At 37.7% G+C, this 144,179-nt stretch overlaps 1 protein-coding gene and 1 long non-coding RNA gene across 9 annotated transcripts; one reads left to right on the forward strand and one right to left on the reverse strand.

Moving 5' to 3' along the window:
• Positions 1 to 6,640: 6,640 nt before the first annotated feature.
• LGR5 (leucine rich repeat containing G protein-coupled receptor 5) lies at positions 6,641 to 93,622 on the reverse strand. 8 transcript variants are annotated; one of them, XM_027665924.1, is made up of 19 exons: positions 93,411 to 93,473; positions 65,358 to 65,446; positions 56,789 to 56,860; positions 44,598 to 44,669; positions 42,923 to 42,994; positions 31,974 to 32,189; positions 29,181 to 29,252; positions 26,693 to 26,761; positions 24,198 to 24,269; positions 23,344 to 23,415; positions 23,169 to 23,237; positions 22,976 to 23,047; positions 19,908 to 19,973; positions 19,640 to 19,711; positions 18,667 to 18,738; positions 16,643 to 16,768; positions 11,654 to 11,799; positions 9,892 to 9,975; positions 6,641 to 8,106 (listed from the first exon to the last, which is right to left on the reverse strand). In XM_027665924.1, the coding sequence occupies exons 3-19, from the start codon at positions 56,848 to 56,850 to the stop codon at positions 7,016 to 7,018; spliced, it is 2,505 nt and encodes an 834-aa protein (XP_027521725.1). In that variant the 5' UTR covers positions 56,851 to 56,860; positions 65,358 to 65,446; positions 93,411 to 93,473; the 3' UTR covers positions 6,641 to 7,015. The 8 variants fall into 8 exon arrangements, with proteins under 8 accessions (XP_027521725.1, XP_027521718.1, XP_027521709.1 ...); XM_027665917.1 differs by lacking the exons at positions 65,358 to 65,446; positions 93,411 to 93,473 and adding exons at positions 60,036 to 60,126; positions 62,973 to 63,030; XM_027665908.1 differs by lacking the exon at positions 65,358 to 65,446 and having other exon boundaries at positions 93,411 to 93,622.
• A 29,518-nt stretch (positions 93,623 to 123,140) lies between these two features.
• On the forward strand, positions 123,141 to 141,205 carry LOC113957364. The gene is made up of 3 exons (XR_003531151.1): positions 123,141 to 123,206; positions 126,123 to 126,266; positions 140,995 to 141,205. It is a non-coding gene; the product is annotated as an uncharacterized LOC113957364 (long non-coding RNA).
• Positions 141,206 to 144,179: the final 2,974 nt, after the last annotated feature.

The following is a 144,179-nucleotide window of genomic DNA, read 5'->3' on the forward strand; positions in this document are numbered from 1 at the left end:
TGCTGTCAGTGTTTCTAGCTTCCATCCTGTGTGCTTTATTGCCTTATTTCAGCTCGGTAAGAATGTCATTGTCTCTTAGAGACATACTGTCCCAGTCTCAGGACTTGCTGTCTTTAGCTCTCTGCGTCCTTCCAGGACAGGATGGAGAAGCCCACCTGAGTGGCTAGGTTGACAAAGACTGGGTATCCAGGGGAGCAGAAGCTTTTCCAGAATATCTCCAGTTGCACAAACCTACCAAAACCCCCACAAAAGACACAAATGTCAACAAAACCTCTCTAACAAAAAAAACCATGGAAAATTCCAACAATATGGAGGATTATCTGTATACTGGGACAAATATGTATCAAAAAAAGCAAAACTGCTCATTCTTTGCATTCACAGTTGGGCATTCAATTACGTCAGGAAACTGTTTTCCCACATCACACATTAAGATGCCAATGGCTGGCTCTTCACTTGGCTAGTGTGCCATGGTTTAGACACATTTTCATCAGTCATCTCTTCTATGTACTTCCCTGGAACAACATTTTTGTCTTCTCTTTCATTTGCTGACTGATGACAATGTTCAGGGTCAGAGGTGCTGAGACATTTGTTAATACAGACTTAAGACTGATTTCATATTCTAGAATTCATTCTCTGGCCACACAAAGCTCTCTGGAGTTCATTTTCCGAGTTAAACACAAAAGAGGTGTAGAAGGACTTTACAAAAGGCTGTGGTACTTCCTATGGGAGACAAGCCCCCTGATTCGAGTAGAGCAATTTCCCCAATTACTTTTTTCTTAGAAGGCTGGAAGAGCTCCTTCCTCCAGGAAAAGGTTAGTCCAAAAATGGGAAATGCTGATAATAACTGCAGTGACCTCTACAGATAGTCCTGAGAAGCTGTTGTTATGCATGGAACCAAATTAATAACTGCAGACACCTGTCAAAACAGTGATTGCATATCAAGAATGACACCACATGAAAAAGGAGATGTTTGAAACTTCCTTCAAGAATTAGTTTTGGAGTCCTGAGACTTTCCAGGCCGGCTGCAGAAGACTCTTGGTATGTGCATGCATAATACTTAGTGTAAGTCTTTAGATTCACAGATGGACAGTTTTTCCCTTGTTAATGAAGCGTATTTTTTGCTTGACAAGTGGAAAATGTTGCCACCTGTGAAAAGATTAGATAGGGATTTTGAGCGGACTCTTTGTCTGTGACTGAGGTTTTTAGAAATCCTGGCTGTGGGCCAGCTCTCAAGAGGAATATTCTTAATGTTTGTTTTTTCCTATGACTGAGACTGGATCTTCAGATAATTTTGACAATACCACAACAAATTGTTTTATGGAGAGAACATACTCATGTTTCCTAAGTCTCTAGAGTCACTGGAGCACAAGTCTGTGATTCTCATTATGTGAACAAGATGATCTTAATGTTGATACTGCCTTTTCTTTCCAGTATGCTTACAAGGGTTAGGTATAACACATGGAATCCCTTCTGCTTTATTTACTAGCATGGGTAAATTTGCATTTTTCTTTAAAATTTCTTATCACATGTAGCTGGTATTCCGTTCAAGCAAAGACAGATAGAGTGCTGAATCAATTTCCTAGGCTTAACTCTGAGCTGTGTTATCCCGCAGTACCTGAGCATCTTCACAATTACTGTTCTTTATGGATCTGGAAAGGATTTTCTAACACTGCTGTTGCTGCTGTTGTGTTCCTAATTCCATTTTTTGTTAGCTTTCCCATATCCATATCCTTATTCTTCTGTCTCTAATTCCTTGTCTTCCAGTGCTTTCCTGAAGGAAAACATTAATTCTGCTATGTTTTTAATGATTTGAGCCTTTCTTAAGTGATTGATCAATGAAACTTTCAGCACCTTAACTTTCATATAGCAACCTAAACTGATGACAGAGAAATTCTGATTATGATATTGTTGTTCCAGCGTTTCATGTAACAATCAGAGGAAATAAGTGGTGCCCCAGTTAAGCTGAAATTCCTATGGATAGGAGGTAGCTTGACACTTTGTATTGCAGCAGCTTTCTTGCTGTCTAGTGTATGTAGGTCACTAAAGCAGGAAGAAAACCTGGAGCAGCAGGAACAGCAAGAACTGTGCAAGTGGTTGGTCTCCATTTCAGATCAAGTATGACCACCAGATTAATCAGGGATGTTCTCCCCTCTTTTGGGAGTGGAGTCTGAAGCTGCATGCCCACCTGACACAGCACTGCTTGTGCGGCATCATTCTCTGTGCTTCTCTGCTAGTGTCTGCTAAGGCTTGGCCTTCATCCCCATTCATTATTCTTAGAGGTGATCCCACCCTCTTTATGGCTTTCACTGTATCTCTGACTAGCTCTTTTTTCTTTTTCAGGCCACTTGAAACTTCTCTGAGGACTGAGTTCCCAAACAAAACTCACTAACGTATCTAGTGAGCTAGAGCAGCAAACAGGTGGCACGGTCTGTCTGCTTTTCCTAAATAACCTGTTGCGCAAGCCTGCAATAAACTCTCAGTTGTTATTGCAGAGAACACTGCATATCTGTGGCACAAGTGCTTTAAGGGAGAAGTCACCTGTACACAAGTGCGATAGGAGACTGGCCAGAACACTGACGTTGTGACTTCAGGCACTACTGCTCCCTATTTGGTACGTCGGTCTTTTCTCCACATATCAAGATGTTGCTTGCTGCCTCTTTTTCCCTTCTGCACTTAGGCTTTAACTTCCCTTCTTCTTATTCAAGTTGTAGTATTTTCCTCCTAAAGTAACACATTTTCATTCTTCTTCCTTATGGCCCCTGGCTCTAATATTGCTTACACCATGTGGTGCAAATTAGGTGCATGTGAAATCATCTTTTCTGCCTGTTTTCTATTGCTTCCATCTTTTTATATCCATTCTGAGCTCTTCATCCTTCACAAAACTTCTTAATATCCCCATAAACCTTCACCCACGCTGTCTCTTGAAGCCCCCTCTCCTTCCTGAGTTATGCGCTCCCCTATGAAATCTTTGTCATGCTTCTGTTTTTATCTCCTAAAGATAATTAATGACTTTCCTATTCCTGTTCACTGCTGGTCCTGTCCCACCTCAATAAGACTATTCTGAAACTCACCCACCAAAATTACTTCTTCTCTACTGGTCCTTCTGGCTGAAACGACCTTCCTCAACCCAGCCTCCTTATCTATCTTGAGAACCTGCACATTCCTTGCTAGAATCCATTTACACCTAGGATAATTTTACTTTCTTTTTTTAATCTTTGTAATCTGCTACTTGCCATATGGAATGAATTCCTGACTAAAAAATTGCTTTCTCAGAGTTTTTGCTTCATTGCTATTTTACCTCTTTCTTTCAAGTACTTCACAGAAATAACCTACAATCACCATCTCTGAAAAACCAAGCACATGTAACTGTCCCATGCTGCAGTCTCTCCTAACTGATATGCATCCATTATCTCATCTGTCCTTGATGCCTAGATAATGATATGACTGCTTAGCTACTGCCTGCCTTTAATTCAACTGAGCTGGAAGTTCTAGTGCAGCCTGAGCAATCTGGGTCTTGCTCAGTCCCATGTTTCTGGCCCCACTTTTCATTTGCCCTTAGCACCTCCATCCACTTCATACCTCATAGTGCTACTGCCTCTCTGTCCTGTATCAGATGAACTTTGCTAGCTGTTTGGTAATCCCATGACCCACTTGACCTGCCACATAACGAGGCGGAGAGAAAATAAGGAAGCGTGTGGGAGAATTTGCTGTCTCATCAGAAGCAGCAGCCCAGTGCAGCTCAACTTCACCTCTCATGTGGTCCATGTGGTCTGAAGCTTGGGGGTAACTTGTGCTCATTCATTGCCTGACCTCGTGCATACCCTTGTCCCACAGCTGGAGGTACCAGTCTTAGCTGTGGCAGTTGTTAGAGGTCATCACTGAGACACAAGAGCAAGCAAAGAGAGCAGGATCTGTTCATAAGGGTCTGTGAGTGAAGTTTTGGTAAAAGATTCAGTCTGTGTTGAGACAAAACACTGTTGCTGTCTTTTTTGCTCCATGGACAACTAATGAGAGCACACAAACCATACTATCTACTTTGTCAAGAATTTCAGACATCTAGGGAGGTTTAGTGTAAATATTACAATAATGCGGGAAGGATTAATTGAGCATGCACACCATTTTGTGAGGTGCTGGGTCATGATTAAATGCTCTTTACTGTGTAGTCACATTTTATTACAACTTACATATGTTTGAAACACTGATAGAAAAGAAAGCATGTCACCTATTTACAATCACTACACATTTACATTATATTATTTACAGATAATGAATTTAGTAATATATATGAGCAGAAAATATAGCAAATACCAATATGAAACTGTACAGGGCTTAATCTCATGTCCTTTACTGTTGTTGCATTTCACTGTAATAATAAATACAGTTCTATATTTACACATTTTACTTTAAAAATCTATTAAATGAATTTTAACAATTTCAAGTTTAAAACATCTGATCAAAATATTTCAAACATGCTTATAAAAATAAGACACAAAGCCTTTATGACTTTCTGCAAGCTAAAAAAGTTCTGATAAAAGAAGCTTTCTTTATCTAGTCTTTAGAATTATAACATTATTTTGCTTCTCAAATCTCTTTACAAACTTCTTAAATACAGCAAGCTGAAAGGAACTTCACTGACATTAAGCAGTGCAGCACAGATGGACCCCAGTTAAATTAAAGCTAAGTAAACATAGTAATAAGTATTGTGCAATGGTTGACTGATTCTCTGTTTAATCCAAAGGGGTTTCAGGCATCCTTCTGCAGCTGTATGCTGCACTGCTTCAAAAGCCACAAAAGATAAAGGATTAAGATAAGTATTCAGCTGACTTTATCGTATATAATTTTGAAGTTGATTCATTTTTTTTCCTGAAGGATGAACACGTCAGCCAAAGTCAACTGATGCCATCTGTAACTGCAGAACTGAAAACATGCCAGTGTGAATGGACATGAAAATCAAGGCATATCCATTGCTGGCAACAAATTCTTCATTGTGAAAATCCATCCTTTGAGTCCCAGGAAGTTTTATATACAGAAACAGATGAACAACAGAGATCATCTGTAACTGATTACCTTAATTACTGGGCCTAGCCTAACCTTGGTAATGTTAAAAAATTAGTCCCATTCACCTGGAGGTTGAATGGCCATTAACTGAGCAGTGAGTACTGGGCTATTAAATGTTACTCCTCAGGGAGCTATTTTTAACAAAAAATTTTCCTGTGCATTTTCCTGTCTTAAATGATCAGCTCATTTAAGCAAAAGGTGCCAGCTCCCAAAAAAGAATACTGGAATATCCCCCAATGGCTTGGCCAAGGTCAAAGAATTATATTCTAGGTGACTCTGTTGTCTAAGATATTTCAACAGTAGACTTGGCAAGGACCTGACGTCTCTTCTCTTTAACTGGGATGCTTCTGATGTGTAAACATACATGCCCTGGTTCAGCAAAGTAATAACAGATTTAAAGCCAGAGAAGAACTGTTACTTTAATCTAGCCTTTTCCTAAACTAAAACCATCAGAAGTCCCTGAATTTCAACAGCTGCTCCAATTATCTTTTTTGGCAATACATCCAATTTGAATTTAGAGACTTTTAGTGATAGATAGTTTCACTAGCTAATGACCACCTCTGTCAACAATTTGCACCTTTATATCTATACTCCATACTCCTAAGGTCAATTTCCAGTTTATCTTATCAGATTCTCCTCAAATGAGTAGTCCTCTGCCTTCAAACTTGTTTCCCAGAAGCAGCTACTTACAAACTGTGCTCAAATCACTTATTTCTTAAGTTGCTTTAAGTTTATGATATTCATATCCTTTTCAATTTCACAATGTTCTTTACAGTACGTGAATGAAATAACTGAAATATCCCAGGAGTGCTTGCATCAGCACTAAGAACACAGATCACACAACCTCTTCACTCCTGCTTGATATCGCCTTAGCTCAGGATATTGACTGTCCTTAGTCAAAAGGTCACAGTGGCCTCTAAATATTCAACTAACCAATGACCATGAACTAGCAGCTTTCTAGAATCACTATTTCACAGGACAGAGATCATGCCGTGAGCAGGTCTGTAGTTTTTGTTCCTGGAAAAATTACCTTAAATGAACTCGCTATGTGAGTGCCTTTGGTGTCCTTTAATAGCTCTTAGCATGCCAATTTTTTTCTATTGATAACTTTATATGTAGTATTTTCCACCCTCAAATTGTATGAGTCATCTGCCAATGTTATCATCAGTAATTCTGAGAGTAATTCTACCAGCATGGTAGCAATTCAGGATGAAACTGTGCAGAACCTCATTAGAAAAATATCCATGTGACAATGCCTTGCCATTTAAAATAACATTTTAAATGCTTAATAGGATTTTGATTAACTTCTTTCACATCGTGTTACCTTTTGTACCTTTAGCTGACAATTAAAAATGCTTTGTCAAGTTGGATGACTTTCAAAATCCAAACCTGATGCCAGTTAAACCATTTAATCAGCTTTATCAAACACGGAACTTCACCAAAGGGTATTCTGCAGAAACCTTTAGGACTTTGAACAGACTGCTCTTCCATTTAGGTATGTTGCTGAATGAAGGCCATAAACAGATGCTTATAAATATAATCATGGCACTGAAAAACTATTATTAAAAACAAATTACAATAAACAGGAAAAAAAAAATAACACAACCCCTGAGAATATCAGGTGATGCTTTGAAAAAAGAAGGTTATAAATTCAACATGCTATTTTTGCTCTTGACCAATTGATGCCCTTTCTGACTAGTGCTACTTTAAAAGAGAGCAGCTAATACAACTGCACAAACTTCAGCAGCTCTCAGTTTCTTTCTTCATCTCAGATTTCAGAAGCAGGCTGAGAAGGCTCAAGTATTGGATTTTCAGCCTGCCACAAGTGTTGTCACTGTTTTCTGATGTGTGTAACTGTAATTCAGAAGTACTCTCCAAGACTGTATGCACACATCCACACTTACTTTCAGGGTTAAAAATGTTGTAAACAGAGATATTTTCTGTACCGCCACTGAAACTAGTGACAGGGAACGAATGCGACTGACGAAAGATTGCAGCCTTCTGTCATTTGATAGGATGATGGCATTAATGAATTGCTGGTGGGCATATCATACGATATGCTGGCACTTGTGAAGGTCACCAATGCTTGTGTTGAGTCGCAAGATTGTTTTTCTATGTCTTCTGAATTCACAGAGATCAGACTAGTGTGTTTTGATCTCCGCCATAACAAAGTTTGCTTTCGCAGACTTCCAAAATCCTCCTTAAAGTGTGGATTGAAAAGTATATAAAGCAGTGGGTTTAGACATGCTGGCAGCGGGACAATCACTAGGAGTATTGACTTAATCACTTCTGGGCTGATAAAGGTGAGGTTTAGTAAGGAGGAAAAAGATAAAAAGGCCACAGGGCAATAAAGAATGCAATTAGTAAAAAGTAGCAAGGCTATATGTTTGACCATAGAGCAATCCCAAATGTTGTCTAGTTCTCCCTTTTCTAAACTACAGTAGAGCTTTGTATAAGCAATAGTCATTACCAGAAAACAAAGGGAGTTCAGTAATACCAGTGCTACCATGTAGCTCATAGCAGTGGATTCTCCAAACGGTAGTGGTAAACAAAGCGGAGAAATCCCATACTCACTTCCAGTGAGAAGCGGTATCACTGCAATGATTAGTGCCAATACAAAGCAAAAGAAAATGGCAATTTTTGCACCAGCAATGGAGGATTTTGTTTCAAACTTTGCAGCATGCTTTAAAGAGAATGCACGTTCGAGTGCAGCTAGGGTAAGGAGCAAAATGGAAGCCTCAGAAGCAAAAATGGAGAGAAGGCCAGTTATTTGGCAACCAATTCCACTTTCCCACTGTGCTCCATACTGAGCAAAGCTACCAAAAGTTGATGCATCCACGCTAGCCAGTACTCCACTGGCCAGACCCATCAAGGCATTTACAACAGCTATTAAACCGATCAAAAGTTTTATGGAGGACATATCCAATGGAGATCCGAAAACGGTAGCAGACACCAGTGCATTGCAAATTAAGGTTAAACCCACGATGGTCCACACTCCAATTCTAATTAGCCAGCTACCAAACAGATGGTCACAGGGTTTAAAGGGACCTGAAATGACAAAATAAAAAGGGTAAGGAAAACCCACGTAAACTAAAAATTTTTGTGCTTTCTAAGACATTGAAGTTCATGCTTCTTGCAGATTCTCAGCATAGCCGAGCAGCGAATTTTAATTCCAAAAGGGGAGCTGGAAATCTGCTCTTCCATTGGAGTAACCTGAGACCTTGATAACATCCTGCTAAATGTGCGTTGCATATTGCATTACTGGTGCACATGAATCTTTGTCCTTCAACATGAATAGTCTATGGGTTTCTTTTTGTGCCTAGCAGTACAAATGCAATCTGAATGTCAACTTTCGTGGCTTCAAGAAATGATGTGATATTTGCCAGTGTGTGAAAAAAGCTGAAAACATTCTCACTAAATTAGGCCAGGTTGCCAATGAGTCTTAGTGAAGTGCAATGTAATGGATATGGAGTGATGCACGCTGACTACCTTACAACATGTCATTACACAATCCAAGAAAATTGAGGCTCTCTTTGCATTTGGAAGTGCTGCCTTTTTGGATATCCTGTGGCTAAAGTCAGGTCATTATGGCTGAAGCCTGCTGTATATTCTCATAGAATTGAGGTGCATATGCTGTGCAGTTGAAGCTGAATGCTCTGCAGTCTGAGAAACATTACTTATCTCAGTACAAGTGACCAAAGCAAGTCCTTCACAGTGGTCTGTGCTTTTCCATGAAGACTTAAAATGCCACAGCTGAAATGTGCTCCATATGACTATGGTTGTTGCCATCAAGCATAAGAATCTATTGTGTCAGTTTTTCTAAGTTACTGTTTGAAAGATCAAAGCTAAACTTTTGGGTTTGGTGGTAACTTGCCTTGAAGACAGCAATGTTTTCATGAACTCAGGAGTTATACATTTAGGTCATCAGAGAATATGTGCCAGTCAAATGTCTCCATCCTTCGGTTTCCTACCTTTTCTATTCCTCTTTATGTAACTTCAAAAAATTTACTATTATTTGCTGTTGCAAATAAGAATATTGGCTTGAAATGAATGCTAAAATACAAGTTGTCACTTGCTTTTGTTTTTTTGTTTATGTTTCACAATCAAAGAATGGCTAGGGAAAACATTCGATGAATCAAGCAAGCAAAACTTATGACCATGGCTGCTACAGCTAGAAGTGACCTTCCAAAGGCATGTTTCTTTCCTTGCCTTAAATGAAACTTCCAGTGGAACTGGTGGCTGGTAGCTTTGCTATTCCATTGATATATTTTTTTTTCCTTTCTCTCACACTGTGAATCCAGGGATGTACTATTTTATAAAGAAAATGACAGTGCTGGGTGTCCTTCCTGACGGATTGTGTACATCGATGCAGTAGTGCTTGGTATTTCCTAGACATTGAACTAAACTGTATGTTGTTCAAGTTGCTCACATGTAAAATAAGTCAATGAAGTTCAGAAGAATTACTTTAGCTTTACAAAAGGCTGAGTGAGCAAAGATTCTGTTGCCTTTCTCATCTGTTTCTTAGTAGAAGAGTCTTTCCTTTCCCATTCCCTTGATATGGGGATCAATTCTGGTGAAAAGGGGCCCAGGGTAAGTATCTTTTTGATGACTGGGTAAAGCTTTTGTTACACTCATAGATGAATTTAGTAGCTGAATAGTTTTCTGGAGTTTAATGCAAAATTTTATATTATTGTGCAATGTATTTGTATTAAACTCATCAAATTACTGCACAATGTCATGTTGTTGTCCTATTATCAGATTCTGAATTTGTTCTGCATTTAGAATATCTGATAACACTGTCCTTGGATTCCCATCTGTCTGACAGTTTCATACCTGGAGAAGGTGAGCACTGCACTGAATGATGAGATTTCAAATCTTCTTCAAAGTCAAGAAAAAAATCCTCAAAATCACGTTCATCTATAGGGGAGAAAAGACCCAGATTTGTTACTGCAATTTTCAGGAAAACTTCTTTTAGTAAAAGTTGCAAAAATTCCCATGGCATTTAAGGCCTGGTCTTGTCCCTTTGCCTGCCAAACTGTGAGCAGAAGCAGACGTATGCCTACTTGGTTTTGAATTACTGCGCTTGGGATTATTTAAAAAGCAGGCATCATTACTTCTCTGAAAATAATCACTAAAAGCTACATTCTCTTTTACCTACTTTGCAGTGTGATGACTGCCTAGGAAGGAGTTTAAAATACAAATTCTGCTATTGCGTCAGGCTACTAAGAATCAATCAAGTTTTCTGTGCTTCCTATGTCATCACTCTAGCACATATTCTTGTCTCTAATGCCTCTACTCTTGCTAAACTCTGAGACTTACTGGTTTGCAGGGGCAGAGACAGCACAGAAAGCAAATCTGTGCACCTACGTAACAGATAACCTGTCAAGTAACAGATCTTGTGCTAGAGGGGAAGAGAAGTATAGTCGTCTTGTGTCTTGGAGAGCAGCTACACTCGCTGGCAACCCTAAATGTATGTACAGGCTGCGGAAAGAGAGGCTGGAAATCAGTGCTGCAGAAAGGGACCTGGGGGTCCTGGTCGATGGTAAGTTGAATATGAGTCAGCAATGCCCTGGCAGCCAGCAGGGCCAACTGTGTCCTGGGGGCATCAGGCAAAGCATTGCCAGCTGGTCGAGGGAGGGGATTGCCCTGCTCTGCTCTGCACTGGTGCAGCCTCACCTTGAATACTGTGTGCAGTTTTGGGAGCCACAACAGAAGAAAGATATTAAGCTGCTAGAGAGTGTCCAAAGGAGGGCAATGAGGATGATGAAGTGTCTGGAGGGGAACCCGTATGAAGAGTGGCTGAGGTCACTTGGTCTGTTCAGCCTGGAGAAGAGGAGACTGAGGGGAGAACTCACTGTGGTCTTCAATATATTCCTGAGGGGAGGCAGAGGGGCAGGAACTGATCTCTTCGCTCTCATGACCAGTGACAGGACTCGAGGAAATGACATGAAGCTGAGTTCAGGGGAGGTTTAGGTAAGATATCAGGAAAAGGTTTTTCACCAAAAAGGTGGCTGGACACTGGAACAGGTTCCCCAAGGAACTGGTCACAGCACCAAGCCTGTCTGAGTTCAAGAAGCATTTGGACAATGCTCTCAGGCATACAGTGTGATTCTTGGGGTGTCCTGTGCAGGGCCAGGAGTCAGACTCGATGATCATAATGTGTCCTTTCCAACTCAGCATATTCCATGATTCTAGGAAAAAGCATGCCGAAGTAGCCACCTAAGCTGTAAATCACCCTGAAGCATGTGGGTAAGCCAAGTACGTGTTACTACTTCTGAGGCTGGCAAGAAACTACATCTTTGCTGGCCTGTTCCTGTATGGAGTTACATATCAGCTGCACTTCCCTGTCTCTAATATAAAGGGAAGATTTCATTTCCCACATTAATATAGCTACTGTTTGGACAAAAGGGTGAGGGAGTGAGATTTTTGAATGGCAGACCTAAAATAACGAGTTTGTTAAGCATAGGAATGCTTTAATAACACATTATTGGGCAAGAGAGAGGGCGAGCCTCTGTGACTGTAAAGAGTATTGGATTTAATATCACAGGTTGCTTGCAGCCTGTGGGTAGATTTAAAAGCCTAAGATGATGGTTACCTTGAATTTGTAACAGCCCAGCATCCTTCCGGTGAAAATCATCAATGCTGCTATTCTCATCTTTGTTCCATTGGCTGGAGATTTTGTAGTGGCTCTCACAAGCTCCAAAGGCACAGCACTGATAAGCATAAGGCATTTCCATGACCCTGTAGAAGAATAAGGAAGCATGCCACGATACTGCTTTAACACTAGAATTATTGGATTGTACTGCTCCTTTACCGTCAGCACAAAGGAAATAGTTTAAATATCCATGACTGAAAGTAAAAACATGTGAGTCATGATAATACAAAATAACAACTTGCAAATCAAATTCCACTTCAGAAATGCAGATGATTTCTAGGCTAATTTTAGTTAAGCAACAGTGAAGGTTTTTTATGTGTTTTCATAGGAGACATGAAAGTGGGAGATCTATGCCTTGCCACTGAGCGAATATTATTTAGAGTTATATTTCTATTTTATGATTTTTAATGATTTTACTGTGTAACTCAACAGTTTCTCCAACAGTTACTTTCTTAATGGTTTCTTTTAAAAAAAGCAGATGCAAAGATCCCAACTGATCTAGCCTAACAGGCAAAATCAAAAAACTTCCAAAATGGAATTTCTCCAATTTTGGGAGAATGAGTTCTTTTGGAATTCAAGCTTTATTCACCTCTTTCCATATCCAGCCCTTTTCACAGTAAGATGGCAAAAAGGAGATTGTGTCTTGTGCACAGATCAAGACAGCAGTGTTCCAAACCAAAAGGTGAATGAATTAGGATTTCGCACTGTGTGCGAAAATATATCACTGAGAGAAAGGTTTTCTTTTATTAATTGTCTTAGAAGTGAGCACAGCCCTTGCAGGACACTGGATACTCATTTATAACTCTTAAGATCATTAGTATTACTAACACATAACTGAATATATGTCAGTGAGTTCCAATGATTATGAGGGTTTCTTTTGTCAGAAAATTGCACACTTCTAGTATGCTGTGAATTTAATTCCTTTGGGGATGTGCAAATTCTGGGGTAGCACAGGAGAATTACATATATCCAAGTTCTATAGACTACTTCTTCAATTCTGTAGATATATTTTATGCTTTGGAAGCAGAGTTATTTAATTTGCACAGTTTGCCAATAGCACATAATAAAACCTAGCAACTCACCTTAATTCTGAAAGCCCAATAAACCAAAAAATTCAAAGGTAAATAGGTGATTAGAAGCTATTCTGACTTGATTTAAAAGGAATAAAGTAGAATTAGATCCTCCTATCAGATTACTTTCAACAGGTTAATCGTGCAAATTAACATAATGAGTGCAATAAGCAACCTCTAACCCCTGGGAAATCTGCAAAGAAATCAGGCTGAATCAGGCCCAGTGCCAAAAGGACTTAAACTTGTGCACTAGCCAAAAGCAGGTACAAAGAAGAACAAACAGAACCTTGAGCCCCAAAGTGATTTTTAAATTAGTTCATTTTGGGGCATTTAGATTCTAATATACTTACATTTCTGATGGGAATTAACCAGAATAATCTGTACCCTTGTACCCAAGACAAAATTTTTAGGGTACTCAATAAAAGTTCAAGATAACCAAGATCTAACTATGAAGCAACCTCATGCCAGCAGATTTAAATACTTCATTTTAACTCATTCTTATCCACATGCCATCTTTTAAAATAAGGAGATTATCTTGATTAAACATTTTTGAACACTTTTCCCAGAAGCCCTTCTTAAATAACCTATTATTATACCCACAGATTACTAGACTAACCCATAGCTAATCATTTGGGATAAAAACAATCCCAACCCCCCACAAGAAATGTCCTTTTTTGGAACAAAAAAAAAATTAACCAAAAGAAACACTGACAGTTCTGTGATGTCTGCAACTTGTGCCTTCAGACCTTTTGGAAGACACTGATGTTGTTACAGGAATGAACAGTCAGTGGATATTTTAGGCTCAAGGGACTAACAGAAATGTATTCTCTGGTTATTCAAGCAGCTCTATGTACTTAATAATTACAGATTTCCAGATGCTGTTGTGCTTCTACTTGCCTGCTGGCCTGTCATACACTGGAAATGCAGACCTCTCACATTGTACGGGTCGACTACTTTGATGATGCATCACGGCTTTTAAATGATCTTTATAGAGCAAGACTCCCACTCTTATTCTCTCTGTAGGTATTTCTAGCATACTTTCTTAAACTGAACAGTTTTTGTTTGTTTGTTTGTTTGTTTTTCTCCCTCTGTGTTACTAAGATATACATATAATCCTCAAATTAGCAAATGCTGCTGAATCTACGTGCAAAGTACTATTGCACACAATGGCTGCAACCCAGAACACAGAGGACAAAACATACTTTGCAATGCAGGGAAATAGGTATCAGTTCTTTCTTGCAAAATGTACATTAAAAAAAAAAAGAAAAAAAAGGAAGGAACTCTCAGAACTCTCAGAGGTGTACAGTGCTGGAAGTAGTCCAGATAAGGTAGTGCTTATTTGATGTGGGTAATTAGATTTGGACTTTGTCAAATTAAACTCTTTAGAAACACTGGCTGAATTTATTTTTATGCACTGCTTATCTTACTAATGATATCGGCATCCTTGATAATTTCTTTTCCTCTAGCAAGGAATGCCTCTTTTTTTTCTCTCTTTTTAGATTAAGCAGCAGAGGACACAAGGTTATTTTCTACCTCAGACAGGTGTGGGGTTGATGGTGAACACGAAGGCACAGTTATGATGAATGGAGCAAAGCACTGAGTTCTTTACAGAGCTGAATCAAAGCATCAGATCAAGAAGGAAGGAGTGGCTGGCAGCCTGACTGCTTCCTCAAGGCTTGTCATAATAGGCTGGGCTCAGCTCTGTAGGGTGTACTAGTGCTATTGATGAAAATGGGGAAGAGGATACTCAACTCTTTCATGTGTCTGTATTGATCAATTTAGATGAGTAGGAAGTTTTTACACAGGAATTCGTCTTTAATGTTGTAACCACTGTCTAGTTACAGCAATTACAAAGGAAAAAATATAATTTTGGTTTAGATCTCTGTTCAGGTTTGGTGCTTCATGCATTATCTGTGCAGTGATCCTGTGTGAAGTCTTGAGTTTCTTTCAAATTATGGTAAAAGTCATGCAGACTGTAGGTCAGAAGTTTACTCTATTCTCTCCTGACTGGATATAATTTGTTTTTACAGATGTTAATCAACTCTAGATATATTAATCATACTTTGAATACTTTTTTTAAGACTTAAGTTAGTTGGACACATCCTTGTTAACAATTTACCCAGACTAAATACACTGTACTTTCATTTGAGCAATGTTCACAATTTTACCAATGGAAAACTCATATAAAGTATATTTTTGAGAAAAGAATTTAAAAAAATAGTTAATTCAGTTGAATAATGGATTATTCTAGGACTGCTGCAGCACCTCTTATAGCTCTAGGTTATGGTATATACATCACTATATACTTGGCAGGTTGCAGTAATGCATTTTCTTGTGTTCACATTCTTTTGAAGAAACTTTAATTATTTTAGAATTGTCACCTGCCTCAATTTCTGGGTAAAGTCTGTGAGAGAAGAAAAAGCATGGTATAAGCTCAGCCTCAACCGTTCATGATATCTTATGGTTCTAGCCTCTAGATCTGTTAGACCCATCTCAACATCCCTAGTGTAAGAGAGACGTAAGGCCTCTAGTACTTTGAATGCTAATGTTATGAAGCGGTTTCATGCACTGTGATGAAGTCAGTACCCGATCTCCTCTGTGACAAACTACAGTTTTTGGCTTTATTAAGACTTTTAAGGCATTACTTCCTAACCTTGGAAACATTTTTTGCAGCTCTTATCTCAGTTCATATTAACATGCCATCACAGAAGTATTCTAGGGTGGATTCCTCCAATGCTGTATTCAGAGGCTTAATCAGCTCCACACTTCTATTCATGATTCCCTTATTGATAACTCCAAACACTCCAGTCTTTTTTATTAGTGGTAACATCTTCAGCTGTTTGCCTGCTAAGACTCTTGGGACTTTTCCAGTGTAAAAGGCAAATCTAATGAAGACATAAGGATGAAGCATCCATCTTTGGAGATACTCAGAAGCTGTCTGGACATGGTCCTGGGCAAGTGGCTCCAGGTGACTCTGCCTGAGCAGGTGGTTGGACAAGATGGTCTCTAAAGGTCCCTTCCAACCTCAACCACTCTGTGATTCTGTAACTGTGTGCACACTGTTCAGCTGTTTCATATTTTATGACACTGAGCTTCTTACAGTAAAACATGATAAAACGTATGTTGCACTTGGCATCCTCTAATTAAAACAAAAAAATGAAGGGAGAGTTAGACACTTCCAAATACCCTGAATTCAGAGACAAAACTCTCTTTGCTGTGACCCTGAAATTGATTCAGTTGGTTCGAGCATGGTGCTAATAAAGCCAAGGTCATGGGTTCAATACCCATACAGGGCATGATCATCTAGTGGCTGGTAGAGCTGCAAATGATCTTTAGAGGACACTTCCTTCCTGTATCACAGAGGACCCAGCAGAAATTATTAGTATCAAAGTGTGTTAGTAATAATGGCAAAGTATTATCTGAATCTTAATCAAAAGATTACAGAAAAATCATGTTCAAACCAGTAAAATCTTCTGGACTTTTAGGAGTACATTCTTCCCTTGTATTTTCTGAGTTCTCATTAAATATAATGGAAGTTCTGTAAGCACAGTTCAGTAGAAGAAGGACATATCACTAAGCTGCCAGCGATATTGTTTTAACAGCTTTTGAAACATATCAACAGGAAGCAGATGTGGCTCGTACTAAGCAAGTATTGAGGTTAATATTTCAAAACCCTTCACAGTTTCTTCAGTTATAAGTGAGCATAATAAAATAAGTCTATCATTTTTATCATATTTGTTCTAGTTTTAATGGCACAGATCAAAGACTGGCAATACGAAGTAATATGCATTACACACTGACACACCTTCCATTGCACATGAACACAAATGTGGCTTATTAGTTTTAATCATATACTCACTTGAGTTCTGGAAAATTTTCAGATGTTATCAAACTTTGTAGGGCATGATTTCCTGTTAATTTTAAATGAGTTAAACCATGTAGCCCCGTCACAGGAAAAGAGGACAAAAGGTTGGATGACACATCCCTGCATAACAGCAAATAAAAATCAGCTTATGGTTTTCATTTTTTTTCTTCAGCAGTAGAAGTGTCACATCGGAAAAACAGGTTAAACTTTTCTAACTCAATAAAAATGCCTGCATTAAACAGAAGCCCAGTCAGCAGAACAAAGTTACAGCACGGCTCAGGAGCACACAACTATATATCCACAGCAGAAAGCTAACAGTAATATCTAGCAGTTAGTTGGGTCTCTGTTGCCAAATTTTGACTCCAAATGTTCACAGTGCCAGTTTTGAGACTAGCAAATGAATTTAAAATCTGTTCACTAGACTGTCTGAATTCAAAGGAGCCAGTGCCAGAACAGCTTCCCACAGTTTAGAAGATTCAGTGGAATGACAGAGGGCACGGCTGCCCTGAAAGCTCTATTATAAGGAGGAGGTGAGGTGTATGGGGAAGATGTGAGTTTCAGGGTAGGACAGGTCTGGGCTGGAGGAGATGAAGATGACATTTCCAAGCTGAGGTTTGTCTGAGTAGCTGAGGGAAGATAGTGTCGATGAAAACAGATATATAACTTTAGGAAAGTAAAACAGATGAATGAAAAAGTGATAAGTGATCAAGGAGATATGGTAATGAAAGAGGGGGGAGTTCAGAAGAATTCTGTTCTTTACTTTGCTTTCTCTCTTCCATTGATTCATTCCATGAGCCTTTTCAGTCCTCCTCACAATTATCCACACTGCAATACTTCAGATTGTCAACAGTCAAGGAGGAAGAAGGGGAATCTGATGCAGCTGAAATGCTTTTATGCCCAAGGCTGAACAGCAAAGTCTGGAATATATATTGAAATCTAAGGCATAGACTTAAAATAAGGTGTGTTGGTGGACTGGTCTTCTACCTATCTGGTTTAATGCATCTTCTTGCGCACAGCATGGTTAAATACCAAAGGTAAAATTCAGGTCCTACTGCAGTGGTAAAAATGACCACCGACTTCAGTCAGACCAAGGTTAGAGACTAGCATTTCAGAGAACTCTGGTACACTGTTTTATTGTCTCTGTGTTAAAGGACTTTTTTCTTTAACTCCTTCTATATGTTATTGCCCAAAGCTACAATTTACTGCTCACCTCACAAAGTAGGAAGGGCCCCGAAAGGAATGTTACAGACAAAAATGTCTCTATGGACATTTTTCAATGCACCATCAGAAGGCTTTGCACATCAACAGAAATGAATAACCCTTTCCAAATTCCGGGTTCCCAGCAGCTACTGAATTATCTGTGAGCAAATGCTCAGCAGCATATCTTTGTGACAACTATGCAGCAATATGACTCCAGAGGAATTTTTTTTCACGTCTTCCCTACACAGCCAATATCTCAGGGATTCACCTTGAAAAGGCACTACAATGACAGTGGGAAGTAGGAAAAAAATTAGTAAGGACTGAGAAGTGCTTGTGAACAAGGCCCGCAAATCTAGTTGCTGATGTTTTGACCACTAACTCCTCTGCCTGAACTCACTAAAGAAGAGAAACTGTTTTGTCAAATGAGGAACAAAGAAATAAAAGTGTACACTGAAAAATCTTTCTTATTTAATTTTTAATCCAATTCTTCAGTCTTGAAACATAACTAACAGGAAAGATTCCCCACTCCTACAACAAACTAATCTGCTAACACACTGAATGAAGAAAGGTAGATGCACTGATAATCTTCATGGACCCCAAATCATGCTGATTACACAGGGTTGTATGCAGCTTTGTTACAATATCTATGGGAACTGGTGAAGTACAAGAAAGAAGACATTTAGATATTGATTCAACAGACCAGATGATCAGAATAGAAAAAGCCTCCATTTCTGCTGCGGCACCAAGCTATTAAATTTCTGTATGCCATTGCAAGAAAAATGCAAAAATTTGAATGCAAAAGATATACAAATACTTACAGTTTGATCAGAGATGGTAAAGAGGAGAAGGCATTGGGGTGAATAATTTTAATTTTGTTCCAAGCTAAATCCCTACAAGAAAAGTGAGTAGAAAATGACATACCCACTGAATGAATATGGAAGTTTTCAAACACTTGATTAGGACACTTTAATATAAAGAAGGTATTAACTACAGGTAAATATTTTCAGTAAGTTTCTGCATATCTCATAGTGTAAAATGTTTTTTTCAAGTTGATAGTCAGTTGTGGTGTTAGTTGTTAAACTGACAGTGCTCTTAAAACATCTTAATGCCTTCCAGTCTAAGGCTTTTCAGTCTGCTTCACAGCCTCCTAAGGCAGCAGAAAAGAAGGGTGGTTTATATGGACTAATTCTTCTAAGATGTTCTCATGATACGACTAAGAACAGCAAATCCATGGTCAATAGGCCTTCCTTCCTAAGCTCGATTTTCACTGCCCCTGAAAAATCAAAAAGACTAAAAGCAACTCTTAAAAAATGTATGCGTTCAGTTCTGCAAAAAATTATAACCATGAGTAATTTCTTGACAAAATTACTCTGCTAGCACATATGTCTGTGTGAAAACTAGAAACCTGCATATGACTGGACTCTATGTATTAAGACACTGTTCTCTACAAAAGGACTTCATGCTCCCTAGAGCTGATTATAATGTGAACCTGTCAACAGATACCATCTTTGGCTTGGTATCTCTCTCTACCTCCAACAGAAACATTTAAAAGTAACAGTTTTTACAGCTATAATAATATAGCTACAATATACAGATGTGTGTATTTTAATTAATTGCTGCAGATGTTAAACTTCATCATGTTTGTTCTCCTTTCACAGTTATGATCTAATGGGTGAAAGATCACAGTGTGGAAAAACTGAAATAAGGATCTTTCAGGATACCTAGTGGGTAGACAGTATATTCCCCATGTTTTTGAGAATCTGTGTGAATGTCTGTTGGGGGAGTACTCACAGAGATCGAAGAGCAGCCAGCTGCCGAAATGTGTCTGCTTTGATTTCACCGATTTCATTGTGATGCAAGTCACTGAAAAAGCAGTAAGAATCTCCTCAGTTTCAAAGACACTTGTAGGGCACTCTGGGGTGTTTTAGATTGTGTTTACGATCCACATCAATATGGTGTATCTGGGGTGTGCCAAATCAGCCAGCAATAACTGAGTTAATTATGCTCAAACACACATAGATGCTTCTTTTTGAACTTTTTAGGGTAGTTTGACACTTACATTTTTTGGAGTTTTTTACATGCAGTAAAACAGGGTAAATCTTCCAGCAGGTTATAAGACAGATCCCTGTATTATACAAGAAATGAACAGAATAATATCAGAGTAATGTTACAAGAAAAATACTCATTACCTACTTTCATTATCTACTTTCATGCTCAATTTAAAATAACTTGGTTTTATCCACAGAATAAGAGTCTACAAACTCATTTATCTCTCAGCTGTCAGATTTTGATTTCTAATTTGAGAGAGGAAGGGGAAAGGCAAGATATATTAACTCCATATCCTATATTTGCAAATTCCTTGCATTGTCTGAAGATTTCCTGCCTGAAGTATAGATATCTGCTGAGTATTTTACAGTAACAATACTGGGCATCTACTCACAGGGAATACTGGATTTATATCACAGACTTCATATTTATCAAGTTTAAATTCTGATATTTAATCTACTAAATATATATATACTCATGTATTTTTTAGAGAATATCCCGTATTTTTCTGATAAGAATCAGAATCAGCTTTCCATTCTATGCTTTTAATTAAGCACTATTGCCTCTGATTGTTAAGACTGCTGTAACTTATAACTGAGGGAAATGGTCAAAAAAAATCGGAACTAACTTTGAAATCAATCACCACATGGGGGAAAAAAACACCTTAAAAAGACTTGAGCCAAAACTCAACAAATTACAGAATAACTGAAACATCTGGACTGATTTACAGTATAATATAACTAATCAAAACCAAGCCCAGGTGATTTGAAGAAACTAGAGGAAAAAAAAAAAGGAACTAAATACCAGTCTCCATCACCCAAGAGTCTCATCCTACACAGACAGATAGACAGATAGATAGATAGATACATAGATAGATAGACAGATAGATACATAGATAGATAGATAGATAGGTAGATGTGTGTGTGTGTTGCTCAGGGAAAGCTGAATGGGAAATACGCTTGTGAAAAGAACAGAGGAAAAAACCTTAAGCCTATAATTATGAAAAATATCCTTTTCCACAGTTATCCAGTATTATCACATGAAAGAGTAATCACTTTTCACTTCTGTGAAATTCTTCTTGCTTCTCAAATTCCTTAAAACTGGTTCATCTCCACCTATTTACCTCCTTGGCAAAACAGTATTTTCACTATTATTTTTCCAACAGTGGCATTTAGACTATTTTATATTTGATTTGTGGAAGTAGTGCAAGTAATGACAGTGTGTGTCTTTAAGGTATTCTACTCTGATTTTAATATGTACAAAGGCAAACATTAATATGTTTGGGTTTGGTGTTTTTTTTTTCGTTCCAATAAGTAAGATTATAGCCTCTGGTTTTGTATTTTTTACAGGTACTCTGTGGTCCAAATCAGACATTACAGGAGGGTATTCAATGAGCTAGAGGCTTTTAGGCCAAGGTAAAGGATGTTTTCTATGTCTGGCAGACAGTGGCTATTTCGTCATGCATGGATTTGTGACTTAGGTCCTTTCAAAAATATGTTAATAGCTTGAATTTTGTACATACTGACACTCCCTCCTCACACACAGAAAAAAGTTCCAAATCAGACTTGAGACCCTTCTCAGTTTCTGTCAGTGCTCCAAGAAATATTTTACTTGTTTATTTTTAAGGTCTTTTTTCCCACTTTCTTAATATATGAGGTTCTTGGAAGCAGCAGAGGGCAAGTGGTTTCATTTCCCACATTGATGTGCACCGCAACCATGCTGAGGGTAGTCTTTCAAGGACTGCTGTGATTGTGTTCTCAGGTACACCTTTACTGCAGGTATGCAGACACCCAGGAAGCCTCTGCTCTGCATTAATTCACACTTGGAAGTATTGGTGGCTAGGTAGGATGAACCAATTGCCTTTCAAAGGAGTGTGTGTGCTTGTAATGTTTGAGTGTATCTGAGACAGGGAGCCCCTCCAAGGGCGTGGTCTCCAAGTCACTTGTAGTATTCAGGGCACCATTACACTTCATGGAACAGGCAAAACTAATGTGCAAACCAAAGGCAGGACTTCGCAGGCTCATTCCCATCTCACAGGAACGGGGTCAGAGCAAGTCCTGAGTACTTGAAATTGATGCTAAATTGGTTCCCCAGTCTTTTAAGTATCAGCTCTAATAATATAGGGTGATACTCAAAAATAGTAAGTGTGAATTTCCAATGGACAGTCCTACTCCACTATGAATTGTACAAGTTATTAATTGCTGTAGTATTTGTTGCCTTCTGTTTTGAGATAATTTATTGTTTTTGAGTAATACAGGACATATTTCAACTTAAGTCTGTGTGCAGACTTTCTTCTGGCAACAGACCTGTTTATTTTATCATTCTGGAAATGATTATATTGAGTCCATTAACTTAATTTTTTTCTGGAAATTATCTTGACATCCACTCTGGTATTCAAATAATGCATTATAATTAGTGCTATTTCAATTTTGGCCAAAGAATTAATACCAAATACATTCCTAGTGATGTAATAGATGGAGGAAAGTGTTCTTGGCTCATTCTCAAAGAAGTGGGCACAACGATTACTTTCATTAGTGATTAAGCACACTCCAAGGAAGTTTGCAAGCTAAAATAATACTGGATATTTAGTATATCAAATATACCCCAACTATGCCAAGGAATAGTCTATTAAAATTTCAGTCAGCTACTTACGTCTGATTGAGAAAGATGCTAAAAGAGGAGCATAACAAGGACTCAAAACTACACCCCTCACCCACTCTCATTCACTTCACTGAAATATCTGCCTTAGTAAGAAAAAAATCCCAAACTACTGTGGGAGAGAAAGAATGAATAAAAATAAGGTAGGTCTGTGTTTTTTTAAACAAAATCAAGAATCATTTTACCTTTTCCTAAAACTATACTAAGTAATTGTCTTTCTTAGCAATGTATGGGAAATCCTGGCTGATAACTGGGTTGTAAACTTTTTGAGTAACACTGGGGCCCGCTCCCTGAGCTGAATTCCTAAGACGTAATGTGATACACAGAAATAGCAGTAATTGTGTAATTTTGAAATCATAATAGTTTCATTTGTCTATTAATCTCTTGTATTAATGGAATGTTAATAATGTTACTGAAACGTACAGCACTTGGAGATTAGGTAACTGGTCACAAGCTGATCTGGGGAGAGAGGTGATCTGTGCTCCTGTGAGTGTCCTATTGAAAGAATTTATGAAAAAAAAAATATTACTTTTTAAAGTATGAAAAACAAGAATTTTTTTTAGCGTATTCTTTACAAGATAATAAAACAAAGCAAAAATACTTCTCTAACACTTACAAACTCTCCAGACTTGTAGTCCCTGTCAGATCAGGAAACTCTGTTAACTGTGAAGCACCATTTAAAGCCCTAGAATTTCAAAAAATAATTTCAATAAAATTATGGTAAGGGAAGTGTGGGACAACTCTCACATTCCAATATATAAAGACAATTAAAATAAAAAGTAAACACATACAGAGTTCTGAGTTCTGGTAAGTGTTGAAAAGCAGATTTTCCAACAAGTTGGATAGGGTTATCATAAAAATGTCTGAAAAAAGATGATAAAAGACATTTAATGAAAAATATTTTAAAATATTTTAAGAAAACAAATAAACTTTCTATGATGAATCACATACTGTGCAGCTCTGGTTGTAGCAGAGGTGAACCTCTAGACTTTTCTCACCCTCTAATCTATATTCATCACTCACATTCCACATTTTTAATATTCAAGGAGTAGCTGTTTTCCTGGTTTTAAAGCCAGAAGACAGTCAATAAAATATTCTCTCTTCCTTCCAGGTTTGCAAAGACAGAAATCCACATATGAAGAACTTTGTTATGACCTGAGACGTGAAAAAGTCAGAACTTCACCTAACTCAGAAGAGGTTCCCTTGCCCTTTTGTAGTCATGCTGCTTTTGCAGCAGATTATTACTCAAGATGAGTCGTTATTTTTCTTCCATTTATTTCGCAGTTTCTTATTTTTAGGTTTGACCATTAAGTGCATTTTCATGTAAGAGAATGGGAACTCAGACTGGAATACATCAAGAGTAATTTTTACTAGCTTCTGCATTGCCAGTAGTGCTGAGAGACTTAGAAGAAACAGTTCAAATAAAAGGTCAAAGGTCAGAGACCACTACTTGCTTCCCTTAAACAGGGCATGCAAACTGCCATTCTTTCCATGAATTTGGAAAGATATGAGCTTGCTTGCCTGTATGATGATGTGCTACATAGTGTACTCACAAGAAAAGCTATTTGACAATTAGCCACAAATACAATACTTAGTTTCACATTCTCTAATACAAGGAGTCATTGAAAAGATTCTTATCACTTACATAGTAATAAGTGATGGATTACCCACAAATGCACGCTCAGGTATTGACTTGATATTATTGCTATGAAATCCCCTACAAAAGGAAAAATGGTTTATATGGTAAGAAAAAAAAAAAGGGAAGACTCAATCTATATTCATTGGTTTTCATTTGTAATAAGAAATGTGTCTTTATGTAAAGATATATTCTTGTTTTCTGGAATAAGACAGAACTGAAAAAAGCACAAGGGAAGGGAAGGGGAGAGAAGGGGAAGGAAGGGGAGGAAAGTGGAGGGAAGGGGAGGGGAGGGGGAAGGAAAATTGCTGAAATTCTGCACTTTTCTAAACGAACAAAGTGATTCAGATGAAGCAAACTGCAAAATGGCCTCTTAAAATTCAGAATATATGCAAATAGGTGTATAATGTAAATATACACACATATATGAACTAAGAACATTAATAGTTAGATACTAATAATTAAATAACTAACAATATATTTCCCCCTGTGCTTGTTGAACTGCAACTATTTCTTTTGCTGGATGGCACAAGTTTATCAAGTAAATGATTTTATACATAATATTGTAATGTTGATCCTCCCAAAGACACTTCTTTTTTGAAACATTTTAAACGTGTACACAACCAAAATGTAGTTGTGCCTGCTGGACAGAAAGCCAAATCTTTGCCTCATCATTAATTGCTGGATTTCATTCATATGAGTAATTTCCCATTGTGAAAAACAAAAGGAACAACTAAGATTTCAAAAGAACAATGATGATTTGTGTGGGAAACTTCCATTAGTTGAGTCGGGTATGAAGAAGGCTTCTCAGCTTAAATTTATGCATTACTAAATGTCCAATTGTTCACTGATGCAAGCACACTTGGCCATTACTTGCACAGGTTCCGCATTACTGGTTTACTTGTTTAGGCATTGTGCTCCTGGTGATGAGCCAAAGAGCAAGGCTTTACATCCCTACTTCCTCTGCATGCAATAAAAACATGCAGATGCAGACTCAAAGCAATATGAACATCTCATTTAATCTAGAACCAGTAAACAGATTGGTTTTGAATGCAATTCCTTGCATGGCAGAAAAACCAAGGAAATGACGTGACTACTTCCCAGAGAAATATCTGCTACTAGCTGTAGACAAAAAGTGATAGTTTGTGTTTTCAGCCCAGGCACAAATTCTGAGAGACATGAGGTCCCACTCAGAAGCACCCTTACTAAGGTGGCCCTGCAATGAGCTGAACTTCTGTGGGCCTGGGCTCCCATGTGGGTGAGAACAGCAGGGCAGGGACAGCTGTGTGCGAGACATCCATACAAGATCAGCTTCCAGGTCCCAAAGCACTGAACCACGTGGTTTCATGATCTGTGCTGGATTTGGGATGTCAGGTTACAGTTTCAAACTCCAAATATGTCTTGCACATAGGAGCTTAGATGCAATAATAAGTTTGATACTTAGAGGTGAAGTCCTGTGGTGGCCATCAGGCACTTTGCTGGACTGGACAAGGTGCATTTCCTGCAAACCTGAGTTATCCATTTTTGGCTACTGACTCCAGGGATCATCAAAAAGGCAATCCTTTGAGGTTACTGGACTTCATACTAATTATTTTATGACATAAACAGCAGCTGAGAACAGTTGGGCTGAGAAACTCAGCCCTGCTGCCTTTTCCAGAGCTGCATTCTGCCAACACTGAAGGTGCTGAGCAGGAATCAAAAGTGTCTGGGCATCCCTGCTTTGGAAAAATCTCAGTTAGCTACTCAGAAATATTTTTTAGATCAGTTTCTGATGTAGCAGGGGTACAGCCATGTCCAACTGGTATGTGATTACCTAGTTTTGTCAAAAATCTATGCTGATGGTACCAGTAACATGGTAAATAATTAAAATGGAAAGAATTCTGAACATATGCATTGATGTGTACATTGTGTGTATGATGTGTGAATATAATTTAATTATTTTTATTTTTTAATAATACAACTGTTTCTTACAATAGATTTGAATAATTTATTTTCATTGTTGATTTCTTTTAAATGCAAACTATGGCTGTGCATCCAAAAGCAGCATTACAAAGGACTATACATATTGAAAAGAAATTGCTTTAATTTAATGGAGAAGAGGGAGGAAGTTGGTCAAGACATTTAAACCTGATGGACTAATAAGGATACCATGCCTTCTTCTTCTTAGGCTAGAAGACTGATATATTGCATTTTTTTCAAAATCTAACTGTTTGGGACTGTGTTTGGGACTAAAAGTGAATAAATTGTGTTTATTATTTACAGTATTCCAAGGATGAAGTTCCTGGAGAAAACCGACTGCACAATGCAGTTTAAAAGTAAAAGTTGTCAGCACTTGAGTGTCCTAAATTGAATGTTGAAAATGATTTTTTATGTATGTTGGCATATTTATTAGTTTATCCTAGAGTATCAGTTTGTAAGGACTACTGATAAAATCATCCACATTAAAAAATATAATCACACACGAGACAAAACATCCTCCTTCCTAATATGAGCTCTGTACTTACAGTTCTTTTAGGTTTGTTAGTGTCCTGATAGCAGTGGGGAAGTCGTCCAGACTGTTGTAATTTAAATCTCTGTGTAAAAAAAGATTTTATTATTTAGGTTATGCACTGCATAACAGATAACAGAGCATTGTTGGCACTTGTAATAAACTATCATCTTCCATGCACTGAGAGATATATACAGCAAAAAGCGAGGAAATCCTCAAAAGTGTATGGATGTTTTCCAACAAACTCTATTTAGGGCACATTATCATTCCTATTTTTTATCAGCACACATAAAAATGTAACTATTTTTAGTTACATCTAAGCTATTCTGCAATAAAGAGAACGTAAGTGAATTTGGATACTACTACGAGGTTGCTGTTTTGTAAATTGCCTATCCTTTTCACTGCTTTAAAGTATTACCAGGGGAAAAAAAAATCTTTCAAACAGAATATTCAACAACTCTGTTTGGTGAGCTGCATTTTTCATGGCTAATACATCTCACTATAAATATTTCTAACTGTATTGTTAATTCTAAGACTTGACAATAGTCATACAAAGAATATTTCTAACCACAAAAATTGTAAAAATGATAGTTTAGCTAGGGTAGTGACCTCTGCTTTAAGAACTGCTCATGCTGCAGCAAAAATTAGATTTTATTCTGGTAGGCTGAATGGATTATAATCCTGCTTCTGCTCTCAGCATGACATATGTATCCTTTAGCATTTAGGAGATACCCGAAACTAAAATTGAGATATGCCAGTTTACTGTGATGCTCTCTGGCAATGCTTTGTGATGAAAGCAGCCTCAAAAACTGGACCAAAAGCCTTTTTAAACAGGCAAAACACAAGCCACAGTTTACAACAGATTGAAATTGAAATAGCATCAGGCTGAAGTAATGCAGGCAGGAAACTGCTGTCTGAATTCAACAAGGCTTTCCTTCCTGCTTGTAAATCTCTTCTGCTTATTGACAAAAAGAGATTACAGACATGTAGGGTTTGCTTTCGCCCTCCAGTTATATGTGATTTCCAGACTTATGCGTCAATGCAAACAAATGATCTTAAAGCCAGTGTCTGTCATTTACACCAAGATCTTTAGATTATTTTGAAACTATCTGGAAACAAGTCTACAAAGTATGCAATTACTGTGCTTGAGGCAAGTGCTACACTGCCCTATTGCAGTGAAGTGGCTGCACCTACACTTACTCGCAGGTTCCTGACTGTCCTCTGTGTTTTCATCTGTCTTGTGTCAGATGGCTGGGACTGGGTTTGCAATTACTTACTCCATTGTTCTATTTTCCCCCATTTTTGACCAAGTGCCATGTGAATATCACTTAAAAACCCAAAATAGTTATATTTTCCTTCTTCCTTTCCCATCTCCCTTTCCAGTGCTACACTAAAGGACTTCCTCTCAACTCGCAGCCAGCTAAAAGTCCAAATTGTAAAACTGCAATTCAGTGGCAAGGGATCAATGTAATCAAAACTGGTGATAAAAAAGCCAACAAGCCCAAAACATCTTGTTTCCTGATCTTAATGAAACATGGAACTGGGTAGAACGCAGTTCTGTGGATAAGAAAGCAAACAGAAACTTTCAGACTAATTATTCATGTCTGAAACTATTTCTTCCTCATAACAGGCTTTTTAGCCTCTGTCCTGGTTGGGTAGAACATCTAAAATCTCTGAAAATGATGCAGTTGACTGTGGCAGGTGCTGTAGGAAGGATATGCAAGGTTTTACTGTCCCCGTAGCATTTTTTGGGTCTGTGGGTGACTCTAGAAGACATCTTTATTTGACTAACTGTAGCAGCATACTTTGCACTAACCACCAGCACTGCATTCCTCTTTGGCACTTTCTGTAGAACAATTTTTTTGCTAGACAACTCAAGAAAATTTGAATTGGTCTGAACAGAACTACGGTGAAAACCTAAGGAAATTTCAATCTTTACTAGTGCTATTATTTATAAGAGTTCTTTGGAGACAAAAACTTGGCTACAACTGACACATTTGCCTTCCTCTGCTTGTAAAGCACATGTGTAATTTGACTACTGGAACTTTTGCTTTTTCCAGGTATCAAAAAACCCCCACCATCTAATTTTTTAATGCTTCTCTATGGCAAGACAGTTTCTTAATGTTAAAGCTTTTCATTGTGACAGTTTCCCAATCTAGCTATTAGCTTTACTGATTAAACAAGACAAATAAGTAGTACTAAACTACACAAACATAACTTCACGAATAGTCACTTCATTTTCAATGCTCAATACTGAGCATTGAAATACAGTTTTCAACTGGTTTTCAAACAATTTATCAATTGACAATGCTTATCAAAAAGGCAAACTAATTTTATAGTCAAAAGTAGGATTTGCTACATAGAGTCATTGTGAACTATCACTTAGATCCTGTAATGATTAGGCAAGCCAAACCCCACATTTGGCTTTTAGGCTATTTTTATTCTTTCAGAATATTAATGAAAACACTTTAAAAAAAAAGGAAACAAATAAGAGGTCAACTCACAATGTCTCTAGGCTGTGGAGCCCATCAAAGCATTTCTTTCCCAGGGAATAGATTCTATTGTTATGGAGATGTCTGCAGGGGAACATTAAGCACGCAGTCAGGAAAGCACACTGCACACAGTGGACTTAAGCAAAACATTTTGATGGTTAAATCAAAAGAAACTTATTTTGGCATGCATTGATTATATGCAAGTCATGCTTTTGCAAGTGCAGGTATAGAAGGCACCTCCACCACCCTCTACTCTTTCTCCCAATACCTCTCCACCCACACAGGCTTCCATTTGGTTTCTTAGAGGGGATCTGTTTTAAAACCAACTAGATTGTTTAAAAATGTTATATCCTGCAGTTTCAGATTGGCGTCTGCAAATCAAATAGACATATTCTTAGTGATGGTTAACTGGTTAATTAACATGTTGTCTTAAAAACTGTGTGTGGGGTGTGAGGTGTATATTTGGAAGATGTATATTCAGATGGTGTTAGAGGGGATGGCACAAACCAGCAGCAGATGAGGAGATCGATAGCATAGCAGACAGGTAAGGGGCATTAGGCTTGCAGAATGCAAGCAGACACAGAGCCATAAGACAAGAAGTTGCAGCTTTGCTGAGATAAGCAAATTAACTAATCTTAAAAGTGCTGTAACTTGCCTTCCTTTGAAATTATGAAAATAAATAACTACTTCCTGAAATACTTAGCAATTGAAAGTAATTTTTATATATTTTAACCAATCCCCCCCCCCCCCAAGACTATGAGGTCTGCCTATTTCTAAGTCTTTAAAACAACAGGGAGAAAAACCACTTTGAGTCAAGCTGATTAATATGAGTAGATACAACCTGTAGACACTTCAGGTCATTTAATTTAAAAAGGATGCCTTTTCCCCAACAGATTTTTCCTGTTATTTCATCCTCAAAACTTCATCCCTATAGTGGAGGGAAACTAGAGGAGTACTGCTTTAAAAGAAAATACAGGCTGTGAATGAAGGCTGCCAGGCCCCTTCAATACTTCACTCTGCTCTGAAAATATCATTAAAGATCACAGGATCTCTGAATTTTCTGCAAAACCTACAGAAATTGAGTCTACCTGTCCATTAAAGGTAGGGATTTTGATGGCAAAATAAAATGTTCCATAGGTTTTTCCTTTCCTAGGAAGAAACCTAATCAACTCTATTTTTAATGACTGCACTAACCTTTAATGCTTTAGTTAACATGAAGAGTGCATCTCCAAATTCTAATTATGTCTGGATCTTTAATTATAAAGGTTTTGACATGCTCCAATTGACCATGCATTTTTGCACTGAATTCAAAATTTGCCACACTGTATGGAGTAGCAAACAAATGAAAGTAGAACCACACACAAAGATTCTGAGGAGCCAGAAATATCAAATGTTGCACGTAATGAGGAATGATTAAATTATTAATCACTATATAGCCCAGAAGATTAGAAATAAGGAAGGTAGATTTTAAATAAGGAAACCTAACTGAGCAGAAGCAATCAGGGCATGAAATGAAATTATTTTCTCCTGAATTTCTTAACTGTCCTCTTATCACTATATTTCTGGTAGGGATCTAGAGAACAACATTCAAGACAGCCTCTTGTCTTTACCAACACTGATATAAGCCTAGAAGCCTAATCAAATGACAAGTCCATCCACTCTAACTTGAATGTGATTGATACTTAATGTAAAGAGAAGGCAAAGGTTGTGCAGCACAAGGCAGATGTTAATCCCCATTTTTGGGGCCCTATGTACTTATATGAGTATATTAAGCACTAGGGAGAAATAGTGACTAAATAAAGAACCCTGATGTGTGCCAGGTTCAGTGGTTACACTGGGGCTGGAATATGCTAAAACATATAAAACACATAAGTGTCTGACAAACTACTGTTTCAGACAGCTTGTAAAGCTTGAATATATCATTCTCTCCTTAATAATGCTAACGTTTTCCAAAGCATCCTGAAACACCTTCTCCACCTCAGTTTCTCCAGCCAGTTTAATTTTTTTTCTACTTGGTACATTCCCAGAAGATAAAAAGCTGAAATCATGCTCTCAAGTACACCTTCCATATTTTGGTGCCAGCCATGCATGTTTCAATTAGTTGAACTGGTATGCAAACATAACCAAATACATATACTTTCTATGAAGGGAAACGCATATTTTTTTCTACTAGACAGCATTCTTTCCAAGTCCCCCAGAAAGATTTCAGTTCATTTCCTGTTTCTAATCTTCCCTCAGTCAGTCTTATGGAGCACACAATTCCTCCCTTCCTGTTTGTTTTGCTGACCAGATAGGGTGATTTTTAACTCCCTTACATACTTTTTAATTGAGATGGAAACTTTTGAGCTAGTTCAAAACAAGTGGTTTAGGAAATGTTAGTCAAATTGTAGGAAGATGCAAAAAAATTATTTTCTCCAAGATAATTTGTATAAATTCTAGGTTGTATTACATATGCAACCCAGAAAACTGCAGTTATATTTCAAAACCACCATTTTCTGAACAAATGACATGGATCTTTTGACCTCAGGAATATCACTAAGCCTAGAGCAATCGCAGAAAGGAAACTGCAGATTCATAGCCCCAAGATATTAATTTAATATTAAGACTATAAGACAAAACAGACTCATGCCTATACCTATTTACCTACAATTTGCCAACTGGACATGGACTAGGGGAATATTTAATTATTAAGGGTTGTGTCAAGTAACATCTAAATTAAACATCGCATCCTCAAGTAATTCATCACAAAGAGGCCAAAGCCCTGCAAGAAAAGATTGTGTCTAAAATGCAATCAATGAAACTTACAGAACTACCAAACTGGAGAGGTTTCCAAAGGCATAGTCTGGTATGTAATGAATTTTATTCAGTGCCAATGTCATTGCCTGAAGTGCTGGTAAACTCCTAAAAGCTTGGACAGGAATTTCTGTCAAAGAATTATCGTCTAGCCACAGGTGTCTAAGGGAGACCAAGCCACTGAAGCAGTTGGGGGGCACATAGTTGATGTGGTTGGCATCCAGACGCCTAGGAGAAAAAGAAATAAAGAAAAAATTGACTTCAGGAAAAGAACAGTGGCTTTCCACAATGGCTATCATAAGTTATCACCAAGCACACAACCCCAAAGGATGGACATCGGTTCCCACATCCAGTTTTCATTTCCTGGAAATCCTTTCCATCTTGCTTGGAGCATCACCCTTGAGACTCAAATCATGTTTACAAGTCTCCTTGTCAGCTCACTCTGTGCAGACAGCTCTCCTTTGGAGCCATCAATTCACTGAGAGCACACACTGATCATTTTTGAGCAGAGTCTCTCTAAACACTGAGTATGAACTTGTTTCCTTTCCTAATTGTTTGAAAGTATGGAACAAAAAAGTGCACGAAACTCATCCCCAGATTCTCTTTCAGAACCTATAAATCATTGAGCTGCAAGATAATCTTGGAATTCTGGAATTCCGTATGCTAGACACCCATGCCAAGAACTCACTCCTGAGCCTCTAGAGGTTCCCTTTTTCTTAAATATTGTTTATTCCAATGATTCTAATGAGAACTGAACTTCACATTTTTTAGAAGTGCAACATAATGATTTTTACATAGAGATTAGTGTTGCCAATGTGATGTATTTATGTTGAAAAAGAAGTTACTAAATGCACTTCAGCTGCTGCAGAGCCAACAGAGGGAGCTCAACTGCAAGTCATACCTCTGAAGAATCTGCACGTGATGCTTTGCTCTCACACTTGTGTAAATAAGGATTAAATCTACTGAACCTTTTGTAGATGTGGTGATGCAAATACAGCACCATTTATTCACTAGCTTTTGCTGTGTTTTGCTTTTTCACTGTGATTCTTTCGAGGAAAGATTTAAAAGTGTGCTGCAGATTTCCGAAACTTTGTGAAACATCCAGCTGGGGATTTGTACTCCATACATGTTTTCTGCTTTTAATGCGTTGCAGTGACTTGTACCTTTTTCAGAACATGAAAGCCATGCTCTAAAACTTTTTTTTGAAATGTGTAGAAAGGAGTAATTAAGTGAATGGTGAAAGAGGAATAAATTTAAGTAGATGTTTGAAAACGCTACAGAGCAAACAGCCACACTCACGATACAAAGCAGTAATTCTGTACAACCTAAATTCGGTCTGTTTGAGAGAAATGCAACACTCTTTGTGGTGGGCATAATAATCTCTTTATTTAAAGCTTCTTCCTCATTTAAAGTCATGTAAAACGTCAGGACCATTCTATCTCCTGCTCCATGCTGCTCCTACCTACTGCATGAGAACAAATAATGACTGCTAAGTCTCCGTGCCAGGCTGGCAAATAACTGAGACAAGGTCAGTTGGAACAAATTTATAAGGTTCAGTGTCAAAGCCCTTGTACAATTAAATTTTCAATATAATAACTGACATGGCAGGCAGCAGAGACAGAGCTTCCAAAATAACTCAAGGGTCTGTCAACAAATGGGTAAGGCTGGAAATGTTTAGAAATACTCACATTGTTCCTCCCCTGTTCCCCAGGCAAGAACCATGCTATGCCTGTGTTTTCAAATAAGGTATAATTTCAATGAGTAGATGAGGTTTCTTTGTGTTCAGTCAGAAGTAAATTTCTTCCCTGGGTGATGCTGGTATGTAAACTAAGAAGTTACAGTTGCCTTAGTTTGACAGTTACACTGATTAAAGAATGGAGGCTTTATTCAAACTAAATGTGTTGCAGTATTGCAGTTAACATCTTGTTCAATAGGAAGCCTGCGTGTGCGTCTCGGATGTCCCTGTTGACTCCACAGGAGTTACTCACAGGATGCCTGGCTGTGTGGCCAAGTCAACAGTCAGTTGTTTGTATGGGACCCTGTGGCTGAAATGGCAGTATTTCTGCTGTTGTCAGTGAGACCAGGATTTTTATCTTACCAATATTTAGTAGCAAATCAAGGAACTGATTTTTTTATAGCTTGTTTCCAAATAGAAACCCACCACCGGCTACGTAAACAAAACACACAGCACAAAAAGAAAAACAAGACTGCTGTACTATAAATGAAATTCTAAATAGTTGAATTATTGTTTAGATAAAGCTTGGAAAAAATAAGAAAGCTGCAATGATTTGTGCTTCAGGTTCTGTAACTGGATTACATATCCTGCAAGTACTCATAAGAGGTACTGCCTCAAGTGCTCTTTTAGTATCTAATCTTTTTTAAATTTCCAAGTACCATTGTCCCTCTTGCAGATATTAAAAGGTTTCAGTAGTGGTTATGTTTCCTGTCATACTGTAGGTAATGAACACTGATGTATAAAGCATTGATCAAAATCACCCTTTTCAGCCAATTGTTTTACATGTGTTGATCAAAGTTTTGGCACTTTCAGAACTAAACCCATTAACTCACAAGTATGACCCTATTTATAACTGAAAATATATAGATAACATGTGGTGAGTTTGAAAGCTGCTATTATATTCCAGAGAGGGCTAATTTAGGGAAACAGAAATACTCGATCTCTTCTGATAGGCAGCATGTAAATAAAGCAGTCATTATGAAATTTACCATGAGCTTACTTAAAATGTCTAAACCTTTTAAAGCAAATGATTGAGCTATGTGGACTGTGTTTCCTGTGACATAGTGTGAATGCTATGACCATGTTCACAATTTATGAAAAGATATTGTTCATATACAATTGTAAACAGGATTCATTTACTGGTATAGGTGAAGGTAGATGTTTGAAAAAGATCTGATTTGCATTTTTTTATCAATTCAGTATGAATGGATACTAAGTTTTATGCCAGTAGTACGTTTCTAAGGGAATATATATTTTTTTTCCTTTTTCTACATCTTGTCTCCAAACCAACTACAACATGGGTGTATCTAGCAATCAAGGAACTCCTTAATGACTTTTTAGAGTGCCTTGCTCATTCATTCAGGTTTAAATCAAATGCTAAATATGGGATCAGGAAGGAGGTTTCTCCCAGGTCATCTCTCCCTCTGAAATAAACAGCTATTACATAGATTGCCTCTTCTTGCAATGGATGAGGGCCAGAATACACTGAAAGGTCTGGAGAAGAGGGAAACCACAAAGACAGATAAAGAAGTCAAGAATAAAATGCTTCTTTTGACATTTAAAGTGTAAAGTAGGGGAGATAAAACTAAATGAAAAGGGACTGTACGTAATAGGTAGGGGAGGCAGAGAAGTGAGAGCAAACAAGGATTGATTTTAGGCAGAGTGGATTAAAGAAGGTGTGTACTTGACGATCTCAGAGGTCTTTTCCAACCTGGTTGATTCTATGATTCTGTGATTCCTCTTCTCCTGACCTGGTTCTATTATGCAGGGAACCTCAGTCAAGCCTTGCCACAAAGTACAGAGCAACGAAAGGATTGTGGACAGGCCCTGCCTGGGGAGGGTACCCCAGGCAGGAGAGGGCCACTTGCAGCCCCACCATCTTTGTTAGTCTGTGGGGACACAGACCCTTTCAGCTGTTTGTTCACAGAGTTTGACTAAAGTCTCATTTAAGTAATGGCAAGTGACTGGCTCTGAAAAGTGGATGTAATGAAAATATAGCTGGCTACTGTAAGCCATGTTTTTCAAACATCCTCTTCAGTCCACAGGGGAAAATGCTAGGACAATTGTAGAAAGCTTATTCCAACACATCAGACCAGCAGTTCTCATAGCTCACTTCTACAGGACTGATACTGATACTGTGTGGCAACAGCAAAACCAAAAAAGACAAGTAATAAGTCACAGTCTACACGCATTTGTTCCTGTCCCACTGCTCAGTTTTACATGAGGAGGTCTCTGCAGCTCTGGGAGTTTCAATCCTTAGTGTTTCTCCTAATCCAAATGTCCTGCTCAGGTGTTTGGTAAACTTGTATTCAATACAATGGTACAGGATGCCAGCACACTGCATACAGCAAAACAGCCAGCTGCAATGCTGTGTTTGTACAAAGATTGGCTCTGATACTGGGTACCTTCAACCCCCACATGTGGGAAAAAGTAGGTGCTAACAGGGGTTGTTGGGTTAACTTAAGAATCTGACTGCAGATTCAGATCAGGACCCCATAGCTAGATGGGCATGTTTGGTGAGGCTGGAAACACTCACAGGTCCTCAGCCAACTGGCTTGGAGTGACCTCTCCAAGCATCCCAAGCAAGGTGGCTGTATGCACAGCACCTCCTGGGGACATTCACAGGGGCATGCGAACTGCCAGATGGACCCCAGGAACAGTTCGGGCAATTGCTGGTTGGCACAGATCAAAAGTGTGCCAAGGACACTGCTATCAGTGCAATAGGATGGATCATGATCAGAGCCTGGGAGCACTCTGAAGCGTTGCTTGCTTTTCTAGGCTAGCTGTGACTACCACAGTATGTCACTATAGGGCACCCAGGAGGACCTCCTTGGGAATCTAGTGTAAGCCCCCTCCTGCTAACTACTCCAATAGCAGCTTCTTGTCCTCCTTCCACATGTGGTGTATGTCCTGGTGGTTGCAGTCATGCAAGATGATTTCTGGCTAGCAGTTCTGAGGTTGAGAAATTTGTCTGTCTCTAAGACATGCAATACAAACACCCTTTTTTGAGATTAGTCATAAGACAGAAAAGAGTCAGATGCCTAGTATCTTCTATTGGATGCAAGAAAACATCACCCAGTGTCCTGGAATTGCTGATCCAATACAGTCTACTTACAACCCACTTTGAAAGCAACTGGCTGGCTGAGTTAGGGATTGCATCTAAAAAAAAAAAAAAATAGTAGCAAAAGCATTTTAGGGAACCTTGCACCTCTACCTTCCTCCCCTTGGTTATCAATCAAGAAAAGTGTCTGTGATTGAGAGGGGCAGTCTGACATCGTACTACTGCCTGATGTTTCAGTCACTTTTCAACTGCCTAGTGCTTGGGACTCTAGCAGCTCAGATGACGAAGATGTGCAATAAAATGAGGAGACTGCAACAGTGAGTTTTGAGACATCTTCACACATGTGTACAGACACCTTCATAGGTACAAACAATCTTGATTTAAAATGTGGGAAATTCCTCCTCTGGAAGTTTGTGGGTACCTATTGAGGTACCAGGTTTCCTAAGAATCATGCCTTCTGTAGCCTTCATTATCATGGGGTGTGACATGGAAAACCACAACTAAGGTTCCTGTCTTTTCATGAAAACAGTTCTCTTGGGAGAATGTAATTTCATCAAAGTTGTTTGGTCTTTCAACTAAAAATCAGCATCAAACTGGAAAAAAATTGTTTCCAGTTAACACTTCTGGGGGGAAGGGGGGAAAGCAGCTTTCTAATTTCAAGCCTGAACTGGAAGCATTTCAGAATTCTGTGCCCTCAAAGTCTTCAACTCTTCTTCAGGTTAAGAATGGAAATTTCTCTTGAAACGTCAAATATTTGTGGGAGTAGAAAGATGACAAAAAATCCATCTGCTGACCTGTTCCAGCCAGGTAACTACTGAGGACATCCGAGATGTTTCTAGATAATATTTTGTGTAAAAATTTGTGTCACCATCGGGTGCTCTAAAAATACTGAAACATCTTAAAATAAAATTTAAGCAATCTACAAATTCTGTTAGGAAATTCTAAAACATTTCATTGATGCTATTTTTTTGTTACTTGTAAAGTCCAATTAATTTGCTTACCTAAATTTCAACTTTGCAGGTTGTCAACAGAGAAAAGATGTTTATTTTTTCCCACTATCAACTGTTCAAAGTGCTTTGGAAAACAGGCTATGTTGTATTCTGCTCTATTTTCTACAATTAAAGTCCTCTTAAATTTCACAGGAATGAAAGCAGGTCATACAGTAAATAATGCTTGCTTTTAAATGTCCTTGATGACTGGTTTGACACATGCAGTGAGACACCACATGATCTGTTCTTTATTGTGACTATTTCTGTGTCTTACAAAACTGCTTATTAACAATGATGTCAAAACAAGAAAATAAACAGGGAATGAAGTTTCATCTGCAGTATTCACTGCAAAGGGTTGTTACAACAGTCTCAATAAAAGAAGAGCAGAAGCTTTGCTTTGCCATCTGCAAGGCAAATTACCCTTTCCTCCTTTATTAAGCAACATTTCCTAGTAGAGATCTGCAACTTTTCAGACGCTAGTAATATAAAATTTATATTAAAATGTTCAGGAAAACAGTAAAAAAAATTATTGCTATGTCACCAATCCCTGCTTGTTCAAAAATACTGAAATTATATGTCAGTTCTGGTACATAAGGGGTGTAATGACAAGATGATCACTCTATAGAAACAAAGATACCTATTTAAACAAATACACATATTAAATGAAAAAAGCTGGACAGAAAATAAGCTGTTAATTAAGAACAACACTTGAAAAAAATCAATATACATATGTAAAAAGTTTTGGACTATACACTGATATTCAAAATCACTAAAAGGTTTCATGATTTAAACGCAGAATGGAGATACTGATGACGTGTGAAACATAAAACCTAGAGATCAGTTGCTTATATTCTGTCCTAAAGAAATACACTTGCTCAAGGTGAGTAATAGGGATGGCAGCAGGGGTGACATTTCAACTGCTGCCAACTACTAAGTTGTAACACATCAGTGATTGTGTGTTCTTCCCTTTCAATCATGGTACCTGCAAACTCTTTTGCGCTTGACAGAAATAAAAGTAATTTGGATTGTTAGGACTAGTAATCCAGATAATTTGTGTTCACACTAGATTTCAGAGGAAAATTATAGCCTATATAAGAAGTTGAAGATATCCTTCTGCTCAAAACCACACCTCAAAATCAGCATGGTCTGGTTACTTCCTTAAATCCTACTGCCACAAAGGGAATTGGAGTCCTATCCACACATTATCCAAGCTCTGGTAGCTGAAGTCATTCACCGATCAAAGTAGAACCTCACTGGTTTTGACTACTGAACTACAAGGACTTTTATAGAATTGGAGAAGATTTTAACATTGTTTAATCTTATTTTTCTGTTTCAGTGAAAGAAAAAAATTGTTCATTTGTTTTGAGGAAACAATATAAAGGTTTTCTCATATATTTTTGCTGTCAAAGGAAAGTTCACAAATCTTATGGGGTGTTGATTAATTTTTCTGCCTATTTCTCATTTTACAGTATTTATTAAGTAATGCCTGCTGTCTAAAGAAGACTGATCTGTTCTAGAGTATTTTCAAGACTTAAGAAATCTATGAATATTTATCACTCAAACTTGTCATACCAGCAATATTAAAACTTGGACAATAAAGTGGAAAAAACTGTTGCTTGTTCCTGCAGTACAACAGTTCTTATTCTCCATACCACAGGTCATTTAATATCAATTAATGAATCCATCAATATTGATACCTATACTGTCCTCTTTTAGCCTGGAACTAGATAATAAGGAGTGCATAACACCCAGAAATACCTTCTTGTGCAAAAATTTGGGATGATTTTGCATTATGAGTGAATGTGCAAAATTTGCATGTGCATATATATATATACACACACACACACTGTGCACACATGCACAATAAGATATGTATACTTCCATAAAAAGGATTTTAACATAATCCTTCACAGTGATCAAGGTAGCAAGGCAGTTGCAATGGCTTGCCCCTCTGCATGACTGCCTTTCTTGAGTCAAACCACAAAGGGCAGAGATTTGAGACCAGTCACTCGTTTTGTTTTTCACATCTATACTAACCTAAAGCAAAGGGTTAATGAGGCTTTCAGAAATCATGCCACCTGCATACTTACACATAATAAATACAAGAAGTTGCTATCTTATAGAAACTGCTTTTGTGAAGGCTTTTAACCTCTTAATTAAACTCTTGAAAAGACTCCTGCTATTTCAAAGGTTTCAAGAAAGAATTCCTATTGTAAATCAGAAACCAATGCAAAACAACCTTGTGAAAAGAAAATTCCTAGACTATATGAAACAAGAAATTGAATCTGTGCACACCTTTATCTGACAGGCACAACCCCTTTTAAGCAAACAAAAGAATAATAGTTTTCTTTTCCTCAAAGAGGTCTCTTTTGCCAGTGATCATTTTTCAGGTGATAGTAGTTTTTCTGTACAAACCCGTATCACTCCATCTTGGGTCTGCTAGACAGCTGTTTAAATGCTTCTACTGACCATTCCTATTCTCCCTTTGTTTTAATTAAGTCACAAATTAACAGTCCTTTACATAGACTGCACAAACTCTGGTTTACTTCTTCAACTTCTTCACCCAAAGAAAAAAATATTTACAACAAAGCCTGAGTGAAACTGTCATTTCGTTTAGAAACTGTACCAAAAACTCTTTCAGAGCAACAAAGCAACTCTTGTTGGCTTGGCTTATCTTGTTTTGGTCCAGAATGTGTATAGAGTGATGTGATCTCAGCAAGATTTTTTTTGTTTGTTTAGCAGAAAGAAAACCTAGTATAGTCACTAGACCAGCATTTTCTCATGACTTTTCCAAAGATCAAAGGAAAGAACTGTAACCTCAAAAGTATACGGCTGAGATATTTGTGTCTGTGTCTGGTCAATAAAGAAAAAAGGCACTTGACCAAATAACAATTATAAGATAATTAATTCTTAGGGCTGTTTCACCTTTAGAAACCTTAACAAATGTTTATGTATTATGGAGGTAAATTTTGTTCAAGACGGACATAAGAACCTGGGAGCTAATAGAGTATAATGTGTGTCTGTGCAGTGGTAAGTCATACACAGGTGACCTAATTTTGCTGAAAATCCAAAAATCCATTAATTTCATTCATTCTGTTCTCCAGAACTTGGCTGAACTGAACGTATGCAAAATACGTTAGCCTTCTCGTGGAACTTCTTTATACGCACAAAAAAGAAGAGTATGTTCATTGCAATACAATTCCCAATCAACACATCTTAAATCTAACTAGACTGGTTCAGATGCACCAGCTTTGTACAGATGCTCACTCTATCCTTGTCGTGGTTAGACTTTTACTAGTGATGTTGGTGATCAGTGCACACTGTAGCAATATTTTCTGTAATAGCTATTTGAACTTAAAGACTGATTTCCCCATTTGGATCTTGGAACTTTTTAGGATAATAATTTTATTTGAGAATAATTCTGTGACATTATAAGGTGATCAACTAAGGCAGAGAGAAGAGGCAGCTGACATCTTCCTCTGACCAAAGAACTGCTTCTCTGTTTCCAACCATCTAGATATTTTATGCTGCATATTCAAAATCAGTAGATCCTTTAGAAAATTTAGTATTTTTTTTTATTTATCAGGTGACAATGCAAGTCTGTGGATAATTCAGAAACTAGCTCTATTTACTGCATCCTGCGTTGAGACAGCACAAGGGTCTTTGTGGTTTCAAAATGCGAATTGCAAGTGCAGCAGAAGGAACTCATGATACCCAGCTGACTGAATAAGAACATGGCAGAGGAAGTTCAGTATAGATAGGTGTCAAGAGAGGCACTTAGGGAAAAGGCAATTCAAACTTTACCGGACAAGCTCCTGAGTAGCTACTAACATGCTAGAAAGAGGTCCTGCAGTTGTAATAAGTATGAAAATAACAACTTGGCATTCAGTAAAGGTTAAAAAATTAAAAAAAACAAAGTTTTGATAGTTAGTAGGAAACAAAAAAGTGTCCATAATTGCCCTCTATAAATCCATGGTATGCAAGCACTTTAAACATGCTATGCAGGGCTTATCCCTCCTTCACTTCTCTCAGATCAAATACATGAGAACTGAAAGAAAGTTCAGTAAAGTGACAAGGATGAACAGAGGAATGGAAGAGCTTCCACATGAGAAACAATCCTAACAGCCTACGCCTGAAAAATTGACTAATGGAGATTCAACAGAGGTGTATAACTCCGGTGTACATCAACAGAGAACTGCTGTTTCCACTTTCTCCTGCTGCTGCATTTAGAGAACATCAAATGTGGTGAAGATCCAAGGAAATAACAGAAGGTACTTCACCATGCTACACTGGCTAGCTGATCAGCAGACATGCTGCCACAAAAAATCATGAGTGTTTCACTGGCTCAAAAAGCAACTGTACCAACTCATAAAAGAAAACTCAGAGGAGTTACCAAAGCCACAATAGGCTCAGTGAGTCCTTGAGTGCAAATTTCTGGCAGCTGGGACAGTTTAACAAAGCAGTACTATTATATTCTTTGCTGGACTTTCCAGTTTTCCTGTATCTGTTCTTGAAGGCTCGATGCTGGGCTAGGTCAGCTTTTAGCACAACCTGATACAACCATCCTTATATTACAGAGTAGAAGCATATCAGAAATAATTTCGTTAATACCACGAAGCAGCCAATCTTCACTCCTGGTCTAGCAGTTTTGGCAGGAGTTCTGTTAAAACTGAAGCTCATGGACTGAGTCAGCACGCACAGTCAAGAACTATAAATACGGAGACCTGCCAGAAGCACAGAATATAATTAAGCATCTTCTAGCACACTTTGTTTCATGAGCTAATAGTGTTTTCCATACTGCTTAAAAAGAAAAAAATTACACCAAATGAAAAAAAACCAAGGGAGTCATTTGGGATTCTTTCTCTTCCCTGGCAAAGAATCTTAACAAGAAACTGTGCTCTGGACAAAAAGCATTGCAGTCCAAGGAGTGTCTTTTCAGATGGTGAGCCAGTTTATAATGCTGCAAAGAAGCTGCCAGTGTCATGAAATTACTGGAACGAAATCAGTCACTTTTGATGCTTAATTGAGAGTACAATTCTCTTGAAAAGCAGCTCACAGAGAGTTAAAAGAAAAATTTGATTCAGCACATTATTAAGTGGTATTAACAGATAATTAATAGGTAACCATACATTACTGTTCATGCAAGGTTGCAAGTTGATTTATCAGGTATACTCACAGAGACTGCAGGCTGCGCAAGTTCTGGAGTGCTTCAGTAGGAACCTGGCGTAGCTGGTTATTCTGCAGCATCCTACATTTTGAGTAGCACAAAACCCAAAATCAACACAGTAAAGACAATTTCTTTCTATTGCAAATCTTCTTCCAAGCTTACCTCTTTTGTAGTAGTTCTACTTTCAGATTACAAACAAAGGAAACTACACAAATACTCCAGTTCCCTGACCCTGTCAAAAGCTCACTCTCTTCAAAGCAAACAAATACCTGTAGCACATTAGCTTTGTTAACAGCTAGATAACAGCTTTGAGCAGAATTTTCAAAGCAACCGAGAAAGTTAAAAGAATAAATCCGATTTTCTTTCAATAGGGCTTAAGCTCCTAATTGCCTCCAGTGACTCTGAAATTTTCATTTTCATGTACCAATTTTGTTTTCCTTCTGAAGTGATTCTATTCTGATAAAGCTGTGAAGGACTGACTCTTGAAATTCTTACTCAGGAAAATGCTACTATGGCAAATGTAACTTTTAACTGTATGAGGAATTTATGATTTGGTGTGAAGAAAATTTGATCTCTATAAAAACTGCTTTATTTTTTTCAATGAAATAGATTTTCTCAAACTGAAGGTTGCTAGCAATGACCTGACAAATCTGTTTTCTGAAATATCACATCGTTTAGCTTGCAAAGATAGAAAAATCACTTTTCATTCCTAAATAATCTTTTTCTCCCTTTGAATATGGTTTCATTCACACTACCTAATATCCTTGTTTGGACCAACTCCTACACATATAAAAGAATTCTATGTGGATAAATCTGAAGCAGTACATGCTGCCTTCAAAATGAGGCATACTCAATGGGAGACTAGAAAAGAAATAATTTTTGGCAGACCTAAAGCTTCTTGGGCCAACGAGAGCTAGAGCTCACCAACTGAAAAGAAGATGGAATAAGAATCTCTTCATACTTCTTTTCCAGTTGTGTATTTTTTCAGTAGAGCTTTGTATACTCTTACAGTAGCATCAGGCTTGGCTTGACATTGCCTAGGAGGTTGGTGTTCTTGCTAATAATACAATTCCTGTGAATTTTACATAGGCAAAGATCCCCTCTAGTGTAATCCCCACTGTGAGATGTGGCCTGCTAATAATTTTAGTAACTGTATGGCTGACTTATTACTCCAAATAATACAGGGTTTTGTAATATTTTTTATAATTTATCCAACAGTCATTACATTGTAGAGAGCAAGATATGAAATACGGACTGCATTGTAAATTACATTGTGTTCTACAATAATGTTTTTTACCCCCCCCCGGCTCTCAAGAAAAGGAAAAGGCAATTTAAACCCAGTTTTGTGTGATCATGAAAAGTTCACTTGAAATCAGAACTTTGAGACAATTGAAGAAACTATTAACTGAACCAATTTTTACCTTTGATATTGTACAGAGACATCTACTTGATGAGCAAGTTGTTTTTAGAATGCCATTAATGTTTTCCAACCTTTGTTTAGGATATTTTCTATATGAAAAAACAAAGATTTAATGATGCTCATATGTATCTTCACTTCAATTGAATTGTTCAAAGTGAGCTGATCGAAATATGTAATTTACTTGATCAAAACTTCACTGGCTAATTAGTTCCCTGGAGCATTTAGGAAATCAGAAATATATCAAACAACACACAGTTTACTTACAGCACTTTAAGACTGAAAAGGCCAGCAAATGCTCCCTTAGGAATGTATGTCAAGCCATTTCCTGCAAGACGTCTGCAAAGTTTGAAAAAGGAAAAGAAAAAGAGTGAATACTTTTTTTTCTCTTCATGTGGAATTAATTTGGTTGTTAAAAAGTGCAACAAAGCTATGTTTGAGTAACCGATGCCAGAGACAGTAGTTTAAGAACCTAGTTTTGTCATTAATACACTTTTTAAAGAAAAAAAAAAAGGGAATTCTTTAATTGCACAGTTGATCCACTGACAGATAGACTGCAGAGAAAAAGAACAATTTCATGGCAAATTGTCCTTACAGTTTAGAATGCACATTGAATGAATTCTTCATATTGTTTTTAGGGGTTAGAGCAATCCCAGCAACTAAAATACAGACCTACTGACAACAATTAGCATCATAGGATTTACAGACATGCACTTTGTGTAATTGTGCATGTATGATGTCCAACCACATTTAACTCATCTGCACTAATATAAAAATAGATCCATATAGTAATGACCACAGTTCATTTTAAAATAACTACACATAAAACTGCTGTACCAGTGGAATAATAGTTTTCCTGTGAGCAGTTGTGTAATAAGCTGGCAAAAAGTATTTGCTGAAATTTGTAGGGCTTTTTTCCCTACTTCTATTGCATCTTCCTCTCAGAATGCCTGAAAGTATTTTACAGACCTAGTTAAGTACAACAAATACCTCTGTCTGTAAAGCGTGTTACTCTTAAAAAAAAAAAAAAGGCTGCATTCTGTAAGGTTTTTGTTCAGGAAAGGGATAATCTATTTGATACAAAATAATGGCATTTCCATGTTCTGGCCCTCAGGAAAGAACACAGGATTAGTTCCAGGAAATGCCTTAGGTACCAAGCTGCCAGAGAGGAACCTACAGGACTGAAGCAGAATCATAGAATCAACCAGGTTGGAAAAGATCTCTGAGATCATCAAGTCCAACCCTCGATCCAACATCGCCGCGGTTACTAGACCATGGCACTAAGTGCCACATCCAGTCTCATCTTAAAAACCTCCAGGGACGGAGAATCCACCACTTCCCTGGGCAGCCCATTCCAATGCCTGATTACCCTCTCTGTAAAGAATTTCTTCCTAATATCCAACCTAAACCTCCCCTGGCAGAGCTTAAGACCATGCCCTCTTGTCTTACTGACAGTTGCCTGCTCTGAATATTTTTCAATTTGGAAAGACCTTTCACTAATTTTGCAGACAGTGATTAATTCTATCTTATATGATATTTCTCTGCTAATGCAGCAGCAGATCATGCTCATCATGTACAGCCCTACATATTTCAGTAGAGGATTACATAAAGTATATCACAAATGCATGTATGTCCTTGTAGTTCTCTCGCGAAGCAAACTGACATTGTCAGAAAAGGTAGACACCTGGCAACAATTATTTTAGATGTAGTGATGTTGTCTGACCTTCATTTACCATAGTAAATGCTTTCTCGTGATGGCTATTTCATGATTTACTGTGGAAGAAGTTCTGGAAAAGCACCTATCTCTTCCCAAGATGTTTCTCAAAACCAGTTCTGAACACTGGCACAATAGTAGCATCTTTCCAGCCCACTGGAATTCCCTAGCATTGTAGTATTCTGTAAAAATCAGGAAAAATTATTCATTTGCATAATTGTCTAATTCTTTCAATATTCTTGGATGAAATCTAGCACATCAGTTCTTTAAGGCATGCTGCAAAGCTCATTAAGTTCAGGTTATTTGTTCCTGATAATTTTTAATGTCTTCCTTGTAGCATTTTCTTACTGTGTTTCTATTCTCAGCTTTGGCATAGGGGAAAATTAATCCCTTTGTTGACACTACACTATATATCAAGTATCTACCAGCGTCCACTTTTCTCCACCTCAGGGATTTTGTTTTCTATTATCCTAAATTATTTGAGGGAAGCTTCCCAACATTTTTCTGAACTTTGGATATACTTTGGGTAGTAATTTTAGTCTGAATGGGTAAATATAATTTCTCTGAACAAATGAGAATGGACATAATATCTGTCTCCATAGCTGAGTATTTAGTTAATGATTTCAGAGAGCAGGAATGAAATAGTTTGTTTATAGCATTTATGTAACCAAATGTCTGGCTTTTATTATTTGAACAACTTTGAATTCCCATTTTTGAAAGTTAATTCTTTTATTTCAAGTATTTCTGACATTATTTTACAAATACCTTGCTATTTTAAAAATATCTCATTACATACATTCAGGCTTACATGTATCAGATCTCTTTAATGAAAAAGTAATCCAAAAGGATCACATTTTCTGGGCTATATTATTTTAGATTTAGATTTTACTTGCAGTGCTTTGAATAATCTTGCAAATTAATGGAGGCTGGAAAAGTTTACAGAGAAGTGCCATGTCTCCTTCAGCATCTGCCACAGCCGGAGTCAAGATACTAGGATACCTTTAGCTTAGGCATTGGTTATGTTTTTATACTACTGCATGCTTCTTCATAAGAGATGTAAGAAACCCACAGAAAGCTCCAAAAATTATCAGAAACTTTTTTTTGTTTTCCTTTCGTTGTCTGAAAAGAAAAACTTCATCAGACTGAAGCAAATAAATATGAGGTTGTAACTGAGAACAGTCAACTATTTCCTTTATATTTCTAATACAATAATTTTTCTTTGCCAACTAAAACCAGCTTTACGTGTCGATGTTTTCTGCATCATGATGAGCCTTTCCTGGCACCAAACATTTTCTCATTACCTGATGGGAAGGAATGTGAAATTGAAACACTAAAAAGTCTTCTCTGTACAGATAAAAACCCGTGGCCTTTAACAAAGAAAGCACCTTTCCACTGACTGTGGAAAGAACCTGTGGCAAATCTAACCCAGCTACTTCTCACTGTCCGCAGCAGACAGTGCTAGTACAATACAGGTAGTGGCTGCTTTTCTTCTTTGCCTAAGTAAAATCTAGTCCAGCAAATGCTGAACAAGCATTTGTGGAGCGTATTTCAAAATCTAGTAGTACCAAACCTATAGCCAGGACATGAAAGGAAGGTAACTGTCTCCTTGAGAAAAAGCATATGTTTACACTGATTAATATTCATGCCGTGTTCTAACAGGATTAGCACAATGGAATTTTCTGGATCAACTCTTTCAAGGTGCTGAAATGCAGGAGAATAGATGACACTCTGGATAGTGATACGGGTCAACATATGACGGGAATAAACAGTGTGGAAGGAGTCAAGCTCCACTATTCGGAAGAGAAAATAAAGTGAAATCTCTTGTAATTCTATTTCAGAACAGATACAGTTAAGTAGAAATTCATTACACTCAAATTTCTGATAAATATTTTGGATTCTTATTATTATCCCAGTAAATTATAATATGAATACCTAACTGACTCAATGTTTCTAGACTAGTGCCAGTGCATGTTCTTTAATACAGATTAGGTTATATATCATTGCATCACTTGTGTTGCATTATATTTAATCAGTTCTCGCATAGTGCAATATCCTATATAGAATGTAAAGATGAGTGCAATATGAAATCATTCTTCAACTATGCAAAGATACAGAGGGATTTCTACAAAAATAATTCTATGAATGGCTATCCTGCCTTGATGTCTCTTTGACTCTGCATTTTACTTCTGTTCACTAACTGGTTTGCTGATTTTATTTAAGGAATGAGAGCAAGGCCTGCACATGCTAAGAGAATAATATCATGAATATGTTTATATATATATGTATAAAAATTTATATTTATGAGTAGATTAACATCAACAGTCACAATTCAGTCAGTTTTATATCTGCCTGTTTTCTTGAAAAACAGAGGTTCTATTTATAATTTGCTACATTGTATACTACAGCTAAAAAACTCTCCAGACAGAAAACTGAACAGGAATCACACAGAAGAACCTAAAAATTGTTGAAAAAAAAATAATCTTTGCTTTTCTGAATAGGAATTGGAACTACAGAAGGCCTGAGACAGTGAAAAACCGCAACAGACGGGACAGTTCTGCTGCTATGTGGTACCTTCCTGAATTTGGTGCTAAAACACTAGCATGTGATGCAGAAAATTCCATTAAAATTCATGTAATCATGACTGTGTCTTTTTTATCTTGTGTACAGATAAGAAACTCTCTTTTGTAATTTGAAACTTCTTTCTTAAAAGTCTGATCTGCCTCTCCAAATGCCATAATAGTTCTGAATAACTGATAAAGATCCGTGGTGAAATACCAGTCTCATTGATGCCTGTGGAAAAATTCGTGCTGACACAAGTAGAAATAGGACTCTCATCTGCATCCTACCACAGTATCATACTTGCCAGCACTTGTCTCTGAGGAGCTGCACCAACAGCACTACTACCAATCCTAAAACTATTATCCCAATTTCTAAGGAAGGAAATGGCTGCTTGGGGAGGAACACGGAAGTATAACAAGAAAACATAAATTTCCAAATCTTTTTCTAAAACAACTTGTTCTGATATAAAAAACTGTCTTTGTTCACGGAAGAATTACCAGTCTTGAATCTTGCTTCAATTTTTTTTACTGACAAACTATATCAAAGATACATAAACACACAACAAATACATATTTAGTCCTCCTATATAAAAGTATAGCCACTATATAATTTATATATTTCTATGACCATAATTTTCTTCGGCTTGCATATACATCAATAAACAGGTAACATGAAACGTTCCTTCTTCTTACATTTAAAAAAGCTCTGACAAAATGGACATTCGTCCAGCACTTACTGAGTGTCAACTAAAATTCTGAGATGAGTTTAATTTTATATTTATTAATGACTATTCTCAGACCAATGCAATAGGAATGCATAAATTAATTGGTGATTAATTACAGTGTTAATAACTAATGTGTGACATCAACATATATTTCAACTTTTTTTTTAAGAATTACTATGTTAGACTTGGAATTGAAATGTTAGTCTGTATGTCAATTATCTTTTTATATTTCAATCTGTTGTGTTAATTAAAACTAATTATAGCAATATAAAAAGAAATGTAGGTCAAATGATATATTAAAAAATCTGATGCTCAGAGAGATCAAAGAAGAAAATGTAAAGATATTCTCCTTTCTTTAAAAAAGGGGAGGAGAGTGTGCAAGTCATAATTGTGCTGTATATTATATTTATTGCTACTTACAATTTAGTTGGAAATTCAAATATAACACAGTCTGCTCTTGCTTTAGGGCCTAATTGCCTTTTAAAATGCATGTGCCAAATTCTCGTAGGATGTAAACTGGAATAACTCCAACTGACCTAAAGCAGTTGGAATTAAATCAGTGTGTATTTGATCTTGAGCTGGCTTTGATAAAACAGATTTTTGCCAGTTAAGGATATGGTCTTAAACGTGCTATTTCTTTCTCCATGTATAAAAGGCAGAGACTCTTTCTGTACCTGGCATGAGTGTGATCCAGTAACTGCTAGAGACAACTGATCTCTCCATTTGTGAAGCTCTCCCTAGCCAGCGCTGAGAACAAGCTGTTTTGTTCTTCTACAGGACTCCAACAGGACCCTTCTGCTCAACAGGTATCCAAGAAACTGCCTTCCAATTGCTGCAAGGCCAACCGTCTGGAGGGAGCCTAACATCAGCCAGGAAATCCCACACCGATTCCCAGCAGTGGACCCCATGGATACAACTAATAAAAAGCATTCCTTCTGTGTTTGAAGAATATTGTCACCAAATCACTACTCTCAGAACAACCTTAAAATTGCTAAAATTTCTTTCTCGCTGTTTAAATGTTACATCAAGATGCAGCATTAAAGGGTGGATCATACAAAACTCATTTCCTAAGCTGGGTCTTCCAAGTGTAATTTACACTTCTGATGCTGGTTTTCAATTTATCCCAGTAGTGTCAGTATCACCAGAAAGGGTAGGAATTAATAACAACAATCATTAATAGCAGGAACTGGCTGAAGTGTACTGCAGTGCAACACACCATGATCACACTGTCCATAATGAAAAATGTGTTAGCTGTTTAGTCATTTCAGTGTGACAGCCAAAGAACACAAACAGTGTAGATCCAAGTTTTGAGGTTGCTGCTGTTATCCTGAGCGGTACAATGAGGCAGTACCAATGAATTACTGGAGAAATTACTGCTACTCCTGCTTGGAAATTCAGAAAAACAACTTAGAAGTTTATTTTACAGGGCTTGTGAACCTATTAGATATAAATGTCATATGCGCCAAATTCCTTAGCCATAATACTAAGCAAGTGAAAAATTGACCCATGTAAGTACCAAAAGTGGTCACTGCACTGAAGTCAAGCAGTCTACAAACAGGCTGAACTTCCACTGATAAAAAAAGGAAATTATTTCTGCATACTTGCTACTGCAGCACACACGGAATGTGTAAGAATTAAATTAAAATCCTGCCTCAGGATCTATAGATATATAGCATGCTTCACCTTAGTCTAATTAAGTATAATGTCACTATCTGTATTGATCGCAAAACACAAAATGCTCTTCCAATTACTGTTTGATGTTCTAAACTAGTTCTTAATGAATATTACTGGATAATAAATTACAAGTTCCAGAAAGCACTTACAAGCTACAAGCCAAAAATAAACTTCAACAGATGCTCAATAAGAGTAACGCAGCAGCGCCTACAGGACTTCTTGGATATCAACCTAGAACATTTATTGTTTCTGCTTTCAGGCATATCTGACTCTTTCACTTCTCTTCTATTTTCTTCCTTCTCCATCACCTCCCTTTCTTTATACCACAGATGCACAGCAGCTCCAGTGTCAAGGTTGCTCCGTGCAATTTGCACTAACATTTCCAGAATAATTGTCTGTCAGCACAAGCTATTCAACAAGCAATGCAAGCAACTCTGATTTAGCATTTACTCTGTGTTGTTCTTTTTTTCTGGTTTTTTTTTTTTTTTTTTTTTGTTCCTCATCTTGTCATTCTTGGTAAGACAGCAAAAAGGGCAGTTTGGAGGATGTCAGGCTGACACATCCACGTGGGCGAGTTCTTTGTTGTTACTCACTTTGGTGGCATCAAAGGGACAGCAACAAAGGCAGTGACAGCTCCAGAGCATCAGGGCCCTTTTTTGTGGGTGTAAAGGTTACAAGTTGTTAGCTCATACAGCAGGATCTTCTGTGCTCAGGTTTGTTCTTTCCTAGTAAACTAAAACTCTGCAAGCAAACACTAGGGGAGAAAACTATTGTCATTGTTTCCTGCTGATTAATTAGGTAAATATCTTATTTCTGTTTTTACCGGTGTACGGTTAATTTCAAGAAAACTGGTGCACATTCCTCTGTCAGGATTTAGAATGCAGCTCTGTATTAAAGCACAGTTGGGAAACTACAGTCCCGAGGCATCAACAAAGTTTATTACAGCAACAGAATTTACAATGCACCAATTGCTGGGCTGGTGACAGGCACCCCTCACTGAAAAACACCACATATTGAACACAGTGCCATTGTCTGATCTACATGTATGCACACATGAAGTGAAGAAACCGAATTCATAATTTATAGGAAGAAACTGAATTCACAACTTATGTGTTAAATTGTGCACAGCTCTGATATGATCTATGGGATCATGTCACTTAGTGGTGAAAAGTTCTTGAAACTTTAGTTGATGGAGGTGATACAAGCCAATTTCCACCAGGAACAGCTCTGCTAAACCCTGCTGTGCAAGAACTGTAAAACTGGTATTGAAGTGACATTGGAATGTGTGGACAGTTTGAGACCAATAGATGACACTCTATTTTTACTTCAGTTCTGCAGCTGCAGGCATTTCTACTTTCTTGCCTTGGAAGTTTTCAAATTTATGCAGCTTAATCTTCGGGAAAGATTGTAGTATTTAATCATACTGTTCCAAGACTGTTGAAGTAAATGACAAGATTCCTCACTTGCTCAAAAAATTTCTGGACTATGGCTGCAGCATTTTCATGTTTTACACCAGCTTACTTAACAGTAAAAAGTACAGAATTTGTTTTCAGAGCTAGTCACAATGTGCCTGCACCAGCACAAAAATAAAGACTGTACAGGACCCCCAGGAGCAAATGCTCTCAGTTTTCAAAGACCAGAGATCTCAGTCCCACTGCTCAGAGTCTGTGGGGAAAAGAATACCTAATTCCCATTAACAGTTTTGAAAACCTCTTTGTAGGAAGAAAGAGCAAACACAGAGAGAAGTGAAAGGAAAAAAATAAATAAGAACAGATGGCAATGGATCATGCCTGGTAATGTAGGACTTCATTTATACAGGAGCCTCTTAACCAATTCTGCAGTATAAATGTATTTCAACACAAATAATGGTAAGATTCACAGAATACATCTATTATATATTTTATCTGTAATTCTGCACTTCCATATTACAGTAAAATGTACTTTTAAAGGCACTTCTGCCTGACTTCCTTAATAATGCCAAGATCAATCTGAAAAGCTTTGTAGATATATATTAAATTCCTTTTAAGATTATTTTAAAATAATCACGTGGGTGTCCAAAAATGCTCTTGGCACCTGTATGTAAATTGCAATTAACTTAGGGTGACTTCATGGCTTGATTTTGTGAAAAAGAAGTTATTTGGGACTGTCCTGCTCTGTAGTAAAGTAATTGTAATATAACAGTCTTTTGTCGTTGTTTTACTAAAACACTTATATGAAGTTCCTGAAAAATAGCAATTTACTAAAAATCACTTGGAGCTTTGCTTATCTGTGGAATGTTCCTGCGTTTAAAATTAAAGTAAAAGCCTTATATATATGCATGCGTGGGTGTCTGCACATATATTTATGCATATGTATGTATATGTGGATATTTATATAACGAGAGATTTTACAGTTAGGTCTGACTCAAATAGCTTTAAATTTTTATTGGCTTTCTTCCTCACGTTTGAGACATTAATTTATAAAATAAAACAGTTTCAGGCACTGCTTTGAAGTATTACTAATCACAAAATGTTAGGCCTACACTCAGATGTAGCAGACTCTAAAATTCTTATGAGTCTCACCCTGGGTAAGTCTTTACGCTCTTTAAAAAACCTTTTTTCCATGTATTACTCTCATTCCCTGCTCTATTAGTAAAGGTATTCTACGTAATGTAAAACGACATATGTCATATGTCTAGAAATAATCCTCATGAAACTGAATCTTGGACTTGGTCAGACTGATAAATATCTGCAGTTATTTTGAATTTATAACGAAGAATTTAACTTAATGGTGGTGTACAAGTTCACGCAGAGCAACTTGCTGATAATCAAGCAGCTGAAGCATTTTTCTTTCTTGGTGGGAGCTCCATCATACATGCTTTAAGAGAAAATTAGGCCTGAAAGGTCCAACATTTTCACAAATAAAAGATCTTGCTCAGAACTAAACTTTTTGGGAGTTAGAAAGTTCAATGTTTTCCAAAATTTTCAGAGGAATGTGCATCTCCGAAATACAGCATACTTTCAATATGTTGTACTTCAGTGATCATAGTCTTTGGTTAAGAATAAATACCAGGCATGATCATCAGGTTTGCAAGAATGCTGTGTGCAGAGATGTCTAACCTTGCCTGTAAATGTAGATCACATTCAGCACGGAAGTTCAGAACTGGCTGAACAGACCTGGCTTATATATCACTGCTTTAGAGGTAAAACGATTGGTCTAACTGTCTTAATAAAATCTTAGTTCTTCTGGGGTAATGACTTATTAGTGTGGTCAAACCTGGTATCCAGGATATAACATCTAAGCTGAAACTTAGGTGGATTATTCATTGGCTTTATCAGATTTTTGAACCAGATCTCTAATAGAGGTACTCATAACACTTTTTTCAACACTTAAAAACCCTAAAAAATGCATTTTAAGCTCCTGCTGTTTTTGTATTTTGAAGAGCAGACAGACATTGCTAAAATGCATTTTAATTTTATGGAACATTGCTTTGGTAAAGATCTCATAAAATCGTATTTTAACAATGTGTTACAGGCCAAGTTATATTTTTCAATAGCACTTTTTAACTGAGCCACATAAACAAAACACAGAATTCCCAGGTAAGCTAGAAAAAAACCATCATATGGCAATGCCTGGATGGGAAAAATAATTTTTGTATGTACAATCACTGCTAAGAAATTAACATAGGGGAGCATGAGAACAACAGTGGCTGTTACCCCCTACTTCAAAGTTGAATATGCAGTTCCCTTTCCATTGCCTATAATTTTTTTCCAAGTAATACTGGGCTGAATTGTACCGCATGTCTCTGAACACCAAAGAATCTCTCAGCACAACAAGAGGAGGTAATCAACTGCCTCACATCTCCAAAGGCTTCAGTTTTCCATGCTTATTTTAAAAGGGAATATAAACTGGAAGAGTTTCACAAAACAGCATTAAATTAATGAGAAATGGAAATTGTTGGCTTGTGCAAAACAAATAGAAAGGTTGATTATGTATATGTAAAACAAAACACAGACAAGACATAAATACCTTTCTGGTACTACCAGCAATGAAGGACTGGCATTACTTGATTAGGAACAGAGGGTTGTAAGGATAAAAGGCTTAATATTTCCAGCAGAAAAAGCAGGCCCAGCACAAGAAGGTAAGAACACTTTCAAAGGTCTGGATCAGGAAGATGACACAGACTACAGAATAGCTTCTCAGGAACTGACTAAAGTCTTGCTATTTGAGTCATCTAACTTTGGACCATAAAATGAAACAGTGAAGGTAACTTGGCTTCAGGTATTAGAATTTCCTTCCAGGAAAAGCCCAAACTTTTAATTCTTTTCTTTAATGGCTAGAGACCAATCATTGGGTTGGATGGTTTTAGTAAGGTTATTAAAATTGACAGGAAATTGGACAAGCAAGCATGAAAACTATGCGGAAGTCCACAAGCAGGGACTTTGTGGCCTGATTCACTTCATACGCACTTGGTGTGTGACATCTCTCTCTGTTATGTTCATATCTGTTACAATATTCCAAAGTTGCACTAACAGTGAGAAAGATACTGACAATCAAAGAAATAAGTAAAGAAAGAGAGACTGAAAAGAAGTAAAGCTTTCTAAATACAAGTGCCAACAGTAATAAAAATAAGTCATGAAAGGAAAATCTGCTTGTAAATAGGGTATTCTCCAAAGTTAGCACTACAAAAGGGTTTCAATATTTTATTTTTTTCATAGATTCATAGATGCCACCTGGAAAGACCAGCTGGTAAAAATCAAAGGAGCATTAGCAAGGACACCAAAATTGTCACAGCAATACCCACCTAAATTGCAGAGGATTGTACACATTTCATAGCTTAAAACAGACTTGTCTTTGCAAGAAAGGCAGCACAATGATTCTGCATTTCTTATGTGGATTTTATGGTGTGTTACCAGCTAAACATGCTATAAAACAGAAGACTTTCACTTTAAAACTTGTAAACCATGTTTCATAAAAGGTTTTTAATCAATATTTAGAAGTACTCATACAAACACAGGCGCCAGCTTTTTTCCACAAGATCTATGGTGCACCAGTTATAGAGTCTCAATCACTCTTCAGAAACCTAAATTTTCTTTTAAGCCTGGGCCATTATAACTAGAGTCACTGCCAAATCCAGGTCTCATGAATGCACAATACTTTTCACTTTTGGTTAGTCACCATCGCTTCAAGCCAGCATTCCTCTTTTGATGTTGTGCTTGATCAGCTAGTTTTTGCAATGTACTTTTCTCCCTCCGTGAACGTACTAGATAGCGTAACTAAGCTTTTTGCAGGATCCTGCATTCTACAGTCGGCCTTCAGGGACCCTAAGTTTAAGAGTAAGGAAAGAGTAATTAAAAGTGATTAGGACAAGAAGCCTTGATACTATGAAATGTGGACTCAATTGTCCTTGACACAGGCAGAATGAGGCAGCAGGTTTTGGTTTTGATTACAGCTTTACTTGTGATTTTAATAAACATGAGCCAGTATTCAAACTTTTAATATCCTGCTGCTTAACTATTTCCAAAAAGCAATCCAGCTCTTTTAAACAGACCTTGTTTAAAAATTTTAATTTGTTTGGCTCTGTCTCTGCTTAGAGAAGTTGTAGCCTCATGGTAACTCTTTTACAAGTTCATTTCCAGAATCACAGCAATTGGGTTTTTTTCAACTAAGTGTTTCCGCATGTGTCAAAAGTGTCAGGCTGACAGCTTTCCTGCACCATTTTATCTGGTTCCCACAGTAAGTATGAGAGACAAACACAGGAATGTGTCTAGTGCTGACTACGCCCATCAAGAATACAATGATACTTACAGCTCTTCCAGGAAGCGGAGATTGTGCACAGGGTTTGAGGGCAGCTTAGTAATGTTGTTCATACTGAGATCACTGTAGGGGAAAACAGACACAGACTTAATATGGCATGCCACCACTGTGGCATCCAGCTGTTCATTCCACACATTTTTCAGTACTACATTAACAAAAATCAGTTCCTCTGCCAGTATTGATGAATCGTTACCTAGTTAGCACATTAAACATTCTTCTTTTGTATGAACACAGGGTTGTGAAATCAAATACAGTCTGTAGTATGTTCTTCATTTTCAGAGATTTTGGAATGTTTTATCACTCTCTATAAATCATCTGGAACACTAAACAACCCTTTTAGTCAACATAATTTTAATAAACCACTGTACTGTATTAAAATTTACTTGGAGTAGTAAAGAAAAACTACTATGATTTTTGTTGGTTTACTAAAGTAGACAGGCAAAAGCATACCAATACAGACTATCTGCAACATCCTTTATATTTCATGACTATGGAATCACTTTGCCTTTGCTGTACAACATGCTGCATGGTCACACTGATTTGCCTTTCCTCACATCAGGCACATCAGGTGTCCCCAAACCCCAACTTGACTCAAAGAAATGATATATTTTCAAATAATAAACATGCAATTTTTGAGTGCTCTTTTGTTACAGGTACTCAAATTGCATTAAATAAGTGAAATGAACCATAAAACAAGGGTGTAATGTGATCCCGCTCTGTAGCACACTTCCTGCTGGGGTTCCACAGTAGTTCCTGGTACAGGAAACTACTAGCCATATCAGCTCTGTCAGAGCTCATTCAAGCTATGTTTTAGACTAAATTTCATATAATACCTTTTTACTCTTAACTTGCTTTTTCATTGTTTTCCATTGTCTTCCTCATGCCTCACAGTACCATTATAATTGCTTTTCGTTAAGTACAAAACCTGTAAACAGATTGCATAATAAAATTCTGTGTGGAAGATCCAACTTACACGACTATAACAAAATTCCTGTAGTTTCTTAAAATAAAATTAAGAATGACCTGCATATTTTATGCAAATGTTATATAGTGATTTAAAACTCCCCACTATTTAAACGTATCTATGCATTTGTAGCAGTGCTTATAGTTTCCAGCTACTTCAGTTACTATTTAGATAACTTTATTTCTTCCAGCTGTTGAGAGCTTACAAGGTAAATAAGTTATCTGTACTTTGGTGGGTAGGCATCCTATGCCTACTCCATCTAGTTCTTATTATCCACAGTCTGTTTCACATTACAGAATATATGCTTGATATATGTTTGATCGTTTGCTGAATTTTAAAATGTATAATTTAAAAACATACTTCACATAGAGATTCTGAAATAAAGGAAATGTGTTAATACTTTACAACAATTATCAAATCACTGTTGAGTAAGGTCTCTGCATTCACTTCAAAATCAAAGTATAATTTGAGAAATGTGTACTTATTAAATTAATTCTTTACTGTAATACTTTATCACCTAATTCTTTCATACTGTTTAGCAGGTTATTGCCCTTTTACTTTGATAAAGGCTCAAAGGGTTTATTCTGGCAAAGGAACAAAAACATGGATTTATTTGGCAAAAGAAAAACTCATCCAGGTAGTGAAGTACATACTACTGAATATTAAGATAAACCCAATATTTTAACAAGATCATTTTGATTGTGATATTTTCAACACATGTCTTAATGGGGTTTTGGAAACATCCCAAATCACATTTTAGACTTAAAACCCAGTCCTGTTGGAAGATGGGAATGATTCATCTTCAGATACACACATATTTAGAGCATTCTACAAAACCAGCATTAACCAGTGCTCTGGCTGACCAAGAAAACCTGGTTTTCTTGCATATTAATTTCCGTTACTAGCAAGCAGTACTTCTCTGCTTGTATCACCCACAGGACCCCATGATGAACCAGTCAGAAGCAATCTACAGATCAGACCTTAATATCTTAAGAGGATTAGAATAAGAGGAGGTGGCTTTCATTATGTGCTTTGATGCACAAGGAGAAAATCAACAATACGTGCGTTTTTCTTAATAACATCTTTAGACCCTAGAGCTGGATTTGCCAGCAGTGAACTCCTATGTCCTAGTCTCCTTTTTGGACTCAGTCATGTGGTAAAGTATGTGCTCCACATCATATGATGGAGGAGAACCTCTTTCCCAGTGTACACTGCAGCAACTGCTAACTCTTTTTAGTTAAATAATTTCCTTCTGCTACTTTTTTTCTGGTTACTTCTTTTTCAGATTATTTTTTTGGTAGAACACAGCATACAAAGATGTTTTTGTAAAACAAAACTCCTAAACATTACATATGCATATTTCATAGAATCAGAATCATTTAGGTTGGAAAAGACCCTTAAGATCTTTCCAGTCCAGCTGTTCACCCAGCACTGCCATGTTCATCACTAAACCATGTCCCTAAGTGCCACACCTATGCATCTTTTAAATACTTCCAGAGATGGTGGATGCAACAGAAATTATTTCCCAATTTTGATCAACAATGTCTTTTTAAACTAGTTTTTAACACACTTGCAACTAATACACAGGCCATTCCAGTCTATGCTGGCAATGTGCTGCTCTTTTAGCTATAAGGGTTTAAGAATATAAGGGCAACTACTGTAGGGAGAGGTAATACATTTGATGAGCCTAGCTGATAGAGTTGGAAAAACGGAGAAACTTTCAGGTACAAAAATAAAAAATCTCTACTTTTCCCAACTGTATCAGTTGGCTAAACAGGAGGCATTATTTTGCCCTAAAAAACCACACATCCCTTACATTGGAAAGCAGTAGTTCATTTTTTAGATTCAGAATATTCTTTTGGATCAGAATCACCACAGATGCATTTAATCCAATTTTTGCTCACTGAAAGGGAGAGAAGTACCATGACCCAGAGCTACTGCTGGGGGGATGTTTGGAGATGTGAGACAAACAAAAAGGGTTAATGCAAGGCAATCAGTCACTGGGTCTCGTATGAGGAATACTGAAAAATTTGGGCTTCTGAGTAGGAATTCCTCACAGTGCTCTAGAGACAAATAAAGAAGTTTTCAGCATTTTGGTTTGCCAGCATTTTGGACCTTACTCCCAAGAAGACATACCTAGGATGAGATTTATGGCCATTAGCTAGATAAAGCACAGTTAACAGCCAGAAAGAGCTAGATGGTAAATTACAGGATTACACATTATTACTATGAAAACCAGTAACACTTGCAATGGGTATGTCTTATGTCCTGCACCTGCAATGGTTTCTTTCCAAGAAGTGCATCAAACAGGTTTTCTGATTTCTGCTTTCACTGCTAGCCTGCCAAAATCAGCAATTTGCTTTCTCTAGGAAACAGAAGGGGATGAAAGATGGTTTACACGTCAGCATTTGCATTGTAATGCTTAAAAACATTAAAATCAAGGTACTGGATCTTTAACTATCCTCAGTGGAATTGTTCTGGTTTTATACTGGATCTTAGTAAACTCTTACAAACTACAGCAATGAAAAACAGAGAATTATTACATTACTGAAAACCTTTAAATAACTCAGCGTAACAGAACTACTCCTGTCTCCCACCATCAAACCACATACAAACCCCGTTGTTGTCAGTAGGAGCAACACAGTAAGAGTATACCCTGTTTTAAAACGTTCCTAATACAACCAGCAATAGTACCAGATCTACCTTTGTGAAAACTATCTGCACCATGAACTGCCATACTCTACTGAAAAGGCAATACACTGTTTTGAACAGTCAGATGGACATATCATGTGTTCTCCCATCAGCATTCCTGTGGCCTGTTTCCAACTGCTGTCTATAAAAGCAACATACCAGCAAATGCAACTTCATCTTTTCAAAAGATTAGAAGTTTTGTTTCAGTGACTGCATTGGTAACATGGCTCACTATAATGATAATTACATCCTGTACCAATCAATCATCATGCTGTGCCTCTAGTGACTTGCTAAGGGAATCCTATCTATGATGAAATCTTTGAAAAACAGAAAATATTGCAAACTCCAACATGCATCTATCTGTTTTTTCTTGGTGAGCAGATTGGCAAATTCTGAGCGTTTGCAAAACAGCACCCAAGAAGGCGAATACAACAGGTCTTCCCTCTCTGCCCCCCCCGTTTTGTTGTCCATGCATATATGTGCTGAAAAAAACATCCAGCTACCATCTTAATAGTGAGCTCAAAATGAATTCCAGAAAGCCAGTAAAACAAGTTAAGTGAACCAGTTCTTAACACTTAATAGATGAGTTTGGAGGCTGAGTTACTAACCTGTTATTAGCTGTTATTACAAGAAACGTTTCAAGTGACTATTCATCTTGGAAGATCAGTTTTTACGTTATACTCATGTCTTTTAAAGGAGAACAAAAATCTCTCCAGGGATACACACAAAACTTCTACTGGCTTTCATCAACCTGCCAGTCTACTATTAGGCTCAACATCTATTATACTGAATGGTACAAACCTGTCTCCCCATTGCAGGTCTAATACAGTTTTGTAGCCTATTTTCTTAACCATTGCAACCTGTTTGATTTTTAGAAAATGATCAAGACTTATTATTAGGATTACTAATTTTGATTCTTCTAAGCCTGCCTTATCCCAACAAGATGTATTAACAATTATTTTTATGGAAGTCTTTGAAAGATAAAGCACTTTCATAAAATACTGACAATAGACTGAATGTACTCCCTTAGTTACTACCAGCTGAGAACAGTTTCTAAACTATGACAATTTCCTTAATTAATTTACAGCACAATTTGACACTAGCTCACATGTAGTAATACAAAATAGTGAAAACAGGTGCATATTACTTCTGTTCTTCCCCTGTTGTGCCTATCTTTCTAACTCTTGTTTCTACTGTTGGCAGAACAATAGCTCCACTGCACAATGGAAGAATATGTTAGCTTTAACTACATGCCATCTACTAATGCAAATGCTTCATGAGCTTTCATGAAAAATATCTTCATCTGCTACAGCTACTTAAATCTATTTGTCAACACTGTAGTAGTAGTAGTTCCTATTTCTTACAAGTAAATTGCTATAGATGTTTTTGTTTGAGGGTCTCAATAAATAAATAGAATTATCATCAATTTACAGAAGAGAAATCAAGACACCTAATGGCAGTGTGACATGTTCGCAGTCAAACAGATGTTCATACACCAACATCTGAAAAGGAAACCGACACTGATGATGATTTGTCCAGTGCCCTTTTTATTAGATCATGGATCACACTGTCCAACCATGGCATTTACACCAGTGTGATGCATAAGCTGCCAACAGACTCAGAAAACCATGATAATATTTTAATGTTCCTAAATTACACAATCTTTCAAAGTCATCATGAAAACTCCTAGTCATGTATTTGCATGTTTAATACACACATGGAGAGCAGCATAGGGCAGACTGTGAGCACACAAAAATAAGCACTGTTAGCGCTTTCTGCAAATTAAACCATAGCATTCCTTCTCATAAGTAGCTTCAAACTTCATCTGTGGTTCTTTAAAGGAATTCGTAGTAAACTATGACTAAGATGTGAATTTCCACTAAATGATTCACATTTGAAGAGTACGTACTTATATTTGGAAAATTCTTCTGGAAAAAAAAGTGGTAGATTTGCAGGAAGCAGCAGTAGGGAGAGAATTATAAAAAACATTACACAAAACAGAAAATCTCACTATCAAGGTTTTCATGGTAAATAACAAGTGGCAATAGCATGGATATTTCTACCCTTCTGCACATTAATAATGACAAATGCTAAAATTAAGTATTTAAAAATTCATTATCTCATGCAATAGCGAATTAACAGCAACTGATTCCATGCTATACTTTTACACAGAAGTGATGCAAGGTTAAAAGAGGATTGCTTGTTACACATTTTTTACAGAAAATTTCTGTTACTTGACATTGAAGTTCACCGTTTCCAGAGACTCAACACCTTTGTATTAACACACCCTGCGAAAAGCAGATGATGTGTGGTCACTGGAGAATAGACCCAGCAGTGAGAATATGTGTGCCTGTGCACCTCACAAAGAGCTTTTATGCCAGTACACAGACAGTACTTCTGCTGCCTGCCTCACTCCCTTTCCTTGGCAAACCAGTGGTGCTTGTTCTAGCAGTGTATTTTGCTTACAGAAGACACAACCACTGCAACTGTAAATAGACATATATGAAAAGGATCAGGCACTCTGAACTCAGGGAAGCGTCAAAGGTGATCCAGTAACACCAAGAGGGCTCTGCCCACATCTCCTCTCTATTGCTGTGTATTGGTCCATAATATCGGATCCTGGCAAACTAGGCTGTTAGGTCACATCTGGATTCAACACAAAGTAAGAAATATGCTCTGGCCAGAATTCTGCACTCTCGACACCTGTCAGTGGGTTCCTCTGATGTCACAGACAGCAGAGTGCCTCATTACTGCAGAAGCTCTGTAACGGAGTAATTTTAAACAGCACATATTATTCCTGAACATAGGCAATTCTATCATATAAACAGCCATCAAAGCCTTACTTATATCTAGGCTGCAGAACATTTGTAAAGCAAACAGTATGTGCATGATTAATCTTTTCAGGAAATGATTTTGCCATTCAGTTTATCCAACACTCCAGCAGAGGGAGCAGGGCAGAGCAAACAATTTGGGTCAAAACACAAAGTAAAAATCAAAGATCACATCAAACACACCCACTGCTGAATTACTCTGACAAGTACCTGACATTTCACCTTAGGTACAAAGATTCTGGCTCTCTGCTTTTTTTTGTATATCAAATTCATAATGCTTCCTAGATGAAACTAGCCACTTACTTTCAAAGCTGATTCATGGCTGTTCATTTGATGCTGAAGACTCAGTTTGCTAAGTAATAGTTACCAGAGTAAGTTATAAAAACATTTGAACATGTCAGTCATTTACTGTACTTAACTCACACATTAAAAAACTTAAATAATTAATAAGGAATATTTTATAATATAAAAGCCAGCAAGAGCAATTAAAAGAGGATTGAATGGAATTCCTCTTCCTCCCATGCCCACAGATTGTATTAGTACTATCTTACTTTATGAGTTATTACCTATTTCTGGTGAACAAACTCAAATATTAAATGAGTACTGCATACATGATTTGTCTTGTTCAAATACTGAACAATACAAACAGAAAAATATCAGGTTTTATTGTAATTTATGAAGACAACTAATAGCGTGTTTGTTGTGTTTTTCATCATTATCTGTTTATCAGGTACTGTTTATTTTATTTTGATGAAGAACAGTACAGCTAAATTGAGAAACAATATTTATTAGAAGTCATCAAGTCTGGAGAAAAAAACTCTTGGCCTCTCTCAGTTTCAGAATATTCTCTGCCCCTCCAGAAGTTGCTTATTTTTATAACTATTTTATTTGCTCCAAAAATGACAAAAATATAGGAAAAAAATCCTTTCTTTTCCCTCTCTTTTTTTTTTTTTTCTGAATGAGTGGACACATTCATCCATTTTAGAAATCTGAGGTCCAATTTCCTTCTAATTCCCAGTCTATAATTTCATACCTCTGAAGCTTTTCCTAAATTATGACTATCTATATGAGAGGAGAATATCTATAAAAAGCACAGCATATATAAGAGTTCTACACCTTGTCTACAGCAGAAATTAATTCAAAATATATGTGAGTGTAGACAAAGAGTAAAAATACATACTATCATAAAGTACACACTTCTTAAATCAAGTATTATGAACCATACAGCCAAATGAGCTGAATACCCAACTGCAACTTATATACATCCCAGGTTATATGTTGCATAAGTCAATTTTAAAACTCATCTTCACCAAAATATCCAATATTACTTCAGTGAGTCTGCTGAGAGTGGAAATTATTTATGACTAGCCTGATTTCATTCATAACAAGATATACTCATTGATTTTGTTGGTCTTACTTTGTCTCAACTCAATTCCACAGCATGGATTTTAAGGATTAAAAAACAAACGGCTGTGAGAGCATCTGCTACAAACACATTTCAACAGTGATGGTGTGAATATGAGTTTCCAGAAATCTGTGCACCACAGTCCTGTATGCAGGGCAGGAAAATGATGCTACACTGTATCACACCTACTACAGTTCTTCTCTGAAGTATGAATTTGATCATTTTTGTGTTGTTGCTTAGCTGAAATAATTATTTACAGAATCTTCTGTGAATGCACGGACAACCCAAGGGATGTCATATTACCAACACACTCAATTTCATTCAATGCTGCTACCAAAAGAATTACACCTGATCTCCCCACCCCAGCCCATCACTACTCATTCCTTGTGAGGATACTGTTGAACCAGAGTTGGCAACTGGCTTGGATTTAAAAAAAAAATCCAGCAGGAAAAAAACTGGTTTTAATCCAAATCAGTTCCCTGAACTGGTTCACTACATTGCTGTTTGTACCTCCACAAACCTAAATAAGAAAGGTGAAGGAGAATTGTTTTATTTCAGTTGGCAGTTTTGCCTTAGAGTAATGCAGGGTGATCCTGTGCCTAGAACGTAAATATTGTAAACAGTTTTCAGATATAGGAAGTTGAGGATTTTTTTACACACATATCTTACCTTTATGTCTGACAGAGCTTGTTCACTAAAATACAATAGGCCTCCAGATCTGCCAGCTCCGGATGGCTGACAGCCTCTTCCGACACCTCCTGCAGAGCTCAGAGGAATGACAAAGCTGTCAGATCTTTCCCTGAGAGATTGAACACCCAAATTTCTGCAATAGTAAGTGCCAAGAAATTTGCACAGCTTGATTCTTACAGAGATAATCTACTTAAAACCACTGTATTCCTCTATCAGGTCATTATTTTTTTCCTTAAGTAATCAAAATTCACCTTCATCGTAAGATATCTTCACAAGGGCTAGTCTGAACCAGCCTTAATATACATAAACACCAGGTCATTAATCTTATACTGACATGACTTATACCTAGTCTTCACACATTTTGTTTGCCTGTAATTGATCAGCTGCCCTTCAGACAGGCAGAGTACCAAAATACCTGAGCTAGCTTTAAACAGTTAAGGTCAAGGAGCAGGGCTGAGAGGCACTAAGTCACCCTACCAAGGAGAAATCTTTGGTAGAGACATCTTATGCGTTGGATTGGGCTGGCATATGTTTTCCGGGTGGTTATACCAGCACGATCTTCAGGGAAAAGAGCTGTGCTCCCTCTAGTATATAAATGTTCTCTCTTTACAATAACTGAAATTACTGGGATCAGAGCTGTACAATTAATACGTGGAGGTAAAATACTTCAGAACTATTTCTACTGAGATCAGTTGGGCTGTTCAGATGATAAACTGAACAGTAAGAGTGGGGGCAGCATACTCTGATCCAGAATAAATGATGCCTGCTTCCTTCTTTTATTCAGAGAGTTTACATAGTCCACTGTTCAGCAACCTCATTTTGAGGCCCATGACCCATCACTTCTTGTGACTGTTATGATGATCAACAGAAAATCCCTTCAGGGCACGCAATTAACTGGTGCTTTTCAGCTAAATCTGCTGCACTGTCCCTGTTTCAGGCTTCAAGTATCAGTTTTGGATCTTCCTGGAGAGAATATTGAACCATACCACAAAACATCAGTAGCCAAAACAAACCTTTACCAAATATAAACTGTTGCTGCCAACTCGATTGCACCTGTGTGCATATGTGAAATAAATGTGTCCCTTATCCTGCAGTCTGGTCTGCTTTTTTTGCACACAAAATGAACTTTCCAAGATGTCTTTCATTTAGTTATAAATGAATGCTATAAAAATGCTGGAAACAATCAGTTTTCCTATTATTTACATATCTTAAAATTTCTAATATAGCAAGTCAATGTCAGCACATGTGGGTAAACACCTGGCTCCACTGATGCTGGTGGTAAAACGTCCAGTGACTCCCATGGGAGGAAGATGTCATCCCAGGCCTGTAAGTTCATAATGCCAGGTTCTACCCAACAGGCAGCACTTCACAGTTGTGGAAATTGTGCAACAGCACATTGGTTTGTCTGCAGTAGTTCATGCAGTACTGATGGGTTCACTAGGAAGATTTCTGCATATTATTTTCAGCCCTTTATAATTTCCAAATCTGTTGAGTTAAAGGCAGGATGTTGTTGGTTTAGGCCAGTAAGGAAAGGAAAGTGTGACATTTTCTGCTGTTACAGCCTCTCTTTGTTTCCTGTTTGGTTGTCATGCCTGCTTCAATTATTTGGGTACTTAATTTTCATTCCTGGTGTTTTTTCAAAGTGACAAGCTGATTCTGTTCATTTTTCCTTCCTCACTCTCTCTTTTCCATAGCTTTTGCTCAATTTTTCTTTCACATCAAGTTCTGTTTTCCAGTTAGCTCCATTAGGAAACCAGAAGGATTACTCAGAATAACCTGCATTGTGATGGTGTAAGAGACTGAAATGTTAATGGTTAATAGCTCAAACAATCAGCCATTTGCAAAAGCAGTGAGCGCTTTGCTGATGATGTGCAAGGCAACAGCCCAGCTGCAGAGGGCGTGAGCACCAGAGGATGATGATGACAAATCAATCTTCCTTCAGCAAGAAGCTGTGTTTTGAGCCAGATAAGGGAAGAGGCCGATACTAAGCAGATCCTGTGAGGTGGGATAGTGCTTTTTATCATGCCAATGTTCTCCTTTACTGGCTGAGTTGGAAAACTCCCCCAGGGGGAGATATTGGGACATTCACATGTACGACTGAAGGTATTCATCCCTTCTGATGGGGCATAATGACTGAACTACAACATCAACTACAAGTTGTGACATCAAACACAACTCTCATGTCTTAGAAGGTGTCATAAACCATCAAAGACACTTGAAGCACCCCTAGACTCATTTCTGGGGCCTTCCACCAGAGGACTGGGCATGATCCACAGAGTTGCAACAGTCAGTGTAAAAGTCCACCTCAAGGGGAGGTACCTGGGCATTCCCACCAAGCCCAAGTGTATATTAACCCATTGAACTCTGTGCTTCATGGGCTTCCCCCACCCCCGACAGATCAAGTCTGTGGTGGACATCTAAATTGCAACAATCAACTCTTATCACTGTATCTGTGGGTGGTAATATTTTCTGCTTTTATCCTTTCTCTTTCTCTCTCTCTTTCTCCTAACTTCTTTTTGAAATATATTTTAAGCCAGCCTAAAAAAATTCTAGTCAATGCCTTAGTAAGTGCCATGTTGTGTCTGAATAAGTTAAAGTTGGCTAACTTTGCTAAGTTAAAGTTTGTGAAGTACCTTACTTTGTCTGAATATTGTTATAAAAATTTGCCAAGTACCTTATTCTAAAGTTTGCAAGTAAAAGTTTGTTATTGAACCTCCTGAGAATTTTTTTTTCTCTCATGCACCATCCAGAGGGAATCAAAGGACCTTCCCCTAAACCCACCAAGTGGACTGGGGTATGACAGATGGTTCTTTCTGTGTGAACATGCACCAACATTTTGGAACTAGAAGCCTTAGACAATCTGGGAGATCTCTTGTAGGCTTCATTTGCTTTGCAATGAACAAGTAGCACAAACGAACACCTCAACATCCACTTCCTACGTGACAGTGGCTGCTGATGACCTGTCACGTTGCACAAGACAGTACCTGCCACATACCGTTACTGCTGCACTCCTCGCCCAAATGGTGGCAAAATGGATGCCAATATGAAAATGGTGCAGATAGAAATGAAATATAGGACAGGAATAAAGTCAAGGCACTCACTAAGCAGAAGCAGGTCTTCTGCTGAGAGGTGTTGTACTGTTTTCCACACTCTGCAGAATCCAGTCAGCTTTGCTTTCCCTTCATGAGGAGTTTAGCTTTGGTGGGATGCACAGTGGTATTCTTCTTCACACCACACACTGGGTATAAAGAGACTTCTGCAGCCCACATCCTGGCTTTGTTCTCTCATCCCATGTGGGGAGCGGTGTGAAGATTAGAGGTAAAAGATGTCCCTCTCAGTCGTGGTCTTGGCATTTGGATCTCAACTTTCATATGCTTGTGACAGACTGAAGAAGACACCACCACATCTTTCTCCATGCATAAATACTGTTGCTTTTAAAAGGACCACAGAGGGGGGTTTGTGCACATTCGTTCTGACTGAAAATCACAAATTTCTCACGAACTTCATGAATAAAGCCCCAGTATATCCTTGCATAATCCACCAGAGATTCCAGAGACCCTTTCTCCAGGATTGCGCAGAGAGTTCTGCCACTTTTTCATTTGTACAATTTTACTAAGCTCTTCAGAATTTTCATCTTGAATCCTGCAGACTCAGAACAGCACAGGAAAAAGCAAGGACTTCAAGCCATCCTGATCTTAAATTAAAACCCCTTGAAAAGTGTGATCATCTAAGGGGTCTTTTTTTTCCTAACCAAATCCCATAATGAACATTTTTTAATAAAAGCATATGGTTTAAAGTGAGTTTTTAAATAATGAAAAGAAACAGGTTTTAAAATGCCCGTGGAGAAAAGGACATTATTTAAAAAAATTAAATTCAATGCTCAGGTGACTTATCTTGTCACATGACAACATATGAAGTCACTTTTCTTTGAGAGACAGTGTTAGAGAAGGAAATGGTAGCATCAATAACAGATGCTATAGGGCACAGAGTCTTTCCTGGGCAGTATTTCAATTCAATAAAATTTTCAAACTTGTATTTTGCTATTTCCAGCTCCCATATTAAAAATCTATTAGCAGAAAACCCATTGAAAAGCTGACCATGAGCACAAGAGACTTTTTCTGGAAACACTTCTATTCAGTTCTCATGCCTGAACAAAAGCAGATTGGCACATTCAGTGATATACAAATGCCTTTGAAAGGGGCCTCCCCCCCCTTTCCCATAGCCACGCGTTTCAGGGCTCTATATGCTGAAGCAAGCCAGTGAAAGGTTTGAAGGGGTGGGGAGACCAAGGGCTTCCACCCAGATCCTTCAAAGTCCTCATCTTCTGTAGTGGGAGGATTTCCCTCTAAATCCCTTTCAATAGCATATTGATGGCTTTGAAAGCTTAAATGGCATTTGTCAACCATCAGTAAATCTTGAAAACTGTTTCTGCAAATAGCCCAACTCCAAGTCTCAGATTTTCTCATTAATCTGTACGTAAGGCCACTGAAGACTTTTTCAGAGTCTAGATAATGCCTGGATTAAAAGGTCCATTCAGAAGGGAAAACTTTAGCATTCACCTTGTGTACATAGCCATTTCACCAGTGGTATTCATGGGTTGTTATTTCAACTCTGCATTTGTCCTGCAAACAAGACATTTTGCCACAAAGACTTGGTAGAGACATTCTTCAGTGAATTACTGAAACCTAGCCCTGCTATTTGTCATGGTTTGTTATTTTTATCAAGTGTAATCAGTTCAAATAGAAACCTGAGACTGACAACTTTACAATTATGTTACTATTTTAAGACTGGAAGGTATCTAATTCAACAATGAAACTGATTAAAGCACAATCTGATTTCTTTATCTAATGAAACAGTCTAAAATTTCACTTAATCAGATGTCAGAAGACTTTTTGTTTTATTTCGAAAGTACAGACAAGAAACTGATAAAAATCCTTATTCAACATTTTAAATTTATGATATTTTATAAAACCTTTATATATTTATAAGGTGTAATAATTTATAACATGTTACATACTGCTTTGTGTTTGTCTTTTAGGACAACACTGTTTTAATTTACCTTTCTCCAAATAAAGCTAATGGACAGGCTTTAAACCCTCAAAACCTGTGCCCCTTACACACACAAACTTTCTTACATCCTGAGGATGCCCTTATTCTCTGCTTTCTAATTTCTTTTTCTATTTTGTATCCAACAAGCTACATCAGGGCCAAGGGATGAGCTATTTTGATGGGCACAAGGCATTTACTATTATTGTTGTTGTTGTTGTTGTTGTTGAAATGATCAGGTCAAAATATTTATGCATCACAAAAAAGAAGAAAAACAGAACAAGTTCACACACTGGAGACCAAGAAAATGTTTCAATATTAGAAAAAAAAATCAGACTCCTGTCAAAGTTCCTGTAATTCAGATCGATCTCACTGTTTGAACAAATCGACTTTTTCACCATATTGGACAATTTACTGTTAATATCAAGAACACACAGTCTGGGGATCACGGAAGTTTACTGGACATCCCTCCCAAGGACACACAAAGATTATCCTTCCCTCCAATGCTGTTGAAAGTGAAAAGCTTAGTCAAGGATTTGTATATGTGAAATCACATCAACTATGGCTGAGGGCCACACCTGGTATCTGCTTCTTTTATTTGCTTTATTGTACACTTACATGTATGTCTCAAACATCAAGAGCCGGGTAGTCATGGTGCCAATCAAGGATTGTTGGAAAGAACACGCTGTGAGAAAGAACAGGATGTGGCTGGAGAAGAGGGCCGTACAGAGACAGGGCAGCACTTTTCTGGGACAAATGTACTTGTTCTGGTTATCTGGAGATAAGTACAACATAGAACAGTGCAGGCACAGGAATGAGGCTGAGAAACAGGTAGGGACTGTCAACCAAAGGCTGACCCAGTCAGGAGGATCAAGACTGCCAAAGACCCCCAAAGCCCTCTGACTCACTTCCAGAAAGACCTAGAAGAACAAAGTGTGAGTGAGAACCAATTTGCATGGAAAGTGACAAACCTAGCTCCAGGATGGGAAAACTTATCTACAAAAAGACAGCCCAAAAGATAAGCCTGGGCAGTGCCCTCAGGACTCTTAACACTCCCCCAGCTGGATTGATGCTGGAGCTAGGACTGGACTCCCTCCCTCCCTCCTCCCTCTTCTCTTCCTTCCTTTCTCTCGTTAATCTCTTTCTCTTCTCTTTACCCCTTACTCAAAATCCACCACCATGTGGATTATGCTGTAAGGGCCTAACTTATACCAATTTCCCTGCCAAATGTATAATTTACTAATAAAACTGTAAGTTTTTGTGGACTCTGTGTTTTGTTGTTCCTTCTCAGTGATGGCCATTTAGGAATACTGGGGTGCTTCCTTTCCCTCAGGGTGGGATGTCACAACATGTCCCACATGTTTTTTGCTATCAACGGAAGAAACCTCAAAATTTAAATGTGAAAACTCTCTGCAGTGTGAATATGGCATAAGAGATCGTCCACACTCAGCCCAACTCACCACAAAACTAATATGAAGCCTGTAACACAAGTTTAAACAGAAGGGGTGTTCTACTCCAAATCTCCCCCCTCATGCAGGTTACTAGGTGTATAGTACTGCAATTCTCTGTGAGTCTTTTAAGATTTCTAGGGGAACTATGCCACGGCTTTTAAAAAAAACTAAACTGCCAGATTTTTTTAGCTGTGGGTCATCATTTCTTGAGATTACTTGCCTGGCTCCCAACCAACACTATCCACACAGCAGAGGATGCACTTCCTTTAGAGGCCATATCATATGTATCCCATGGAGACATGTCAGATAGCCTGGAGTATCTTAAATGGCATAAGGCAGATATGGGTGAGCATTGAAATGAAGGTACGGTTGCATTAGAGAATGGAGACTCAACTTAGTTTGGTAAACACAGGCATCCAGAGTCTCTGAAATGTTACCTGATGCATCCACATCGGCCTGGCAAATAGAACATTATGACCTATGACATGACTCGTCGCCTTGTGAAGGAACAACTGAAGGCCTGCTACAACACCCTCAGGTAAAGCGAGTGCACCTTTGCTTAGTCAATCGCACTGACCTCTGAGACACTGATTTGGCTCTTAACACTCTGAAGTTAGTGGTTTGCGTGCGGAACAAGCTCCTGGGCTCCTAACGTAGTCAGTTAAAGGTAGAAAGATTTATCTCATCTTCAGATAAGCGACTTTTTTCTGGTCAATGCTCTCCAACAGCTGGGACTATACTATCTGGAGAATGAGGCACTGCCTACTCTAGACAGCTGCATTTTAGATCAGCATGTGAATCTGGAGCTGAATTCCACTTTGACTCCAGGAGCAACTAAATTAAAAGATAAAATGTATGCACCGTATTCATGCTAGTGGTGATGCAAGGATTAAGAAATCTGCTTCCTTGATTCCTTATCTGCACCAGTGCAAGTTTTCTGACATCAGAAGCATACTGTAATGCCTTGTTGGTTATTCAAGCTTTTCTTTGGATGAGAGAAACTAATTTTCTTTACGTGGAAAAGTGAGAAGTTGTCTTTGCTTTCATCAGTATATGTTAAGACTTGTGACTTCATTGTTGGGTTTTCTTTTATAAAAATGTAAATAGGTAGATCTTCCTAGAAATACAGAAAACTTAGTAAGGAGGATTTAATAAAAATTAGTAAAACCCTATGAAAAGTGAATACAATTTAGGCTATAACAACACTTTAAGACTTTTGAAATCTCAGCATGGGTTTCCTGAAAGTAGAGTTTAGCAGGACCAGTTTCACGTGGGTCGCAATCTTGTTGTCAGACTCCTCTAGGTTCAACAAGGTGGAGCAGGTTTCTCCCCCATGCAGTTTCTTAGGTGTCTCCAGATAAATACCATCCTTTTTGGTAAGGTTAGCGCTCAGGTAAGGTCAGGCTCAGTACTTTGCTGATAGTTTCCAGATGACTCAGAACAAGGGCAGAGCTTACATATATCTTCCTAAAAAACTCTACACAGATGTGACTTCATATGTGTATTGAATTCTTTGGACCTAGAAACGAGTGAAGTATTTCTTGTAACACTATTTTTCTGCACCATTTTGAGAATGGTGTATTTCCATATTACCACAAGAATGTTATGTCAAAACCTCTCAGCCTTGTAAGGAACAGAATGCTATGGAAGAAGGACAACATTCATAATCAGGGTCAGCGTTTTCCTCCTGTAAGAGTTACATATCATCCACTTTCCTCATGGTTTTCATTTGGAAAAACTCTAAGGATTTAGGAAACTAATTTCTGTGCAACTCAAAGAGAAGCACAAAAGCAATTCCCTGTCCTTCTGCAGGTTTGTGAGTAACAGCTGTAGGAATCTACACTCTAGCTCACATTCTATGGAAAATGCGATATAATACAAAGGTTTGAGACAGAATTGCTACATCTTCTCTTGAGAGAGCTAGGGGAGCAACTTCTGCCCCCCCATACCAAAGAAGGGTGTATATTGGCAGAGGAAGGAGGAAGAACTTTCTGGGCTGAAGGAATTATGTACTCACTGGCTTTGCCCTCCTGCACTTTTTGTACAGCCATATTCAATCATGCAATACTTTTCAAAGCACAGCATAAAGAAAAAGTAAACTACTAAGTAGGAGTTAAGGAGACTGTAGAGTGGTAAACAAACTAATTTTGTTGTGGCACTAAGCAATGCAATAAGAAAATGAAGAAAATATTGGTCTAAATCTCAAATCAATGCTTTATCTATGAGGTTGTGCTGCCTCCAAAAGAAAAATGAATAAATATTCCCAGGCTAAACAAAACTCTCTGCAGTATTTCAATGAATGCTTCTACTTTGTTTTATAATTCTTACATCAATTTTTATTTCTGTGACTCTGTTCTCACATTCAAAGCAACACAGCTTTTGCAGCTAACATCACATGGGCTGGAAAACAAACACTGCAGATGATCACAAAGCGAACATATTTTAGAGTGTAGAAAGACAACTCAAAAATTTGTTATATACTTGAGTTTAAGACCACTATCATACAGGAACATAGCTTTTTTTCCCCTCCAAACACTATTCAAGGCATATTGCTGGCAGGGGAAATTAATTTTCCAAACTCCATCTTTGAAGGATATTATTTTTTAATAGGAGCGTCTTTGAGATAGAACACATGCCCTGTTTCTCTATCCACGCCATAAAACGTTTTTCTCATTCATCACAAATACGTGCTTTTTTCTTTTCCTATGAAAGCTTTTATAGAACCTGCCTCTGTATTTTAGCTGTTCCTGACAGCTGACGGCTTTGGACTGCAATACAACTGTAACATAAATGATAAATAGAGTCCTTAAGCTTATCTGATGTCTTAAACATAACTTTCGAAGTACAAAGAGTTAAGTGGACAGAATTATTAAACAAGCTGTTTGTAAGTGCCTGCTGAACTACTCAATTCATATAAAATGGGGAAACCTAGGGGAAGACAGGTATTAAAAATAAGGTATTCTGCAGCCTATGCAAACTTACCTATGGAATTCGGTAAGATTATCTGAATGAGTACTGTTTGCCTGGGTAAAGATGGCGTTCTGTGTGCTGGCATTCCATTATGTCTGCATATTAAGCATTTTACTGTGAAACTTAGTATCTTTCAAGACATCTTGATTTATACTTAAATAGAATGGCCAATGCCAAGGAGGAGTAACAGCTACCAGAAAACTTAGCAGAGGCATATTACACCATAGCATGTGTGTCAGGCTAACAGTCACACTTCAGGCCCACAGAACCACACAGTTCTTACCTAACAGAATCAGGAGACTGGGATATCCAGTAATTATGGCTAGAGAGTTTTTGATTTCCCTATGTGGCCTTAGAAACCCTCATCTTGAACCCTTATGGAAGCAGCAGATCCAAACTTTATTTAACCACTGAATTATTCTAATGCAGTTGTGGAAAAAGATATTAAAATGCCTTGGGAAATCAAACAGTATCCTTACAGAACGTCAGACATACTGTTTACATGGAATATGTTTTTTCCACAAAAGAGAGCAGAAGCGAAATATACTAAAACTCAATTGAAATTAATCTTCAGAAACATTTAGCTGCGTAACATTATAGATCACAGAGCACAAAGACATCCTAGCCCAAAAAAGCATCTTAATCAGGGCCTCTCTCCTATGGCACCATCCTATTTTCAATTAACAATGCTTTCAGATGAGCCGAAAAGGGGTACTTTGCTCCCACCATTACAATTTCTGCTATTCTTTTCTTTACCCTTTTCAAAAGCATGAAAGCATTGGATTGCTAATTACTTTTATCCAGCCTATAGGAAAATTAGTTTATCTTCCTGATCAAAGCAAATTAGGCAGATCATGGCTGATTAGAATGCAACAGTAAAATCTCCATACTTTCTATTCCACCCCCTTTTCTCTCAGAAATGGGGCCTGTGTCAAATATGTAGGTATTTCCCACGGCCAGTCTGGACTCGGTTTCCAACGGGCTCTGGGGCTGGGACAATGGTTCTTACACAGACACTGAAGTTCTTTAGTTCAGTCATTATGCAAGGAAAGAACTGGTAACCCCTTAGGTAGCATTTGATGAAACATCTAGATTTACATATTTCCCTAATTGCATTTTTTTGAGCTTGAGTGAGATTTATCTGACCAGAGTTAAATGCCTCCTTTATTCTACTACCCAAAATACAAACCTATGCTCTCCAGGCAGAGTTGCACTTGGTTCTGATCCCAGCATTAAAACACTGGTTTTCACTACAGTGGGACAAAGCAATGTCTACCTTTATTTCTCAGGGCACAATCTAAAGAAGGCTTGACTAGTTGCTTCCAAGGTGGCTGCTGCATTACATTGCAAAACTGAATACCACTACTCCTTCTAAGTAACTGCATTTTCTGTCACTTTAGTATTTTACCCTTCACTTTTTACCCTTCATAACTCATTTGCCTTCAATTTGTGTTCTATGGCTTTAATACATGAAAGCCAAGCGATACTGCTACTTTATTTATAACCAATTACTATAAATTAACAGTAAATCTCACATTTAGCTCCATTTAAACATCACTATGCAGCTGCCCATTTGAAAATAAAATGGTTGCCTTCTTTCACTTCAGTGGGCACAATACAAAACATCCATTGAGCTTTTCCTTTATTGCAGCTGCCAATGCCCAGCTGACTTTTAACAAACCAACCAAGCGGAATAACAATGCAGCTGCAACATTTTATGGTATTTCTGTTAGTTCTCTTTTGAGACTGAAGGTGTTAATTAGGAATCAAAGAATACAACCCTGCCAGCTTTCTTTCACAAACTATACTCTGGCTACTGCAGTTTCCAGAAGGAAAATAAATCTAATAAAGGGACAAAAATGTTGTTTGTCACACCAGTAACGTGTATTTAAGATCCTTTGATCACAAGCTTTTCATGTAGTCTTGTCAGACAGGCTGAAAATATTTTTTCCTCTCTTTTCTCCTTTCTTTAGGCTTTTCTGAATACTGATTCTAACGTTGTCTGAAAAGGTGAAAAACTCGATAGTAACTGGAATGCTTTACAGGTTAAAATGGCTTTGCTGAGCAAGCCAGCTTTAAATCAAATCAAATAATAATTGCTCACTTTTTTGATTCAAGTGTAAGTTATTTTGAAATACAAATGATCTGTTCCTGTTATAAAGAGTTTACTAATTCTGTATATAATTTAATACTTCAAGTGTTTAAAATTTATGCAGCTGTTTTAGTATCAGTAGATCAATTGCTTTTTGGAATCTCATTTTAAACCACAAAAATGATGTTTTACAGGATGTTGCAAAATATCCGTAACATACATATTTTCACATGTGTACCATGCAATATATATTTAATATTTTATTTACACTTATTAACCATAATCATGTAAGATATATTCAAAGGTAATGGCGTAAGTCACTACCTTTAATCTTTAGTCAAGTTAAAACCTTAAAATAGGTTTATAAAGTTAACACAACTGAGAATTAGTCAAGCTTGCTAGCTTACCCAGCAAGAGCTTTCACTGTTAATTGCACAAATCATGGCAAATTCCATTAATCCTGCCAGGGAATGGCAGAAAGAAGATCTGGTTGTTGATTTAATGATAATGAATTGAGCAGACTCTTAAGGCTACCTGCAGAGTTTGCTAAACTGTAAAACAAATAAAGTCAATTTTAATAAACCCTTTTAATAAGAAGTATATATAAGTTTTCTTTGCCTTAAATACTATGTTAGAGAAGAAAGGGTCTAAAATACAACTCTACTGACCTTGTTAAATATTTAATATAGTTCCTTATAATGTCATATATATATAGAAGGTGATTATAAAACATATCTGAGAGTTTCTATATTTGACAATGGAGAAATACAGAACAGCCTTCAAAATGCTAAAATACAGATCTTAGCAACAAAAAAAGTTCTGATGAGTGTTGCCATGCTATACGTCTCACGTAAAGCGCAGTCTCTGGCTACTGTAAGACACACACATGAGATGATTCAGTTTTAAAGGTACGTTTTCTTTTGTGCCCCACATGTACCATTTCTTACATTCCTGAATTTTAGAAAAGTGAAACATCAAATTGGAAAATTGTTTTAGGTATTTTAGAAACATAAATGTGAACACGTCTACTTTTTTTTGGTAAAATGATAATATGAGATGATAACCTATTAATTGTGATTGCTTTATTTTCATCTGTTTTACTCACTGCACATTAGTTGTGGATGCAGAATTGGGCTTGATTTTCAAAGCACAGAATGGCAGCTGGGAGACAGAAGAGAATATTTCCTTTCTGCATATAAAATAAGGTAAACTCAGCAAATATATTTGAAATTGGCAGCTGCAATCACTTCCTACAGTGCTTTGGTCTTTTATTGTATCATAATAGTGCCACAGTATCTAAAAGGAATGAAGTTATTTTTGTATAAAGATGTCAATTATATATAAACAAGCCATACTGCTCTCCACAGGGTTAATAATCATCATCAGAGTAATGTTGTTAATAACTTAAGTTTTGTTCTGGATGATATATTTCATAGCTATTTCAGAGCAAGGTGGCACTTCCAACTGTAAGCTCATATCTGATGAATCTTCTTTCTTAAATGTGGTCTTGTGTAGTCTATAGGCTAAGGATATATATATCTGGGGTGAAGTTTGCCATTAGGCAGACGAAACATTTTACCTGTGGGTAATTCAATATGGAGTGAAAAGTTTTTTACTCAGTCATTATTTTGAAATTATGTGCATATATACACATATATGAAATTTTGTGTATATACTTCATATTTATTAGACTCACAAATTCAAGAACTGCGACTTATAGAGCTATGTCTGGGTGAAAAATTTTCTCTCAGTTGATTACTAAATTGAACTACTGTAAATGCACTCAAATTCTCAAAGAATGTATAGCTGCTCAGTTTCGCCGAATCCTAGATTCATCTGGAATACCTGAAAGAACTTATAATGTGTCTATTATAAGCACTTTCAACGGAATTTTTACGAAATATTGTTTATCAACCATAGCAAATTAATCAAGGCAAAAGATTTTTCCTTATGAGCATAAGACTACAACTAAATCAAAGATAAGAAAACCCATCCCTTTGGTTTTCTGTAGGGTTTATTTTTACCTAGGAATCTGCAGTGGTGCAAGAGCACTTGAAAAGTTTTCCACTCCTTTCATTTGCTCACTGAACTCCCGATCAGTTGTCCCTGTCCCTTTAGCTGTGCTAGTTTGGCTGTTTCTGTGACTACATTCTAAAACAAAGCAGTGAATTATATACATACTTTTCAACCAGAAATGTGTTTCTTTTTAAACAAACAGTTGAGTCAGCACAGCTGAAAGAGACTGAGCCTAGAACAGGAGGGTGGGAACAACTGGCTCCAAGGGGAGGAAGAGCAATATGAACATCTAAAACTGTCTGTTTCAGAGTGACTCTTAATACAGAAGCACATTTTTTCTGAGTTTCCTATTCTAATTCCAGTCTTCCAGAAAACTTTGAGCGCTATCTTCTTCCAATTCTGTGAATTCAGAAACTTAACTAGCAAAGACAAGCCGCTCCTACACAGGGAATTCTGCTACAGAAAGCAAGTTATTTTCCCAGTGCCCTGCCCTGCTAAACTAAATCCTCAACTGTGCTTGAGCCAAAACTACCAGGAGTCAGCACAGATGCTGACACGTTGGAAGTTCACTTTTGGTGGTCTACTTTTCCTAAATTGTTTTTTCTCATAGATCTAGCAAATCCTAAATCTGCATCCTTTCACAACTTGGGAGAAAAAGCCCATTTTGGTTTCTTATTCTTTTGTATGGTGAAATTCTGTGCTTATGGAACCAGAAGTGGAAGCATATAGATAAAACATACCAGAAAATAAAGCATATAAATCAAGCTTTTCCTGCCCTCTTTCTCATCTTTTTCACTAAACCACTAATGTTGTAAGATTTCATGGCATACCCTCAAGTACAGTCTCTGGACTGAACCCTACGTGTCCACCGCAACTTCATTCTGTTGTCCTTTCAGGCACAATAATTATAGCAAAGAATGGCTCTCAAAGGTGGCTTCTGCAGTGGTGGCACTGATTTTTGATTACTCCATAATTTTTTTCATCTTGGTAAGTAAATAATTTAAAAAAAGAAAGAAAGAAATTGTGTTCACTGAACATTTCCTATTTAAGAACTCTAATTTAAAGGAATTCAAAAAAAACTTACCATAAGAGCATACAACAAAAATTAATCTAAAAATAAATATTATAAGACTCAAATTTGCCAGAACCTCTTTCCCAGCCTGTATACAGGCACGCACTGTGTCTGTATGTATTGTACCAACTGCAACTTAGAAAGGAAGTAGCCTTCATCTTATCAGTTAATGTCTTAAAAAGTGAGGTGTGTAATTCAGAATCAATAGCTAGAAAAAACTTAGGGAAAACCTCTTCCTAGATCTGGAATAGTAATCTGAGAAGCTTGAAAAAGCTTTGTTTTCCTGTGTAAGGCATTAAAGATGATAAGGACAGAAGCCTTAAAAGCTGTATAGGCACTTAGCATTGTAGATGGCAAACACAGACATACTAGGAAGGACCAGGCACTGAGTGGATGATAAGGAAGTAAGTCTCCACAGCTGATTGCATGATGTCATCCCTGTAAAAGCACAATCTGTCTTTCCTTCCAAACACAAAACAGCTAGATCTGCAGATACTGAGAAAAAATACACTAATTTCTAGATCTTAACATATTTTACACTTAAAAGTCAGGACTTCATGAGTGTATGAGGTACTGCACTATACAGAAGCACTGCAGGTGAAATCACTAGCCAGAAGATGCACACATTTGCATTAGCCTGCATTTTTCTTTATGTCTCCAGAAAACATAATATGTATAATAAATCCAATCATTTACTGGAGAGCTTTACTTAGAACTAGCAAAACTTGTAGTTATATTGTCATGTCTTTGGCATGTGAAAGTTTAAAAACATAGATATGTACTGTTTTTAAGATCCAAGAAAAGCTACTGACTTGCTCAGGCAGTGGTGTATAGCAACCTCCTCAGAAGCCAGACAAAGCCATTTTACATTCTATGCTTGACAGTTCTCACTAGTTGAACAGTACCCAAGATATATGTGAGCTGACTGCTTTTCTAGGAAGCAGCTGTAGGCCCTTTCTACTTTCTTTCTGAGCTGTGTTGATGTCTTAAGTAACCTACAGAGGAAAACATTTTAAAATGGCAAAAGATACCTCTAGACACCCCTGCCCCTGAATTTTAGGAGCAGCATAAACTCTACTCCAATATCCTTTACTGAATTCTTCTTACTTAGTAAGTAGTGCAGTCAACTGCATCACAAACTTTGTGAAATACCAAAAGAGTAGCATGAGGGACAGAACTGGTATTCAAACTGCTAATCAATCTTTTCGTTTTAGTATCACTCAGACTTACATATCTACTTACACTGTGACATCTCAAACTTGTTTCTCTTATTTATTTATTAATGGAAAACTGCTGGTCTGTTTCATGTCATATGTCTGAAGATATTATTACATGGTCTAATGTGCACTTTCCTTTATCCAGTTTGAATTTTTATCCATCAATATTGAGTATCGTGATAATACTCAAGATATTATGTTAATGCAATCTGTTCTCCAAGTGCATGAAAATAATTTTTACCTTATTTATAATCTTCTGCCCTCAGTAAATCTAACCATCATCTTGCCTACAAAACATTTAATTACATATTTTTACTAAATCTGGCAGTCAGAGACAACCCCATGAACAAGACTATTATGAAAAAGAAATAAATAAAAACAATATTGATAGGAAATAAATCTCTTGATTTTACATGAGCTGCATTATCTATTCTGGTGGATGATGACATAAAAAGAAAATAAATATCTTGAATACTGTTGGTTTTTTTCTCTAGATTTAAAACCCCATGCCCCGAAATCAATATCTGTTCACATTTCTTTTTTTATACCTGCCCAGACATAGAAAAATATTCAAAATCTGTCTTTATTTAACTAGAACTGAAAACATACATATTACATCATACTTGAGAATTATATGAAGCAGCACTGTAGAATCATCATATGATGCAACTTCAAAGCCTCTATCTTGTAGTGTAACTACTGAGAAATTCTGCCTCATATTTTACCTTCATCAATAATTGTGCCATAGTGCATAAGGAAAAATTGACAGCATGGAGGAATACTAAGGTTAACATCTAAACCTTCCAATAAATGTTAAACTACCAAATCTTTAAATTGCTAGAATTATTTCTGATACAACACCATTTTACAGATAGAGAACAAACAGTAGGTTTATTTCATATCTGATTTTGTTTTGCTGTTACAGCAAGACATGTATTTCATTTATCTTTAATACTAGTAGTGTTACTACTGACTGAAAGAACATAATGCTTTGGCACTAAGGTATTTTTTTTTCCCCTTATGTCCTTCTATTATAATCCTCCTGTGGCCAGGACATCCAACCATTTACCAAAATCATATTATTAAATGATGATACACAGATTTCTTATTTTCATTTGGTCATTACTGAACAACCACCTTAATACTGCTTTATAAAAGCTGTGAACACAACTTAATGGAAGCCCTCCATGCTAAGATAATCAAAACCACTAATGAATGTCACTAACTGTGACATACCAGGAGCTCAATTCACATCATTAAAAGTAGTTTCAGTTCTAGCTTCATTGGGAACCAAACTGGCTCATAATTAGTTTTCACAAAACCTTATCAGAAGAGATTAAACTAGCAGCACGTTGAGAGCATGCAGCACTTCCTTATATACTTCCCACACAGAGATATGACACTGCAAATAATAACATCCAGTGAATCTGGATATTAGAAATTCCCTGTGAAATCTGATGCTCTTACAGCACTACTCTGTGGTCAGGAACACAAAGCTGCATTACTACAAGAGGCTGTATTCACGATTTATGATAAATGTAGAAAACAGACCACATCTGGCTTCATGTTTATGGGATTCTTCACAGATGGACCAGGGACAGCCACTGAAGGCAGAACAACTGAGGCACCGATACATACAGAAATGTGATTTTGTTAACTGTATTTGTATGATGGTTCTTTCTGTCTATGATAAATGGAATGAATGTATCACAGCACTCCAAAAAAAAAGTGTTGCTCTTTTCAATGAATGCTATCAACAGCAAGCACAAAAAGACTGAAAACAAAAAAAAATTCCCTTCTTCCTCAAACTACTGGAAAATCTGTACACAACACAACACAACTCACCTGCCAGTCTATATCGTGATGCAATCATGGCAATAATGATGATCACTTGGCTGTATGTCTAAAATTTAAAAAAAAAAAAAGAACACCTGACTTTTATTTATTGCAGAAGGACAGACACTATGCATGGTAATGACATAATAGAAGCTTTTCTGCTGGGTTGGCATGTTAAAACTGAAGCAAATGCTTAATTTTAATTATATTAATGCTTTTCCAAAATCTTCACATTTTTCAAATTCGGTTTATTTTACCAGTACCAATTCCACAAAATTAAGTTAGTTCCATTAGCATAAGCAGAGCAGAAACTATGTGAAGTCTTCCTTGGCATAAATCTGTTGATTTACACGCAGGGAATGACATGCAGAGACGGACCTGTGTCATGTGTGAGTGTCTTAGGTTGCTCAAAGAATTACCAGCAAAACCATCAGCAAAAGCAGGTTAAATATTAAAGTGAAAGCGCAACAAAGCTCATTGGGAAAGTACACTCTACTACTTACTAGGTAGTTTAAGCACACAAGAGAAAAACTGCACTGAAATCTAAAATCAACCAAAAACTATCTCCATGGAGGTTGGGGATGAAAAAACGATAAAGATAAAAATGAATAAAGGAGGCTCTTCTGCTTAATCACAAGGTTTAGAGTGGACTCACTTGCCAAACTTAGCCCTAGACTTGACCAACAGTTTAGGCCTAAAGATTTTAACCACACTTAAACTTAGTAGCATTTAATCAACAGCCTGATTTAAACAATTTAACAAAAGATTCTACAGAATTTACTATAAGCACAATAGTAACTCATTTATAGAGCAACCTTACAGATCTCAACTATTTAAGAATCTAAGAGAGAAACATTCACAGTACATTTGCTATAGCATATTCATACTTGCACATGCAAACACCTAAAGGAGTATGTACAAGGTACATACCTGTGAAAAATTCCCCTCTAATTCAGTGAGTAGTCACATCAAATGTTTTTGCATCTTCTCTATGGGCGAAGGCTTGAGCCTCAAGGAGTGGGGGCATTGACCCAGGCTCCATTGGTGGTGTTTGGCAGTGATCCTCCAAGGGTCTCACTTAGGACAGCTGTTTATAGGGTTGCAAGAGAGTTGGCTTTGGTCACAGTAATTTTCCATCTTGGCCACAATCTGGGTTGGTAATGTTCTTTGAAAGTTCGACAACAAAAATGTTGTTCCACTTGGGTTGTTATTCAGGCAAGAAAAGTAAGTTTCCAAAGCTGTTCATTAAAGAACTCAAGTTCGTTAGATAGAACTAGTTCCTGGGAGCAGACAGAGTTTCCGGTTAGCTCAAGAGGAGCTAGTCCAGGTGCTGTTTGTCAAGACTGAGGGGGGTTAACAAGCATTTCTGAGATGATAGTGCAGCCCAAGGAATGGGGGATGCACCACCACAATCTGGCACTGGTTCTTTTTCTGCCATTCCCTGTAATGATTTATCTTATATTTCCATCCAAATAACCTATGAAATCAAAACTTCTACAATATGCTTCCACATATATCTGTTTCAACACAATGTTTTTTTCTATTCCAGATGAAAGGTTTTCCCCTTATAAATATTTAGTATTTGTTTTATTCCAAAAACATGTACTTCAAGATTTCAAGAATGTGTTCAGCTATGTTCTGTACTGCCTCTGGCCTTTGGGCAATTAGGATGCTCCAAGGTGTTTGCCCTGGTCTTTCTTTCCACATCTTCTGTCTTGGCCAAAAGGAAGTAAAGTTCTGGCACTTGGCAGTTCACATTACTCTACATATGTGTAGGAACCAGGTAAAAGGCAGCATGAAGCCTCTATATGTGAGGAATGTACAGTCTTCCCAGATGCCATTCTCTGATCAAGAGCTGTCACACTGTCCCTTTTCAGTGCTACGCCTAAATAACACCACGTGAACCCCTTTTCCTGCTACCAATTACTCTCTTCCACAGCGCCTCACACTCAACTTCTAAAAACACTTAGTGGTAGTACTGCACACTGTTACTCTTCACCCCATTATAACTATATACTCAGATGTTATCTCCACAAGAGCCAGTTACTCACAAAGGTTTCTCATAATAACTATACCCTACAAAGTCTTATTGCAGACACATGGCACAAATGTGAACTGTGATCTGCATTACTGCCACTTCTCCTTGAGGGTTTAAAATGTTTAAAATTGGTTAATCTGCCTGATAAGAGCCACATTTCACTACTTTATGGCACTGTCACAGGCAGATTCCCAAACTACCTGCCATCTCTTTCTTCTCGATGGGCTTTTTGCTTCTCTGTTATCTTCTGTAACTGTGTGTTCCTGTTGCAGTTTACAGTCAATATAGTGAGGCTTTATGCAGGGACACTCTAGGACTGGAATGTACTCCCTGAGACCTTTGTCAAGTCATAAGGTTGAACCTACACCTCTTTTGGCCTGCTTCCCAATCCTTGTCTTTGCACGACTGTAGCACAAGTGCAGGCAATACTTCCATATTGCACCAAGCATATGGATCCTGTATTTTCTCATCAGCAGGTCAGATATTGCTCTCAAACGCCTGCATAGACTTACTTGTTCCAGTGAGTAAGCATCTTATATATCACAGAGGTTCAGCTCAAATAGACGGTCATGAGCAAATTGGAAAGGCAGACATATATCCTTATGAAGAGAAGAATATTCCTTGTGATTCCTCTATTTTACCATGTCATACTCACAGTTAGCACCTCATTAAGTGTTTTTAATCTACAGATCTCCAGCTTTTTTTCAGCCACTACTAAGTCAGTCAAATTCAGATGTACGCAGTTGTCAGCCATCACATATATACAGTAAGACCAGAGAAAAGCTGCATGATTTACCTGAATGTGTAAACTACTTCATTACTGTATCCAAGAACAGAATTGAAAGGTCTCTCTACCTGAATCCCAGCTATGGCTACCCTGTTCCCAGAAGCAGTTTCTGCCCTTTACTTATGCTTCCAAAACAGCAACCTCTGTGAATCAGGGTGTTTAAAAACTCTGATTTCTATGCCTTCATAAGGATGAATACTGTTTCTGGACCCTGGACAACTTGGTCTGCCCCCCCCCCTCCCCCCCCATAAATGCAACCTCATCATATGCAAGACTAACAGGAGAAAGATTTAATTTCTGAGGCACCCTCCACACCAAAACTGATTAAGGATCAAGCTCAAAGGCAAGTTACTCATCAAGGTGGTTCAGAACAGGTAACTTTCAATGATGAGTGAGAGCGAGCTTTGTCTTATCTTACTTGCTTCCCTTGCCAGCTATGATCTACCTCTCCCCTCAGGGTACACAGAGACTCATTTACAAACTCAGTGAATGCCAAATCAGTGCAATTACACTTGCCTTAATGCTGACATCACTGCACATCTGTTCTCTCATTCACTTACACTAGCATTTTTATTATCACAGGATCCAGAAGACATGGTATAACTGGCATCAAAAGATGCCTACTGCAACAGAAAAAAGAAAATAGAGAAGTAGTATTACTTTCTACCTCCTACCTCCCCCTTCATAAGCATCAATATCAAATTATTGTACACTTTTCATGTGGAAGTTTGTATGACACAAGCACTCAAAAAAATTCTAAGATTTAAAGGGTTTATTCACAATCACTATAAAAATTAAGTCCCAACCCAGAAAATACTTTTGCATTAATTAAGTAATGTTAAGTTTAGTAATTTCACTAAGCATATAATTACTTACTCTCAATAAAAAGGAAACCATTTAATTGTCATCAAAAGAGGGGAGAGATTTTGTGTGGTGGGAGTTATAGCTGCTTGTACTACTTTGGACTGATACTTTTTTAAAATTTGCCCAAAGTCTGTCTAAACACACACATCTCCATGCACACAGTAGCATATCACCTGTATATAAAGGACTACACATTTACACTATAATGTAAAAAAGTTTTAACAATTTTTAATGACAAATACGTCCTTCAAATTATTTCATTGCAACCACAAAACAATACTGTCGAAAGTGCATTCTAGATTAAGCTAAATATTCAAATCAGTGTAAGATTTTGAGAATTTTTGAAAGCAATGGTTTTAGAAGATTTATCATATACATAATTATTTAGTCTGTGTAATGAGACAGTGGAGCAGAACAGCTTAATGAAACTATTACCCAAAAATGAGTTGATATTTGGGGAAGAGATAATTGTTTTAGAATTATTAAAGGCCTTGATCTGACAAACATTTGCACATGTGATTTCAGTGGAATCATTCCTGACACTAAAGTATAGTATCTGGATAAGTATTTGCAGGACTGGAGCCAAATCATACAACTGGACCCAACTAAGATCCCATTTGTTACCAATAAAATCCTAGTTTGTGAGTGGCTGATTATGATAATTATCACTGTTGGACACTTCAGATTAATTATTTTTTGTAGCATTGTCCAGTCACAAAAATATAACTTGTCTGTTCATGGACTGACCTCATTGCTGCGGCCACAGCCCCCAAAATCCAAAGCTCATAGCTAAGAATTAGTAAAACACAGCAAAATAATAAAACTGAAAGGTGATATAGAAAGTGCTGTCTGAGCAAAGGTCTCATAAAACTGCACCAGTTCCTAGGGATCTGCATTGTGATCCCATTTCATTCCTGCTTAGTGTTCTAAGTATTGCTGGTGCCTAGTATAACACGAGTTGGCTGGGGGCCTTTTCATCTAAATGGCAAAGACATTCCAGGAAGGTATTTCTATTTCGGTGCTGCTGCTTTAATGCTCGTTCTGAGGTCTCTAATTCAAAAATTACAACCTGTTGCCTACAGATTCTTAGAAAAGAAAGCACTAGGATGCAATCAGGGGTACCATGAATTGCTGTCATATACAGTTGAAGCTGTGGACTGTCTTAGTTTTGCACATTTAAACCTCAATTCTAAGAGATAAAAGAGGGTAACACTCCTTTAACAAGTGACAGTAACATCATTTCAGGTCCTACCCCTCCCCCAGCTACATATATTTCTTTTATAATTCTCCAGTCATTAAATTTCTCACATCTGATCAGTAAAATTGTACAGACGTTTCTCAGGTCTTCTCAGCAAACAGTGCAGATCATGTAGCATAAGGATTTGCCACATGAATGCCAAATCTCTGAGGAGTAATCATGCTTTGATCACATCTTATTCTTTTTAAAGATGTTAAGGTATTTTCTTCTGACCGAAGTCTAAAGCCGTTTTGGTATGTCAAAAACACCAAATCATATTCTGCTCTCAATCAGTTTACTTGGAGCCAAAGGAACCACACTTTATTTACCATGATTTTTACTGGGAAAAGAATCAGATCTGCTGGACAGTTCAAGTAAGGAAGTCAAAGAAAATACCATAAATTGTATTAATCATGACTATTTAAATAGCCAACAGAGAATTAAGAAAGCAGTGCATGCAGATGAAATATTATCTTGGCCAACAAACAGAATAAAGGAAAGCAATCTGGACTACTGCAAAATTGGTAGCAGTTTTAAGCATTTGAAAGACAAATGACATCGGAGAAAAGACTGTGTTAACAAGGGAGCACTTTAGGAAAGTCTAATCTCCGCTGGCATGCTGACTGGGAGGGTCAGCCCAGTGCACGCGTTCTCAGCTGGAGTCAGGCTCCCTCTGCCTGGCCAATTGTCCTATGCACTTCAGATACCAACCAAATTGGAGGTGCCTTCACTCTGTCAGCACCTTATATTCTACCAGCTTAAAGACAGCTTCCTTTTCCTTGTCAATTTATAAAGTGCTTCTACAGAGTAAATGCTACAAAGGAGAAAGTGTTGTCTGACCTTTTTTTTTTTCCTTTCTAAGCAGCAAAAGGCACTTTAGGAAGCAGTCTAAAGAGTTATTTTTAGCACTGCATGTATTCTCAAAAACGAAGACTGACATTTCCAAATACATTTTTAATCCAATTTTTTTCTCAAAGAACCTATCTTTGACTTGACACACTATGTTTTGAAATTCAAAGCAAACCTCTTGAAAACTGGTCAACGTGAACTTTATATAGTTTACTACTTCAGTTTTCATTTACCCCTAATTTATCTACAGATACATTTTACCTTTACAAGCATACTATAGCCATGAGTAGAGAGGAAATACTCGGTTTCCTTTTCAAAAGAGAAATTTAGCACTAAATTCCAAATCCAGAACCTGGATTCACCCTCATCCTCAATCAGGACAAGACTCAAATTATTAACTCAAAACACATGACAATCATTTAATTTAAGGCACAAAAACGGCTTATAAAGTTTGTACCTATGTAAACAAGTACTTTCTAAAAAATACACAAGTATTTTATGAAATACCTAACTTCTAAATCTTGCCAAGGGATCTGGAAGGTGTAAGAGACTTTATAAATCTCACTTCTTCATAAGAAGATGTCTTGCTATTTCATCTCTTTAAAAATACATAGTCATTCCCAAGATACCTTAGGTGAAGACACAAGACCTGAGTTTGACTGTGAGATCAGAATGACTAAAATGCAAATTTATCCCAAAGCACAGGTTTTAATTTTGACACAGAAATTTCTATCTTTCTGATTTCATAAACATCATTCATTTTTGGGAACATACTTCTTAACCTTCAGAAAAGTAATTTTTTCTGCCAATTTCTTTATTTTTAATTTTTATGTTTAGTAGTCTTAAACACTTGCATATACGCTACAGAGCGTGCTCTACAGGGCTATTTATCAACAAACAAAATATTATGGCAATGAATGAAGCAGAAGATCAAAACTTACTTAAACGCTAACATGTTAGGAACCTTATAATATGCACTGATTTCTTCTCCATAGGTTCTACTGTAATAATATTAATGTTATCAAAGTCTTGAAAAATAATTTTTCTTAGTAATTTTTATGAACAATTAACTATTATATGAACCATATTTCCCCAAGCGTTACTATACATGTTTACAATGTACTCAAATTTAAACTTTTTAAGTCAACTATAATGTAAAATGCAAATCCTGCAATATTTATACATGTATGCGTGCATGTCTACGTCAACCTAAGACAGTAACATTATGCAAACATTCTGCTCATCGTTTACGCATTTTGATCACAAATACAGCATCCAAATTGTTAAACAGCCCTGGCATTCATAATAAATTTAGTTTTCTGTGCTATCCAGGCCCTTAACAGAGAACTTCAAAATCTTTAAGACCTGTCTTCCATATTGTCATCACATGAGATAGTTTTCATACTGAATAGTCTTGAATGGGAATTGTCAGATTTTACACAATTTTTAATGAGTAATTAAGCAGGATGAGCTTGTGGTTAAACAACAGAGTTAGGATAAGGCATTTTGTCTTTAATTAATCGCTTTGCAATAAACTTTAACTTTGAGTAAGCCCTTCTTTGCCTCAGTTTTCCACATCACAGCAAATGGTAGCAATACTTCACTAACTCATGGGTTTGGCTTCAGAATTCTTCTTCTTTTCACTGTGTACTGATAGGAAAGCAACCTGTTCTTAATTTGAAACAGAGGCTCAGTGCTGCCCTTCATCAGCACATGGAATTCTCATTTATGTCAACAGGAGTTGCATTAAATACAGTGAGCCTAAAAGTAAATTAATGTACTTAGCCTAAAAGTAAATGAAAAAAAAAGGAACGGAAAGAAACTCATGGTTTCTTCTTGCCTACTCTTAAAAAATCTAACAGTTTATGGCAGTAAACACAAAACCATAAACAAAACTATTTTTGATGGAAGGTAAGAATTGCAGCCTGGGATAAATGAGAATGGAGAAAAGTGTAGCAGGTCCATCTGTAGAGTACATTTAGCTCTGCTGCAAGAGCATCATCATAAAAAAATGGTTGCACATGCAAAATTCACTCACCATAATATATCATGCTCTGAACACATTTGTCTCAACATAAACCAAACCTTAACGGCCTCAGCATTTCAACTTTTCACACAATTTCGACTGCACACCAAGAAAACTTCTACTTTCTTCTCCTATGCAAGTGTTCAGCTAAAATAAAAATGTCAGAAATGTAGGAAAAAAAACCTTTAAAAGCTCAAAATTAATACAAGGTTGGTTTTGGTCAGATATGTCTACGATGCAAGAAGAGACTCTACTAGAGAAGATTTTTTTTCTCTGGAGAGAGATTAAATGTGAATACACAGTTTTAACCTCCTGCTTCGACCTGAAGTAAAAATTGTCACAGCACAAAAAGACAATTCTGGGTCTTTTTTGGGAAAAAAACCCAAACAAACAGAAAAGAAAATAATCAAGTTGGTGACTGCCAAGCTCAGGGAGGCAAACATCCCTATAACAAGCAGGCACATTTTAAAATTTGCCATTGCTTAGCCATCTACAGATAATGAGACTTGACAGTTCTTTATGGAAAGCAAGCAGGAACTACAATTCTCCATAATTAGGCAATAATTAGTCAATCCAATGATAGCAGCCTTGTAAATTTGGAAAACAGCAAGTGTAGCTGCCTATATTTATGAAGCAGTCTTTTATACTGTTATACTGCCTGTATGCAGTCTCGGTCATTTAAAGGTCTGCCTGTCCAAGTGATGTTTTTTCACTTCAGTGTGTCTGTTACTGAACAGCAGAGAATTCTTGACTGGAGAAAGACATTCCTTCTGAAGGACAGGAGAATTTAAAAATAAAAGTGCAGACTAGATCACAATCCTACCAAGAAGAAAATTACCAGAGGCATAAGAACCACACCATAAGACAATAACAGTGGTATTTTGACATCATTATGCATATGCTCTCTTTTTCTTCATAAAATAGTCAAACAGTGAGTTCTCTCATGCTTTTCCAGCTTTAGCATTCTTCCAAGCAACAAAGAATTTAGGGCCTCTACTTCTTGACACAGGATATGTACATCTGAAGTCTGACTTCATACCTTCACCTTTTTGCTTATGGCTTTCCAAAGCACCAGAAAACATTGTATCTTATGCATACCCGAAATCCTGACCTGCTATTTTTTGAACCAATGGCAGATATGCATACCAAAGTTCTCCTCTACATTAATTGGTTGTTCAGTAACGCTGACTCCTGCCTCTTAACATTACTAATAGCTTTGACTGTGAAACATTTATGAAAAAATAAGCTAAAACTGATCTTAAGACAAGTTTCAGAACAGTATTTACATGCATATTTAGAAAAGTCTTTCAGCTCCACATCCTCTTCATAAATTGATGCTACTTCCACTAAATCAAGCTTTCCCCTAACATATACTTACTACTTAGATTTTATTGGTTGCACTTAATTTCTACCTTGTGTATGTTGGCACGTTTGTACTTCTCTTAGCCATTTCTAATTTACTTTATTTTTTCAGATGCAACATATATTTTATGTCTTTTGAAGTGTGGTATTAAGAGAGAAGCGAGTTCATAATGATTTAGTACCCCAAACACACAATGCTATGAAAGCATCTTCACACTGACTATAGCAGCAAGCAAGTCATCAGCATGGCAAAATAGAGATGGACAAACACACTTAGAAACAGACATACTTTATGCTGAATATGAAGGATATTACATTAACAACCTACTGGTCATGCAACCATAAAAAACTATAGAATAAGCAAGGAGGGCACTAAAGGAACACTTCCAATGCACCAACACTTTCAACACACGAAACCAAGAGAAGGTAAACGACGACCACTGAACCAAAAATAAGGAAAGAGAGAAAGTTTTACCACAGTTTTGGGTGGTTTTGGGGGTTTTTTTGTTTGTTTGTTTGTGTTTTTTTCTGTTAATACAAATTTTCTCCGTTCTCGCCGGCTCTGTCCCTACGCTGTAACTCAGAGCGCCTGAGACGCAGCGGAGTTTCCAAGCAGCCCGGCCCGATGGGGATGCCCCGCCAGGCGGACACTGCGAGGCGCCGGGGGACTCCGGCGGTGCGAGGTGCGCCGGCCCGGGCCCGGATCGTGACACAGGCACCTGTGTCAGGACACAGACACTGCAGTCCCCGAGCGCTGCCGCCTCCTGGGAGCGCGACTGATTTACTGCCTTTCCTCCACCCGAGGGGAGATCTGTTAACGATTAAATCAGCAGCGACCGCACATCAAAGCCTTGTCCCCGGAAGCAAAGGTGAAGATTAACGTCCCTGCGGATCGCACCGAGTTTCTGGTCTTGCAATCGCTTTTAACTACCCCCCAAACATGGCATCACACAGCGACCCTCCCGGCGCCGGACCGGGCACCGCGATGGCCAGGCACCTATAAACGCTTTACAACCCGCCCGCTGATTAAATAGCGATTAGAAACGTATTTGAAGTCGGGTGTTCTCTGCGGGCAGCGGCACCACACCGACCCTGCGAGCCCCCCTGTCAGCGCCGGGGTCGGCCCGAGCCCTCCCGCCGGTGCCCCCTCCCCGCCCGCCCGCACTCACAGGTAGGAGGTGAAGAGGCTGAGGTTGGCGGGCACGGCGGTGAGCCCGCGGTCGGAGCAGTCGGCTCGGAGCAGCACGCCGTCCTGCTCGCAGCGGCACGGAGCGGGGCAGCCTCGCGGGCGCTGCCCGCCGACCCGCGCCCCTCGCCGCGGCGCCGGCAGGCAGAGCAGGAGCAGAAAGAGGAAGGCGCGGGCAGCGCGGGACGTCGCCATGGGGCCCCGGGGGTACCTAGAGCCGCGGGGCGGCCGCTTTCATGCCCCGCGGCACGGCGGGGGCGAAAGTCGGGCGCCCGTCTGGGCTCGGGGAGCTCCTGCGGCCGCCGCCGCCGCGCTGCTGTCTGTGGTAGCATCTCAGCTTACACGCTGTTTTAAAGCCCTGGAGCCGGCACCGCGCGCCCGCTGACGCCGCCCCAGCCTTGCCCGCCGCAGCGCGCCGGGCCCTGCCCGCGCCGCCGTGCGAGCTGGCGGGCGGGGGCGGCCGCGGACCCGCCGGGCAGGAGGGAAGGAGGCAGGGGGGGAACCCCTTTCTGCCGGCCTGCCCTCCATGCGAGCGGCCACAACGCCTCGGGGCTCGCCTCAGGGCGGTGATCTCACAGAATCACAGAATGGGTCGGGTTGGAAGGGATCACTGGGTCATCTGGTCCAACCTCCCTGCTGAAGCAGAGTAGTCCTAGAGCACGTGGCACAGGATTGAGTCCAGACGGTTCTGGAATATCTCCAGTGAGGAAGACTCCACAACTGCCCTGGGCAATCTGTTGTAGTGTATGATCACCAGCTCTACTCATGTTCAGGTGGAACTTCCTGTGCATGATACAATCATATAATCATAGAATACGCTGAGTTGGAAGGGACTTACCAGGATCATACAACTTCTGGCCCTGCACAGGACACCCCAAGAATCTTACCATGTGCCTGAGAGCATTGTCCAGTTTCTACCCATTGCCTCATTTCCTAGTGGTTGGCACCACCAAGAAAAACCTGACTCCATCTTCTTGGCATCTTCCTCACCCTTTAGATATTTATATACATTAGTGAGATCCCCTCTCAGTTTTGTCTTCTTGAGGGGGAATCTCCCCTGAGGGCAGGGGAGATATTTCAGTGGACATTTCAAGAAGGTGGAAGAATGGGCAGCTGTGGAGGTGGGGGTATGGTTCCAAGGCAGTGGAGTTAGCGGTGTGTCTCTGGGTTGGTAGGACAAAGCCTTGGGTGTTCCCGTGGGCTGGAAGAGAGGTTGAACTTGTAAGGCCTTATTTAGTCAGTCAGTGCAGACCCAGCTGCAGACTGAGCCATGGTCCTGGTCAACAATGGGAATCCACTCACTTGCCTCATGACCACTCAGTTAAATCTCATGCTTACCAACATGCAACAATTTTCTAAAGGAAAAGCTGCCGAGGGAAACCGAGTTCTCAGTGAGCCTGCCACTGGAAGTTCTCGAGCTGTCCCTCAGCTTCTTGCCAGAGGTTTCTACTCCTCAGGTAGTGGCCTTTGTGCTAAGCTTCTGTGACTGAGTATGCCAAAGTCATTAGTGAAGGAAAGTAAGAATGGCATTTTTTTAAAAGCTTTTTTTTCCTCCAAGTCAGTTTTCAGCATTAACAAAGTTGACCACAAAGTCCAGATTTGAGACTAGCTACCAGTTTAAGAACCCAGTCCCAGCCCAATTCTTGTTTAGACTGGTGACTAAATTGTTGGTCAGGCTACTCGGTATGCGTTGGAGAGCATTAGTTAAAAGTGTTTTGCTACACTGTCTTTGAATCTACAATTAAGTCTGAAATGAGAGCCTAATGAAAAGGCCAGCAAAAGACATTCTACTCAGTTTATAATACCCATTCTCACCTCTGGACCATCATTTGGTATAATCTGAACTGCAGAAGGATCTTGTACTGGAGTTCAAGTGCTTTATTTAAAATAATAAAAAAGGAATCTGCTGCTTGTTAGACAAGCCAGAATGTTTTGTAAATCTAGGTCTATGAGGCAGCCTGGAAGCTTTTCCCCAAGCATCACCTTATCCTAAGTTCATAACAACAATGGTTAAAAGCATAGAATTTTCGTGAGAAAGGCCTGAGCAGAAAAATTCTGCGGGAAGTGGATTTTTCATTCTGTCCTGTCATATGTGTCCTGGAAACCTGTTACCCCAAAACCTTTGACTGTCCTTTGCTCATGTCTAATATCTCTGCAAAGCAACTATACTTTTGTTACTGAATTTAGTAGATTTAAAAGAGTTTCTGACTCTGCTGAATAGGTACATGGTAATGGTTCAATAAGTTGAGAAAAGTTTCCTTTCTTCCAGGACAAACTAGTTTCTATTAGACATCTGTACTGTATGATATTTTAGTCCTTGAGGTGCCAAAAGACTTTGGAATAGTTGTGCTCAACAAATAAGTAAATATTTTTTGTGAATGTGGTAAAATAGTATTTATATAATCTGAGGCTTTTGCACACTTCTTTTGTTTGTTCTAGAAAGCAAAGAGTATACTGTTTCTTCATCTTCTGTTGAGGATTTATCAGCTTGCACAAGAGATCTGAAGTTAGACAGACATAGATTAATTAGTAGTGAGGGTTCAACTGTAAAAATCCTCCTTTGAATGTTGTTTATTTTGCGTTAATACACTTGTTTTAGTGACTTTCTTTAAAACATTTAATGTACTTTTCCACAATTTTACTGAAAGATTTTTTTGAAAGAAAAGTAGCTTGAAGATTAAAAGAAGGATTTGATAGGAGCAGATATGGATAATCCCTGCCTTTGTGCATTTAAATTAGGCTGTACAGTTATTTCCTTTTCATGTTTCTCATAGGTCTCTGGTTCTCCATAAAGGGAAAAGGAAAAACATCTGTCAGTTTGGTAACATCTCTGGGAGATGCTGTTACTGTTACAAAAGGGCATTGGGACTGTTAAAATTTCCTACAGGTTCCAACATCTCACCATGATGTCCCAGTCATTTGGAGTGACACCCATGGTACAGCCATCAGTGGTCTTCGTTTTTCATCATGGCAATAAACAAATCCCTTAGGGATCTCAGCAGAGTGCTGTCTTGAATCTGTCTTGAGCAAAAACTTTTGTCTTTTGAATATGACGTATGATGTGACGATCCTAAGGTTTATCGGTATAAAGGATATCTTTATGGAATGTTATGTACAAATAAGCAAAATGATATGTTGTGTTATGTATTATTAGCACACAAAAAGCATAACAGTTCATATTTCAAGAATGCACAATGTATATATATATGTATTTTTATATAATGTGTGTATATGTATTTAACATGAATCTTCTAGATTGTTACTTACAGCATGACAGAGTTTAGAGTTTATGTGAAATTTGGTTTTAAAATATAGGACTGTAAAAAGAAAACTGGGTATCTAAAATATTCACTGCTATATAGGTTTTGTAAACTTAAACCGGATAAAATTATTTTAAAAAAGAGTGTGGCTAAAACATTTGACAATGGAAAATTATGCTTAATCCTGAAATGATCAGTTGTCCCAGCTAAAGTGGAGTTCAAAGCAGAAATGTTAACAGATCAACACTAACAAAGGTAGCTGCTATTTTTTAAATATTAAGGCAAATCCAATACAGAGACAAAATAAAAAGCACTGCAGCAAAGGACAAGATAATTTCCAGTTGACTGTAGCATGTTTTTTCCTTTCCTGCCTATGGGTGAAGGGTAGGTTCTTAGAAGGCAGTAAGTACAACTGTGTGTTTAGACTGTGGAGAAAATAAATCTCTTGTGCGTAGTGGGATTTCTTTTTCTGCCTATTGGGATAAGAAATTCTTCACTGCATGTGTTGAAGCCATTACACTGAAAGGGTTCAGTAGGCATGTGTGCAGCTCCACAGTCCTTAGGCTGTTTTACTGTAGAGCAGTATGGCAACTGCTCAGGGATCTGAGCAGAAGGATCCTTTCCTCCTCGCAGAACACCTGATTTATCCTTTTATTTCAGCTAGCCTTGAAGAACGGTGCATGTCTTTTAAGGTTTATCACTATATAGACTTTTTATACTTACAGCAGAAGGCTATTTATATGCTGTGTTCATTTGATTCCATATTTTCCTATCAGTGTGTGTTCACAGTCATTTGCATCATGTTAACTATCATGTTTAGCTGAGGATCTTAAACATGTACATATATCTGTATCCCTTAATTGAGCCACACAGTGTTCTTCAGACCAAGGCAGATTACACTGTTTCTGTTTTACGTAGTGGTAAAAGCTGGTACACAAAATATAGGATGGTTAGGGCAGAGTCACTCCTTGAACCAGAACGAAATACAGGACTTTTAATTGCTGTGGCTTAATTTACCACCTGTCTACAGCTTTTCAACCACAATAATATTATGGGTGATTTTATTTTTTTATTATGGATTGTTTTTGTTTAGGTTTTCATGCTATTTAAGGCATGCTATGTCACACATCTTTAGAAATCAACTTTTTATATTGATTCTTTAGTTTGGCACACTGCCACCTAGCTGCACATTTCCCTGAGCAGTTCTGTAGTCAGTGTGATGATAGGACAGAGGTGAAACATCTGCCAGCTAAGATTTATTTGGATTCACTTGAAATATGCTTCAATAGTTAAGTTTCTGATAGGAAGAAGGGGCAAAAATAGAAAACAAGTATTTTTACAGCTACAATTCGTACAGTGACAGTTGGCTTCTGTATATAACTTTGAAGCAGATGCTGTCGTGAACACTATTTTTAGTCTGAAAATATCTGATAGTAAAGCTTGCAACATTAGTGGGAAAATGAGGATTACCCAGCCACATTTTAATAGCTAGAAATTTGGGAAAAGAAACAAGGGAAAAATGTAAATACATAGGATGCAGATTTACTGAATGTTTGTTTGGAGGGAATGAAAGCTGATTGTTGTAGTAATTCTCTGCTTAGGAAATAAAATCTGTGTGTTAGAGTGAAGATGTGGAAATAAGGTATATGAAGAGAACCTTCTATTATTTTGGGTTGAAGTGGATGTGACATCATTTGGAGAAATTGCAGCCAGGCTGCAAAAGCATTAAGTGGGTATTTCACCAGCACAGAAACAATGTGGTTTAAACAATACTTTAAATGATGCTTTTTATCTCTAACATTTATTGGTCTGTTACCTTATCCTTGTATATCTTATGTAGAACCAGAAGAAGAAAGAGGAGAATGTAAGCTACGTCTAAAGATACATGAAGAATGGTAAGGCATTAAATGAGGAGCAATACTTTTTATGAGAACAAGAAATATTTGAAAACACGTAAGAGCTCTCTTTTTGGCTCATTAAGTCTTATCAAGCATTGTCTAACTGCCCATTCAAAGCTTGTCTCATTTGTAGCCCCAGACAGTCGCATCAACAGCTATGATACAGTTTCTTCAGAAAGGTGCAGAACTGGGAGTGTGGCAGCAAGGCAGGCCAAATCAACTGCTACCCAAATGGCAAGTGGGCTCAAATGTTTCTCTGGAAGGACTGAAAGAAGGATATGAATTTTGGAAGGGTATGTTGGGATGGATGAATCCCTTTGACTGTTTCCTGATTTGAATAGTCTTGAGTCTCTACTTTCTCACCCCACAAAAGTAATCAATAGCTACTTGTTCTGTATAATAGCAGATGTCAGAGCCAAACATTTAAAAATACACTAGTGTGCATTTTAGCACTGTAGTTAAGTCCAGAGATTGCTGCATTCTGTGGGGCTTGTCAATGGGACTTGGAGGAAGGTCTCCAAAATACTGTTCACTTAATGCAACAAAAGTTCATCACTCCCGTGGAAAGTCAATACTTCCACATCTGCGAGGAAGTTAACTCCAGTCCACAGAGGCTTGCAAAGTTGTTTTTGTTTTCCTGAACGCTTGTAAAACATAAAAGTTTTGAATATGTGTGCATGTGGAGAGACATGTATTTCTGTGCCCTGTATGTGGTCTGGTGATCTGCATTCTTCTCCGGGTAAAAGACAGGAGTTGACACATACTATGTGCATGAATAATTTCTTAATTCAGCAGCTCCTACTGAAATTCTGCCCAATTCTTTTCATCCTTCTCTCACTGTGTCTGTGTGGCAAACACCCTGGGGTTCCTGTGGTTTTTGAAGTGTATTTGCATGATATTGTATAATGAGTGATTACATTGTTTTGTAGTTGTTTGAAGGAGGTCACAATAATATTTTTTTTACTACTTTTTTTTTTTTGGTGATGATTGTAATAGCTTTAGTCATTTTGGGATCAACTGTCAAGCAAAAGGAAGAAACGTATGTAAGAATCACCTGATTGTGACAAATTATCAGAAGGGTTTAGATGTGGTGTAATACCTTGTTTTCCTGTAAATTACCCTCTAGAAGGGGGGAGGGGCCTGTATTTTTATTTGTGTTTCTGTGTATTTGTCTTCTGAGGTGCAAGCACAGAAAAAGCAAATTTCTTTGCAGAGAGTGAAGTCAAGATTTTTTTGTTAGCAAGTAAGACCAAAACATTTCAAACATCTCTATCCTCTTCATATCTTACCTTTTCCTGTTATGGACTAGGACTTTGGAAAAATCAGGTGGGAAATACCTTATGTGACTTAATTTTTCAAGACGTTTTTGAAAACTATTTGCATATTCCCCAGTGCAAAATCAATTCCCAAAGCTTTATAGCACATACAGCACAGATGTTGAAGTGTCCATGTTTCTGTGGCTCATATGCTTCATCTGCACTTTGTACCATGACGATGAACTATCAGGGTACATTACCCACCTCTGTTGACTCTCTTAAGTTCATTCAGTCCTATCTGCAGTAATGCAAAATGACACAAAGGGAGAGGGGAGCAAAATATAGGTCTGTGACCTTCAATATATGCACAAAACCTCCACCAGTGCCTGCCAGTGACACATACACATACAAGAAATGCTAATTCTTCTGCATGGCTGACAGTCATTCAGGGCTGTTGCTGTAGGTGGAGGAAGGGACCTGGTCAAGAACTTGGACAGATCAACCATCAGGAATGAAAAGTGGGATTGTGAGTCTACATTGTCCAAGGAGATGGAGAGAAGGAACCTTATGCAGGGGAGCAAAGGGAGGAAGAATGATTGCAGCACAGATGTTTATAGGAAGATGAGAGTGAGTGAGTTGGAGGAGCCCTTGTATTTGGAAAAAGAGAATGGGGACATTCAGAGCTAATAGAGGTTTAGAGCAGAGGAATGACAAAGGAGTCTTTAAAGAGAAGAAGAGAAAAGATGATCCACAAAAAACTTGCAGGAGAAGAAGGCAAGAGGTCTTGGTACATGCAATGGAGTCGGTTGAAATACAGAACTCGGAAGTTTCTGTGCTCACTGTCACTGCCCCTGATAGTGTTAATACTCTGTGAATTGCTATCTATTTGTATTAAATGTTTTTGAAAGACATAGAGATGTATTTCTGGACTGAATGTCAGAATCAGGGCCTTACATAACATTACCATGTTCATAATATGCATTGCGTTACTTCTCTGTTCTTTGGCAAGGCTGGTTATCTGACTTTAGGGCCGGCACATTTATTTTGGCCCTTGAAGCAATCAACTTATTTGAAAGAGTTTTATATTTATAAATCCCATCTTAACAGAGTGTCAGCAAAGACCCATCACATGTAACAAAAGCAGGGAGCAGGGTCTTGCTTCGTTTAGCTTCATCTGCCATCATTGAAGAAAAAGAGGTACCTACAGAAGGGAGTTGCTGGCTCCTGGCTTCAAGCTGAGAGAACTCTTTTCTCTGTCCATTGAGATCCTACAGAGAACCTTAGAACCTCTTCAGGTCCAATACTGTTTCCCGTGCTGGATGGTTTGGATATCCCTGCAATTGCTGTCATGAGAACTGAAATTTCTAAATTAGTGTTTGCCGCAGGATTTTCTTTTTAAAAGAGTGTCTGAAAGAAATCCAAATTTATATAAAAGTGGACCATGGAAGACAATGTATTTATTTCTCTTAACAACTTGGGCCTCTGAGGGTTTGACTTCTTTTCTTTAGTAATTAATAGAGACAGTAGGATATGAACAGACAGTGTTTATACCACCCAAATTTAGTCCTACAGGGATCTTTCTGAAGCTGATTAATAGACTCCTCCAGAAAGTGGTTCAGAGTACCTACGTTAATTATTTAATGTATTTGTGGATAGTTAAATCATGGTTGGTATGCAAAAAATTGATTGCAACTAGTGTTGCTGCTGCAATAAAGTGCAGCCCTGAGAAGTTACATGCAGGAAAGAGGAAACACTAGCAAACAAGGACTAATATGAAAAGCACAGGTTTAGTATATTCTGTTTATGTACAGTTTTTTGTCTGCATTTGACTCAATATATGAGCCCCTGAGACAGGTGAGACAGAAGATTGAAAGTAAATCGGTACTAATCATTTTAGTCTAATGCCGTTTGGAATCTGGCAGAAGTGGCAGTGGTATAGAAAGAAGCATTTGGTCAAGTTCGGTTTTTCTCTGAAATGTTTCTGTGAACTATGGTAAAAACAGATGGAATTGAAAACATAAAAAAGAGAAAGAAAATGACAAAAGGAGAAACCAATGCATTGTATTGGAAAATAATTACTTTTCAGTTTGGCCACTTGGAATGGATTTCAAAAGCCCCAAGTCAAATCTCTTCCATTAGAGATTTTCTTTTTCATGGAACACATCTTCATCTGTAAAACAAATACACACTTAATGCATTTAATGTTAAGAATAATAATGATTAATCCAGAATTTTAGAAGATCTTATTATGGAAAGATGTCTGGTCTGTTGGCTGATGATTTTAGGTATTTCTTTGAACATGTGCACTTATCACAATTGAAATTACTTGGAGGGAGAGAAAGACTTCATACAGGATGCTGTGCTGCTTGTGAGTGGCCATGCAGAATTTAACTGTCCTCTTATTTTACTTCAGTCTTCTGTCCTCTCAACAACTTGCAGGTTTGTGACAGAGGGCAAAATCTGCCTCTTCCATACAGTGTCAGAGGTTGAGGTAAGTTGTCAGATTGTGCTTTATAATATGTGTGTACATTGTATTAAACTTTATTTAGGACAGGAGCATATTATTTACAGGTGAATTTGTGTCAAATCAGAAACTACTCTTTAGTAGTACCTCATTTATGCCCAGGAATCTTCAGAAAGCAATATTTCTGTTTATTTCAAAATGTGGCTGCTAATTTTTGCTTCCTAAGTTTGCACAACTTAATTACAAATTGAGAGCAACTTAAAAGCAGTTTCAAAAGTTATACTAAAGTATTTTGAATCGTAAATTCAGATTTACTGTAGTGATCAAAGAAGATTATTTATTATATATTTTACTTTGGAGCTTTATTGTTTAGTATTTGCTCCAGTTTTACAGTTGTCCAGCAGTATATCAGCAATGTTATTCCACTGCATTTTTAAAGAGAAGCATTTTCCATACAGTAAGAACTCTCCTTTTAAATTTCTTGAAAATATGTATCAAAGGGACAGCATTAAATTTAACATCATTAATTTTATCATTAAATTATTTTGATGTTTACAAGTTTGGAGTAATGTGATGAGACTAAGAATTGCTGCATCTTGATAGATTCGAAGAAAATGTTGTATCAGGTACATAGATATTTGTCAAATACAGCTTATTATTTAGTGTGGTCTGTCTTAAATTATAGAGGCTTTTGTGGTAATGCCATTGCATTCAGCATGCAAAGCTATTCTTTATTTATATTTATATAAATATTTATATATTTCTATGTCTATCTCAGTACCTCACCAGAGTAAAACCTAACAAGTTTAGAATTGTGTTTAAGTGAATTGAAAATGTTCAGAGAAATTTCTGTGAAAACATACCCATAACACATAAAAAGTAGGTTTTTATTAATATTTTCATATAAAGACTAACTAACATGAGTTGTAAAGGACCTATTTGAAAAAAAATCAAACAAAACCAAACAACACAAGTAATTAGACTTCAGTAAGACATTAAATGGATGAACTAGTTTTTGGAAAATTCACAGGTATATATTATAAATTTATGTCTTGTACTTCACCCAGCTTCTTTGGGAATCCTCATGTGGACAAAGTAAAGGCATAGATTTGCTCTTCACACTGAAGTCTAAAGCCATGATTCAACTGAGGATAATGAAGCAGTAGCTAAGACATTATTTTGACTTTTGAAAAAGTAGTGGCAGACAAAAAGGCATATGAGGCCAAGGGCTAATTAAAAGATTCCAACCATATCTACAAGTTTATCTGTGAAGAAATTGAATGGCTTTCCATGCATTTCTGTATTCATACCAATTAAGTTTTTTTTACTGCTTATTACTGGGAGGTGTGGATTTTATTTATTGTTCTGCCAAAAGCACACACACCCAAGACAGAGATACTTCTGCTTGAATTAAAAAGTAATTTGGCTGCCGTCGCTTATCAACAGTTGAGTTTATCTGTCCGCTTGATGTGCCTTTTTGACACTGCTCTCCGCTGTCAGCAAGACAAGACCAGGCTAAAAGCATGGGCTCCCTCTCCTGGTTGCTGCTGGAGCTCTGAGCCCTTTGCCTTCAGGCGCTCCGGGGAGTAGAATGGAGACAACAGGAGTTGCAGCTTAATTCGAACAATTACACTTTGAGACAAAAATATAATCGAGTAGCTATTAAAATAGATTTAGTCTAACCTTTAAAATGCAACAGAAATATAAAACTTGCATTTGAAATGCCAGGACACTTTAAAGTAATAGTTATGATGGAAGTGCATCAGATAGACCAGAAAAGAAAATACTAGACAGAAATAAGTTTTTACTTTCTGTGATTTCAGGTACTAAAAGGGAAGGGGGAGGGAATGGAGAAGGGAGGATGCAGATTAACCAACCCTATATCTTGTGTAAAACTCAACAGGAAACTAATATTCCATCTCTCACTTCTTTTTAGCCATCCCCAGACTCTAGGGCATAATTTATCTCAAGATCCAATGATTTCTTTTCAGTTCTCAACTGGATAAGCTGTGACAAACCTGATCTAAAGTTAGTCCTTGAGCTGGAGGTTGATCAAAATAACCTCTTTAAGTCCTTCCCGCATACACTGTTTGGTGTTTCTGTCCTAAATGTGAGAGAAAGATTAAACTTATGAAAAAGAATTTGTGTAATATAGCCTTTAACCCTGTATTAATCTTGAAAAGCCTTTTAGATTCCAGCGTAGAAAATGGCATTCTACTTGTGTAAAGAGAGAGGCCTGGGTCCACTTTCTGCACTTTTATCCTTTGCATAGTCAGGCCTTTGCAAGAGGAGAGGTGTGATACAGGTGCAGAGTACAAGGCTGCAGATTAGGGACCTCCTCAGACATTAAGCAAAATGTTCCCTGGCTGCGTGTTCCCTGTACTGACTAATAGCTATTACTAAAACTGTAGAAAGCAACATACAACTCATTTCAAAAGGAATCTCTTAGGCTGAGGACTCAGGTGGTAGTCTCTGACATGCCTGTACACTGAGGGAAGGCTGCACAGGCTATATGAAAGGGAGTGTTTTTAATACCCTTTGTTCTGACCAACAGTTATCACAAAACTGCTTGACACAATCGTTCACTGCAAGGGGGAGAGAGCAGATGAATCTGAACTCTCCTCCCATCCCTAAATACTGAACAGCAGCCCATAATTTGTTTGAAAGAGAAGTTTACAGTGTCAGAGGAAAGCAAGGCAACATACAATATTCCAAGAGTAAGAAGATGGTCCTGAGTAGAAGCAATCATCTAGGTGTTCTCGATTCCCCCCCCCCCCCCCCCCCCCTAGACTGCAGCTTGTCTCCTTCTATCAACAATGCAAGTAGCTTTGCAAGTCTGGTCTTTGAAGGCTAAACTTAACCTTTTTCCTTTCCTTCTCTTATTCCAGTGTCCAGCACGATTTTCTCAGTTTTTAGGCCATGGATAAATATGGAGTTTGTTTTCTATCTCTTGAGTTTAAATTATATGTGAAAAAGCAGTGAGATCAACTTGCCACAACAGATTTCCATCATCCTTTCATGGACATGTCAGACGACAGGTTTGTTTGGGCCTTTGCTGTGATTTTCTTTAAGAGTAACTATCAGAAGAAGGACTTTGCTTTTTCTACTAATATTCTGAAAAACTATGTTTACAAACATGATACCAGAATTATGAGATATATTTCAAGATGGGCTTTTTTTGGATTTACTAAAGCCCAATATGCAAAGGGCAGTTCTGAAGGTTTTAAGAAACAGGGTGACTGAATCAGTCACATGTTAGCGATGAACCCAGCTAGAATGTAAGCATATATGAGAAGGAAGGTTAAAAATCCACCTTGGTAGTTCTATGATGATAGTCCTAATGAGAACACTGTATCCTCAGTTAATCCTCCCAGGTCACAATACCCTTGACTTACTAGACAGTTTTTCAGAAAATGGGAAAAAATCACGATCAGAAGCTACAGAGGTAACTTGGAGAAGCCTCATGTGATTGTTTTTGCAAGTTGCCCCTCTGTTTACCAGGAGGAACTGTCATTAACAATGTCGTTTGTAGAAATGGCTTTCAAGTCAGTGTATGTTTTACGTGTCTTTATTCAGTGATACTTGCTAAAAATGCTGAACCCACAATGTAGTCCAAGGGATTAATGATAGTGCTGACATGTGCCCCTAATGGAGCCTATCAGAAGAGTGAAGAAAGATATGCATCTGATATTGCCATTTCCACATGCTGTTCTAAAACCCGTCACAATAGCTCTTAGATTTACTTTGTAGCGTGATGTAAATTTACTTAAAATAATTTTAGTTATAATAGCACATCTATAATTTTTTTATCCTGTCGATATTTAAATGGGCATGATAGTAGTAATACACAGAAACCAGACAATATTCCTTCAGGTTTGTGAAACATCTGCATCTTCAGTGTTTCAGCAGTCACCCAGATGTTGCCAGGACAACAGAATACAGATATAATTAGTCTTCATATGATATATATGTGATATATGTGTGTGCGTATATATATATATATACAAATGTAATTAACTGCTTTAATGTGATTACCTTAGGAGCACCTATATAAATAGCATTTATTAGATAGCTGTGTGCAATTCATATTCAAACCATTAAGGCACCATTTACCACTCTAAACTCTATGCAGGCAAATGAATGGAGCAAAAAACCTGCTTTGAAAGCATCCTCACATTAGAAACTCTCTGCCATTATAGCTGGCTTTGAGATACATGATGGACAATACTGGGACTTGAAGGATAAGGTTTCAAGACTTAGTTTTTCTGCCACCAAAAAAAAAAAATTCTAATAATTGAGCTAGGATATAGTTATGAATGGTAGAGCTCAGAAGTTCAGACTCATTCCCTACTCCCTTCCACAGTTGTCTTCCCTTCCACAGTTGTCTTAACTCTATAACTGTAGGTGTCGATCTTTCAGTCCATACCCTACTATGCTAATTTTAATTTCAGTCAGTGGAAAATTTGACTCACAAGGGCTACATTATGACACAGAACAGGGATGTTTACATTCTTTTATATTTCTATATTGGTATACCTGAGCTGGCTTTGAGCAGATAACATCTTTCAGGACAAATGCAAAGCTAGGCTGGCTCATGTCATAGAATCACAGAATCATTTAGATTGGAAAACACTCTTAAGATCATTGAGTCCAAGCATTAACCTAAGATTGCCAAGTCCCACTAACCTTGTCTTTAAGCACAACATCCACAGGTTGTGCGAATTGCCAAGTGGCTGCTTAGATAGTTCCACAACGTGCAAATGCGGTTGAAGAATCAAGACCATTGCTTTCTGAAACCAAAAAAGGAGGCACAGCTTTAGCAATTAAATTTATTAGACTTTTTATTTTCTAGCACATTTTCATTACACTGTAGAACACGTGTTGTTGATATGAATGCCTGGGTTTTCAAGATGTGGTGTAAAAATATGAATATGATTACCCTACCCTCAAAAGAAAAAAATATTCCATATGCTGTCTAAAAAAATTCTGTGAGAAGCATGCACTGCTCATTGAAATAGAGTATACATGCTATGAACTCTAGGGTTTTTTCTAACTTCATTTTATATTAGGTATATCTGCTTTTCAAGCATAAATTCTTTTGAAATAATTTCTTCTGCACCTTATATTTTTCTGCTGTAATAATAACATGGTAGAATGTTTGCTGAAATGTACTTAATCCCAGCCTGTAGCTTGTGCCTTTACAGTAATCAAGTAGGGGTTCCAAATTATGAGTAATAAGTTTTAGGGAAGCAGGCGGGTGAAATAACACCACTGGCTTGCCTTAGCAACTTCAAAAGGAAACTTTTTTTCAGAAGACACACAAAGAGATCACATTTGTAAGTTAAAAGGGTGCACTTCATCCTTTAGCCAATACAAGAAGAACCAGCCAGCGTCTGAGAGATCTCTTAGTCAAATTATTTAAATAGAAATACAAATACAATGTTCTTTAAGTTGTAAGTAGCATGGATAAAGTTACTTATAGGCAAAGTGGCTTTATTATTGTTTCCAGATGTAAATTTTGAAACACAGAAACGGCAGTTAGCATTTGGGTTCATTAAAAGTGATATAGTTCAGGACTCATACAGCCTCATACACTCTTGGATGAAGAAAGGGAAGACAGAAATGAGAACTTAGTGCAGTTGAAGGCACTAGGCATGGATGGAGCCATACTGTGAAGCTTGGGTAGGATGTGTTACTTGAAAAGGAGCATCTGGACGCATAAACACACTAGCACAAATAATCAACAGTTTTGTTCTGTGGCCAAAAAGAAATTGGAAAAAAAGGTTCTCTCAATCTGACTTTGTTTTTTCTTGCTGCATCAAAACTAACATACAGAGAATAATTTGCAAAAGAGGCAAAGGGAGACACAGCTTCCCGTTTCCCACAGGAATTCAGAGCCTACTCCTCTGCTTTTAAGCAACTCTGAAGACATTTACTGTGAATAAAGCGAAGGTGCCCACTAAAAATGTTACATTTTTACTTCTCTTGTTTGCTTCCACTGTGTGCTCAGCTTTGCCAGCTTGCTGTGCTGACATTAAGGATGAGTATAGTCCCTAGAAGGTCATTCTCATGTATCCCTGAGGGCCACAGGACTCGTGGTATATAGTTATGGGCTCCTTCAAGGTTTGAAAAGGCTCTCAAGCACAGGATAAGGAACCCTGAAGCCTAAAATCACACAGAGAGCAAGCCAGTGCAGGACAGAATAAAAGCTAATGCACCTCCAGGCAGCCTCTGGACAGCAGCCTGCAGCAGATCCTTCAGCAGCAACGTGTGAGCAGTGGTGCTTATAGCCATTCCAAAGGTAGCATAGCCCTTGCCAGTATGTTTTAGCTCGTTTTCCCTTTCTGAAGGGCCAACAAATTTAGTGAGAGGGTTTTGGTTTATTGTCAGTCTTGCACAATAGCATTTCTAATGGAGCTTCAGCTGCAAAGCATCTTCTACTGGTGATACTGATGAGTATAAACTTGAGAAAAGCTATCTTGACTTTTACATTTCAGGCCTAGTTCAGAGAGGTGGCATTTACAAAAGGAAGCACAAACATATTTTAACTTATGAACTGAATAAAATTGATAGAAAATCTATGACATCATTGGGTAATAAAAATACTCAGAGGAGTATTTTAGTACAGAATGGCATAGTGAGATAGGTTTTATTCTGTGAATTCCCTGAGGACACTGTTTGTATCTTTCTCACTAAGGAATATATTCTATATTCATAATTCTTTTGTGACTGTACAGTCTCAATTGCTGTAGTTTTCAAGGGGGTGCCACATGTGGAACTGAGTAACTCAAATTATAGGATTGTTATAAAAACATCTCTGTTGAAGTGTTCCAGCTTTTAAAGTTTGTCCCTTGTTTCTGCACATAAATTTCTATGAAGGCAGATTTTGTCTGTAAATGGATGCAGCCAAATGTGTAAGCAATACATATATACACATTACTTAACCAAAATAAAATTTTCTTGATTAGAATTTATTTTGGCTTTTTTTTTATCCTGATAGTAGTACGGTTTTAAAAATATTTAACAAAAACGCACAAACTGTACTTCACGTAAAACCCTCAGGAATACAATAATGCACCACAGAACGAGAATGAAAAGAATTAATAATTCATAACATTTCAGTTGCTATAGCAATATCTCCTACTAAATTAATAGAACAAGCAACTCTACAAAAAGCATAACAAAAATATTATGCCAGCACCGTCTCTCCTGAAATCATTGTTTTTTGGATGGTCTTCAGTGTAGGATTTTCACAAAGCAAGCCAGAGGTTGTGATGTATCTAACTCCATCCTTTTTTTGTTAATGCAACTATTTATAGAAATCTTTCATTTCTTAATAAAAATATAATTTTATTGTTGACATTAATCTCACTAAAATTGGTGGAAAGGTTCATGATGAATTCTGTAAGACCTCACTGGTCCCTTAGTCACACAAATATCTATCTGTTTTCTTCAATTAAAGCTGTGTTTAAGGATGCAATTGCGGCACTTGCTGGTGCAAAAGTTAGGCTCATAAAATATATGGCTATCAAGCTTCACCTTATGAAAATCTAGCCTACAGTGCAAAGGGATAGGGAAACTTAAAGGCACTTAATACTCTTCTGGTTTAAAGATGACCATGCATAACTCATTTGTGGCTTTACATCAATGGATACCCTGTACTTTTGTGCATAAAGTCATCCAAGAGTCACAACTCAAAGGGCCATATTCTAGGGAGCCACAATTCCTTTGATGCCTCTTTAAAATGACATGATAAATATAAATTGCAACTAAGAGAATCTGGTAAGCCTGATGCAAAAATATCTAGACTGCCACACTCTGCTAGTAAAGTTCCTTCATATGGCAACAGGCATTTCTGTAATTAAATCTGTCTAAGCTAACTATTTTGCATTACCACTTTGCTTCCTAAGCCGAAAATTGCTGAAACTGCATTAAATGTGGTGCCTAATTCCTGAAGAACCAGCCAAAAACCCTATTTTCCACCATTACCACTATTACATCTTGTGCTGCTTAATATTTCTTCAATGTGATCCTGATTGCCCATGAAGTTACCTCCAGGCCCACGTAGAAGTCCCCCCAGGGTGGTTAATAGTGCCCTCTTCTCACATCTGAGTTCTGCTGGTTTGCAGGTGTTTAGAATTCCTCCCCCATCCAAAGCCAATCTTGCATTTATACTCAGGGGTTGCACCCTGACCACCCATCTTCTAGAGCAATGCTAGTGTTACTGTCTTGTTGGCATCACAGTATTCTGCCAGGAGGTGAGAAGGAGGAACTCCAGGTTCTCTGGAGTCACTGGCTGTCACTTCCTCTGGGAGTCCTGTGGGTTCCAACTGCAGTGCATGCCAAGAAGAGAGTCCTTTGGTTAAACCCAGACTGCTGTGCTGCTGGGAATGAAAGAGACTGCATCAAAAGGGAATGATAAAGCATAACTTTGCACCTTACCAAGTTGGGGAGACTAGATTTCCTGGATCAGGAGAGCACACACCTCTCTTAATGCTAGTGGCAGATCTAGCCTTGGAATAACTGCTTTATCTGATGGAGGCAACCAATTGTCAAATTATAAGAGTTCTGCATATCCTGTGTTTGAGAAAGTGCAGATACTCTGTAAGCAGAAATGTTTAGCAAGGGAAATAAGAATACTTCCACACAATATACTCTAAACTATTCAGTTAATTCTAGCACTGTTTGGGTTTAAGAGAATAAGTAGACTACAAGGCTGTTTGTCTACTGACAGAGTTTCCTTTTAGAGAATAATATTGTATTGTATTACATGTAAATTAACTTCATGTAAATAAACTTCAATTAACTTTCATATAGCTTAAAATGATTTTCCACCCTGGGAAGACTTTCAAGATTTTGAAGATTCTGTCCATCCATTATCAGGGCAATATGTTGAAATTTTGAGAGTGGTTGTGAACTCAACTAATGCTTTAACGTGAATTGTTCTTTTTGATTGTTTCTAAATATCTAATTCCATTTAAAGGGTGTTATTTCAGCTATCACTGCCTTACATTTTAAGATGAAAGCTTTGAAAGGAAAACTGATCAAACAGAAAATTAGTTAGAAAATCATCTAAATAACTTTTCTCAATCCTTTTGAAATGTTTCCCTTTTTTAATAGGAAATTCAGTGCCTTTGGCTCATCTCCCTCAGACAATTTCAGTTTAAACCATTTTTTATCTTGTGGCAAAAGCAGTCTTCTTAAATTTTCCATTCAACAGCATTCCTAATTCTGGAGGAGTAGGAACTCGTTATTATTTCTTCCGATGTGATGATGGATAGGCAGTCTGCTTTTGTACTTGTAAAATGTTATCTGATGGTTAGAGACGTAAACATAATGCAATATCTTGAAACCCACAAATGCCTTAGTTATTTAATATAAGAACAAAGCAAAAAAAATCATGTTTTTTTTCCCAGCATTGAGACCATGCAGTTACATTATAATGATTACATAGGATTTACACTAGTGACATCACACAACTATCTGTATCAATATTGGGTTCCAAAGAAATTGATTTTTGGATCTCCTTTGAAACATCAGAGGTCTGTTAGTGTCAGTCTTATAACAAAAATGTAAAGAAATTCACTAGGATTAAAAAGACTTATAATGAGATGAAACATATTCAGTTTTAGGTTTGCAGAGAATGCTTCAAGCCTTTTATATTTTACAAACATTGTTAAAATCCCATCTGGTGTTTGTGGAGTATTTTACTATCTCCTGCTGGGCCAGGCAGACATTGGTTTTCATGTCTGTATGTTTCCAAAACATTAGGAAAAAAATTGAATGGACCTGGACCAAGCACAGCATAATGATAGAATACTGTATTTCTATTCTTCTGCATTTGGGAACAGAGACAAATGTCCTTGATTCCAGAAAAGATCCATCAGTTCCCATACTGGAACTTATAGTGAAAAATACAAAGGAGTAAATTTATCTAAGTAGTTCAACATTCAACATTCTTGTGCATGATATATTTTTATGAGCAATAAATATATAATTTCTGTTTCAATTATGTATTTAATTTTCAAGGGGATTAATTTAGAAATTATAAAACCCAGATGAAAATGTGTTCCATTTTTATTTATGCATTTTTACTTTATGCAGTTAATTTTACTAATTAATTGGGTGTAAAAATAAATAAATATGAAAACAGAATGCAAAGTCCTTCTAATTTTGTGTTCCTGGAGCCAGCATCATGCATACCACTGTCCCATTTTCTCTAAAGTCGATGGGAATAGATCCATTTCTGGTCTTAAACTGCCTCTACAACTGGTATAGCTTTTAATTATTTCAATTTGGTTACTGAAGCAGTAAGACAGGAGAAAAGAGAATAAATTCAGAAAGGTGAAGGGTCAGTGGGTCTACATTCGGTGTTCTTTGTAGAAAGGATATAATTATCTAAAATGAGATGGCAGTGATGGCATAGCTACCTCATATAACTCTATTTTAATGGTTTAAGAAATATAAGTCTTTTCAAACACATTAGCTGCACTGAAGGTCTTAGAATGCATTTCCTTTTGCACTGATAATTCATAGAAAATGTATATACCTTGCCAAAATAAATAAAAAAAAATCTTAGATGAACAGAAGTTTAAAAATAGACTGATTGCTTTTTAAGATGCAGTGGTCATACCATCGGAATACCAGATGGAATTTTCCTAGACAATTCTGTGGCTTTTGCCTGATAGATGGCTAGCATTATATCAGAAATGTGGTGCTTCTGATTTTATATTTGCTATTTTCTTAAAGGACAGACTTTAGGTGGGGGCGTAATTCTTGCTGCATTTGTTAATCCTTCATTTCTCCACATGAAATTTGCACACACAGGGCCCATCTGCCTGCCAAAAGAGATGGGGAGCAGGTCTACATGCAGACACACATTTCATATAAACTTGATGTGTGAATAACCCAGGGGATTGATTGTGTATGTGGATAGTCAACAGGCACATCCCCACTTCCACAGTCTTGGCTCTTGTGAAACACATTGTCGCTCTCATTCCAAGCCCTTAGTTCTCTCTCTTTATGGGTATCATGTCCATTCTTAGAGCTGAAGAATGAAGTTGAGAATGTGAGGTCAACCGATCATCTGATGCATAGATAAAAACCATGGAAGTTAGATTGTTCTCTGCTTCTCACTTTCTCTGACCAGTGTAAAAATCCACTTCCTTTGCTATTTAAAATTATATTTTCAAATTATTACAGCAATTGTAAACATCATGCATTCTGGATAAAAGGCCCTTATTTTTATTTGAGGCACTTTGCTGAGTCTGCATACAGAGTTTGATAGCAGCTTTGTGCTGAGCAGCAAATGTGAACTGTTAATTCTCTGGGAAACAGAGTGGAAGGGTGGAGAAGCTCAGCCAGGCTAATTGCTGTCTCCTCCATAAGGCAGATGTGCAATATAGGCATTTGTTCAATGAAGATCTGAACGTATGATTAAATGGAACGGAAAGAAGACTTGGAGAAAGGCAAGAAGCTGAGAGTAGGAATTGCTACAGTCTGTAACAGCAGGGAATAAATTGCCTATTCCAACCCCTTTACTCTTTTTCTGGGGATATGGTGGTCAGTAGTGAGCTGGTGACCAGCTGTGGAGGTGGGGGTGGGAGGGAGCAAGGGGAGGAGTGATGGGAGAAAGGAGGCCAACTGCGGCTCTCCAGCAGGTGGGAATGATTATGGAAAGAATGACGACCTGTACTGTACAAGTTATTGATGGAAGTTCCCAGAGGAGTTGAGTTAATAAAGCTGCAGCCAAAATAAACCACATCCCTTGCATCTTGTCTTTCTTCCTGCATGTCCAGAACAATGTAATGAAAGTCTATTGCCTCCTCTTCCCCCACACCTCCCCCAACATGATCAAGTTTTCTTCTACTTTGTTCTACATAGCTGTGTCATGAAAGGATTTAACTTTTGTTTTCTATTAAAAGTGCAAAAATATGAAGATTGAGTAGATCCTAATTCTACTTTTTTAAAAGGTGGTATATGCTCAAAGTGAGAAAAGGAGTGGAAAGCACATGAGCAGAAATACTATCTGCCTGATGGAACAGTGTGTTGGTTTTGCCTTTAGCATTTTTGCTAAGCTGCCTTTCTCTAGACTGGGCAGAAGTGACAGCGTTTGCATGGTACGATCCATGAGTGAAACTGAGAGCCAGCTGTCAGGTGATGGTCTTTGGAGGTGATTGTTCTTTTTAATAGTATGGACTTGTAGAAAAGGATTTGTTCTGAACAAGAATAATTGTAGAATGGAAGTCATCAAAGGGCTGAATTTTGAAAAATAGGTGTGCTGATAAAGAAAGCTTGGGATTCACTCATCTGGGTCAAACTGTGGCTAAATGACATTTGAATGGAAGATAATACATATAGGTAGGTTTATTAATATATTAGTAAAGAATCTTCTTTTAAGCTCAGGAGGCAAGGAGTTGAAAACTGAGAGCTGAGAATAAAAGGCATGGGCTGCACAGCTCTTTACTTGCAAGTCAGAAATTTTGAGTGCAGTCCTTTGTTGCTATTTGGGTATCTGCTGTTACTGTAAAATCTTTACATCTTCCTGTAACAGTACTCTCAGTCTTTTAAAGCTGAGATCATTTCCAAAGTGAAATCAATTGAACCCATTGCTTTTCCATGAGCTTTTAATTTCAAACACCTTAGCATATGTATATTCTGGTTTTTTCTCATTACATGCAATTTTTTACTGTCTCAGAATGACTAGGGTAAGAATTCCTACAAGGTACTTTTTCCTTTGTCCATGCATCAGTAGTGAAATAGGGAGTAGTATCGGCATTAGCACCTCTTGCATTTGGTGGATTTAGTGCATGTCTAAGGGTCTAAGCTGCAGGAAGACCCATCTAAACCACTTGCTCCCTTTTGTTGCAGGCACCTTTCACAACCACAACAGTTAGAGCCTTAATTTTTAATAGTGGCTTCTTAGCCTCTGATAGGAAAGTTGCCCACCAAGTTAGTCCATTTCCTAAGGAATGTTCTACACCTTGAGAAATGTTATTCTATAATTACCAGCTTAATGGCAGGCAAATGGAAAACTTTTCACACTAGATCTTTTATAGAGATAAAACATTTTGCAGACTGCAGAAGTTTTGCAGGCTTGGTGATGATCTTGGATAAAGTTAAAATGAGGGTATTTGCTTCTGTTTATTGAATTCCAACATTTATTTAGACCTAATTCTACTTAGCTCTGATCATCTTGATCTCTGTTTCCCAATGAGGGGTGGAAAATTTCCTTAAAATCCCTTTTGTTACCCTGGGTTTTACTTGGGTTGGAAATGTAAGGGTCTATCGCTATGATGTGAAAGCCTTTAGGGAGGGAATCACATCCATGTTCTATGAAGTATGATTGTATTACTGAAGCTTTAGATATCAAATGTTTAGAATTCCTTGAGGCACAATTTTTCCTAACAGCTACTGATCCTCAGTATGTTGGAAGTTTGGCTAGTGGATCCAATGACTGCGGATAAGTGAATGGGCCAGATGTGGATCCTTGCCACCTTGCCTCAATCTTCAGATTTTCTTAGGAAATAATAAAAAAATCACAGCACGGATGTGTACCAATGGAGGGTCTGTTGCTGTCTGCACACAGCAAGATCTGCCCCAGCATTAATAATTGCGGTAGAGACCAACATTCATTTCAGCAATTGTTTTTAAGCAACTGGGTCAATGATATTTTTGACAATGTGAATGGTGAGCATTTAAATTGCTTTCACAAAAGCGGTTAGCACATTGTACCACTAATTATATGATTACAGGGGAGCTATTTATCAATTTACTTTTACAGGAACTGTTTATTTTGGATTTAACCTTTGAGTTTTGCTGTAGTTTGAAACAGAGCCTCTCACAGAAGGAAGCTGTTAGTAGTGGCTAGTTTATAGAGTTTGGGGCCCAACAAAAATACCTCAGAATCATCCAAGGCCAGACAGAAGGTTTTATGAAAGTCTCCTAACTCCACACATTTAGTTTCAGTTAAAAAGTGAGCAGATTTTTTATTTCTAAGTATTCATCCTTCTTAAAATTCAGGTTTCAGATCGTGCAAGCATAGGTAACTGGTGACTCATAGAAGAGGACAGGCAGCCTTTGCTCTATCTGCCTTATTTCACTTCCCTTCTCATATAGCAACTGACTCTTTGGTTTTTAGCAGCTATAAGAAATAAAGACAGGCTTTGAATGTAAAGACTTTGCTAGGGACAGAGCAATAAACTAAGCTGCCTTTTGTTAGAACTATATGTAAGGGCTATAATGTCTCTAGGTCTCCTGGTAGGCCTGATAGTGATGGCGTGAGGAATTTTGCATGATAGGTGAAATACAAATGTTGCACTGAAAGTGAGCATGTGCAATGCTCAAGTGGATTAAGAATGTAGAGCAATGAGGGTATTAGAGGGAACAGTGTGTACTAAACCCATAGCCATAATGGCCTTAACCAGCACTGGCTGGCCTTTCTGCAAGTTAATTTAGGATTATATGGAATGGACTGTTCTTAAAATCTTATGCCCTGTGCTCCCTTTGCAGGAGTCTGAATATGCAGAATAAATGCAGGGCAGCATGCCCTGAGCTTGCAGAAGCAAGTTGCATTGGTTTAACTTAAATTTTTATATAGATTTCAGTTAAGCACTTTGTGAGGACATTTCCCTTAGTTTAAGTATTAGCTAAGTTCCTGACTTACTGATCTGAAATAGCAACGTTTTCAGAGCTTCTTATACAACAAGCCTCACAGAGTACTGTAGACACTACCTAGCTTAGCCCAAAACAGAAGAGCATAGAATTTATTCATAGACCATTATTTAAAGTGCGCCTTTGAATACACTTATAATTTCATAACAGTTGAGCGATTGGTTCAGTTCAGAGACTAAGGGCTAGCCCTTGTAAAGGTTGTTTAAAAATTAGGTATTTTTAAATTAGGCACTATAGACTGTATCCCACATCCTGTGCTCAGTGCTGGTGTTAGCTGTGCTAAGCGTGGGGAGAGAGGATGAACCAAAAAAATGTCTGCAAGAGACCTGTGAAGGGGACTTTCTACAGAGGACCAGAAAGAAATGTTATCTTGATTCTCTGCTGAAGAAGCAAATCTGATTTCAAAGGGTGTATATTTCTGACTTTGGATGCCTGGTCTAGAACCCTTTTCATGGGAGACCCTCAAATTTCAGTGTGTTACTTTGATCACACATTTGTTGATAGTGTGGCAACCATCTGCTTCTCTTAATTGACTGACAGTTTTAGGACTAACAATCTGAGGGCTTGGAAGAGTAGGGATCACTGCCATTCTCTTGAGGGGCAAATCTTGATGCAGATCAGTGGACTCTGAAGTGAACATATCAGTCTTGGTCTCTTGAAGATCTCATCAGGGACTTGGCCATAATACACTGAGGCTTTGAGTTCAGGCTGTGCACTTCAGTTTCATTCTCCCAGGCTGACATGGTGGTGATGGTGCAGAGGTGCATGTTGTTCCACTTTAGGTTGTTGATGTGGCAGGGGCACTTACTGAGATTCAAGAGTCTGATATAAACAAGGGTAGGAAATGATCATTCTTACTTCTCATAAGATGCCTTTAAACTACACCATGGCCATACTAGTGAAATTATGACACCATCCAGAAAAACATTCAAGATTCATTGATCCAAAAAGGCCAAGAAGAAACCTGTTTGTGTACTTCCTGTTTAGGACACATACCTCACAGTGATGATTCTGGATTTTTTTTCTTATTCCAGCCTCAGGAGCGAACACCAGAACCAGAATACTCCATCTGGTTGACAAGCGGTCTGTATTGCTACTGTTAAGAAACATACTTTGTGCTGTAAATTGCTGTACCCCAACTGATCTCTGTATGCATGATAGCCTCCATATTAGCCAACAGCTCCAGAGGCAGAATCTGAGTGCTCTCAAAATATGTCCTTAAGCTGTGGAATTTGCATTTCTAGCTTCCTGGGTGCACCCACATCTTGATGGCTCACAACTGCTATCTCTAGAAAGTCCAGTTCCACGAACATGTGTTAAATGTCTCTCTGAATCTCTGTTGCATTTAGTTACTCAGAGATTTTAAGGCATTGGAATATGTTTTTTCTGGATCCTAACCGTAACTAGGCTGGCAACTTCAGAAAAAGCACTGAATCAAACAGTTACATATTTACTGGGTGAAATTAAGCAACTTCAAGATTGGGCAACAGCTGATGAGTCTTATTTGGATCCCAATTTTGGTCTCAGAGTCTCAGTTCCATCTTCAGTCCTGCTTTAAGTGCCTGTATCCTGGCTACGGCACAAAGGCTTTAGAGAAACCTAGTGCCTGTGTTCAAGTGTGCTTTTGCATGGAGACCATGAGGAAAAGACACTCTTTAGTCATCCTCAGACTCTCTACGATGGTATGTGCTGGTATTCTCTTTTTCACTTTTGAGTAAACAAAACTGATAGGTTCATGGTGGTCTGTACAGATCTCAAATGTAATTCTTTTTCTCCTTTCCCTACTCTTAGAGCTCAAATACTCCAAACAAAGGGCTTGGGGTTTTTTGGTTTCTTCGGTATGATTTTGTTCAGGTCTCATTGTTGGTTTTGTGAAATAAGGTGTAAGTTAGAAGAGTGAATCCGATGTGTTTCTGCGCATGTAAATTAGATTTTTCAGAGCTAATTTATTTAATCTCAAACACCACAGAATCCCCATTTCTTAGCGTTTACTAATCTGAGATTTGTAGTGAGAATGAAGTGGAAAGAAAGGGCAGTTGTTACAAAAATACACAGGGACCTTCTTTTGAAGAATGTTGACCTAGAAGCTGTGTACACATATTTCTTTTGTTGGAAGAAATGTTCTAAAAGGTGAATACAATAGTTGTATATTTTCTCAGGGGAAACCTCAAGTAACAATTCTGTTGTTACTATTTAAACTTATATGGATGTATATTAAAATGGAAAATGTGTTACATTCAGTAGCTTGAAAATAATATGCTTGCTTTTAGAACTTCTTAGAAATCTCCCCCTCCTTTCAAAACAGAGAACCTACATTTAGTCTGTCAAGAGCACTAAAGCATTAGACAGCTATTATTGACATTCTAGGTTGCTCTCAAATCCTAAATACTAAAAATGTGAAAGTAGCTGGTTTGCATTTAAGAACTTGCAGCTCAGATTCATTTTATAAAACACAGAAAATAGAAAGGTAGATGTTGCCTGTTGGCAATTATTCAATGAAAAATTTCATCCTGTAAAATACATGTGGTAAAGGAACAGATATTTGAGGGGTAGAAAAGACTGCAGAAAGATAGGTGCTTTTTTTTGTCACTCATCTTGAGAGAGGAGTGTGTCTGATACTTGCACTGTTTTACGTCCATTCATTTCTAACCCAAAATTAAAATTCACTTTAATGTGGAAGTTAGTCTGTCAAGAGGATTTGTCTGGTATATGGTACAAACCCATATGCCAGGGAAGTCATCTCTGACATGTCTTTTCAGCAGCTCACAGGGGTGATCTAGGCAGATAGAAATCCTTTGTCTGGAAATCCTTTTGCTGGAAGGACTACTCAGCTTGCAACACTGATGGCAGAGAAGCTGTTGTTGATAGTTGTGCTGCTCCTTACAGTCTGGCCGATGGTGTTGAGAGCAGCTGAGGGAATTGGATTCCCAGGCCCACAGCAGCCGTGCATAGTGCTTCTTTTCTTCATTTTGAGGGAAGAAAAGGAAGAGTTAATTCTAGTCTAACATGCAAAGCTTTTCTTTCTGTGTAGTGCATGAAGCATAAACTTGGTGGGAGGTCCATGAAACAGAGCCTGACTCTGCCCCATTAGCATTCTGGTCATACTTTAGGGCAACATAAGGAGACTTACAGCTTTTAGAAATGTTGTTTTGCTCTCATCTGCCCCACAGCTGAATTCTGTATAGAGAGGTGGTGTTGTGCCATGCTAAGCCTAGGGTTTTTAAATTTCTTAGCTGTGTGTTTTCTACTAATTATTCTTTCCCCCTCACCACTCTTGTAGTTTTTAGAAACCAATGAGAAAAATTAAAGACAATTAATTCAGTTCAAGATTTACTTCTACCGAGTCATTCCCTAGTCTACGTTCATATTTACAATTTTCTTTTTCTTTCCTTTTTTTTTTAATACTTTTGATAGTAGCTTGAAAAAATTGTGGGTTTAGTGTCTGCTCATGAACAAGGTCTTAGGAAACTTCACTGACCTCCCCTTGCTTCCTCTGCAGGGAGGGAAAAAGATTCATGCCTGTTACTTCCATCACCACAAGTTGAAACGGTCTGTGTTGCCTTCAGAGCAGCCCAGCCATCTGCCCAGGTGAGTTCTGGATGTGGCAAAGCCAGGGTCCATAAGCAGACAAGGGCATGCTTTCAATAGACTCTCACAGGGGAAGACAACTCAATACAAATAACCCCTACTGCAGGTTCTTTTAAAATAATAAATTCTCTTCTGTAGCGATGACACTTTTGTATTTTTCACCTTTTAGTTTCTGAATGCTGCAGGACATATATTGCATTGACTGAATTGGTTGATTGACTTAAGAAACTGAAATGTTTTCTGCTGTGGTGATTAGAGGGCATGGAATAATGTGTATCATACTAAGTGTTTATTTTGTTTAATTCTTTCTGCAGGCAACTTGAACGAAGTTCTCAAATTCCTTAGATAGATTTTTTTTTCTTTTAGGCAAAACTATTCATGCAATTGGGTTTTCACTAGGCAGAAAATAAAATATTCAGAACTGTTTTGTGCTTATTCCCTCTAGAACCACAATTATGTCTCTAAACAAGAAGTTGATTTTGAAGCAGGTTACAGGTTTTAATAATTCTCAGTGTTCCCTTCAGGTTGCCTTTTTGTGTAGAGAGTGTTGTAACTAATTTCATCTCTAGGTTCAAGGCAGAAGTACCTTAAATATGGATCAGAAATAGAACTGGCTGCAAAGGCTGGCTCTGTACTTTCCCAAAGCTTTGGAGTGTTTAGATCTTGGAAGTTGATTTTGGTCAGGCCTATTCTTTGATATCCTCAGATGAAAGGCAGACTATAAATGTGAAGAGCAAATTCTTTTGCCTTGGTTACACCAGTGTTACCGAATTAGTGCCAATGTGGTCACATGCTGTAGCAGGGTGGAAAATTTGGCCCACAGTATTTATTGTAAGTAGCAATATGGAAAAGAAACCTATTGAAGAGAAGAAACACAAAACTGTAAATGGCCAGGCAGCAGACCTCATGCTAACTTTATTTGCCAAACTGGTGATTTACTCCAACATTAACATTTTATGCAACCAAGCTGAATTTACTGTATAAAACATTTTATTGCAGCAACCCTGCCTCTCCCGCCCTTCAGCTTTTTAAAGAGATTGAAGGCACACATAAACTGCTAAAAGACCTGAAATTTTTTTGCTATCTGTGTTCAGTATCCCTCCAGGTTTGTTTACTACTTAAAGAGCAAAGAAAACCAGGTAAACATATTAAGAGGATAGAGAAGTTTTAGTTGTAAAATATCCAGGGGCTTTATTGTAGACTTATGGGTCTACACTGCAGATTTCTAATAGCAAACAATAGAAGTGAAAAATAAGAGGGTTTAATGCATTAGTTGTGGGTTGGTAATGGACAGATATGTGGTGCTTATTCTCTGGCTGGCATGGCATGGCATCAGCTTTGGGTCCCCACTAAAACAAAAAAGCGGAAAGTCAAACAACAGTTGTGTCAAATTAAACCTCTTTTTGTTTAATTTTTCAAAGTGATTCATTTAGCTGGTTGGCAGACAGTCAAACTGATAGCTAACAATAGTTCATTTATTTAATGTTGCTTTCAGTACCCTGCAGCCACTCAACTGCATCAGAACTTATCTTCTGTAATTCTCTTTGAGCTGTGAAGATAGGCCAGGAAACTGGAGTAGGTCAGGTGTACATGAAGGCACAGCTCACATGGTGGGGCACTTTGTGCTTCGTGAACCATAGAATTGGGAACCGATTTTCAAGAACAGTTAAAGCTTACGTTTAATCTGAAAAGGGAATAAAACTGATATAAATATGTTCCATGTTTGCTGAGTCTGAACAATCAAAAAATAAAAGAACCCAGTTTATAGAGTAAAAAAAAGTGTTGTGTAAACTGCCAAAGCTGCAAATTGTGAGAGCAAACAATGAAAAAGAGATCTTTCCTGACTACATTTTCTCACCAGTTATAAAAATTTGGGTTAGTCTCCTGGTGATTTCCATGTTAATTCTATTTTTTTAATAGGGTTGAAAAACCCTAGGACTGAGCAGAATGAACAAACAACTCTGCAGTTTTGCACAAATGTGAGTAAATCTAGTAATAAGCACTTTTTAGTAATGGTTCGCGGGGCTTATAAAGTTAAGTAAAAGTTTTTATGTCAATAAAGTTAGTAGATACAAGCCTAATAATCAGAGAGGAAGCAGATCAGTTGAGTAAGAAGATAATATTTACAGTAAGTGTGAGTGTTGATAGAAAAGTTTTTTCTGTTCTGTTTAATAGAATTTTGTGGGACTGTTGAATGGTGTTTGATCAAGGAGCTCTGGCATAGGTTGTTCACCCAATGAAAACAAGTATAGTGTATGACAGTTCTCTGGCATTTTAGAATTGTGTATCATGCAGTATAACTATATACAGAAACACTATGGGGAGTGGGAAAATATAAGCAGCCTCCACATGTAAGACATCTGTTTAAATCACATGCATAATTTTTGTTCATTTGTTTGTTTGTTGTAAAAGCTGGATAATTTGATCTACAGTTTCAGTTTTTACATTTTCCATCTATACTTCTCCATATATTCATGCTTACACAAGGCAATCTATGAAAAAAGAGAACATTTTTATATATAAGAACCATGGATTGTATATTAAATATAAATTTCTATTATTCAGCTCTGGTGAGGATTATCTATGCTTGCAAGGGACAAGTTTTCTCAGAAGCCAAGTAATCCTTTCAGTGCTGTTCCTGTAAGTATGTTCTGTCTATGCCAAAAGTTCTTATGCCCGTGGTTCATGTCTAGTTTTGTGCTGGTCTTTTACCACAGAAGGTTACTTTAGAATAATTTTCAAATGCTGTTTTTCTCAAAGAAGCATAGTTACCTGTTACTCAACTTATATTCTTGAAAATAAATGGTTTTGATAAAGACTTTTATTTTCATAAAACACGTGTATTGCTGTTATCAAAAAAAGACTAGAGAAAGAGCACTGGTCCATCATTCCTGATTCTCTGGGGCTAGATTTATGTGATTCTTGTGTTAAAACCTGTAATTTTTCCTCTCTGGATTGCATTTAATTTTTATTATTCCTTACTGTTACTGTATCTTTAATGTGTTGAAGAAGGTTTGTGTTCTCTGACATCCTGGTGAGCCAAACCAATGAGAATTTTTGGTAAGTATGCGTCTTCAGTCAGTCAGATCAAGAATGCATTCTTATCAAAAGGAATTCTTCAGCCTAACATGGTAAAGAAACAATCTGTTTTCAAGAAAAATGTGCATTATAGAAAAAATACAATGTCCATTAAAAATACACTAAATGTCCTTATGCTTTGTATTTTCCGGTGGTTTTTAGAGTGATGTGAAATATAATGGAGAAAACCAAATTATAAATGTGTTTTGCTTACCACATTATTGTAAATATATCATGAGCACTTTACTCTGATGAGAATGCTGGAAAGGCTACTAGTATTGAGAACACTCATTATGATGAGGATCAAAAACCAGTCTGCTATAATAAAGGCCCGCACCGCTAAGGACTTTAAAATAGAAAAACACTTGAGAAATGTAAAATCAATACAGCATTGGTTAGAGATAATATAAAGACAATGTAAGAAGCAAAACAAGCGTAATTTTATTGTTTTTTATTATCAGTGTTGTTTATTTTGCACCAGCAGTGATATACATGCTATATAGATGGGTGTATAAATAGTATTTTCTCCCAAAATTTAAAACTAAGTGCCTATGCACAGAAAAAGCAAAACCACAGGAAGGGTGGTGCCAGGATTGTTCATGCCAATGCAAAAATGTCCTACTATGTGTGGTGGTGTTGGCGTGGGATATGGAGGACATTTTATACTGTTGAAATGTATATTTTGAAAATATAACCCAGAGGGTAAAATCCAGTCATGAAATTGAGTTTTGCCTTTGACATCAAAAGGACTGTGGTTTCAATCAGGTGGGTACTTTTGTCAAACTATAAGAAAACATATGCCTGGAGAGAGTATTAGTCAATAACTGAGAGACAACTAATAAAATTTTATAGTTATTTTTCTTGAAAGTCCTTTTAATTCTGGGAATAAACAGGAGTCACTATCAAGGTTATACTTAAAGATTACAGCCTAAACTATGTGTTTCACCTTCCATAGTCAAAAAGTGTAGAAGAAAGATTGGTCAGCTTTTGTGCTGGAATCACTTCACTGAAATGAAAGGCAGAGAGAGATCACATGAGGAGATAATAATAAGAGACATTAATTTTAGTCCAAAACTTATGAGTTTTGGGTTCCACAGGCTTCACACATAAGCATGCAAAAGTGACAAAAGGGAGTAATTGCTAAAAGGAGGCAACTTCTAGACTGGATTATGGGTTATGTTCTTTATTCAGTGCAATGTGATACTTCCTGGACACTGCTGGGGTCAAAACATTTAGAAAACTGAATATAAGTCAGTCATCTTCCCAGCAGCCTGAGGGGTTTTTTTTCATTTTTCCCACAGTTTTAAATAAAAATGCAAGGAATCCTGCTTTTTCCCACTCTTACTCGCAAAAAAATATAACTGCTTACTCAAATAATCTGGTTCATTGCTTATACTAGAAAAAGACATTTGAGTGAGAATATGTCATGGAAGACTTTTATTTTACAGTTGTGTTACATTCTGAAGACAGAGTTAAATCTCTGTGCTGTTATAGCATGCACATTTCTTCACCAACAATTTCTGACACAACTGGAGTGCATTAGAAAGACTTACAAGCTTATAAATAGTCAGAGCAGTCTGCATTTAAGGAAGACATTATAGAAAATAACTTGACCATGCAATTGGAAATTTAGTTAGAAGGAGGCAGAGATTCAGACCTGTAAGTGGATTTAGGATTTCAAAAGACCAGAGTTTGGTGAATTGTGGATACAGAACATGCCTTGGTGAATAGCAAGAGCTCTGCAAGTGACCACTTGTCAGCTGAGGCACAGAAATTATCTGTAAACACACCTCAGTCATGAAAAAACTCATTAGCTCAGACCTCACTGAAACTAATCAGCTGCCTTGATTTAACCACCAGATGGGCATAGATGACCACAGAGAAGCAGCTGAAAAACTATAGGTTAAAAAGATAATTACTCTGCAGCAATTTTTCACTGTGTTGATGCTCTAAACACAAAGAGATACCCAGGGATGAAGACAAAAGCTACAGACATAAAATAATTAGCTGAATGATAAAGGGGTTAAAGAAACCATAGCTATTGACACAAAATGAAAGAGTAATTTGTTCTGCTTTTCAGTAAGTTGACTATTACTAGCTACAGGAGAAAAATGAAGTATAAATGGGAAAGAAATAATGGAAATAACTATAACAAAAGTAAAAACAAAATTACAAGTGATTTTGCCAGAAGGGTAAAATACAGATCTAGTAGCAAGTATTTTAAATCAAGCTTACTAAATTAGTGATAGTACCAGATCCAATGACAAGTGCTTTGCCTGTGTTTGTGTAAGAAGAGGAAACTGCTGTGTGCCACTGCTGGTGAGTCTGACTCAGTAATACATTTAGTTTTAAAACAAGTCTTGATGGGAAAGACCATTAAAGCTACAGGTAAAAGGGAAGTGGAATATTGGTTTACCAAAGCAGGGTACCTGCTAACTTGATCTGTTCTTTTTTCTTTCTTTCTTTTCTTTTAAATAGAATGACTTCATTTTAAAGAGAAAGGAAATAAAGGGGGTATATTCTGTATGTCCTTTTACAATGTACTCATTATGGTCTGAAAAGAAAATTGCTCACTTGCTTGAAGAATGTGGAATTCAAGAGCACAACGGTGAGACGACCATGGTAGGTGATTTAGGGCAATATTGAAAAAGGAACCATTAGGCTGTGGAATGGGTAGGTGGTTAGGACTGACCCTCAAGACGAAATCTTTCCACTGATAGTCATAAAAGAAAAGTGGGATTGAAGTTTCCTGATAGTACAATACTGGGAAACTTAAATGACCAGGACAACCAATGAAAATAGCTGCATTGCCTTGAGGGCCTGAGGAACTAGGCATGAGATTCAGCTGTAAGAACTGCAAAGCATTTCAGAAAGGTGCTATAGAGAAAATATAAAATCTTGTTGTAAGCTGAGAATTTATCACCTGGAAGTAGAGACTATGAGAAGCCTGATCTGTTTATCAGAATACTAGATGACTAGAAAACTCCATTCACCATTTTAAATTAAACCTTTGTGTCTTATTATGCCTTCCTTTGTTGTGCTAAAAATCGATTTATTATCAAAAATCTCTTCCCTGCATGGCTACTTGTAGCATACGATCTAGTCACTTTCTTAATTAACTATGAATAGAGCTTCTGTCATGCTCTGACTGTTATTCCCAGACTATTTGCTATTCTTGTAGTTCTTTTCTGAGACCCTGCCATCAAGATTCCTTTAGAGGTGCAGACAGCAGTGCATTTCAGCAGTGATCCATTAATACTGTATTACTAAGAAATTACCACTCCCTTCACTGTTATACATCTCTCTATTCAAGGAATATGTTTCCTGTCTATACTACATTGCAAACAGACATTAGTCAATAATCATAATTTTGACAAGTTTTCCGGTGATGCTGTGGAATAGTATGATGAAATGGAAAATAAGAGGAAGACAAAATATAATTACCAGCATAACAAGGCAAGAATTGACGTGGAATACATTTCGCCACACTGCCCAGAGCACCCCAGAAAAGTAGACACCTTTGCTATCTGCTGCTCCAAAGGAGAGTGGAAATGAGCTGAGCCAGATAGTAGTGGTAGAACCATTGAGCTTTTACAGGTCTCCTTGCTAGCAGAGGAAATAAGGTAGTTTTCTCTGCCCAGATATTTCTTACTGCCCCAACTCCTCCTGAGAATACAAAGAAGGTAAACAGTAAGGCTGAGGCTATCCTAACACTCCCTGCAACTTACACGATATGCAGCAACCTGCATGATCTGTGTCTAAACCCAGCATTTTCCCTAGGAAAGCAGTATGAACTCAAACAGAAGATACCATAAGTTACACACAAAAAAGGGGGAAATAACCATTAAATAGGCATCTGGAGAAAAAAAGACTATCACATGGAAGTGAGGAATGAAGAGCTTATGTTTCAGGCTGGACAAGGAGGCACAGCTAACCAACCAACTCACTATAAGCCAAATGCCACTGTATTGTCTGTGTCCATGGTTCAGCATCTGTACATTTCTTCTTAAAGATGTTACTTCCTATCACCATGAATGACAGTGACAAGGGTAGACTGATAGAATATGTATTCTTTAGGACACCAAACTGGACCTCTAAGATACGACATGGGTTAGGCCCTTCACTTCTAGAAATATAATGCGTGATTGAGGGAGTCATTATCTGTCATGCCAAGCAACAGATTCTGGAAAAATAATCCAATTTTCATATGCAACTAAAACGAGAAACAGTCACAACAAATACTTAACTTCAGAATAGCACCTTTGCTGGCATTATGCACTGTGAGAGAGATACATTAGTGAGACAATTCAAGAAGTGGTTATACTTTTGAGCTAGTGTTCAATACTTTGGAAATAAATGTAAATCATGTTAAATGTAAAATCACCAGGCAGTTTATTACTGTCAAAGTCATTCAACATAGACATACTTGACTCTAATTCATACCTCCTGAGTGATGCATTTATGGCAAAATACATGTGAAGTGTCCATTTCTGAGCATCCCTGTAAGCCATTTTCAGCAGGAACACTTCATGGAACTTTCCACTGTGCGTTGCTTTTCTACCCTCTTAGTGGTTTCTTTTATGTCGTTATGCCTCAGTGGCTGTTAGGTGAGGGAACTGTATACAATGCTGTTGCTCTAATTAGACTGTGGTGATCAGTCAGTGGAAATTGCCTTGCTTTTCTTGCACTGCTTTGTTTACCTTCCTGTTTGAGCTTGTAAATCTTTTCTGTCAAACCTCTGCATTCCATCTTTCCATGCACTTTAAAAGTTGATTTTGGGATGGGGACTACTATCTTCAAAACTGCCTGGGTATACAAAGCTTTCCTTTTTTTTTTTCTTTCAAAAATACCACATTTTGTTAAGAAAACATTGTGAGAGATTCTTTGTATTTGGCTAAATCCTGCTGTTCTTACTGAGGATAATATGCACTAATGGTGATAAAATCTCACCCACTCTAAGATCCCTTGGCCCCAAATCATTTCCTCTACCGTAATCCTTAGGAGTGAATGAGCGTTTTAGTTAGTTGCCATTATGTGATCAAGATTCTACTAGGTTGAACTGCTTTGCTGCTCAAAAGATCTTGAATCCAGCCTTTCAACTGTACTTGTAGTTTTGCCTATGCAGTTCTTCTTGTGCCAACTCTTGATATTCTTGATTTGTTTCCTCCATCTTTCTTATTAAAGCAAAATCCAAATGAACATTTTGAAATAAGCACTGGTGTTATCAAATTTCATATTTACATGCACATGAGTCACACTCTGTATCAAATAGAGCAGCTGGACATGACACCACACACTGCAGATCTGACCGAGGATCGAAACAGGGGACCTGTTACACATCATTTCTGTCAACTAATTTTATGCAACAATATTTTTCAAGTGGGGAACATTTGCATATTCAGTATCTTTAAATACATAAATGTGAGGAACCATTGAACTCTTCTGTCTTTAACTGACTTTTATGCTAAGTTTGGACAAGATTAAGACCTGTGCTGAAAGCCACTTCTACCAGCATAACTTTGTAAGTATGAGCTATAAAACTATAAATAATTTTAAAACAAGGAGCATGGAGCTGATGTGGCATGTCTGTAAATCATATATATCAAAGAAAAACCTGTCAAACTGTGCTTCATAATGTAAACCTAGAGATAATTCAAATAGAAATGTCTGCAATTTTAAAATATTTTAAAAAATACAATTCCAGCTTGTAATTAAAAATGTGCATGAAGAAAACTTTTATTATTATTTCTGGAACTAACAAAGAGTGCTAATTTTTTACTGTAAATATTTCATTTAATAGCTTGAAGTCAATTTTAGCTGTTTGCTTTCTGCCACTGAATTCAACCTGTATTAACAGGCCCAGAAGCAAACAAATTTTTTCTGCTCAATTATTTGAATAGTGAAGAGTACAAGTTCTGTAGGCAGCTTCTGTAAATTTTGGTACAAGAAACCTCATGCTGAGTTACACTTAAAAATAATGAAAGCAAAAGCAATGTCAGATAACTTCACTTACATCTGAAGTAGAACTTCAGATTTTTTACTTGCGTCTACAAAGCAAAAGAAAGGTAAATGAAAATTATCAAATGAGAAAAACTTCAGGGAAGTTACTAAAATATTCAGGAAAAAACCCCAAAATTATCCAGGAGGTAGATTTTATAAATTATTTCTTCCTCTCTGATGATTACCCTTATGATTGTAATAAATTTAAGTCTTGTATAGTGCTATCAACATTTTAATAGCTGATCAGGAAAGGAAGCAGAGTCATCCAACGTAATATCACTGCAAAGTGCTTTTTCAATTGTTAATGTTTCTAATCAAAGTTTGTCAAGTTGGGAAGAGCTCCCTGTAAAACCTGCAAAGCCACTCCATGTTTTATTTTTCACAAGTCTCTTCAAAACTTGTCCTTGCTGATGTCTGCAAAAAAATATCAGTGGGCAGACTGCTGGGGTGCAACCATAACTGCATAGCAGACAAAGATTTATTTCACTTCTTGTCACCATCTGAAATATTTTCTAGCCTTTTGTCATGTCTATCACTTTTCTCATTCTTTTAGGGTAAAGTTTTTGGAAGTGAGACTGTCTTTCTGTTGTGTTCTACAGTTGTGGTCCATGGCTAGGGCTCCTACTTGTTAAGTTATTGTAAGTGAAATCTTTTCATACATTCTATTCCCCAAGAAGATCCTGGCACATATGCTCACATATGTTCAATATCTTACTTTTCTTTGCCAATGATGCTTCAGGTGGCATACAGAAATACTCTTTCCCCAGATAAGCAAATGAGATTCAGCAAAGCATACGAGCAGACTGCACTTCAAGCATGTAAACCATGTCACTGCTAGGAACCAGTCCAATGTATGTTTCAGTGCATAGTTATGTATTGTGCTAAGCCACGATAACAGACATCTGGTTAAAATTCAGCATGAATTCAGAACTTTATTCCTGTTTGGTCTTTCTATGCTGAAAAGCCATTGAAGTCATAGTATGTGAAAGTGTATTATCAATTCAAGCCTTTTACACACAATACCTTATGCAATAGGTATATTTTTGATTGGAAAATATGGAGGAAGAGGACACTGATGTTTGGGCTTATGATAACAAAGGAAAATAAATTTGTTAAGAAAATAAATCAAGACCAATCACTGTGTAGCTCCTATGTTCCTCCTGCAGAACATGGGAAGAAAATGGAAACTGTTTGCTTCCTCTTTCCAAAACTGTATTTGAGTGCTGCATGGACAAAATCTCTCGACTTCAGGGATCTTGAAAAGGATTTGATTCTTCGAGTATTTCTCAATGTAGGTCACCTGAGAGAGTAGCCAGGCAAGAAACTGTCACACTTCATGTACTGTTGAAGATTTTTCTGAGCTACCACTGTGAAATTTTGTGGGCTTATGCTCTTGCCTTACATGTGTCACACAGTTAAAAAGGCTGGAGCACTTTATAAACTTTGTAAAATCTTTTAAATTTTTTCTTCTTTCTTTTCTTAGAACACAATTCTGGAAAAGCAAATATGAAATTATCCATCAAATGCATATTAAACAGTGAGTTGTACTTCTACTTTCAACACCTGGAGAAAAAAAATTAATCTCATAATAATGAAAAGTGTGCATCACAAGACTGATTAGTCTTCCTGATCATAAGCCTCAACAGTAAAATTATGACCTCAGGGAGGCAGTGAATGTCCTCATGTAGGGCATAATCCCAAATATCATTCCTATGTAGTCAGATCTGATTAGCCTAGGTGAACGGTAAGCTCGTTTTATATTTAAATTACAGCACTAATAAAAAATGTATGAAGGCAAGAGATTGAGAAAGGAAGGCTGCAGGCAAGTGAAAAAGTAAAAAATTCCATACCTCTGTTTTTCAGAATATATTTGGAGTGTGCAAAACATACCTGAACTCTCACACACATTATCTATCTTTAGAATCAGACATATGAAAAATTGCCAGTAGTAAAAAGAATAGCCTAAAAAGTATATAAACACCTGAATACTGCTTTTGATTTAGGGAATGTATCAATACATTTTGCCTGATGAAGCTCTTACTGATCATTATCATTGATGTGAAAGGAATAAACAATGAAAGCAACGTCTTTGTAGACTTGATTAAATATACAGATTTTAATTGACCATGATGTGAACTAACAGCGGGACAGTTCCAAAGGAGGTACAGTACAGCATTAAGAGATATGAAAGGGGGAACAATCTGGCAGAGTCAGAGATATGGTATTGTTTCTTCTTGTGTGAATCTTTACCAAAAATACTGGAAGATGGTGTTCTATGTTGAAGCATGCAAATCTGGATCTATGATGAATCATTTGGCTCATAATATCAATGGTGAGCAATCAGTAAACTTACTGGACTTAAAATGTCACAATTTAAGTGAGGCCCTGCAGAGAGACCTCAACAAATTAGAGGATTGGGGGGCAATCACCAACCATATGAAGTTCAACAAGGGAAAGTTACAGATTCTGCATCTGGGATGGGGCAACCCCGAGCGTATGTACAGGATGGGGAATGAGATGCTGGAAATCAGTGCTGCGGAAAGGGACCTGGGAGTCCTGGTCGATGGCAAGTTGAATATGAGTCAGCAGTGCCCTGGCAGCCAGGAGGGCCAACTGTGTCCTGGGGGGCATCAGGCAGAGCGTTGCCAGGCAGTCGAGGGAGGGGATTGTCCTGCTCTGCTCTGCACTGGGGCGGCCTCGCCTTGAATATTGTGGCAGTTTTAGGCACTGCAATATAAGAAAGATATTAGGCTGTTACAGAGTGTTCAAAGGAGGGCAACGAAGATGGTGAAGGGCCTTGAGGGAAAGCCGTGTGAACAGCAGCTGAGGTCACTTGATCTGTTCAGCTTGGAGGAGACAGGGGAGACCTCGTTGCAGTCTACAACTTCCTTGTGAGGGGAAGAGGAGGGGCAGGCACTAATCTCTTCTCTGTGGTGACCAATGACAGGACCCAAGGGAATGCCGTGAAGTTATCTCAGGGGAGGTTTGGGTTAGATATTAGCAAAAGGTTCTTCACCCAGAGGATGGTTGGGCACTGGAACAGGCTCCCCAGGGAAGTGGTCACAGCATGAAGTCTGACAGAGATCAAAAAGTGTTTGGATGATACTCTTGGGCACATGGTCCCCCGCTCGGGGAGGGACCTGTGCAGGCCCAGAAGCTGGACTCCATGATCCTTATGGGCCCCGTCCAACTCAGCACATTCAATTCTACTCTGTGATTCTTTTCCCTATTTGTTTAATCATCAGAGGAAATAGAGTGTTTTAAAAGACAGTCAAATGCTCAAAGAGGAAACACATGGAACAGTACTGAAGAAATTGGATGGAAGCTTTATTAGGAAATCAGGATCTAGACACTGGTGACATCACTAGTGAAACTTTATACTACCTGGTTTTTAAAAAATTATGTTTTGTAATTATATTTCATTGTGGATTCAGTACCAAGTGACAAATGCAATTTCTCATTAAGAGATGACTGGTTTTCTTCAGGATAAAAAATGCATGGAATTGTAGAATTGTTAAGGTTGGAAAAGACCTCTAAGATCATGAAGCTGAACCGTTAACCCAGCACCACCACCATGTTCACCACTAAACCATGTTCTGAAGTGCCAAATCCACATGTTTTATGAACACTTCCTGGGACGGTGACTCAACTACTTCCATGGGAAGCCTATTTCAATGCTTGACAACCCTTTCCATGAAGAAATTTTTCCTAGTATCCAACTAAACCTCCCCTGGTACAACTTGAGGCCATTTTCTCTCATCCTGTCACTTCTTACCTGGGAGAAGAGACTGACCTTCACCTGGCTGCAATCTCCTTTCAGGTAGTTATAAAAAGCAATAAGATCTCCCCTCAGCCTCCATTCCTCCACAATAAACAACCCCAGCTCCCTCAGCTGCTCCTCATCAGACTTATGTTATAGACCCTTGACCAGCTTCATTGCCTTTCTCTGGAATGGCTCCACCACCTCAATGTCTTTCTTGTCGTGAAGGGACAAAAACTGAACTCAGGACTTGAGATGCAGTCTCACCAGTGCCAAGTATGAGGGAGATGATCACTGCCCTGCTCCTGCTGACCACATTATTTCTGACACAAATATTTCATTCTGTACAACACCATTGATCTTGCTCATGTTTGAATGTTACTAGTTAAATTCTGCTGGTTTTATTTGGAAAAAAAGCCTACCTTTTTGTCTTGGTTGTTTTTGATCTATTCTGTTTCCACAGTATTAGAAAGGAGTCCAAAATGACCAATAGAAAATTGCTGTATAGTAATTTTTTAGTCTTTTCCTAAGTGTTTATATTTCTCTTTCATCCTATTATTCATCATCAGTATGCATTATTGCATAAGACTACTCAGAGTTCATCCAAATATATGCTTACGTAAGGTAGGCTTTTGTAAGACAAAACCCTTAGTAGTCTTAACTCAAAAGAGAGAGTGTGAATGAACAAGCATGTCTCTTAAATATAAAAACATGGAAACTCTCTTGGGGTATAAAATTGGAGTACTGTTTGGTCATCCATGACACTCTCAGAGAGCAATATACAGAAAAAGACCAAGTAAAAAAATTTGAGGTTTCTTCAGAGCAGGGCAAAAGTGAGACAGATATCCATTCCTAGGACACAGGTGTGTGGACCTGACTATGTACTGTAGATGTTCAGTCACCAAAAAGTTAACTCCAAGGCTCTGAATCAAATTTGATATGATTATCTCTGTACAGCCTATTACTGCAAATCTCATTGCTTCTGCATTTTCTTGGAAACTATGACCAGACTTCTGAATACCCTTCAGAGAGTACTCAAAAATTAGTTCCTGCCATACTTAAGGCATATGTTGAATATAAGAAAGCCCATTCTGTTAATGGCAGTTTATTGCTGTAGTAAGTCTTGTGGGGAATAAAATGATGTAGTGGTGTCATGAACCATGCTCACAGTTAGCACATTTAGTTAACCTATTAGATGGTGTCTTTAAATAAATGTCACATTATTTTTATTAATACTTTCTTTTTCCCAATTCCTAGCCTTATGGGTGGCAATCCATGGAAGGCAGCTAAAGGTTATTTTTATTATATTTTGCATTTAAGGGCCTTTTTTTGCAGGAATTATGGCAAGAAAAAGGTTGGCAAGTTCATAACAACTGCAAAATTGGGCAATAGGGGAATTAAAAAGGTTTGTACAAAACCCCCAGTGACTAAGTGCTCATTTCACTGCCTGTTGTATCCTGTTATATCTAGAGAATGGAAAAAGAAAATTCCATATTGACTAGATTGAGCTGTACTTGCCATCTCAGTAATGGAACCATCATGCTATTCCTTCAAATGAAACCTCTGTAAAACTGCACAACTGTTTCTTTTTACTTTCACACTGTAAAAATACAGAACATCAAGTGTCCAGGAGAATATATTCATTGGAAAGAAGCTACCAAAGACTGTGCTTTTGACTGTCATCTGCAGCTTATTTCACACACCCCCCAAAAGCAAGAAGTCAAAAATGGAAACTGCATGGGTGGTTTATTACTCAGCATTGGGCTCCAAGTGAGTCTTCTTGATACAATTGTCTTCCTGATAGAAAACAGATTGATAATTTGTTTCCCAATTCCATAATTATTTGAACTCATTACATTTCAGAAAATATGAAAATGTTTCAGATTGTGCATACACTCCCACATGCTCCTGTATTTAATTTTTGGGCCTGGATCCGTTCTTCCTCGTAACTGATATAGTAATTTACACCTTTGCAGGTGTAAGAGGGTTTATGAGGTAAACAAACAGATTCTGATTAGCACAGGCCTTCCATTACACTGAGTCTGAAATATTTTTACCAGAATATGAGACCTGCATACTTAAATTTCCAATGAAGTTCTTTTCCATGACCAATACTATCTAAAGCAGCTTTTCAGTAAATGTTCAATGCAGCTACGTAAATAGCAACAATTTCCCTCGAAAGAAGGTAATATCTTTATTTCACTCTCTTTTTAGAGAGATCTGTCTGCTCAGTTCCTCTGCCACTATAGTTCCTGTGAAGAGTGTTGTAACTGAGTGCATCTTTTTTATTCACACAAAGAATGTTGGAGAGGTTAATGCTGTTGTGCAATATTGTGCAATATTAATATATTGTGCTATAAGCAGCACGAGTTACTGAACATGGTTCTGCCAGAAAAAAAAATTCTTGATGCCTTGTTGAATAACATTTACTACTCTCAGAATCTGTGTATGTGTGTGCACCAAAAAATGGTTCTGGATATAGTAAGAGAAAAAGACACAAAAATAGGCAAACAAAACTAAAAAAAGTCACTGTGAGCTTCTTTTTCACCACTTTTCATCAGAATTTTATTTTAAGTGTGTTTCATTTTACTAGAATATTAGCTTTAGACTGGAGTTTAGTAGCTCACGTTAGAAGTCAGGAGTCAATGACTGATTCCTCTGTGCTGGTGATGAGGAAAGATGGAGGGTATTGATTCTTACACTTACATAGTTTCTCCTGGAGTTCTCTTGTTTCTGCATAGCTGCTTATCCCTCAATATCAGCAGCAAAGACCATTCCAGTCTTCACAAAATATTGTCAAAATATCTGTTTCTGAGTAGGTCATTAATTTTCAAGGACTTGCTAGCTATGCTACAAAGTAGGTGGGAAAAAATGTTGTGATGCTTGGGTGTGATGCCAACAATAACTAGCTATTCACAGCTATGATTTCTCACCAAATAATTATAACTTCTACTTTACAAGGGGGAAGAAAATAATAAGAATGAATATTTAATAACATTTATCCATTACCAAATCATTCTTAAGTTTTCTTTGGGAAAAGGAGCTAGGAACCCTTCTTATTGGTTGGAAATTTCCACTGACTTTCTTGGGAATTGCAGACATGCTAAAAATACAGTCTGTATACCTATGTGGCAAGGATTATGCTCTTTTCCTGGTAGGATACATACTCTGTCTCACATAGACATCTCAAAGTTGTATCATTGTGTTTTTGAGCTTTTTGGCACTGTTTCCTTCTCAGTTCTGTTCCGTAGAGTGCTTTGGACATTCCTGAAGGTGGGTGTTCCAATATTCAGTAGAATTCCTCCTCAAAATGTCACTGCTTCTTAGCATCATAATGCTGTACTGTTAATATAATGTTCTTTGTCTCAATTTAGCATTGTTACTTTTGTCTGGTAAAAGAAAATCTAGAACAGGATCATGGGGAAATGTGATAGTCAGGTTTGTATCGTATTTCCTTTCTCAATGTAACTGGAGGTTCAGCTACTGCTTGACTGTATAATTCATTTGCAGTCCTTGTTGTGAGAGGCCATGGTATTTTATTCCATTTTGGAGAGCTAATTGTCACTTCCAGGTTTAATATAATTTCAGAGTCACATTAACTTGCAGATGTACTACTATGGATATCCCACGCTCAGAATTTGCCTATCAATACTAACTCAGTTTTTCTGGGCTCTCTGCACCCATTAGAAATGCAAAGCTTCCTAGTAATATCATGGAGTGGATTTTGCATTTTTTTTTCATCTGTGTTTTCCTGTAGATCCTTTTTAAAAAATTACCTGTCCATGCACATAAAAGATCCAGTGTTGCAGGCACTTCTTCCTTTACATATTTTATATGGACAATGTTTGTTCTTTTAAATTATAAGAATTTTGGTAGATCGTCTTAGGTCAAGATTTTGTTTAAGGTGCTTGAAGTTCAGCCCTGAAGAGTGCATTTTGCTCCAGTTCAGTTTCCTAATGATCTAGATCACTGGGAGATGTGGAGAGCCATGCATTTGGGAAATTCAAGCCATTATCCAAATACAGGCTTGGGAGTTTAAACTCTTATTTTTGAAAATTTTGACCCCATTAATTACAGATTTTGACTTACATAGAGGGACCACTCTTTACTCTTTTAGATAATGTAAAATATAAAAAAAAGTTAAGGAAGATACAGGAAGGGATTATGTGATGGAGTTCGAGTTTTGCCCTGATATTTTGTTAATGCTAGGGATTGGAAATGAGTGACATTAATGCCTCAAGTAAGAGAGGAGACAAAGATTACCAGCTGCAGAATTTATGAGATGAGTATTATCTTCTAGAGCATTTATGGCAGAAGGTACTTTTGGCTGAAATGTTACTCACATTCCTAGGAGAGAGCCTGGGACTACTGAAAGTGTAACCATAAGACAAGTCCAACATCAGGGATGGGACATGATGGAACAGGAGAAGATGGTGGAAGTAATTGCAGAGGTGCATATAACTTTTAATGATGCAGATGTGGAAAACAGAATTTGGTGGAAAGGGAGATCAAAGAAATATCCAACATAAAGAAGTACTACCTAGGAGAAGAGAAATAGGATAACAGGATACAGCTGCTATGGTAAAGAAAGCATGGAAGGTAGAACAGGAAGGCAGAAGAGAGAAAGAGAGTGCTGGTACAAAAAAATAAGGTATGAGTATGAAGGATAGCTGTGGATTAGAACCCAATGGAGAAAATGGACTATTCACACCTGATTTGAAAGAGAAGTACAGATGAGATGAAATGAGTTTCAAACATATGGAAGAACCCTCTTTAGGCCCTCGTGGAAAATGTACAGAATTGTTTGATTGGTATTCCTCACTAAGAAGAATCAACAGCTTGACACCAGAACAGGCTCAGAGCACAAAAAGGCATACTGTTTTATAGGTGCTGGGAAAACTGGAAGTAGACACAAATTGACAGAAAGTGTTTATGGTGGGAAAAATAAAATCAAAATTGCTATGTTATTACTAGACCAGAGAGGTAGCATTCTGAGAGAAGCAAAGCAGGGAACCTAAGTAGTACTGCTATCTTTTCTAGTGTAACAGAAAGAAGCAATGATAACATAAAGAACTGGGCTACTGGGACAGTTTGTGGGTTCCAGTTTATGGAATTAAGTCGGTAATTCATAAGGAAAGTTTAAACAAATAAATGCAGAGAGAATGTGTGGAGTTTTTTTTCATGGCAAGAGTGAAATTAGGTAAAGGGTAGCAAAAATACAGTTAAAGGGTACAAAGTTATTGTAAAACAAAAGAACACTAAAAGGAATAAAGAGAAATTTTTATAATGAGTAGAACCACAGTCAAGTGGATGCTGCAGCTAAAATCATGTAATCTAGCTAGAGAACTAAATAGAATCAGAAAGAAATTTGAAACAGGTAAAGACTGAAAGAAGTAAGGTAAAGAACCTAGAAAAGAAAGCAGAGGAATCTGAACAATGGATACATTACATGAATTTAAGTATTATAGAGAAAAAAGAGACATAATAGAAGAGTCAGAAGAACTGAGAAATACCTGTTAAAGGGTATACAGTATCCAGAGAAGAAAGTAAATGCACAGAGCAGGCATGATACATGTTTAGATGTAGAATGCTGAAGAACAATGAGGAAAAGGAGCATGCATAGAAGACAGTAGATATTCTATCTGGGGAAGAAATTAAGAAAATTATTTTATGAACAGATATTGAAGATCAGTTTTACATGTTGCCAGTGTTCCTTATAACATTAATGTGGGAATAATTTTAATAGGCATTGTGTTGGGGACGTTAATTTCCCTGCACATATTAAAGAGCAAATGCTATTGGTAATTTTAAGACCACCAGTAATGCTGAGAAAAGAACAATGGAGAACATTTGGGGACAGATTTTATTTAGCATTTTCACTGTATAAAGTGTTACACTGGAGGATGATCATAAGATTTCGTGATACCATAAAGTGAAGAGGTATTGCCAATGTCCAGCAGAATCAGACTATCATATAAGAAGCATTGTAATACTTTGAAAATTATTGATGCTAGATAGAAATCGGTGTATGTTATATGGAAAATGTGCAAGTGTTTTTGAAATAAGCCAGGGATTCATTAGCTGAAGACAACAGACATCGAAAGATGTGGAATTGCTAACCTAAGGCTGAGAAGAATCAAGGAGATTGGCTGATCACAGGACCACCCCGCAATGCAGAAGTTGAAGAAGGCAAAAGGGACCATAGGACATCTGTGGTGAGTTATTTCTGAGAGGGGAAGGGAGGCAATCCATGGCTGAGCAACTGCCCTCATCCATGTTCAGGGAAGTGAGCTGCCCCAAAACAAAAGAGGGATGCTTGATTGATGGGGACTTGATACTCTACCTAGGAGAGAATTTAAAATAAATTCTCAAGAGGACTGAAAGGGAATGTCATGGTAAATACACTGTGTGTTCAAATCGAACTGGGAAGGAGAAGAAACATTTTGGTCACTAAAAGTGCAAGGTTGTGGAGCAGCTGTCCTTGTGCACCAGAAGAGGTAAGACACTAGCAGATTTTAAGACGGAGTTTAATGAATGGGAGATGTCTAACATGAAGGGGACTCAGTGACCAGCAGTCAGCCAGCTGGAGCCCGGGACTCAGGTCTGACTGTGGCCATGTTGCCAGCAGCCCTATGCCCAGCCCAGGCCCCACAGAGCCTGGTGCTGCTCTCTGGGTGGAGTCCAGTCCTGCTGCCTTCCCTTAATGTCTCCAGTGAAGCCAGGGGGGTGGCAGTGCTGTCACTGCCATCACCACAGCCCTGCTTGGGGGCTGCAGACCTTCACCCACCACAAGGCCCCTGCCTGGACTGTGTGTGGCAGATACATGCAGCTCCTGATTTGTCTCAGTGGGCAGCCCCATTCCGCTGCTCCCTGGCAATTCCATCCTCTGGGGCATTTCTAGAACAAGGCAAACCTGTGATGGTCATGTAGTCTAAGGACTCTTACAGAGCCTGTGATAATATTGATCCAAGTCCTAATATCCTAATAAAAGTGACAACTATGCACTGTGAGTTGTGCATGGTTTTCTGTAATGCACTGGTTGTAATTTCTTCATGGCTGTTCCAGGGAGATCAACATCACTGTATGTATTTTCTTGTTGGAGAAACAGCAGCCAGGTACTCAAAAGCCACCCAGCAAAGCAGGGACAGAGACTGAAGCAGAACTGAACTCTTCCCAAAGAGCTCTGCTGGGGGTCTGTACAATGTCTGCTTAGAGAGACCTCTAGAGAGAGAGAGACTCCATTTCTTAGGATAGCCTGTTTCACAGAAGTTGACACAGGCCTGTAGACTGTGCTAATGCTTTGACCAGGACCTAACGTGCCAAATAACCAAACATCAGATTTAGGTTTAAAAGATGCCCATTTTTGATGGCAATGTTGAGAATGGAAGAACAATAATACTTGTGTTGGTTATAGTACTGAAAATATACTTTAAAAAGTTTAGAACAATTAGTCATTGCTCTAATGGCCAAAATGCCCCAGATGGTCTCAGCAAAAGGATCTAGTCACAGTATTTGGCCGAAACTCCCTAAAATGCCATTTTCTCTTGCATTTTCATGAACTCAACAGTTTTTCCTGTCTCTTCCACTCAGGAAATAAACTCTTTTCCAGTGCTGTAATGGAGGACTGTGAAACCCTGCATAAGAACCTGTGACTGGAACTAGACATCTCTCCTGTTGCATGATACAGCGTATCATCTGTGTCTTGCATGCAGTTGAAAGTAATGTGCTTACAGTATGATTCAGTGTTGGGGAGTATATTCCGTAAATTGCATTTTTTTTACAATCTGATCACAACATGTTGTACAAGGACTCAGTTGATTAAGTTTTCCATTTTTTCAATGGACGTAATATCCATTAAAAAATATCCATTAAAAAAAATCAGATACTCTGATAATTTAAATGAATGTAGCTTTTGGATTGGCTTATACCAGCTGAGAATATGTCTCTATTTATCCTAGTAACATCTAACCTCAACTCAGTCTGGTATTCAATGCTTTACCTAGAAAAGACTTGGCTAAATCCTTCTGTCTGCTTATGTAGTATGAAGTGATTTTAAAATTACTGGAACAAGCAGCCGAGGTTTTTCTGCAGCAATGGAATCCTCTGCCTGCAGAAAGTTCATGGCATTATGGAAGCATTTTGTGCATTGGTCATGTTTGCACCTTTGAAATAAATGAAAGCCATTTGCCATACGTGAAGAGTGGAGCAGGCTAGTACTGAGGTATGTTTGCCAAGGCTGTTCATCCAGTGGAAAATAAAAGGACCTATTTATAAATTCACATCTCCTGGGATTAAGGAATTATAATCAGCTTTTCTTTTTCTTCCTCCCCTTTTTTTTTTTAGCCGTTTCCTCTACCATTTTAAAATATAGACCCATTAGAGTGGAAAATCTAACTCTTAGTGCAAATGTATTGAGTACACAAAATTGGTATGTGTCTATATATTGGGAAGTTAGCCACTTTTCGTGCTCTACTGGGACTTATAGACACATGTACTCAGACAGCAGTTTATGTGCTGGGACTTTTCACATAATTTAGTGGTATACTGCTAGTTTAAAAATATAAACCCATTTATATAAACATGTGCAGCCAATGTAAAATTCTCTACATGTGACAGCACTGAAATCATGAGTGAACCAAATGAGGTGAACAAAGTTAAGTCTGAGTATAGAAACTCAGCAGAATTCTAGACAAAAAAGCACTAGAGACTTTAAAATAAAAAAAAGTAAATGTTTGTTAAATGTTTGTTGGATGTTATTGAAAGTATAAACAATACCAGCAATGTCAGTTTCTTCATTCTATAATGCCCATGAACATCCCAAATTTTGTATGAGTATCCAGCCATGTGCCATTTTAAAACAAAATTACCCTCCCATAATTATTCCTTTTAACTATTAATGTGTTCTCAAACAAACACACACTTGCATTTATATGCAGACAGATATCACTGACCTGTGTTTTCTATTGTGCTAATAATTTAAAACATAAATATTTTAAATAATCTGTTTTTGTCTCCTTTGTTAAAATAGGCTCCTAGCTGAATATCTGAATGTTGTAGTTTTTAGGAAACTGTATGAAACTAAGACATCCTGTGACCACATAGTGCCTGATGAACAAAGATTGTGGTTTTATGTTCAAAGAGCTTTTTGATGAGCCTGATTTAACACAACTTAGAAGAAATTTGGGCAGTAGCCTTATAGCCCATGTTCTACTCATTAAAACTAAGAGGCATTTGGGATGAATGATGCTATAGGAGCAAGTTTACTCAGATGTCATTTACCTTCAGGTGCTATTTTGCTGACATAGATGATGATTTGGTTTATCACTACCTTATAGCATGTAAATACCAAAATTGTAATTTGCTCAAAAATATTTTTTTTTTGTATGATTAATGTAAGAATAATATTAAAGATGCAGGAAGGAGTAGGTTATCTGTTTTGCTCCTACCACCTTGCATCTGGAAATTTCTTAGTTTGATATATTGAAAGCATTTGTGGTACGTTTTTTTATCAAAGTGTAAGTGATGGAAGAAGATTCTGAATGAGGAAATAAGACAGGACACAGAGGAACCTAAGGTCCAGAGAATCTAGTATGAAGGCCATTTGCTTGTTGAAATAACTGCTATTTGCAACTGAGAATGCTCATCAGGTTCCAAATATTTGGCTGTGGTTCTCTTTCCATAAACATTGGAGTCACATCATACACGTCTACAGGGCTCAGCCACACCTCTTTTGCCTTTGCCTCTCTGCCTCTAGTGGTGCAGCCAACACTACAGTCCAGAACACACTCCTTATCGTTCATAGTTCCTCCTTTTAAACCTCTTAAAGTTTGTTTTGGGGCTGCAACAGGCAAGACTTTTCCACCACCTCTCTCTAATTCAGGATTGCTGACGACTTTGGACATTGGCAAAACAGGTTTTTCTTATGCTTCATGAGAATCTGATCTTAAGCTACATGTTGATAGAAATAGCTGGTGACGTTTCAACTTTCAAGAACAGTTTTAAGCTTTAGGAGCTATCTCCACCCTGTTGACCTATTTAGCCTAAACAGTTTGCCAAGGCTTTGGAGATGCCAAAGGTTGTGCTAGTGAGTTCCATTTGAGTCTCCTACCTAAACAAAAGGGTGGAGAAATCCAGATGCAGTGTGATTCAGGAAGGCCAAAATCCCTGTAAGACTCCATGAAAAATATTTATTTTTCATTTTTTAATCCAAACCAGAAGAAACAGCACATCCTTTTTGCCTTGAACTCAGGCACAGGAGAAATTTGGACCATCACTGAAGGTGGAAGTTCTGCGTACCTGACCTTACTCTTGTGTTTTTAAGCAGAACCACAATGATTTTAGTGGAGTGTTTTGCTTAAAACAGGGGAAGTCTAGCACTTGGGAAATTTTGATTGTTTGCATTTAAATGTGCATGATAAAATGTTTTGACAGCTTTTTACCTGTATGTTGACAGTGTATGTGCAGGCAGTTTTACTTGTAGTTGCCATGTGAAAAGCAAACCCTAGGAGTTATCTACCTGAACTGACAGCAAGAAAGTCTTCTCACTTCTCTGCAGTTTAGGTATTCTGTTTATATATATATAAATATATATATAAAAAACTCAACTTGCCATCAGTACTAACTGACAGACTTTGCCAAAATGGACCGCTCTCATCTTTTCACCAATACCTATTGGAAGAATCTTAGGAAGGGCTTCCTAATACCGTAGATATCCTGACCAAGAATGCAGTTAAAAATTTTCACTACAGCATTGTGGAGATGGTACCTACAGGAGG

Source organism: Corapipo altera, unplaced genomic scaffold, assembly GCF_003945725.1.
Source record: "Corapipo altera isolate COAL_440 unplaced genomic scaffold, ASM394572v1 1, whole genome shotgun sequence".
NCBI lineage: Eukaryota > Metazoa > Chordata > Aves > Passeriformes > Pipridae > Corapipo > Corapipo altera.

Bases quoted from the DNA above. Each gene is read 5' to 3' on its own strand.
- LGR5 (XM_027665908.1), bottom strand. From the start codon at position 93,622: ATGGCGACGTCCCGCGCTGCCCGCGCCTTCCTCTTTCTGCTCCTGCTC. The intron at 23,048-23,168 runs GTAAGTGTTAGA...TTCTTTCAATAG, and splicing joins ACTACAAGTCTGGAGAGTTT to GACACTCACAGGAGCACAGA. The intron at 9,976-11,653 runs GTAACCATCATC...TCTCCCCTATAG, and splicing joins TGGGCTGTTACAAATTCAAG to ATGAACGTGATTTTGAGGAT.